At 36.6% G+C, this 144,179-nt stretch overlaps 3 protein-coding genes across 3 annotated transcripts; 1 reads left to right on the top strand and 2 right to left on the bottom strand.

Annotated features, from left to right (window-relative positions):
• Positions 1-46,372: 46,372 nt before the first annotated feature.
• Positions 46,373-74,407, top strand: LOC6031819. Its single transcript, XM_001842471.2, has 5 exons — positions 46,373-46,486; positions 71,986-72,420; positions 72,770-73,148; positions 73,263-73,417; positions 73,528-74,407. Exons 1-5 carry the CDS (start codon positions 46,463-46,465, stop codon positions 73,975-73,977), a joined length of 1,443 nt encoding a protein of 480 aa, XP_001842523.2. The 5' UTR covers positions 46,373-46,462; the 3' UTR covers positions 73,978-74,407.
• Positions 74,408-85,423: 11,016 nt separating this feature from the next.
• LOC6031821 (myosin-1) lies at positions 85,424-117,842 on the bottom strand. The gene is made up of 4 exons (XM_038257323.1): positions 117,432-117,842; positions 112,357-113,374; positions 91,060-91,127; positions 85,424-85,460 (listed from the first exon to the last, which is right to left on the bottom strand). The coding sequence occupies exon 2, from the start codon at positions 113,199-113,201 to the stop codon at positions 112,386-112,388; it is 816 nt and encodes a 271-aa protein (XP_038113251.1). The 5' UTR covers positions 113,202-113,374; positions 117,432-117,842; the 3' UTR covers positions 85,424-85,460; positions 91,060-91,127; positions 112,357-112,385.
• Positions 117,843-121,980: 4,138 nt separating this feature from the next.
• On the bottom strand, positions 121,981-143,229 carry LOC6031822 (calcium-independent phospholipase A2-gamma). Its single transcript, XM_038254838.1, has 6 exons — positions 142,985-143,229; positions 142,777-142,865; positions 128,487-128,898; positions 128,158-128,378; positions 127,667-128,099; positions 121,981-122,671 (listed from the first exon to the last, which is right to left on the bottom strand). Exons 1-6 carry the CDS (start codon positions 143,007-143,009, stop codon positions 122,430-122,432), a joined length of 1,422 nt encoding a protein of 473 aa, XP_038110766.1. The 5' UTR covers positions 143,010-143,229; the 3' UTR covers positions 121,981-122,429.
• Positions 143,230-144,179: the final 950 nt, after the last annotated feature.

The following is a 144,179-nucleotide window of genomic DNA, read 5'->3' as shown; positions in this document are numbered from 1 at the left end:
AACACCACCACCAACCGCCCTGTTCCGCTATCGATGGCTAAGTTATGTTTCAAGCAGCACCACTACCCACACTAGTAATGTTACATCAGCGATGGATAAATTAAAGTTTTTAATCAATGGGCTTTTGGGAGCGATTTAGATTAATAATTTGCATAATTTACCGTTTTTACTTTCAAACAAACAATTAATTAACAGATTAATCACATTTCGCTTTTCAACTAATGAATCATTCCTTTCTAAGATTTTAATTCATTTCAATCATTTTGAGCATTTCAATAGTTTGAAGTATGTTAAGTTGATTTTAAATATTACGAGTAATTTTTATATTTCTAGATTACTTTTTCAAAACAACTTATGCGCCATGGGTTTCCTATGTACATAGGACCTTTTGAAAAAGTAAGCGAGATTTAAGGTATTTCAGGTATACGAGTGTATCAAGTTTTTGAAGGTTTTTAAAGATTTCACGTAATTCAAGTTTTTTTGCAGTTTTCATGGATTTTAAGTATAATAAGTATTTCCAGCATTTCAAGTATTATAAGTACCGCAATCAGGGGTGAGATTGGTTCATACAAAAATGCAGAAATTTGTATGACCCAATCTCACCCCCTCACGGTGCATCAAGTATTTCAAGGGTTTAAAGAATTTCAAGTATTAATTTTTTTAAGCATTTCAAGTAAATCAAGTTTTCAAGTATTTCTTGTACACAATCATTTCAATATTTGTAACTATTTCATGGATTTCAAGTATTTCAAATTGATTTTTAATATTTGTAGTATTTCAAGTGTTTCAAGTAGTTGAAGTAAATATTTCAAGTATCTTTTTCATTTATTTTAATTTCATAAAGAATTTAAAATATTTCCTGTACTTCAAGTATTTTGTGTTTTTCAAGCATTTCAAGTAATACAAATAAGTCATGTATTTCAAGTAATTCAATTAATGTGAATATTTTAATTTTTCTATAATTTCAATCCATTTTTTTTTTAGATTTAATCGTCTCTTACTAAGTTTAATCATGAAATATCTTTATAAACGTTTCAGGAGTAATTGAAAATCATTTTTTTAGAGGATTTAATAAATTTTCAGTAATATGATTTTTTTTTTTGGTTTTATACATGTATGTAACCCTTGATGTACACATCCAAATTTAAAATATTTCTAGTATTTCAAGTATTTCACGTAATTCTATTATATTAAGTTTTTAAAGTTATTCATTTTCAAGTGATTCCAGTTTTAAAAATATTTGGAGTCTATGAAATATTTTAATCATCTTAACACTATTTTAATTTTCAAGCACTTCAATTATGTTCATGTTTTTTTATTTATTTTTTTTTTAAGAATTTCAATAATTTAAGATTTTTAAGGTATTTCAAGTACCAATTAAGTACATGAAATACTTTAATTATTTGAGCAAAAATTTGACAAAAATACCAGTTTTTTAAGTGTTTCTAAATAAATAAAATATCTGATTTAATTAATTTCCTTTTTTGAATAAAATTTAAAAAACCGAATGTTATTATTATAAAAGCATCATATTTTAAGGAGTTTATGTAAACCGGAAAGTGATAATAATGATTGAAACTCATCTGAATATACAAAAGAAATCTTGGAACAATAGACATTTGTCGATGTTTTCGATTCTTCAAACACTTTAATAACATAAAACAGTTAACAGTTTAAAATTTAAAAAATGTTCTTATTAAGTGAAAATCATTCTAAAACCCGAATAAAATGGTACTTGAAATACATAAACTATTTATTGTACTTTCAATATTTAAAATATTTTCAAAGATTACTTGAACAGTTGAAATATTTTTGTAGCTTGGAATACATGATAAAATATTTAAACACGAAGTATTTGACGTGTCAACAATTCTTAAAATACTTAAACAACATTTGAAACATTCGAAATCACTAACATATTTTTAAAACACTGAAACACGTAAAAAAATCATGCTTCATATGATCAAAATACTCGACAAACCTAAAATGCTCAAAATAATAACAAATCAAAAAAAAAAAAACAAAGCAGAAAGACTTTAAATAATAGAAACTTGAAAATTTAATATACTTGGAATCTTTGAAATAAATGAAAAATAAAAGTAATCGAAAAATGTTATATTATTTCGAAATACTTAAAGTCCTTGAAAATAATGAAATGCTTGAATGACCTAAACAACTTGAATTAATTACATGAATCTCATGAATTACTTAAAGTAATAGAAATACTTCAAGGTCTTGAAAAAACAAAATACTCGAATTAATTCAAAAAACAAAATACTCGAATTAATTGAATAACTTGAAATACATTTAATATTGGAAAAACTTGAAATTCCTGAAATACACGAAAACACGAAGTTTTTCAATTGCAAGAAATTTGAAGTATTTGAATTACTAGAAATGTTTGATACTTGTTTTACTTCTATAGTTTTTAAAGGTCCAATTACCAAAATTTTGCTGTGTTTTTGAATACTACTAACTAAATGCGGTTCCAGAAACACTAAAAAACAAAAAAAAAACAAAAATGTGTTTACTGGACTTGAAAAAAACCCAGACTTGAAGTACTTGAAATTCTTCATATACTTGAAACACTCGAAATACTCGAAATACTTAAAATACTACAAGTTTTTGAAATATCTAAGATCAATCTGAAATACTATTGATTCTAGAAACACTTTCGGTTCTCGCAATACTTTAAATCCTTGAAATCCTACTTCGAAAACTTGGAATAATTTAAAAACTTAAAGTACTTATGAGACTTAAAACCCAATACTCCAAAACTTGAAATGCTTGATGTACCGTCATCAGGGGTGACATTGGGTCAGACAAAAATTTCGAAATTTGTATGATGCAATCTCACCCCCAGACCCAATGTCACCCCTGATGACGGTACTTATAACACTCTTGAAATATTTAAAATCGATTTGAAATATTTGAAGAATTTGAAAACATGAAGTATTTGAAATACTTAAAACATATTTATTTACTTCTATTGTTTCTTTAAAGGTCCAATTTTGCTACCTCTGACTCAATGCGGTTTCAGATACACCAAAAAGATAAAATTTTGTTCATTTGACTGTAAAAACTCCAAACATGAAGTACTTGAAATCCTTCAAGTTCATGAAATCCTTGAAATTCTTCAAATACATGAAAATTGCTTGAAACACTCAAAATACATAAAAGACCGAATTCTTGAAATATTCAATATCAATTTAGAATACTTCAAATCATAGAAATTGAAATACATGAAATACTTGAAATACTTCAAAACTCGAAATTTATTAAATACATGAAATCCTTGAAATATCTGAAAACATGAAGTATATACAAGTATATACAAAAAGTATTTAGTTTTTTTGAAGGTCCGTACCAATATTTTGCCTGTGTTTTTGAATACCGCTAACTCATTGCGGTTTCAGAAACACAAAAAAACAATAACAACAAATAACTAAATTTTGCTTACTGAACTTGAAAAAAAACCCCAGACCCCTTCAAGTACTTAAAACACTTCAGATACTTGAAACTTGCTTAAACACTCCAAATACTACGAAAAATTAAATTACTACAAATTCTTGAAATATCTAAGATCTATCTGAAATACTATACATTCTTGAAATACATTCAGTTCTCGCAATACTTTAAATCCTTAAAATTATACCAACACTTGATATACTTGAATACCTACTTCGAAAACTTGGAAAAAATGAAATACTTCAATTACTTATAATGAAAACTTGAAATACTTGAAATTCTTGAAATGTTTGATGTACTTGTAAAAATCTAAATTCTTAAAATATTTAAAATCAATTTGAAATATTTGAAGGAATTTAAAATAATTGAAAAAATATATTATAAGTAATTTAATAACTTGAATTGCATGAAATACTAAGATACTAGTATACGAAGTTTTGAATAAACATGAATTAATAGAAACATTTGATATTTTTATTTACTTCTATTGTTTTTATAAAGGTCCAATTTTGATTTTTTGGCTTTAGAGTGTTTTTAACGCAATGTGGTTTCAGAAACACAAAAAAAACTAAATTTTGTTCATTGGACTTAAAAAAACTCCAAACATGAATCTTGTTTGAAACACTCAAAATACATAAAAAAACTACAAATTCTTGAAATATTTAAGATCAATCAATAAATACATGAAATACTTTGAAAACTTGAAATACTTGCAATGCTTAAAATCTACAAAATACTTTGCATACTTGAAGCTCTTGAAACACATGGTGTTATTATTACACTTTAAATCCTTGAAATAATTAAAATCAATTTGAAATAATTGAAACAATTTAAAAAATAGAGTATTTGAATTATTTAAAAAACTAAAACTAATTGGATAAACAATATTTGAATAACTTGGAATACATTATATACATACAATATTTGAAATACTTGAAACACTTTAAATCCTTGAAAACTTTAAAAAACTTGATACACTCGTATACCTGAAATACCTTAAATATAAAAATTACTCGTAATATTTAAAATCAACTTAACATACTTCAAACTATTGAAATGCTCAAAATGATTGAAATGAATAAAAATCTTAGAAAGGAATGATTCATTAGTTGAAAAGCGAAATGTGATTAATCTGTTAATTAATTGTTTGTTTGAAAGTAAAAACGGTAAATTATGCAAATTATTAATCTAAATCGCTCCCAAAAGCCAAATTTATTTATCCATCGCTGATGTAACATCACTAGTGTGGGTAGTGGTGCTGCTTGAAACATAACTTAGCCATCGATAGCGGAACAGGGCGGTTGGTGGTGGTGTTGGTGCAAGAGATTTCTCTTTGAACGAGAATATTCTTCGGAGTGCTCTCTAATAATCTTTTTGGCCAGGAGTATCTTTTCAAAAAGTTGTATGTATATTAAATCAAATAAAACATACGCCGTTTTGAAAAAGTTGCTTGGAAACTTGGAGGGTGGAGGGTAAAGATCCGTTTAAAATATCTGGAGGGTGGGAAGTTGGAGGGTAACTAAACCGCGCTCATTTCTATAGGGGGTATATCAAAAATGTTTAAAATCAAGTTTGAAATTTCCGGTTTTGAATGAAAGCATTCGCTTTGAGACATCATTTTAGCGCAAAATTAATTATTTTGTCAAAATTGGTCAAAATTTTACCATAGTTGCAGAGGAATCTGATAAAATACTGTAATACCAAAAGAATACCAAAATGTGGTGTTCGACCATTGACAAATTCTGCAATTTTGCAATATCAAAACAATACCTTAAATTGGTATGATACCACATTTTGCTCTTGCATAATCCTTAAGACAAATTTTAAAGGGTCCAGGAATACCAAAATTTGGTATTGATACCAGAGAAAGGTATTATTACGCATTTCCCTTGTTATTTACCCATGCTCGGGAATTTTACCTTAAAATGCAAGTAATTTTTAATCAACAGGTCAAATTTATAATATTAAAACCCATTTTCCACCTAATTTGGCGAGTTGGGACCAATCTGTATTGTCTAACAAAACTTTTTTTGGACCACCCATTTCGAGCATTACCAAACAATTGTAGACATCACCTCTGTTGTTGAAAATATCATTTAAAAATCGAAATTAATCCAAAAATTAGGCTTGCCAGAAAATAGCCGTTAAACCCGAATAAACCACAAATCAACGCACCCAAAAAACCTAATCTAATGAAATGTCAAGCTTTGCTCCGCTCATTGAACAGTCAATCGCTCCCAAACCGAATCAATTCCATTTAGATCGCATTCAACCATGCTTCGCCGCCCCGGCTAAATGGGGCTTGTCCGTACAGCGCAGTGCAGAATCTGTTAATTTTTCAAGTTTACGGTACCACTGTACCGGCTTAGGCAGGGGGAGGGTACGACATGGTGGTGGCGTGGGAATAAAAGTAAAAGTGCTTTTTTCCACATTCCTTCCAGAAGCTGCTTGCTGGCTGGCTGGCTGGCTGATAGCATAAGCTTTGGTGTGGTTGATACTGCTTATTACACAGTGAAGTTACTAACGCACCGCACCATAAAACGCTATGCTCTTGGATGCTAATGGTAATGCGCGAGCGGAAATAAAGATTACGTTACTTTTTTCCGTAAGACCTTAAACTTAAGGCTTGCCCCCGGGTCGGTCGCAGCATCTCAAAGCGTTTCAACTTCTCAACTGTTTTAAATTGCATTTCTCAAAGATATGGTTAACTGGAGCGAACTGTTGCTGTTCCACGGTGTTGGGGAAGCATAATTATGTGACTTTATTCTGCTACTGTCACTCATTTTGGTCAGGTGGGAAATGGTCGGATTAGGGAGATGTTCGAGCAATGTTGTGTGGCGGTTACATTTCTTGACTGTCCCAAAACGGTCCGTGGTGCGGAACTAAACACGGTTTATGGTGCGATCGGAAGCGTTTCCTTACGTGGAACGGGCCTGCAGACCTAGATTCCGGGCTCGAGACAAATAAGTCGTTTCATTGAGCGATTCGAATCGGATCGGAGCGAGATGTCAATGATCATTGATTTACGATGTTTCTTGGAAATTTATTTTGAATTACGTTTAGCTAACAACATTAAAAATGTAGCTTTTATTTCATTAGATACCGTTAGTGGCAGTCACGTTGAACCTTTTTTTTATCAAGACTTAATTTTATCATTTGCTATACCATCAACTTATTATGACTATCTCTATTCTAGATCCGATTCGTCACAGATTACCATTGGAAGATAGGATTAGAACCATCCCAAAATGTATAAATAGTTCAGAGTTCCTTCATTGTTTTACAGGAAGTCTATGAATTAACAGAATGATTTGCTCCATAATTCAGTTCTAAGTTTTTACTATGATCTTTCGATTGGCCGCACTAAATATTACAGTATGTAAAAAAGGTACTATACACAACATGTAAAGAAACATACGAAAATGAACAGTTTGACAAAAATCTAGTACAGAATCGATTATCCAAAGGCCTCGGAAAAAATTCACTTCGGATAATCGAATCCCAAATTATTTTTTTGATTGTCAGGTTTGTGTAAAGTGATTTAGAATTTTAGAATTTTTAGAAATCAAAGATGGTGGTGACAAAATATTTATAAATTGCATTTAAAAAGCAATATTTTTTTCAAATTTGTCCGAAATGGGGTCACAGAACTCGAGCTATATGTCAAAAATACGAAAATTAAAAGAAAAAAAATAACAAAAATTATTCGTGATTCGATTATCCGAAGTCCCAAATAAACCTTAGGATAATCGAAAGTTCAGATAATCAAGGCTTCGGATAATCGAGTCTGGACTGTACTGCGTTTTGCTATAAAAAGCTCATAAAAGATGATTTATATGATAGGTTCCATAACAAATGCTTAATATAATGCAAATAACTGTGCAAAACATATTTAAAATTTTCCAAAAATTTAATACAAATGATGTTATTGCGCAATTCTCACTAACTTGGACTTCGCACTAAATTATTGCTATCGATCGCACTATTGCGACTTGTCAAAATGGCTTGGGAAATTTTAATTTTCTCAAAAAATTATCAAAGCGAGCCGATGTTGCTCACCTGTCAATCGCAATTTTAAAGTGCGAATGTTCAGTTTGGTGGAAACTGCGACTCGAAATGTAAATAAACAACTGCTGGTTGCCTAGTTTTTGGAAGTTTTGTTGTCAAAAGTGCGAGAGAAAAGTGCGGGCCAAATCCAAGTTACAGTGCAAGGATCAATATTTGTTGAAAAATTATCGTAATTTGAGGTCCAAACAAAAAATAAATTTGCTGTGAATGTAAAGTTTACTCACATTTAAGTATATGAAACTAATCCAATCTTAACATTGCAATTTTTAAATTTAACATTCAAATTCGATTTTGGGTTGTCCAGATTTTTGATTTTTTAAAAATAAAACACTTTTTTCAGAAATTATTGTCTCCAAAACTAGATTTTGATCTATCGTGCACTAGGCTCAGAAGATGTCTTTTTAAGCCCACTAAAACATAGATAAAATTTCCGAATTATAAAAAATAGGTATTTCGGGAGTTCAATTTTTTGGGATAGAATAAAATAAAAAAAATGTGATATTTTTTCCAGTGTACAGTCCAGACTCGATTATCCGACGCCTCGATTATCCGATGTTCGATAATCTGAAGGATAATCGAATCAGGAACATTTTTTTCTTTTTATTGTTTTAAACATCAAATTCGAGTTCTGCGACCCAATTTTAGTTAAATTTGAACAGTGCAGTGCTACTTAAATAATAAAATGCGCCGCTATACTGGCCGCCACATTTAAATCACTTTACTGCCCCTGATCGCGTAAATGTCCCATATGCCTTTCCATCGCTTTTGAGTTATTGATGCAGTTTGGTTAAAAATCGAGTGCTCTTTCAAAAGAGCCTACAACATCCAGTACTTTGTTCAATAAATCAGGAAGAAATCCAGTTTTTTTCGCGAAAACATAACACGTAGCTTTCTGTGTGGGACAAACTTAAAAAAAATAAATATAATATTGAATATTACGCCCATTTAAAATGCTAGTCTTGATTTAAAAAATTTCAAAATACTTTTTTCGAAAAGATCGGAAGATTTCACGAATGTTTCTTGTATTAACATTGAAAATCGTATCATCAGTTGCTGAGATATCGCCATTAGAAAATGGTGGGTTGTTTTGGTGAGATAAAGAAAACTTCAATTTTCGTGTTTCTTTTTCTTAAAGCGGCTCTATCTCAGCAACCCGAGGTCCAATCTTCAATGTCTCTTAGACAATTTTATAGCATATTTTCTGAACTTTTCAAAAAACATATTTTTAGAAATGGTCACGCATGGTCACTTTTTTTTTAAATTGAAAAACTGCAAATATTTCGCTAAAATCAAACTTTCGGTGGCTATATCTTGAAAACGGAGCCCTTTATCAAAAAATCTGTAGAGTACTTTGAATTCAATTTTACATTTAAAAGTCAGGTCAAACTTTGTTTTTGAATGAATTTTTTTTTCCAAAAATCATTTTTTTTCAAAAATTCATAACTCGGCGGCAGATTTTTTGACCATGTTTCTCTATAGCTCCAAAGTTGCGGATTTTTGTCCTCTAAAATATATCAAAAAATCTCGAAAGTCAAAAAATACATATTTTGGGAAATTGAGTTTTAGCAAAAAAAAGTTGATTAAAAAATGTGCAATTTTTTTTCCGTGTATCTATTTTTTTCTCAATAGTCCTCAACAATACCAACAACTTCGCCCAACACACCTATTTGATCAGAAAATTCACTCAAAAGTTACAGCTGTTTGAATATTTACATACCATTTGTGTATGGACAGCAGCCAAAATTGTATGGAGTCTTGTATGGGTGAACCAATGACGCAAAAAAGCTTATTTGGTCATAGGGAAGGCCCCCACAATGTTTGAGTCAAATAAAAAAATACAAAAAATAAAATTGGTCGAAATCGGCCGATTTCGTTGAGTGTTGCTCATGGAATGTTTCTAAGTTTCATACTAATCAAAAAAATCGCGAAAAAAAAATGCTAAGTCCTGAAAAAATATATGTAAAGAATGAACTCAAGCAAACATAAAACTAACAACCAGACATGCATCCGCTCTAACTCCTCTTTTAGAAGAACTTGCTTGGCATTTCACGTAGAAGATACTCAGCATGAAACATTTACATTTAATTTATGTTTTTTTTTCTGCCGCCTTATTTTTTTATCATCGAGTTATTTTGTATTTTTGTTTCGTTTAACGAAAACATTATTTCTTTTGTTTAACTTTATCCATTAAGCACATGAATTTGTTATGTTTAGTAATCATTTACTCTAATTTGACTCTAACAGTTAAGGCTTTTCTTCAACCTTCAAAAAGTATCTTTTGCCTGATTCGTCTATTTTATTATATGTTTGCTGTTACAATAAATTGCCTTGTAACAAAGTGTATAACATATCAAGTACAATTCAAGTAAAATATAAAAAATGATTTATTTTTTTCTAAACTAATGACCGATTCTTCGGCTCCTTTTCAAAAAAAAAATTGTTTCTGTGTTTTGGCTGTAGTGGCAAAATAAAAGAAGAAAACCCCCAATGTTATTACATATTTGGAAATATAATTGATTTTCCTACAAAGAAATATCATGCAGAATGAACCATATAGTACCTGTGCTTCCCCTGAAATAAAAATGTAGCGTGACGGGACAACATCGTAAAACTGGACTTTTAAAAGGCACACTACAAAAATCGCTACAGTTTTGCCAGTTTGATTTTTAAAAACTTTTGCTCTTCTACACATTATCACAAACTAAAAAACGAAACTTTTGCTCCTTGAACTGAAAGAAATGGATGAAATTTGAGTTTTTGCCAGCCATTTCTTTTCGTGACGGGACAACGAAAGGAGCAGATTTATGAAAAAAACTGCTCTCCCGTACAATGGCTTGCAGACCACTTTTGGTCAATGCTCTTGGCTTTTAAGGTAAGAAAACGCATTTAAAGCACATTGCAATTATTGCATCATAATAAAAACATTTTTTTCATGTTAAAAATCATATTGAAAATTGAAAAATGTGACATTTTGGTGTAGCTTCGCTAAGAATCGGTCTAATAAGAATTTCTTTCCGATACTTTAAAAAAAATATCAAAAATAGATTTTTTAAAGTGATATCATCTTTAATCAGTGAAATTATTTGATGCAATTTGCATACAAGAATCAATTTAAAAACTTCTTTTAAATTCATTAAAAATTTAATTCTAATTTTGCTACAGTGTCACATTCAAATTCATATCATGGTGTCTACCAGTAGGCGAAATTGAACTTACTCGAGCCACAACACGATTTCGTTCATCGATTCGTTATTGCGTTTCTTTTCAGCACGCTGCAATCAACTGGCCAGTCGAGCACTTATCCGTGTTGCCTACTTGATGGCGATATAAAAGAGAGGCATGGCGAGAGAAGTACATATTTGGAATACCTACTCGAAACGATAGCTTAGCTCGATATTTTGTCATGCTGTTTTTAATGTTTGTTACGAGTCAACTAGTTAGTATCAATTACAGTTCTTGAAGTAGATCGTCATACTCCTGCCTTTGGATTGATTTTGTCTTCTTGATCAGATAAACCTTGTGTATATTTTTTGGTATTTTTCTGGTATTTTTTTCTCTAATATAAAAATTGTTTCACAGAAACCACCTAACATCATTTTACAATTATGTTGCAAATCCTCCACCAACAATGCACAATTTAAATTACTCAGTTGAGGGAGTATTACTCAACAATCACGCTTCCCGATCAACATACTTGCAGACCCATTTTTCCGTTACATATCTACACCCCCCCCCCTGATTGGTCCACAAGAGCAGAAAAGAGGTAACAATCCCGCAAATATATGTGGGCTGCCCTCTAATTGTCATGTCATGTGCTTAGTGGGTTGTCAATAGTGCATTGATTGCTTTTGACTCGGCCGATGGTGACTAGTACAGGTACCTACTCGTGAACTTTGTTGATAGTGCTAACGCGCGCACGTGAAGCCTGTCGTTCCGTTTCTTGTGTGTGGTATTGCATAATAGGAGTACCTGTGCAGTGCATCGATTGTAGCTGCTGGAATATTCAGTGTTGAATAGGGGATACTAAATTTGTGTAGAGCTAGAAATTTGTATCATTCAATCAAGCAGCTTAAATTAAAAGCGAAGAATTCAACTATAATTTTATCAAGCAAACAAAAAACTAAATTTCTACCAGAATTTCTCCACTGGCAGCATGTTTTGCACAAATGCTTCTCTAGCCAAACGGTTCACCTGGTTCGCGATCGAGCCAATTTATTTGCTTCCGACGTCATAAATCGCTTTGATTTTCCCGCGAGGCCAAGCCTCCTCGCAGCATGGAAGCATGCATTTTTGCACCACATCGTTGTCACGGGGCGCGTAAAATGCGATTTTTCTCGTCATTGGCAGGGTACATGATGCTGATTTTGGAATAAAGTGACTTAAATTTTCCAGTATTTAAACGATGAATTTCATATTTAAATTTTGTTTAGTGAGGTCAAAAATAGGAATATTGTCAAAAATAGACGCTTATTACCAATCTGTTACAAAAAGGAACAAATAGAATGTCTGCACAAATGTCGACCACGTGTGTGATACACCTCTCAATGATCCTCATGAGACTTACCCTTAAGCCAATTTTTTTCACTATAGTAAAAAAGGTGCTCGACAGATACGACGCGATGGGAATCGCTTACGGATCACGTTTTTCACATTTCCTCGTTTTTTCCTGGTTGGAAGCTGTCTCTAGGGCCAGGAGCTTCTTGTTGTTTGGGGAAAATGTAGGCAAGACCAGAGTTATGCAATTCTTGCAACAAGATGAGACACACAAGCGAGTCACACAGAAATTGCATAAATGCGAAAGTTGTTGGCACGATCGATGTGTGGCAGTGACTAGTAGTACACTTACCTAGTTTTGCTTTCCTGTTTGTTTTAGGGCAAGAACTGGTTGATCAGTAGGCATCCGGATGATTTCAGACAAGTCTTAAAAAAATCAGCTTAAAAAGAATTACAATCTTGTTTGACTCTTGTTCTTGTTCTAGGGAAAGGCTGGAATCCTGCTCGAAAAATTAATCTTTCATATACACTTTTTAGACCCAACTTAATATATATACATTTACGTTCCGCCCAAAATTATACGACATCTAAAATTCAAAACTCTGAAACTTTTTTTTGTTGTGAATGATTTTGGCTGAAATTTGGGGTAAAATTAAGAAACTATCTCAAGGTTAAGTGATCAATACGGTTTCAGCAACTTTGGTACTTTTATCACAAAAACAGCTATATTTATACTAATGAGACAAAAAAATATGCAGTTAAAACAAGCATTTATTGTATGTTTAAGAAACACTATTGCTCAAATACAAAATTTTCTTTTTTTTTTGTAGGTAAATTAATAAAGGTCCACTTTTGGAAAAGTTAGAATTTCTATTATGTTTTTTTTTGGAACCCTCATAATGGTGCATGAAATTGAGCAGTTCTCGGATTACTTTTCAAAAATACGTAAGAGCCATTGGTAAACATAGCCCTTTTTGCATCGGTATTCGACGTACTCACGAAAAACCAACACTGAAATAAAAAAAATAGTATCAAATTCCTTTATTTTAGGAATTTTGCCTCTTTTCCTTATTTAGTAATCGGGTTTTTTGGATTACTTAGTATGGAAAGGAGCCAAAATTCGTAGAATTTAGGAATTTGGTACTTTTTTTTCAGTGAATGCTTGAGATTGTTAATTTTCACGCCCTTCAATCGCCCTAAATGTAAACCAAATGAAATATTGTTTCAATTTGGGGAGGATCGAAATAGCCATGGGCGAGTTTGGACGTAAAATTTTTTCGGTCTCGTAAATTTGACGTTTTCTCCGTTTTTTTTCATGTTATTTCTCGCATCTTTTGGCCAATTTTTACAAAATTCCACGACGGTTTCGGATTTGTTCTTCGGATGACTATTTTCTGCAAGAGAATCTTTATGTGGCTGAAGACAAAAGTAAAGCTCTCCGTGAACTTTTTCGTATGGCGGAACGGTGAAGATTCCCTTCCGGCAAAGCCAGAAACTGTTTGCAACCTGCGGAGCCTGTCCCTTCACTTAAACAGTCCCTAAATGGAAGCAGATTCTATTCGATTTGATTCGTCAACCGAAAACTATCAAGATCCTAGAGGAGGTGACGATCGTCACGCCGTCAAGCTGTGTCCAATTCCGGTTGCAGGAAAATGAAGATTGAAGCTGCTTATTTAAAATATCCAGATTTTGGTGAGATCTTTCCATAATTTATGCTGATTTTTTTTACATACATACCATACCAATATAAATTATATACTATTGATTAAATGAAATATCCTTCCTACCCCTTCTCCATCTTCCATTTTCCCAATCGCCATTTCTCCATTTCCACGAACCCCCTTTAAATATAATTATTTGCCAAATTTACACTTACACACCCAACCACAACTGATTCGGATTGTTTGGTACGGTATGTCCACACATCCTTCCTCCCCTGTAGATTCTGTGAAATGTGATCCGTTCACAGAATCCTCTTTGTGGTAAACACAATGCAGTAGGGCTGGCCGCTTTAATTTTTGCAATTCATTTTCGTGTGTTTTCGGATGTACTGCAGTTATTAATATTGACAAGAAAAGTGCTTTGGGCGTAATCTAATCACAAGACTTTCCAGCTGAAAATATTGTTTTCGAAAAGATCGGAATTTTCACGAATGTTTCGTATTTTAACATTGTAAATCGGACCATTAGTTGCTGAGATATCGACGTTAGAAAATGGTGGGTTGTTTGAGTAAGACTTAATAAACATCAATTTTCCTGTTTTTAATCCTTTGCATGGCAATATCTCAGCAACTAAATGATGTATCGAAAAATAAAGTTGAAATTTTTTTGCGACCTATATTTCTATTTTTTGAAAAAATCAGTATGGATTCTAAAATTCATAACTCGCTCAAAGATTTTTTGCACAACCTGGAAATTTCTGAAAAGTTGGCATTTGATATCCTCTAAAACATCTAAAAAAACTAAAACTTGTGTTTTGCAAATCAAGTTTTAGTGACAACAAGTTAAATTAAAAATCACCAATTTTTTTACCGTGTATCATTTTTTTCAGTGTAGTTCAAATCGATCAAAAAATTCCTTCAAAAGATACAGATTTTTCGAATTTTCATGCATCATTTTTGTATGGACTGCTGAAAAATTTGTATAGAAAATTATATGGACAAACTAATGATGCAAAATGGCTTCTTTGGGCATACCAAAGGCACCAAAAAAGTTTCAGCCTGATTAAAAAATACAAACAAAATTGAACTACTGAAATCGGCGAGAATTGGGTACTAAAGCCTTATGTCAATTTTTATGTACAACGGTAAAAAACACGATTAAAAACCATTTCTGATCACTTTTTTTCATTTTAATGCAAGAATTTTTTTTGACAAGACAACATTTTTTCGATGGATCAACTATGGTCCCCTTGGAACGAGCTGTCAAGTAGGACCTTTTCTGTCAAGAAGGACCGCGAGGCTAATTTTTCAAAATTGATTTAAAAACCCATTTTAAACTCTATGTGGTCGTACAAAGGGTTATTGTACTCAGAAAAATAAGCTTTATCGCTGTAAACAATAATATCACCAATCCAAGATTCATTTTAGGACCCAATTGCTCAAAACATAATTTAAATTTGAATTAAAATATTTAAAGTGCGAAATTTGGCATGATTTGAGAAATCTTTTTTTTCTGAGAGTGCTCGCCTACACATTCTGTCCCACAAGCACGAGCTTTTGATCTCAACTAACTCTCGGTAGGAAAGGTCCCGGTAACGCGGGGTGTCTGCTCACACTGAAAGAAAGGCACATAGCAATATCACATGTTTCACACGTGAATCTGCATCATACGACTTGGCATGTGAATGTCATGTGAAAATCACTTCGAAAATTTTCATCGCGCGACGCGGTAAATTCAAAAGCAAAACACGTTAACTTCATGTGACAACGCTTTTGAATTTGCAATGCTTTTCTCATTAATGTTAAAAGATTTTGTATCGAATGGTTTTCCAATGTTTTTTATGTGTTTAAAGCGATGAGTGGGGGTTTATTTATTTTTACATTAAATTTATTCGTCATACATTACATTAAATTATACATTTCACTTCACTGACATTAAATTTTCTCTGCTACGCAACGTTGAAGTGTTCGGACCAGGTCCCGACGGCGTTGTGCTGGGCTGTGTCTTACATGGCCATCGAGGCGCTCAAAAAGAACGCCCTGCTGGGCCGATGTATCGTCACCGAGAACCTCGTTCACGAACAGGTTGTAGCTGGCCGAGCAAGAGTGCCCAAAACCATCAAACTCTTCTCGATCCGGATCCGAAGCCCACATCAAGTCCATGACAAATCTTGACAAACACCGCGAAGTAGGTTCCGTGGACGATTTCTGGCCGGTTTTCTGAAAAAATAAAGATAATCCACATTAATTTCTTTCAATTATGGGTTTCTCTTGTTCTTACTTACCACCAGCGCACAAATAAAAAAACTCAGGTAAATGTTAGCAAAAAGGAACTTTTCTATCCGAAAAGCAAAATTTGCACCATCATTGTCTGTGGCCATCTTACTTATGAAGAATTTTTGGCCATACGCATCTCAAAACCAAAACATTTCAATCTAACGTGCTTTTCACTTCGGAATCAAAGGAAATGTCAAATGGGGCAAATATAAGTGAAGTTCATTTGAATATGAAGTGAATAGCATGCGAAAAAAAGTGAAAGGTCTTTCGATAGCGATCAGCTGGTTTTGAATGATTTTCACATCGATTTGACATGAAAAACATGTGTGGGTCAAAGGAAAAGCACGTGAATGTATTGTGTTGATTTTTGGAGACTCTCACGTGAAAAAACACTTGAGATTGCTATGTTGGTTTCTTTCAGTGCAAGTCACAACAAGTCGCTTGAGGACATCGTTGGCGGCGGCGGTGGCGGCGGCGGTGACGTCGACGAAATGTCCATTAGAGAAGTATGCGGTAGATGCGAAAAAGTCGGACGACGACGGCGCGGTGGAGAAAAGTCTGCATTATTGAGTAATACCTACTTTTTCCAAAACTTGTTTTTCCTTCGTTTTTCCTCCCCGATGGCCCAGTGTACTTGTCCAGCTGGGGCGGCCTCAAGTGGGAGGAACCTTAACTTGGTCCGACGCGGAACAGTAAGTCATCTGTGCGCGGCGGTGGCCAGTTTGTTATCGCGTTTGCGCGGGCATTGGCCTCGTCGCGTTTATAGGTTAGGTTTTTTTGCGGCAAACTTCCTTGTTCCAGATTCTGCGTTCAACGTGGTGGGTCTGCTGGTGGGTTAGGGTTGAAATCACGGTGCAGGGAGGTAAAACTGTCCCGCAGATAATGGTTCATTAAAACGAATCAGGTTGTCGATAAAAGTGAACGCTTGTTTGTTTATTCGATGAACACGGAGGAGATTTTTCCAACAGTTGTTGAACTGGATGTTTAGTTTATAAAATGATGTCAAAATTGTAACATGGTTGATGGAATTCTTTAATTTTTATATTATTTTGTGACACATTTAAGCGAATTAAGCAAATTGCATACCTTTGATATTACCAAGATAAGGGTAACTATTGAAGCTGTCTTTGGCTCCTAAAAAATAATCGTCTCCACTGACTCTGACTCCGATTTCGACTTCACAGCAAGTTAAGGATTTAAGCCATTTTTCATGAAACTTAAATTAACGTAAAATGGTTGATATTCAAAAATGAGGTGCCCGATGGATTACATGCTGTCATCTCAAGGTAGTGTATGACTTGTACAAACAAAAGTTCTATAGATGGGCCATGTCATCACAGAAAACACAACTGTTAAGAACAAAACCTAGACAAACTTTCCGATTTTGAGATTTATTGAAAATATAATGAATAAGCGAATAAATGAATGTAATAGATTACTCAGCCAGTAGTATTACATTAATTTAAGGGTGCACAGCAACCAAGGAAGTTGTTATCTTCTTGTTCCAAAATTGGCAAACTTACTGACCCAATCCTGCAGCAATCTGATTGTAAAAATATACAAACTTTGTTGTAAATTACGTTGTAGGCAGTATTTTAGGGGATGAATAAAAAATGATGCGTACCTTTAAGCGAAAATTTGAAAAAAAAAAAAAACAAACTCCAACATCTGCAGCCGTTTCTAGAAATATTAAACGGTATTTAAACTATCTACAACCTTACCCCAACTCTAGGCGTATTCGATTAAAAAACTCGCCTAAAATCAATTTTCAACAAATTTGTGATCTTCATAAAGCATTGGAAAAAAGAACATTAAAGTTTTGCATTTTTAACTTGTTTTAAGGTGAAGCCATCAATCATTTTCAAAGAATAAATATTGATCATCGTAATAAAATGAATTGTACTATGTTCAATTATACCAATTTTGCGCCAAAATAAATCAGCATTAGCCAGTTGTACCCTTCGTGAAGGCCCTGAAGTAATTATTGATCTTTTCCAATAGTTTTTTTAATTTTGTGGTACGATCATAAACTTCCAAATTGTTAGTCATTCATTTATGATGATTTTCATAACTTCACAGAAGGAATTTTGTAAAAATACAAGCTCTTCCCGGCAAACTTCGTCCTGCCCTTTTTTGGTTTCGTGACGTTTCATGCTTGTTTGCTTATTCAGCCTCCTGTGATCAAAATTTGATTTTACGTATCTTTTCCCATACAATCTGCAGCTTTTCCGGAATCGGTTCCAGAGTGGCCAAAGTGTCAATTAGATAGCGTAAGAACCTTCCTTGGGCTTATACGAACCCAACGCAACAAAGAGCACCTCGATCCGACGCTCCGTATTGAACTGATTCGCGTTCGAACAAAACCGTCGAAATTTTTTATATATATATATAGATGTCAAACGAAGCAAAATGTATATCATCGAACGTAAAATTATGTCAATGATGTGTGTTGTCACCTCATGTAGAAAAACGTTTGCAGTTATTCTTGTAATTTCTTGATGGACCTCCTTGGGGCCGAGCCACGTAGCCCAGTGATAACGCTTCCGCCTCGTAAGCGGTAGATCGGGGTTCAAATCCCGGCTCGGACCAATACAACTGGTGATCTTCTCCCTTCTGGAATCGATTGCTTAGTAAAAGGAAGGTAGTGTATCATCACAAACTGGACCTTATCACGACACCTTAGGAAGGCGACCTATGGAATGTTAACATTAACCTTAACATGTTAACATTAAGTTGAGAATGAAACTGCCACTGAATCCGCTTTGTAAATGCCGGCCCCGATACTCTTCAAGGGTGTTCCCCTCAGGAACTGGGAAAGATTTACTTTTTTTTACTTGGGGCTGCAAAAGTTATAACATTTATATAGTGTGCCGTCAGTGGGGTGAAATTGGGTCAAATTGTTTTTTACGGATTTTACAATTTCTCAGATTCTTTTCAATGAAACAAAATTCTGTTAAAAGTCTTTTGTGTAGGGGACATCTGAAGAAGACTATGCTGAAAAAATCTCAAATCATGTAATTATGGTAGCTGTCTAAATTTGTGGTACGTTTTTGGGCAAAAATTTCCTTTCGAAAAATCAACTTTTAATTTTTTTGTTGGAACTTCTCGAAAAGTACCAAAATGTTTGAAAATCTCTACTTCAAACATTGGAGCATGTCAAAGGCTACCAACTGTACGGATTTTTTCCTTACCATACGGATTTTCAACCCTCTTCGCGGAATTTTAACAGGCCGGAATTTTTGTAGGGAATTTTTCGCATAATACGGATTTGTACGGAATTTTAACAACTTTTTAAACATTGAATTGCTTTTTTTTATTTGATCAAAGCTTTTGTTAACTTGACATTTTTATTTTTATTTAAAAGTGGGTTTGATTTAAAAAGGGAGTTTTCGGGTTTTCCTCAATTCAAACATGATTATCAATAATTCTAGAGTTTTTTTTAATGTTTAATGTCTTTCATATGTTGATAGGTCCTTTAAAAAAATCTAGAATTGATCTTTTAAAAATTTCTTACTATACATATTTATTTTATATTTCTAAAACTTGTGAAAACCTTTGAACATTTGATTTAACAAATATAGAGTTTTTTTAAAGGTCCTATAAACTGTTGTGTTTCACATGTTATAGGACCTTTTTCATAAAAAATAAACTTGAAAGTGTGTTCGCGAAAACACTGAGAACGATATTATTCGTACATACCATGCTGTCATATCGAAAAATTGTACGGATTTTTGCTCAGCAAGAGTTGGTAGCCTTAATGCATGTCCCTAGAGCATCATTTTTGTTTCATTTGATGCAAAGTTACTCCCTCTAAGGGGTGAGATTGGATCAACATTCAAACGATTGGCATTTAAGGTAGAGTTTATCAAATTCCTTTATATGTTGGGAAAATGTGAATAATCCATCTAAGAAAAATTCTACGTTAAAAGATTTTCGGTGTAATTTTAATTGTTTTTATTATTATCAAATGTAGGGGAGAGTGGGGAGACTTGATCCCCTTTTTTGTATCGCACATAACTCTGCCAATTTCTCACAAAACTATGATCTTTTTGCATGATAAAGGAATTTCATCAGATAATCTCTTCGAATCATGCCAAGCGTTTTAAAATAATATTTTAAACCGGCGTTTCAAAATGTTGGGGGTAATTTGATCCCCCTTTCAATATTTTGAAATCTTAAGCAAAATGTTTCTTTTTCATACAAACTTTGAATTTTCTATAAGTTACAGCAATTTCACATTAAACCTGTACGTTGTGTTCAAAATATGACAAGTTTAGCATGCAAAATATTTAAAAACTTAAAATTATATTTTTTATACCAAAATTGAGCATGTTTACAAAAGCTGGTAATTTTTGTTTACAAAGCTTCTGAAAAATGGCAGTAAGTTATGTACAACTATACTAAAGGAAACTATGTACAAAAACCCAGCCCAATTATTTAATCTTGAGGCTGATTCCAGTGACTGTAAAAATGCAGGGATCAAGTCTCCCTAAACGCACTTTTTTAAACAATTAATTGTAAAAATAGTATGACGATAAATTTAACGTCAAATGCGTAAGGGTTTTGGAGTTGATATGTTTATCAAACAATTCATGCATATAAAATTCTTTTTAAATAATTTTTGAGTGTTTTCTATACTTATCAAAACAAATAAAAAAGATTTTTTTGAAGTTTTTTGCAGCACTTCTTAGAAAAATGTGTGTAACTCAATCTAAACATTTTTTTTTCTTTATTTTCTACAATGAGTTTAGTCAATTTCGCACAACTTTCAAGAACAAAGCTAATTGTTTTACCCACATGCTGACGAGATACAGGTTTGAGATCAAGTCTCCCCGGGGATCAAGTCTCCCCACTCTCTCCTATGTATGTAGAGGTGCATCGTTTTTTGACCCATAGTCATCCCCACTGAGGGTACCTAAATCTAAGCATCATTTAATTTCCAGACATAAAACGTGTCTTAATCCACCATTAGGTGGTTGGAGCCTTCCTCATATTTACAAAGAAATAATGAATATAAGTTTATGAAAAAATATATACCTGATACAGACTTTTCCAGAAAACATACAGACTCTCGTTTGAAGCAATGTGGCAACCGGGCCACTTGCCAGACAGCCTACCTGCAGCGCACTAAACCATGTTCCAGCTTTCAATCTTACGTCGGTGACGACCGTCGTCCTAGCTGGACAAACTCTATTTGGAGCTGCCCTGCAGCTCGCTAATAAATTAGGTTTTCAGTTTAATTTAAAAACGTAACGCACTTGTGGCCAACTCTTGTGCACCGTACACGCATTTCCTCGTGCCCCATTTCGAGATTACCTTCGAGACTTGGTTTCTTAATTAAAATTTGTAGTTCCACTCAATAAATTGCGTCATTTCCCAACTTGGCCTCGTTGAACTCCCAGTCGATCCATTTCCTGATGCCATCGGCCCAACCAATCAAGCTGCCGAACGTTTTGTAAATCGGTGCTCCCTAATCCAGGAAGTTGTCGTGAAAGCCAAAACAACACCACAGATAAACCCTCCGTCTGGCCTCCCAAATGACATCGGAGAGTTTATCCTGCAGCGGCAAGATTGCCGATTTGATTTGATTCGATTTCCGCGCTTCAGGACCGTTTTCGACTGAGAGTGAAGCCGCTGCCGGTGTGTTAGATAAACAGCTTGAGCTACGGACGGACGGCAAGACCCGGATTGTTGATGCAGGCAGTTGGAAGTAGGGTGTGAACTAGTTTCTCACGAAGTTGCAAACTGGGTAGATGAAGTTATGATACACTTTGCCCAGGGGTGTTCAAGTGGTGTTGAAAATTGCATTCTTAGATGATAATTAGAAGTTCAAAATGTATATCTACCAAAACAAAAGTTTTTGGTAACCGAAAATGATAAAAAATATACATAATAAAGTTAAATGAATAAATATATGGTAATTCTATTCAAATTTTCATGTAAAATTAAAATGCAATTCGCAAAGTATACACTCAGGCCGTAAATGCAACCGATATAACCTTGTTCTGCAAAATCGACCATGTTTAGCCATCCTAATGCTCTACAAAAGGATCACTCTACAAGAGGAATTATTGATCTGAGATTTTTCTTCAAAATCGGTACCCACCATACACATTTAATAACATAAACAGGAACCCCTGTCCCTAGTCGCCGCAATGCTCCAAATACAATTTTCTTCTGGTGCGCCTTGTAATTAAATAACTCCCTCTGCGACGATGTGTGTCTAATCTAATCAAGCGCATAATGTATGCAAAATAAGGTGCACGATCTACAACCTGATCCGACGCACCCAATAATTTATGCCAACAGCCGCACGTGCGAAATTGCCGATGTTTAACCTAGCTGAAGGAAGCTGCCGATGAGCTGGTGAATAAGTTGTGTCTCCCTCTAATGATGGTGTGCCGATTGATAGTTTGCTGGACATGGACATTACGTGTTTGCCTGATCATGAGAAATTATGACCCTTTGCTTATTTGCATCGTCAAACGTCGAGATGATTGGACGACACTTATCGTGGTCTTCGTTTGATGTTTATCAACGGTCATTTTTCAGTCAAGTGCCAAGCTGTTGACAATAATTGAAATTTATAACCTTAGTTTACATAATTGTAAGATCAACAATTTGATTAAAATAATGCTCTAAGAATCATTAGGCATATTGAATCAAATGCCTTAATTATTTATTATTATTTATTGACATCTATAATGCAAATCACAATTTTAGTCAGGGACACTTCCAAAACATACCAAAGCTAAAAAAGTTACACGAAATTTTGAGCATCTATCCTAAAAACCAAAATATTTGCACTTTTAATTCTATCCTTTTAGCTCGTAACACAACTGTGATAAGCAAAGCAAACATCCACATTTTTTGTTCAAAATCTAGCTCAAATATGCATTCATATTGCATGATTTTGCACCAGCTTTGTGGCTTGGCACCATGGCGGAGACCTCATTTGATCACGGAGACAGCAGGACACGAACCTGGGCTGCACGCGCGGTATTCAGCAGTGCCACCGCGGTGGTTTTACACTTTTCCGGCCGATTTCCGCTGCAAATGCTTTCATCACGAATATAATGAAAACACGCGAATTTTAAGGTTGTTTTTAGGTAGGTATGAGATCTAAGATTTAATTGAACGCAAAATGAGGTTTAGATTAATGTTTTATTTGACGTATTCCGAAATAAATAACAAATAACAAATAACAAATAACAAATAACAAATAACAAATAACAAATAACAAATAACAAATAACAAATAACAAATAACAAATAACAAATAACAAATAACAAATAACAAATAACAAATAACAAATAACAAATAACAAATAACAAATAACAAATAACAAATAACAAATAACAAATAACAAATAACAAATAACAAATAACAAATAACAAATAACAAATAACAAATAACAAATAACAAATAACAAATAACAAATAACAAATAACAAATAACAAATAACAAATAACAAATAACAAATAACAAATAACAAATAACAAATAACAAATAACAAATAACAAATAACAAATAACAAATAACAAATAACAAATAACAAATAACAATTTCGATCGTAGATTTTTTTTGTTCTCTCAGTGTGGATATATTTATAACAGCATTCTGAGGATTGGTAAACAATCAAATATAGTTCAAGGTGGCAAAATGTCTAACTTGTCTCGCAACATTTCAAGCATTTGCGACAAACAGTGAATCAACTTAAGGATCAGATCAAACTAGTTCCCTTTAAGCCTAACATTCGAAAATTGTGCCAACGACCGCTGCTGCCCTGCCTGAAAAACAACCTCACCTCAAATCACATCACTACCCAACCAGGGTGAGGTCACTCCAGACCTGTTGCACCATTTGGACGGATTCAGGTCCACTGCTGGAGGAGAAGGTAAGCCTGTTCCAAAATAAGTAAATAAATAAATAAACTGGTATAAGGTTCGTTTGATATCGCAAAAGGGGGCTTAAGATTGCATAAGTCCGGCATCGAATAGTGCGCGAGCCTTTTTGTCGATTGCGCAATGCGTGGTTTGCAACGGTCAGGAAGAAGTTGGCTACCCCCGGGGTCCGCTGCTCAGAAGTCTGCGAATACTCGCGGCAGATTTCCATAACACATGAGCATCACGGTCAATTAGGACATGAGATGATGGTGATGATGATGGGGCAGACCGAAACGTGTGCGACCTGGTTTTAACTAATAGGATGAGGTGTTAAGCAAAGGTGTGGTTTCTAATTTGGGCTGTCGATTAGGTGGATAAACATGCGATAGTATACTTTTCTGCCAAAAGCTTTTGAAAAACAATTACAAAATTCCAAATTAATGTTCCGTAGCATTGAACACAGACCCCTGATAAGAAAAAAATTACCCATCTTTGAATACTAATCACCACTTTATGTCATCCATGTTAACTGCCATTCAACTAACAAAGTTTGCGGCCAGACGGTTGTGGTCCGCCCTGGGTGTACTAAGACCATAACGGTCACAATTCACTACTTTACAGTAAAAAAAATTAGCTGATATTAATCACCTCGCCTCGCACCAAAACAAAACAACGTTACGCGGTTCAATGGCGTTATTAGCACATGCGCCATGCGTTTAAGGTGGCGATAGTGACTAATGAGCAGTGGCACCAACCTATCGTCTTACCTATAGTGTTAAATAATATTATGACAAGTCTTTTGCCGAACTTGACTTAGGAGCACGAGTAACCGCTTGTCGGTCCACCGTTTTATAATGCATTTGCAACAAACTGCATTTGGGCTTTCAAGGCTGAAAAAATTTGCGACTTGCAGCTTTCGTGACTACAATTAGCACTGTTTGGAGGAGTTGTTCAAAATTTTCAAATGATATAAAAAGTGACATCATGATCATGGAAGCGTATAACCCTCTACTGTCCAAATTTTTTATCGAAATTTTTTATTTTTCCCGTATTTAGGAGGTTATTTTGAGCAACTTTTTTTCTACGAAAAACTTTACTTCTCTTGTTTAATGTTTTTCTTGTTTCATTTTTAGTATTTTAATTTGCATTTATCTTGTTTAGTTTATGTTTGATTTTGATAGTATTCGGCCTATTCTACCACCTCCTATCATTACATTTCGCCTGTCCATTTTTCACGTTTTTACAGTCACTTTTTCAATTTTTTGCTTGTTTTTCAAATTTGCTGCTATAAAATAGCTCCATTATCATTTCAATTGTAAAAAACGCGTCGAGGCATAGTCTGGGACACTAGACAAATTACTGCATAATTCTGTTTACCTAAAATATAGGAAATGTTAGTTGACCCCTAAAAACTTACATTTTCAAAAACATTTTCAAAGTCACATCAAACAAGTAAAACTTCCAACCCATAAATTTTCTAAAATTTTAAGAGTTCTTCTTTCCAATGCTATTGAAAGATCAAAAATAGGTTGAAAAATTGATTTTTGGGATTTTTTTAAATCGAACCCCGTCTAAAGGCGGGGTTGGGTTGTAGAGGGTTAACCAATGCAAATTAAATTATTAGTTATCATCACTGTCACAATTGCTGTTGGGTCTTTTTTCTTTATTGAAAAAATAGAGGTATCACGAAATGTCCTAAATCAAACACTAAATTTGACCCCAAAGGCTCCTCAGGACGAAGTTTCAAAATATTCTTTTCTTAAATTGAATTCTTAAGTAAGTTTACAGCTTTGCACAAGACAATTATATTTACATATATTTTAAATGGTTTTGTAATGCACCAATCAATTGTAAAATGATTTGAATATGCTTCGCTTATATTTAAGTTCCAGTCTTTTTTCATAATTTTACAATTTATATGAACACTTTGACTAGGGGAAAGTGGGGCAAGTGTAACAAGCTAAGGAAATCCTCGTTAATACCCATTAAAACGTCAAAACATCTGTCGGATTTTTTCATAATCATCTTATTTCAGGTCTTGACTAAGACTTTGACAGAACAAATTTTGAAAAAATCCTGTTTTTCAATGTTAAAAATTGATTTTAAAATTTCTGATTTTCCGTACGTTCTACTCAACTAGTGGGGCAAGACGAACAACCCGTTGGGGCAAGAGGAACGATGCATGAAACAACATGTTAATTTGCTAACAAGTGAACTGCTATCACTTTGAAACATCAGATTAGAATGTATTTAAAACGTTTCTTTCACTTTTAGGTTTAATAATAATATTTTACTAAAAATTTGATCGTTTTTACGAAAACAAATTATTGCTTAGATGATAAATAGTAAATTTTCATAGTATCACTTTATTTTGTAGGAACTTTTTTTTTAACAATTGTTTATCAGTTTTTAAGAACTTTTTTGTATTTATTTCCCAATAAAATATGTTGTTGCAGAAATTCGTATTTTTCCATACTAAAAATCCATATGGCACACTTGCCCCACCTGAACAAGATTTCTAAAAGCTCTCAACAAAAAACCAAAAGTTAAATCATACTTTCTAATAGGTGCAAATCATTGGTTGGAACACTACTGATCTAGGAAAATAGGATTTTGATAAAATGAGCCTTAAAACGAACCGTAAGCCTTATTTTGTACTTTCCAAATATTATAAGAAAACAAAGGTTTTTAAAAAACTTCATTAAATCTTAAGCTCCGTGGCGTTTACGTCGTTTTGGCGGTTACGTGGTAGTAGAATTAGTTAATTGCACTGCTAGCAACAATTCCTCATACTGGAAATAATCAAAATTGTAAAAATAACGGCCGTACGAGCGATTGTTACTCTTGCCCCATATGGTCGTCTTGCCCCACCTTCCCCTATAACTGAAGTCATGTCTTGAACATTTTGTGACATTTTGTTGAAATTTCTCTTAAATTTTTCATAAAACTGGCTGGAACTTTTTTGTATTCCCTCTTCTCCTTAAAGTCCTCCTCTTTCTAAACCAAAGCCTATGCAGCTCACGGTGTATTTTTTTAGTACATTAAGATAAAAAAAATCGGTATGTCTGAAACTTGCCAACGTGAAAGAAGGGCTCTTTTCCGTGATTTTGCGGGGTATTCCGAAATATTCCGTCGTGGGGTCCAGAGCACATTTTTTCGATTTTATGGTATATCTTCAGAAAAGTCGCCGAAAATCGGTACATTCATCTTGATATCACTCTATTTTCTTATGAATATGCCTTGGGAGACTCTAACTTAATATATTTGACCAATATTTGACACCCAATAAAAATTAGTCGAACCAAATTTACCACATTTCCAACATTCTTTGATTTTATCCCAAAATCCAAGCTGGAAACCCCAATACGACCAAAAAGAAATCTTTTCTCTGTACAATTTGTCATGAAAATACAGCAAAACATTGTCCGTATACAAATTTGAGCATTAAACCATGTAAAACATAGATTATTTAATTAATGAGCTGTTTATTACCTAGCTCTTTATAAAAATGTGAATTTATTTTTGTCACATCCATCGTCATATCAACAATGGCACAATCGGAGTGTTTGATGCAGTATGTACACGCATCCTTCCTCCTTTGTAGATTCTGTGAAATGTAATCCGTTCTTAGTAGTAGGGTTGGCTGCTTTGATTTTAATACATTTTTGGGTGTTCTCGGACGTACTGCAATTATTAATATTGACTAGAAAAGTAATCTAACCTTAAGACTTTCGGACTGGCTGCGTCTGTGTTGGATTAGACTAGAAAATATGAATTTATTTGTGTAAATTTTCTAAAACATTCTCCATTTTCAGGTTGAGTTGAAAAAATTGTAAGATTGTATGGAACTGGAATTTCGATTATCATATTATTATTTACATTTTTTTCAGGAGGAATTCGATCTCACTACATAAATAATACGTTCACAAAATAATGCTGTATCTACTTGTAGAATGTATTTACTTATAGACAGTTGTAGTGTAGTAACCAAATCAATTACAGTCAAACCTCTTTTTACGCAACCTCCTTTTACGCGAAATTTTTTTTACGCGGTTTTATTTACGCGAAGAATTCAAAATAACGCGAACTCAATTTACGCGAAAAATTCAAAATAACGCGGTCCGATTCTAAACTGTCGGAAGTCTTAACCATTATGGTCATATCTTCCTGTTCAACGGGGACCACAATCAAGGTTTTTACCATCAGTAGCTTCGGTATACTCTACATCATATTGGAATGTTCTGGACAACTAAGAACATCCGGAAGTCACGAATAGAATATCTATCTGTTCAACGGGTGTTTGTACCGGTGTATCCACCATCGATATAGCTTCAGGTAGCTTCAGTGAGCCGCGATGGACTCTCTGCGATCTGTTAGAATGTACGAGGTTATCCAGGAACTTCCGGAAGTCATGGCCTGGATATCTACCTAATCAACGGGGGTCTGTATGGCTATATTAACCATCGGTATAGCTTCAGGTAGCTTCAGCGGACCACAATGGACTCTCTGCGATCTGTTAGAATGTACGAGGTCATTCAGGAACTCCCGGAAGTCATGACCTGGATATCTACCTGATCAACGGGAGTCTATATGGCTATATTAACCATCGGTATAGCTTCAGGCAGCTTCAGCGGACCACGATGGACTCTCTGCGATCTGTTAGAATGTACCAGGTCATTCAGGAACTCCCGGAAGTCATGACCTGGATATCTACCTGATCAACGGGAGTCTATATGGCTATATTAACTATCGGTATAGCTTCAGGTAGCTTCAGCGGACCACGATGGACTCTCTGCGATCTGTTAGAATGTACGAGGTCATCCAGGAACTCCCAGATGTCATAGCCTGGATATCTACCTGATCAACGGGGGTCTGTATGGCTATATTAACCATCGGTATAGCTTCAGGTAGCTTCAGCGGACCACGATGGACTCTCTGCGATCTGTTAGAATGTACGAGGTCATCCAGGAACTCCCAGATGTCATGGCCTGGATATCTACCTGATCAACGGGGGTCTGTATGGCTATATTAACCATCGGTATAGCTTCAGGTAGCTTCAGCGGACCACGATGGACACTCTGCGGAATGTTGGATTGTTTTGGGTCATCCAGGAACTCCCGGAAGTCATGGCCTGGATATCTACCTGATCAACGGGGGTCTGTATGGCTATATTAACCATCGGTATAGCTTCAGGTTGCTTCAGGTAGCTTCAGCGGACCACGATGAACACTCTGCGGCATGTTGGATTGTTTTGGGTCATCCAGGAACTCCCGGATGTCATGGCCTGGATATCTACCGGATCAACGGGGGTCTATATGGGTGAATAAACTATCGGTATAGCTTCAGATAGCTTCAGCGGACCACGATGGACACTCTGCGGCATGTTGGATTGTTTTGGGTCATCCAGGAACTCCCGGATGTCATGGCCTGGATATCTACCGGATCAACGGGGGTCTATATGGGTGAATTAACCATCGGTATAGCTTCAGGTACCTTAAGTGGCCCACGATGGACAATTTGTGACATGTTAGATTGTGTAGAGACATCCAGGAACTCGTCCTCAAATACGAATGCTAGTTCTAATGGGACATTTATGCGTTGATCAGGTAGATATCCAGGCCATGACTTCCGAGAGTTCCTGGATGACCCAAAACAATCCAACAAGCCACAGAGTGTCCACCGTGGTCGACTGAAGCTACCTGAAGCTATACCGCTGGTTAATATGGCCATACACACCCCCGTTGAACAGGTAGATATCCAGGCCATGATTCCGGGAGTTTTTGGTTGACCTCGTATATTCTAACAGATCGCAGAGAGTCCATCGTGGCTCACTGAAGCTACCTGAAGCTATACCGATGGTTAATTCACCCATATAGACCCCCGTTGATCCGGTAGATATCCAGGCCATGACATTCGGGAGTTCCTGGATGACCCAAAACAATCCAACATGCCGCAGAGTGTCCATCGTGGTCCGCTGAAGCTATCTGATGCTAAACCGATGGTTAATTCACCCATATAGACCCCCGTTGATCCAGCAGATATCCAGGCCATAACTTCCGGGAGTTCTTGGATGACCATCGTGGTCCACTGAAGCTATGTGAAGCTATACCGATAGTTTATTCACCCATATAGACCCCCGTTGATCCGGTAGATATCCAGGCCATGACATCCGGGAGTTCCTGGATGACCCAAAACAATCCAACATGCCGCAGAGTGTTCATCGTGGTCCGCTGAAGCTACCTGAAGCTATACCGATGGTTAATATAGCCATACAGACCCCCGTTGATCAGGTAGATATCCTGGCCATGACTTCCGGGAGTTCCTGGATGACCTCGTACATTCTAACAGATCGCAGAGAGTCCATCGTGCCTCACTGAAGCTACCTGAAGCTATATCGATGGTGGGTACACCGGTACAAATACCCGTTGAACAGATAGATATCCTGGCCATGACTTCCGGGAGTTCCTGGATGACCCAAAACAATCGAACATGCCGCAGGATATGCATCGTGGTCCACTGAAGCTATCTGAAGCTATATCGATGGTTAATTCACCCATATAGACCCCCGTTGATCCGGTAGATATCCAGGCCATGACATCCGGGAGTTCCTGGATGACCCAAAACAATTCAACATGCCGCAGAGTGTTCATCGTGGTCCGCTGAAGCTACCTGAAGCTATACCGATGGTTAATATAGCCATACAGACCCCCGTTGATCAGGTAGACATCCAGGCCATGACTTCCGGGAGTTCCTGGATGACCTCGTACATTCTAACAGATCGCAGAGAGTCCATCGTGGCTCACTGAAGCTACCTGAAGCTATATCGATGGTGGATACACCGGTACAAACACCCGTTGAACAGATAGATATCCTGGCCATGACATCCGGGAGTTCCTGGATGACCCAAAACAATCGAACATGCCACAGGATGTCCATCGTGGTCCACTGAAGCTATCTGAAGCTATATCGATGGTTATCACCCATATAGACCCCCGTTGATCCGGTAGATATTCAGACCATGACATCCGGGTGTTCCTGGATGACCCAAAACAATCCAACATGCCGCAGAGTGTCCATCGTGGTCCACTGAAGCTATCTGAAGCTATACCGATGGTTAATTCACCCATACAGATCCCCGTTGATCCGGTAGATATCCTGGCCATGACTTCCGGGAGTTCCTGGATGACCCAAAACAATCGAACATGCCACAAGATGTCCATCGTGGTCCACTGAAGCTATCTGAAGCTATATCGATGGTTAATTCACCCATATAGACCCACGTTGATCCGGTAGATATCCTGGCCATGACATCCGAGAGTTCCTGGATGACCCAAAACAATCCAACATGCCACAGAATGTCCATCGTGGTCCACTGAAGCTATCTGAAGCTATACCGATGGTTAATATGGGCATACAGATCCCCGTTGATCAGGTATATATCCAGGCCATAACTTCCGGGAGTTCTTGGATGACCTAGTACATTCTAACAGATCACAAGGTAACCATCGTAGGTCACGGAAGCTACCTGCAATTATTACGATGGTGGATACACTGGTACAGACCCTTGTTGAACAGGTAGATTATCAGTTCATTACTTCCGGAAGTTCTTGGATAACCCAGAACATCCCAACATGCTGTAGAATGTAGAATATACAGCGCAGGTCACTGTAGCTATTTGAATAACCCGGAATTACATTATTATTATTAAAAAAAATATAATACTTTATAAAACTAAAAAATACTGAAAACTCTTTTTGCGCGAGCAATTCAAAATAGCACGAACTTTTTTTACGCGAAAAATTCAAAATAACGCGAACTTTTTTTACGCGATTTTTTTTTTACGCGAGAACCAAAATTCGCGTAAAAAGAGGTTTGACTGTATCCATAACATGATGAACTGACAGCAAATTGAGTTTGAAATTTTGAAAAATTAACAGTTGAGATGATTCCATCACAGACAAAGAGTAAAACTAAACTCAGAAATTTTGACCTGCCCCCGCTAATTTTGAACGTCATCTATCTTGAGCCGTTTAACGTGACGAATCGCCACGCTCCTCCACCACAACCCAACTCGGATGTATCGGAAACCTCCTAACCTTGACACATTTTTCTCTGACGTTACACAACGCTGAAACGTGGCTGCACGGAGAAGACCTTGAAAACGCTCGAGTTGAACGAAAATAAAAACGTTATCTTTTGCGCATGATTTACGGCACGAAGAGTTGTCGGCATTATGTAACGCCTGAATATCGGTACTTGACCAACTCCACCGGTGGATCCTCACGAAAGGTGCCTTCATTTCTCCAATTTTATTACACTGTTGTTTCTTTCAAGCCACCTCATGTCGAGTCGAGTGCCGATGACGGAGGGGTTTTTTGCCTTTCATTATCCATTTTGGCGAACTCCCCCTGCTTGTCATTATTATTGGCCACCCCAAGGGCCCTGAGCCATTATTTACGTTTTGTTTCAAGTGGAACGACGACCGGCGTCTGCTAAGGTAAGCGACGAACGAGACGATCAAAACAAAACCGCTGCAACGTGAAATTATCGAGCGGTCTACGTGAGGACGCCGCCGACGCCAATATGAACGGGGGTGTCAACGTAAGAATCGGACGCCATTAAGACGCCATGCTTTGGTTGCTGCACCAACCTCAACACGTTAGGTATAGGTCAATGAGGTAACCCCCCTTTTGCTGAGGACTTTTGATGCAATTACAAGGTATTACAAAATTAGTTTTGGAAGTACAGATCTTTTTAGAAGAATTCGTTGGCGTGCGCAGATGTGTGCCAGTGGGTAGAAAAAATATAGTGGACCTATAAGGGACCATCCATAAACCACGTGGACACTTTAGGGGGAGGGGCGGGGGGGTATGGCGATTGTCCCTGCCCCATACAAAAAAGTTTTTTTTTGTATGGACAATTGTCCACGAAGGGGGAAGGGGGGGGGGGGTTTGAGATTTCCAAAAAAGTGTCCACGTGGTTTGTGAATGGTCCCTAAAGGAACTGATCCATAAATCCCGAGCAGGGGTAAATAACACGGAAATACCAAATTTTGGTATTACTTGGGCAAATAACAGGGACCAAATTGTGTCCTTGGTTGTCCAGTAATAGATGGTAAAATACCATGAAATCATACCAAAGTCTAGTATGTGGAAGGGCACAACAATACCAAACCATGTTATTCCAAGGGTAAAATAATACCTCAAAATAAAACCATTTCAATACCAAGTTGAGGTCTTCTGGATTTTTGAACATTGCTTGAATACCAAAACTTGGTATTGCCATGGTTTAAATTTTAGGTATTCCCGCCTTGGAAAATCAGATTTTGTATTCCTGTGGTCTTCCAAATACATGATTTTGGTATGATTTCATGGTATTTTACCATCTATTACTGGGCAACCAAGAGCACATTTTGGTCGCTGGTATTTGCACAAGAAATACCTAAATTTGGTATTTTCATACCATTTTAGTGCAACAGTTGCAGTTAGTGAAAAACGGAAATGATCCATATGCAACAGCCAAATCTACCCACCTGATGATTCCATGTTGTTCTTAGTGATATTCTTCACCACATTGAATGCATTTGTCATTGATGAACGGCCTGTGCTTGAAGTTCTTGAAGATTCTGAAAAATAACAAGATTGAAAAATAAGTGTTACTAAAATGAAACTGGATTGAAATTCACCAAAATTCTAAAATCTGTCGATTAACTCGTTTTTCAAAGTATTTGGTTATCCCAACTTAGAGAAATTTCAACGTTTAAAAAAAAAACTCTTAGTGGGTATATAAAAAAAATTGAAAATCAGCTTTAACATTTTTGGGTTTCAAGTCATTTTAGCGCAAAATTAATTATCTCATCAAAATTTATAAAAAAAAACCCATAGTTTCAGAGGAATTTGATGAAACCTTTCAATACCAAAATAATACCAAAATGTGGCATCCTGACTTAGAAATTTTTCCACAATGTCAAGTCATTTCTTTAGGGGGTATATCAAAAATGTTTAAAATCAAGTTTGAAATTTCCGGTTTTCAATAAAAGCATTCGCTTTGAGACATCATTTAAGCGCAAAATTAATTATTTTGTCAAAATTGGTCAAAATTTTCCCATAGTTTCAGAGGAATTTGATAAAACATTTCACTACCAAAATGTGTCATCCTGGCCTAGAAAAATTTTCACAATTTCAAGTCATTTCTTTAGGGGGTATATCAAAAATGTTTAAAATCAAGTTTGAAATTTCCGGTTTTCAATGAAAGCATGCGCTTTGAGACATCATTTTAGCGCAAAATTAATTATTTTGTCAAAATTGGTCAAAATTTTCCCATAGTTTCAGAGGAATTTGATAAAACATTTCACTACCAAAATGTGTCATCCTGGCTTAGAAAAATTTTCACAATTTCAAGTCATTTAGTATATCAAAAAATTTTAAAATCAAGTTTGAAATTTCCGGTTTTCAATGAAAGCATTCGCTTTGAGACATCATTTAAGCGCAAAATTAATTATTTTGTCAAAATTGGTCAAAATTTTCCCATAGTTTCAGAGGAATTTGATAAAACACTTTAATACCAAAATAATACCAAAATGTGGCATCCTGACTTAGAAATTTTTCCACAATGTCAAGTCATTTCTTTAGGGGGTATATCAAAAATGTTTAAAATCAAGTTTGAAATTTCCGGTTTTCAATGAAAGCATTCGCTTTGAGACATCATTTAAGCGCAAAATTAATTATTTTGTCAAAATTGGTCAAAATTTTCCCAAAGTTTCAGAGGAATTTGATAAAACACTGTAATACCAAAAAAATACCAATATGTGGTGTTCGACCATTGACAAATTCTGCAATTTTGCAATATCAAAACAATACCTTTAATTGGTATGATAGCACATTTTGCTCTTGCATAATCCTTAAGACAAATTTTAAAGGGTCCAGGAATGCCAAAATTTGGTATTGATACCAGAGAAAGGTATTATTACGCATTTCCCTTGTTATTTACCCATGCTCGGGAAGTTGTTTACGCATGTCTTGCTCGGAAGGTACGTTACGTTACATAACCTAGGAGAATGTGAATGCTACAACTCGCAAGATTGCAAGCTTCGGATGTTGAGGTGAATGAACTTTTGGAGAATAAATCGTCAGAATATCTCAAAAAAAATTAGTATGTATGCCAAGGCCTGCTAAGCATAGTTGTCCCATCTGATTTTGACATTTTCTGCAATAATCAATTTCGACGGAAACAGCACAATTTAAAAACATTAATTTTGTTTGACCATAAGGGTGGCTTATGCCACGTTAGGGTGGTCAGAAAAAGTGCCAATTTCTTAGATCTAGCCTTACATCTGTAAAGGTCGTTTAAAATTTAAAATGCTGTTTTGGGTGCCTCGGGATCAAAGAGCATATCAACATGGATGAAAAAAGAAAAAAATTAGCATGAGCATGGTTGACTGCCAATGAGCTGCTACATTTGATTGGAAAAATGCCATTAAGAATGAATTAAAATATTTTTTAACAATTTGTTGGATTAGGGGTAAAACTGGTTTTCGCCTACTTGATACAGCATTTGACGTATTGGCACAGGGAAAATAAGATTTATTTCATTTTTTAAAAATGTTTTATTTAATTATTTTTTAAATCAAATTTATAACTCCAATACTTCTAACTAACGTAAAATTTTCCAAAGATTACGAGTATGTCAAAATTGATGCCAAAAAGTGCCACAATGGAAGCCTACGGGGCAAAAACTAACGTTGTAAAATGTTGAGAAAAGTCAAACCAATCTTAGATGTATATAGCACATTTTAAAGTGCTTCAAAAGACCTTTCGAATGCATCTAAGAGAGTTGGAATTGATCAAGTTTTACGCAAATGGGAGCAATTTTATGATTGTTCATGTTTTTTGGACCTTAAACTTCAAAGCCCATTTTACTCCACTTCCCTTTGTCGTAGAGGGCTAATATTTGGCATGTGTTCATCTCATGTATAGACAAACAAACGCTGAAAGTTTCATCCAATCGGAGCACCTCAATACGACCTGGTACACATTGGTGAAAAACTCGCTCTTAAAATGATCCAACGATCTTAACCCACAGTGCAGTGGCCGGTACGACGTTCATTAGCATCGCGAAACGTCCTTGAGGCCAATTCGCACACTGCTGCTGGGAACTGTCCAGACTGCCGGCTAAACCTGCCGGAGAGAACGCGGTTCCGCAGAGGGAGGAGGGTGCCGGTGATGTAATATCTGGACCAAAATGGCCAGCCAGCAGTGGTGCGACAGACCGAGTGTTATGCAAACAGTCGGAGACAACCCCCGAGAGTACGAATTCAGGACGGCAAACCTGCGGAAAGTATGCCAGTTTATTGAAGCTGGAAAAGGGAAAAATGTTGTGGGACACCTTAAATAAAAGTTACCGACTTTTTGTAATGCATAATATATCAAGATTTGTCATCAAATTATTATTGAACTATTTTTATAATAAAATTTCAACAAAAGATTTTGTACAGTGCACCCAGCCAGATGCCAAACATTGCAGTGTTAGGACTTCAGGAAGATACATTGGCCAAGGAAATGTGATAAGAAGTTGCGAGAAGTCGCGCTCGCCGTCAAAACATGGAAAAATGTGGCGCGCGCAAATCTGTGCGCTGACATAAAAATAAAGCGAAAGAAGCAACAAAAAAACTTGACTCGTTATGTTTCATTTTACTACTTTTCTTCAGGCCATTACTATAAAGGCCGTTGATGGTTGCTTTTTCCAGAAAAAAAAGAGGGCCTTAGTCGATGATGTTTCGCACATACGCTGACTATGGGATATAATAGTGACACAGTGAACGGATTTGCGACGGGCAGGTTTGGGCTTCGTTACCGTCATCTTTGGCCTCATCGCAGTGAAAGGAGTTTTTCGATGATGATGTACATATTTGGTGGAGGAGGAGTGTTTACTCTATGCCGGCATCAGCTTGATTGGTTAGATAAATATGCAGTAAACTTTTAGAAGCGATCGGTGGAAAATCGGAGATATTTATAAATGGTTTTCCGCAAGCAGTTACGAACTAATGAGCAGGGGTGAATCTGCTGAGGAACGTGAACTTATGTTTATTTTGAAATACATTTGTTTTACTACAAATATTTCTTCATAGCTTTTTAGAAGGGTACATGCTGATTCATTTTGATAGAGATATTTGTTGATTTGATTAAAATATAGTCTATTTAGAGCAGTTATCATGTATTCTTGAGAAACCAAAATTCGAAGCAATGCAATAAATTAAACAACTTGCACTTACTGGTAAAAAGAAGTAGAAGAAGAAGAAGAAAGGTTAAAAAACAGATGTTACGATATTTAACAAATCGGTTCATATTTGAGACGAAGGATCATAAAATTGCACAGAAGAAATTTAAAATTCAATAGTGTGAACCATGATTAATTTTGACCCTGATTTCATCAGATATTCAAATATTTGTCTTTAAATATTTTTAAAATCTGCACTGCAGTGTTCAAGGTCTTTTAAAACCTCTATATCGATTATTCGAATAATTGAATAGACAGAATGTTCATGAATATTCCTATTATCCGGCATGATAAATCTCACTTACCCTTGAGATAGGGGGACTAGATCTTCAAAGTTTATGTACCGTCAACTGGGGCGAATTGGGACACATGGGGCGATTTGGGACATCAGTTTTATCCATGTTAGAGCAAAATATTTTGATTTTTCTGGTTGGTTTCGGATAGAACAGACTTAGACCAACAAAATGTGTACATCAATTTCCAATTCAAAACCATTAAGTGCTCTAAACACTGATGTCCCTATTCAGACTGTTGTCCCGATTCGCTCCTGATGATTTGTCACATGATGGATCCGGACATAGTTTTAATCACATTTAATGAAATCTGGCTTCTAACAACAACAAAAAATTACACTCAAGAGCAATACCAGCCCAAAACAGGAATTTTTTAAGGTACTTTTTTCTCGACCCTCTCCGATTTCAATGAAACTTTGTAGACATGTTATATAAACGCTTATATAAACCATTTTTGTGTATATGGAGCCAGTTACACTCGATAATGACATTTGAGAAGGGCGTAAGTGTTTTCAATATTTTTGTATTTCGTAATTTAAATATTGCTGTATCTCGAAGCCGTTGCTTCGTATCAAAAAGTGGTCAAAGACAAGTCAAAGACGAACTTGTAGGAAATTTGACGGGCTTTCCGAAAAAAATACAAAGCAAAGCAATCCACTTTAACGACCCCCGGGTCTTTTGTGGTCTCTGTTGCAAGTTTCTGCTCATTTCTAGGCGTCCGAAGATTATGTGTGGTGAGCCACTCAAAACCTCTTTTACGCAAATGGACCGACGTTTTACTTCCCCATCCGATAGAAGGCGTGATCAGGCAAATCTCGTCTCGAAAAATGCCACCGGGTCCGTCTGGGATTGAACCCAGGCCATACTGGGGTTCAGAGGCTATCACGCTAACCACTAATCCACCGGACACCGGAAAAAATACACTGTAACAAAAAAACACAACACTTTTATGAGATTTTTTGATTGTTATGTTTAAAAGTCAAATTTGAAGGTGAGCCCACGATTTTTTTTCGTTCCAAATTTTTTGAAAATAGCCCAAGATGTAACAAAAAGACTCACGAAAAATGCAGGATGGAGCAACTCACCTAAAATAGTACAAAAATCATTTACTGAAACTGTTTTTTTTTTTTTCAAAAGTGCTCTAAACATCAAAATTTTCAAAAACCGAACATGAGAGTCGATTTTCCAGACAATTTTACAAAAAAGTCTCAATATTGACCATTGTCCTAACTCCAATCCTAGTAAACTTACAGCGGTTTTAAATAAATGTTGAAAAAATAGGGTTTTTGATGATTTTTGGCAATTTCTACACGACAGACTTGATTTTTCAGTCTCGAAAATATTTTTACCGGAAAGCTCGTCCAATTTCCCATAAGTTTGCCTTTGACCACATTTGAATTGGATGTATGGGCTTACAGATATAAGCTAATTTACTGTCCAGGTTACTATACTACACTGAAAAAATATTATGTTTTCAATTATGAGCAATGTAATTGCAATTGTCTGGAGAATTGACTATCATTTTCGGTTTTTGAAAATTTTGATGTTTAGAGCACTTTTGAAAAAAAAACCGTTTCAGTAAATGATTTTTGTATTTTTTTAGGTGAGTTGCTCTATCCTGCAATTTTCGTGAGTCTTTTTGTTACATTTTAGGCTATTTTAACTCATCTTCAAATTTGACTTTTAAACTTAAAAATCAAAAAAACTCATAAATGTGTAGTGTTTTTTTTTTGTTTCAGTGTATTTTTTTCGGAAGCTCGTCAAATTTCCTACAAGTTTGTTTTTGACCACTTTTTGATACGAAGCAACGGCTTCGAGATACAGCAATATTTAAATTACGAAAACCAAAAATATTGAAAACACTTCTCAAATGTCATTCTCGAGTGTAACTGGCTCCATATACCCAAAAATGGCTTATATAAGCGTAGGATAACATGTCTTCAAAGTTTCATTGAAATCGGAGAGGGTCGGGTACAACCGATTCCCTATTTGACATGGAATTGCTCTCAAGTGATTATAATTAGGGTGAGCAGACCTTCAAATTAAATGACTCATTAGAAAGTTTTCGCAATCTTACAATGAGTCACATGATGAATCCAACTTCAACTTTTAAAAAGTAAATATTTTTTTTGTAAAAAGCTAAATCTTTTGTGAAAAACACAGATTTTTGATTATATTTCGAGTATCTATGTAAAATAATCATTTAACATATGACACAACATTTGACCAATAGGCTGGGCTGAATTCAAAATTTGAGCTCATTCTGACCACGGCAACCCCTCCCTCTAATCACTTGAAGTTTGAATGGGAAAAATCGTCTAAGTGTATGAAGAAAAGCACAACCGTCTGCGCAAAAAGGGTCCTTTTCAGAAGCTAATAAGTTTTTAGCCAAAAATCTTAAAAATATGATGTCTTCGGAAAAGTTGTTCAAAATTTAATGAAGATTCTACTCATGAGAATTGATAGAGATTGGACGACTATTCTTCACTGGTAAAAAACGCAAATGGACAAATCACATGGACACAACAGTTATTTTTTTCGAAGACACCAAAGTCAATAATTTTAAATCAACTGTAATCATTAGTAAAGAGCTTTGTAGTTATTTTTGCTTCAAAACTTTGAAATAATTGCTCAAAGTTTCTTGTTTTTAGTATTTTGCTGATGAGAGTCTTGTTGATATATCTATTTCAAATTTGATTAATCGTTGTAATTGGTTTTTCTTGCATTTGGATTTTAAATAATTCCGAATATTTGTAAATTTGTAATCTTTTACATTAAATAAGTTTTAAGTATTTCAATATAAGTTGAGCATAAAATGGCCAGTGAATCCGCTTTGTAAATGCCAGCCCCGACACTCTTTAAGAGAGTTTCTCTCAGGAACTGGGAAATATTTACTTTTTTACTAAAACTATGCATAAAAACATAATAGTAGTTTATGCAACAAGTTGCAAAAAGAGGATTTTTTCAGCACGAGTCGTACATTTATCCAACGAGGTTCACCGAGTTGGATAAATACGAAGAGTGCTGAAAAAATCAAGTTTTGCAACGAGTTCCATACAACATTTTTTGCAATTCCAAAAAACATACACTGAGTGAAATTTTATGTCCAATTTTCATTGTTATCCGAGCATTCGTTGGAGAAGGTTGTCTGATTCAACATGACTCGTCGCGTCCCGGCGCAAAACGCCGGCAATATCGCCCTACCTGCGGCTCAAGCAGGCAAAAAAGTGGGAATTTCCAAAAGGAAGGTTGAGGCCTCAACTGATGGCCAAAAACCGGGAATTTCCAAGAGGAAGGTGCTTTTGGAAGTGACATCGAACAGCAAAAAGACGAAAAAGAGCGACGGTACTGTACCGATGGATGAGGAGGAGGAGAACTCTTCATCGCACGAGGAGCAGCTATTGAAGAACAACAAGTTCGCTGGACTGCCTGACGAGGACCAGGTAGCGGAAGCAAAGGAGAATGAAGTGAAACAGCGAAAGGAGAAACTGCCTCCTTTTTATGTACGGCAATCAGCAGCAACGATCGACTTTCGAGCGGGGCTGGTTGAACTCATCAAGTCTGGGAAAGTCCAAGGCAACATTCGTCTGTGTCAGGACGGATTTAAGGTGCTGGTGCAATCCAGGCAGCACTATCAACTGGTCAAGGATTACTTGACCGAAAACGAGGCGGAGTACTTTACCCATGATGTCGCCATGGATAAGCCGTACAAAATCGTCGTCAGAGGTCTGTACGACATGCCAGTGGAGGAATTAGCTGCCGAGCTAAAAGTTTTGAAACTGGATGTGTTGGCCGTGCACAAAATGAGCCGACGCAACAAAGACATCAAGTACCGTGACCAGCTCTACCTGCTGCATTTGGCTAAGGGATCGACGACGCTTCCTGAGCTGAAGGCAATCCGAGCGGTTTTCAACATTATCGTGTCGTGGGAGCGATACCGACCAGTGCACCGTGACGTCACACAATGCTTCAACTGCCTGGGTTTCGGGCACGGAGGTAAGAACTGCCACCTGAAGCGTCGTTGCGCCAAATGTGGTACCGATGCGCACATCACATCCCAGTGCATCCAAGATTCGCTGGTGAAGTGCCTCAACTGCAACGGTGAGCACTCGTCAACCGACCGAAAGTGCCCCAAGAGAGCTGAGTTCGTGAAAATTCGGCAGCAAGCATCGACGAAGAATCAGCCTCAGCGTCGTAGAACTCCTCCAGCCCTGGTGGAGCAAAATTTTCCACCTCTTCAACCGCGACGCCAGGTCCCGAACTTGGCACCGTTGCCGTTGGATCCCAGGAAGAGAGCTGAGATGAATCATCCACGGCCGGGTTCCAGCCAGGAGCCGAGACCGCCACCACCGGGCTTCAGCCAGGAGCCAAGACCAACCCAAGAACCAGCAGTTGAGGAAAATGGTAATGATCTTTACACCTCAACCGAACTCCTCAATATTTTCAAACAGATGTCCGCTGCACTGCGTGGATGCAAAACCAAGACCCAGCAGATTGAAGTGCTGACCTCGTTCGTCATCCAGTATGGATCGTAGGTCCCTCAAGCTGCTGAATTGGAACGCTTGCTCCATTAGGAGGAAGAATTTAGAGCTGGTGGATTTTCTTCGCGAGAAGGAGATCGACGTAGCTGCCATCACGGAAACTCATCTGAAGCCCGGTGAAAAAGTTTATCTGCAAAACTACAAGATCGCGACGCAGCTCGATAGGACCACCTCTGGAGGAGGAGGTGTGCTTGTCGCTGTTCATCGTGATCTCAAGCCACGCCGGCTGCCACACTTCAAGCTGGACATCATCGAGGCCGTTGGGGTGGAAATTCTCACTTCGGTTGGCCCAGTACTCTTCATTGCTGCATACTGCCCACGTCAGGTGAATGCCAGAGATGGTTCAGCAGCAAAACTGAAGAGCGATATCCAGAAGCTGACACGGCGGAGCGCAAAGTACATCATCGCTGGTGACCTCAACGCGAAGCATGAAGTTTGGGGCAACAGCAGGAGGAATCGGAACGGAGTGATTCTGCACAACGATCTGCAAAACGGATACTACAACGTTGTGAGTCCAGATCGTCCAACGAGGGTGGCTCGGTCTGGGAATCACTCAATCATCGACTTCTTCATTACCAATATGGCTGAGAACGTGGCTCATCCTGAGGTGTTTGAAGAGTTGAGTTCTGATCACTATCCGGTGGTTGTGGAGGTTGGAGCTTCCGTTACTCCGCAGCGGCAACCAACCCGGAAAGATTACCACAACGTTGACTGGCAGCAGTTTCAGCAAGTGGTAGACAGCAACATCGACTATGATCAACACCCGGAAACTTCTGCTGATATTGATCGTTCGCTGGAGGTGATCCAGCAGGCTATCAACCAAGCAGAGGCTGCCAACGTTCGGGAGGTTCCTGTTAATTTTAAGGTAACTGATATTGACGTAGATACTAAACACTTGATTAGACTTAGGAATGTTTATAGGAGACAATATCAACGGACTGGGGACTATGACAAAAGATTTCAGTGAACAATTTGAACAAAATCATACAAGACCGACTTGACAATATCAGAAATCAAGAATTTTCAAAACATGTAAGCCAGCTTGGGAATTATTCAAAACCATTTTGGAAACTTTCAAAAGTTCTTAAAAACAAACCAAAGCCTATTCCTCCTCTTATTGTTGAGGATTCTCCTTTGATTACATCCGAGGAAAAGGCAAATGCACTTGGGCTTCATTTTGTTAGTTCACATAATCTTGGCGCTTCCATGACCAGCCGTAAAGAAACATCAGTTGCCAATAGTATTTCAACAATCAATGACTCTACCTTTGAATTTCCTGCAGATTCCCATGTTTCTGGTGAGGAAGTCAAAGTTGCAGTTAAACAAATGAAAAATATGAAAGCTCCAGGCTTTGATAACATTTTTAATCTAGTGTTGAAAAAACAGAGTGATCAGTTCTTTCAACATCTAGCCAATATTTTCAATAAATGTTTGCAACTTGGTTACTTCCCCACCAATTGGAAACTGGGCAAAGTCATACCAATTTTGAAGCCTCAAAAAGATCCAACATCGCCAACAAGTTATCGTCCCATTAGTCTTTTGAGTAGTCTGTCCAAACTCTTTGAGAAGGTCATCTATTCAAGGCTTTTGGATTTTACCAACGATAATAATATAATTTTGAATGAGCAGTTTGGCTTCCGTAAAGGGACATAATACTGCTCATCAGCTTACGAGAGTAACTAAAATCATCAAGCAGAACAAGCTTGAGTCTAAATCAACTGCTATGGCTTTGTTGGATGTTGAGAAGGCTTTTGACAATGTTTGGCATGATGGTTTGATACATAAACTGTATTTATACGGTTTTCCAATGTATCTTATCAAAATTATCCAGCACTATCTTTCGGAGAGATCGTTCAGGGTTTTTCTGAATGGGATTGCTTCTGGATTATTCAACATTGATGCTGGGGTTCCCCAAGGAAGTATTCTTGGCCCACTTCTGTACAATATTTTTACATCTGATTTGCCTACTCTTCCTGGTAATGGTGTGTTGTCACTTTTTGCTGATGACACTGCCGTTATTTATAAGGGTAAAATAACCAGATATTTAGTTGGCCGTCTTCAGAAGGGTCTTGACGTTCTTTCCGAATACTTTGGCGACTGGAAAATTCGCATAAATGCAGCCAAAACTCAAACCATCATTTTTCCACTTTCCAAATCGGCCAGATTTGTCCCAAAGGATGATGTTTTGATTAAAATGAATGATGTTTCAATACCCTGGTCAAAGGAAGTTGTCTATTTAGGTCTCATACTTGACTCGAAACTATTGTTTCGGCAGCATGTAGATAAAATATTGAACAAGTGCAGCATTCTCATCAGGTGTTTGTATCCTTTAATTAACAGAAAATCAAAGCTATCTTTGAAAAATAAGCTAGCAGTTTACAAACAAATAATTTACCCCGTTATTGAGTATGCAGTACCTGTTTGGGAGTGTTGCGCTAGAACTCATAAATTGAAGCTCCAGCGTGTCCAAAACAAGGTACTCAAAATGGTTTTGAATGTTCCTGGCTGGACAAGATCAAGTGAGGTTCATGAATTAGCAGAAGTAAAAATGTTGGATCAGAAGATTCAAGAAAAATGTTTGAAATTCAGGGAAAAATGTGCTATATCTGAATACCCCTTGATTCAAGGATTGGTTTAGTTTATGGTAAGATTAAGTTAGTTTTAGTTAGGTTATGTTTTCTTAATTTTTTTCCTCATTGTACCTAGTGTTACAAAAATGATAAATCATATACTTTTAAAGTTAAGAAAATGAACAGTGTTTAAATCACGAAAAGCAAACTAAAGCTGAAGAGCCACAGCTGACCACTTATTATGTAAACCAAATGTAATTATTATAAGAAAGATTCAATAAAGTATATTTAATTCAAAAAAAAAAAAAAATATATATGTCCAATTTTCATGTATTTTGTCAATAAATCGTTTAAATCAAAAAAAATGTTGAAAAGTGTTACTTTTCGAAACAAGTGCTGAAAAGTTCAACTTTTCAGCACCCATTTGAGTGCTGAAAAGTAGAACTTTCCAGCATGTATTTTGAAAAGTGTTGCTATTCGATTCTGTTATTTTTGGTACAGAAAAGTAGGCTATTTCGTCGTTCAAGAATGACAGGAAAAGTAAGTAGTTTCACGACGGAATTGCAAAAAAAATATATACAGTCTAGACTCGACCTTTCGACCCTGCGGGCCTGATTTTGCTGAAGCAAAGGTGAACCGGAAATTTTTAAAACACCAAAATTTGAATATGGTCTGATATACATTAATCAAATTTAATTTCGATTAAAATCTTATTTTACCAACAAAAAAATGCGTTGTTGTACGCATATTCTTATCAGTATTCTTATTATTTCCAATTTAAAATACTGAAATTTATGAAAAAATATATCTTTTCTCCTTTACTTCTTGACTCATCCCTTTATCGCTGAATAGTTGTATTAAAAAAATCCATTTGAATCAAGTGCCTCAAAAAAGATTAACTATAATTTAAGGTAAACGGAGTAAAAACTGTAAGAAATTTAAATTTAGTTTATTTCTGTACATTTGTAGCCAACAATCCAAGTTTCGTTTTGTTTTGCTATTTTTTTAATCAATGAAATAATTCTGAAAAATAATAATTTAAAATGATAAGAATTCAATTCAAACGAAAACAATGTATTTGGAACAACAATTTCAAAACACCTTAAACCTTTCTTATGTAAAAAAGGCAAAAAGATAAAAGCAATAGTCAATTATACGTTGAGTTAGCAACATTGTTGTGTTGCTAATTTTATTTTAAACACTAAACTTAATTACTAATATATCATATACAGCCTACTATTCGGAACTAGCCGTCGCGTACCGAACGTAACACAACGTGGGACAGATCTGACCCGTGGGACGAAGATTGAAGATTCGGCTATCCAAAGTGATTTTTTTTTGTAATTTGTAAACAAAAGTTTAAATTGAATCAATGTTTGTAAACTTCAACCCTGCTTTACCGGCCACTCAAAATGCACCAACATAACCGTAACCGGTTTTACACCTCATTCTCTAGCCAACGGTATCATGTGTAAAATAGCATTTTTTAGCACTATATTCTCTCTTACAATCGACCACGTGCCGTGGGAACAAACTCTCTTGCTCTCGCAGTGAACGAGAGCACACAACAACCTTTAGCTTGCGGCGCACAACAAAAATTTATGTTCTGCTGTTCTGCACGCTCGCACATCGTCCCCCTCGTATGAAAAGTGAGAGTGAAAGCTCTCTCTCTCTTTCTCTTGTTTGTTTACTCAGCCACACTCTCACTCTCGTTCGAGGCGCGAAGCTTTTTTCGCCAACGAGCTTTCGCTCTTGTTCGTTAGAGGTGGTAAGGGTGGCCTCGGCACCGTCTGGCCCGTTCCATATATTAAATAGTAGCGGATGTAAACAATCCGCCAGTCAGTGTCAAAAACCTCCCCGGTGAGGACCAAACCGAGTGCCAAGTGTGTTTTGTGCGAGGCGAAACCCGTCCCTCAAAGCAGCGGGAACCATGAAGCCCCGATGGAATCTTGTGGTTAGTGTTTGAAAATTGATAATTTGTTTTATATTAAGCGAAAATAGTTGTGAAAAGGTGAACACATTTGAACATGGTTGGTGAAATTGCAGAAAAAGTTTAAAAATTATTCAAATGCATGTGCATTATGCAATTTGGTGGAATCCGCAGAGGTTTGCTCTGCTCATTAACATGAGGACTCTGAAAACTTGAACTGATGAACGCAAAGTTACCACTGTTTGAGTTGGGAAAGAAGTGTGACTGTGATGATAACACGTTTCTCAATATGATTTGATAACAGCTGTTTGAGAAGATTAAGAAAAAAGTAGTCAAAATCGTCTAAACAAACATTTTTGAATTGTGATAACACGCAGTGAACAATTAATACATGATAAATCAAGTACAAGTGGAAAGTTTGATCGTATCAAACGTAAAATAGAATTTCGTCAAATTACGAACCAAAACCTTTATAAGTAATGATAGTTATCTAATCTCACCCAAGCGAAATTATCAAAAGAAACTTAATTTCTCCAAAGCCTGTAAACGAGAGATTTGCACCGGCTTAAGCGACGAACCCGCTGTTTACGTTTAAGAAAAAAAAACCAATCCGGTTGTGGATAATGAGATTTTTGTTCCGTTTGTTCGTTATTTTTTCCTTCATGAATTATTCGGAAACACAAACTTTAACATTAAAACCGGCAATTTCTGCAGCTGCTACCACCGACAACTCATATTAATTTGTATGAAATGAGATACTTCTGTCTTCTGCGGTGTGTTGGTGTGCAGAATTATTAAAGGAAGCAAATAGTAAATGGGTGCGCGTGAAAGTGGAAGTTTGATGTGATTTGCGGGCGCCAGCAGATGCGTCTCAATTTTAAACCGGCCGTTGCGCAATCGAGCTTTTAATTGGCTGTGGCTTTGGTGGTTTTTGCGTGCAAACGAAAACTCGGTCGAAAGTGTTTTGATTGCGCGATTATGATTCGCACCTTTTTGCTCTGATTTTGAAGGTCTTTGGAAGGGAAATGTAGAGCAGTCGAGGTTTGATGCAATGATTATCTAGTTGATTCGGACGCTCAATCATCGATAGTTAATTAATAGCTCTTGTTTTGCCTGGACTTTTTTAAAGTAAATGAATAAATAACGTTGGGATAATGTTTTGAAAGCTGTAATGGAACTGTTTTTTTATTATTATAATTATCATGAGACATTGCAATCAAGATTTATTTATCAGTTTGATCATTCTCATTTAGGAAAATGTTACTACATTCCTAAATATTAATTTTTTAATCTAATCTATAATCTAAAATATTTGCTTAATCGCTGATCTAATTTTCATATTGTGAAAACTTTTTCATGTCCGATTTGAAAACTTCTATTTACACAAACGAAAACAACCAATTGTTTATGATTATGTTAAAATAGATTGAAGAAACAATTCAACAAACAAAAAGTTCAAAATTTCGACTCTGACAATGACTCTGACCATGCCTAATGGATATGAATCTGACGCCACTGGCAACCCTATTCCGACCTAAGCAAACTGACAACAGTCAACATTAGCACGGTTGTCAAATGAGAGCCCACAACAAAAGCACTAACTGTTAAATGGTAGCCCATAAAAAATCATTGTTTGGGTTTTTGATTTTCAAATTTCCCGCAATTCAAACGATAAATATCTGAAAAAAACATGTGAATTGTGTTGCTGATGGTAAATTCTATCATATCCTTGGAGATTCCATCCCAATATTGGCTGAACATTCATATCGGAAAAAGTGATTTTTCTGTTTACCTTTTTTTGCTTTTTTTCTTTGGGTCGATCAAACAGTGCACCCGACACTAAGAATCGGCATTACACATTTTACTGTTTGGTTTTACCCATTTGCATGGTACTTTTGAGTTTAACCAGGATAAAACACTTCGTGTTACCAAAGTAATATGTATAATACTGATTTTTAGTGTTTGTTATCTGAACTTCAAAGATGGTGGCTTCTTCGCTACCCCCTGCCACTGGGCTAGATTCTAACTCCAGCAACAAGTCATAATCTCCTAAATGTTGTTGAAAAAAGCCGATTCTGTTGTAAACTTTGGTTTCTCTGGATTTGTTGTCTTTTGCTTCGACTCAGAGTACTCGAACAATACCAACTTCGACTTCTGACTTGACCGGCTCCGTGGCTCAATGGTTACGGTTTCTGCCTCACAAGCAGAAGGTTCAGGGATCAAATCCCGGTCGGTACCTTTGAAATTTGGAATCATGAATTGGAACTTTGAATATGAACAAAAATGGAACTTGAATCAGGTGGGATTCGAACTCACACCTTTGGATTGATGGTCTGGGACTCTAACCAGTCGGCCATCTAAAGGTTATCAAACATGATGTATTCTGCTCATATTAAATCCGCTCTGATCCCTGATTTGTCTGAAGGGATTGGGAGTCTTAAGATAGATCAAGGATCCGTCTGGTGTTTGCTTCTATGTTAAGGTGGGGCCGGACAATGCCCAACGACCTCGGAATTGGGCCGCTAGGATCACTGCCATTCTGAAATGGCTCGTTGGAAGCAGCGAGAGGGCTATCACCACCTAATACCCGGGACTGAGATAAGTTGTAACAGCATTCGGCGTATACAAAGTCTGATACAAATTATACTTTCCCATAATTTCGCTACCGGTTAGCGGGTATTGGATTGGACCACACACCACACCACACAATACCAACTTCGACTTCTGACTTTTACTTAGCAGTCCGCTTTTTTCTGCATTACTCGTAACTGGATGATCAAATTGGATGAAGTGTTATGATTATAAGTTAAAATTCTATATTTTCTAAGTATTATACAGTACCGTCAACGGGGGCGATCGGGACTACAGTCTGAATAGGGAAAGCAGTTTTTAAAGCATTCAGAAGCTTCAAATAAGGAAATCGATGTACTAATATAGTCGATCTGAATCTGTTCTTACCGAAACCAACAAAAAGTAACAAAAACAAAAAAGACATGTTAAAATCATAGCTGAATACACTGATAATGTGGTGATATTCATGAACAGGATTCCCACTTAAAAAATTTTGAAATAAAAAAAATATCGAAATTCGGTACATAGGGGAAATATACCCATTTTAATCACTATAAGCCGTTCGACCAATTCTCATCACTTTTGCCGTTTTCCGCTATCAAATCAACATTTCCAGATGCATCAACAATGGAGAGTTGCTTGCTCACTTTTACTTGATTTGATTTTTATTACGCCGTTGCAAATATTTTTTAAAGTTCACCCCGGGCTATCAAAGTCACCCCAGTTTACGGTACTTAAATATTATGAAAACTAATGATTGCAATACAACTGGGCTGGGCAGGTGTATTATACATTTTTAAACTTTTTTTTTCATTAAAATCTGGATACCATGGCTTGTTATTTAAATTTTTATATATTGTTTTATTTTTGCAAGAGTCGAGGGACATAAACTTCAAAAAATATTTGCAACTGCCTTACTTTGACGTTTGATGTAGAGTCTCCGAATAAAAAGTTTCTGCAATCTTAATATGTGCTTAATAAAATGGAACATTTAATGATAAAAGGACATTTAGAATGCCAAAAAGCGACGGCTAAAATTTGTAAGAAACACAACGACTATTAAAACAGTTGTTTTTCTTACAAATTTCAGCCTCAAAGTGTCACCTCGGTTTCAACGAAATTAATTTTGCTGGATTGCTAAACTTTTAAATTGCTGGAAAAAAAAACTTTAAAAAAATCTTACATGGACAATGACCTACCCCAGTACCTACATGTTTTTGACATATCACTCTTAAGCAGGGTTGCCAGGTTGCCAGATAAATCTTGGAGAGCCAGATTTTTCAATTGCTAGCCAGAATAAAGATTTATCCTTCTCTGTGCCTGATATTGACAGATTTTGTCAGATTTTTGACGTTATGACCATTTTGAATAACTTTTCGATTAAAATGATCGAATATATGTAATATGTTTTTCTTTAAAAAAAAAATAAAAAAATCAGCATTTTTGAGTCCATAAAGTCAGTTAAACAATCTGAATTCTGCAAACTTTTCAATTAATTTATATCCTCCCTCCCCTATACCACTCAAAATTATTAGAATTTCGTCTGCCAGATTTTTCCAGATTTTTAATCGATACTTTGCCAGATTTTTCAAATTTTGACCTGGCAACCCTGCTCTTAAGACAACTCTTACTGGTTGAATACTACTTGAAAAAAATATTGAAATCCTATTGATGTCACTTCGGTTTACGGTTTCTATTTAATTTAATGTTTAATTTTGATTGCTTTAAGATATAAGATAATCCAATTTAAAAAAAAATATTGCTATAAAAGGTATCAATCGGACCATTTTCTGACAACTCACACACAATCGGAAAATGTTGTCCAAATCCCTCTTTGTTTTCCTGTATATTTGTCCTGAGGAGTAATATTGGTACCTGAGAACGAATCCGAGTTCCAATTTTAAATAATTTGCAGCTTGAAATGGTGATGAAATGTTGACTTAATTTCCGAATTGCATTTCTTCTGATTCTCACAACGATAGAAATATATGCTCCGCCCTTGGAAAATGACTGTTTTATGTACAAAAATAATATTTAAATATGCTCATTACTGAATACAAACACACAAACAAAAGTAATGATTTATAGCTGGGAGTGAATCCTACAATTTTCTTCAACAAAATGCACAAAACCTTTCCCCTCTTGACATTGAAGGAGAAACAGAAGAAAACGCAGAAACGTTAATAAAGTAATTACCTCGACAGGCAAGCCACCAGTGAGCTTTACTCCGGCTTTTAAATTCCAACAGACAGAGAACACCTCATCAATCATTTCGATGCTCGATGTTCAAACATTATCAAAACAAGATGAACTATGAAGCATGCAAGACTGGTGAAATAATAAAACTAAATGTTTTAGCATAATTATGTTGAAATATGTTCAAATTTTTATTACCTTTTCAATTAGAAAAGATTATACGGTGTTCTTGACTAAGATTAAGAGCAATTATATGAAATATTTACAAATTATGAGTGCCGGATGAAAATTTCAAATTTGAATATGAACGAAGTCTTTCCGTCTTTTTCCATGTGTGTTTCTTGAGTAAAAAAACCATTAGTCAAATTCCAAACAACCTATTAGTCATTAGTCATTAAGCAGATTGCAGATAGAACCTTTTGAAAAATTAATCGAGATTTGAAAGGCATTTTCAAAATGATATATTTTAATAAAATGTTGCGCTCTTTTGTAAATTCGGACAAATATTGTACAGTTAAATAGCATGTTATGATTGAAAAATCATGAAAATATTGTTTTTAGAAACTTTTCTAGTATAAAATAATTGCACAAAATCATAAATGGTCTCAAAATTACGTACCGATTCAAATCGAATCCTGTTTGCATCAACATCATCAATTTTGACGAATCGTTCAAAGATCACGAGGTCATTCGACAATGTTTTGCGCACCTGTTTGGTTGAGCTCCGGAATGGGTTCGCAAATGGTTGTAGATCTTACGTGATGCAATGAGGCAGAGAGATGAAAATCACAACAGATCTTCATTCATCAACAGTGAGCAGAGTGTGCATCATTTGCCCGCATTATGCAATATTTTCGTCGTATCAACTGTCAATCTTAGATGAAGGTGTTTGGACATTTGGCAAATTTTAGCACTTGCACCTTGGGGCATTTTTGTGCTTGCACTTTTAAACGACAGAAAAAATAGGGTAATGAAAGACAAACTTCCCCATGTTGCGACAAATGGTCGTAATGTCACTTGAAAAAGTGCCACTTAATAATGGCCGTAAACTTGAACATATGCAAAGAGAAGGAAATAACCAGCAAAAACCAACAATGACAAATTAAGTTATGCTGCCAACGAGTGCGGCGGTCGTTGACAGCTGGGTTGGGCATAGCTTTTTATGGAATGCACCACCCTTAACTACCTTCTAACGACGACTTTTTGCACCGCTACAAATACCCTTGCTGGGAAACTCAGAGTCTGAGTTATTACGTGCAGTTAGATCACAATCTCCGCACGAAGCCCGGCGGGCAGATGATGCCCGGGTTATCGGCAAAATGTCAGGAAAGGCTTTCTTGGGTTCAAAACTGAGGAACGAGCAAAAATTGCGCAACCTTCGCACTATCGTCTTGTCTTCGGAGAGGTAAACGTTTTCCGTGGAATGTTCTTTATCTTGCCGGGTATCAATTGATCGAGATTATGCAAACTGCATCACACGCACGGCAGCATATCGCCCTAGACTTATGGTCTTAAGGGCGTACCGCTGAGATTATGCACCTTCGGCGAGGAGGTGTTTCACAATGTGTACCGGAGAAATGTGTTCCGACACATGTAACACACGCACCTAGTACACATATTTGAATTTAGGTTGATCATTACCCACGTGGGCCAGGCCGTTGGCGGCGTTCGAACACAGTAAGTGTGAACCTATCTAGATGAATAAATTAGCACTTCTGTGCTAAAAGATGTAAATCATCTGTGCGGTTGATCGGCATAAGGAGGTGCTGTAATCATTTTCGTGTGATCTATGGGTGTAGGAGATCGCGTGCGTAATTGTACAATGTGCATTATATGGATTAAAATTTAGAAGCAATTATCTATTGAAATGCAATCGGATAAGCTTACATAACATTGATCTCATAAGACTGAGATCTAAAATTACCAACAAATGTTAAATTTATGTTTACTGTAAAATGCTTTCCTGCATCAAAATAATTTTTAAGAATATTTCACAAAGTTTTCAAAAAAATTTGTTAGCAAAATTTGTATATATAAATCTTACTCTGATTGAAAAGTACTTATACAACCGAATCCAACTCTGTGTGTATTCTCAAGTAGCAAAAAAAACATCGCTCTTTTGTTGAACGCTTGCTGCACAAGCGTTTTTATACGTTAATTATTGATCAAGTGTCATGAAATTTGGTCAATTGTTCAAATCTTGATCAAAAACTAACTTAATCCACCTATGTGGTTGTTGCCTTCCTCACTTTTTACCAACATTTGGTGATGTGATGGGTTTGGACACAAATTCTATCTATCTTCTATATATAAATATATACAAAATTTCGACGGTTTTGTTCGAAGGCGAATCAATTCAACACGGAACGTCCGATCGAGGTGCTCTTTGTTGCGTTGGGTTCGTATGGTAAATTCGTGAGTCCAAGGAAGGTTCTTACGCCAAAAAGTTACAACTTTAGCCACTCTGGAACCGATTCCGGAAAATTTGCAGATTGTATGGGAAAGGTTAAAATCAATTTTGATCACAGGAGGCCGAATAAGCAAAAAAGTCAAAAACGTCAACAAACGAAAAAAGGCAGAACAAAGTTTGTCAGGTAAGCAATGCTGTTAATCGTTGAAATCAACGGCGTTTATATCATCGATGTCGATGATCGTTGATTTAAACGTAATCGTAATCGCAGCCATCGTTGATTTAATCGTCAACGTCAACGGACTCGTTGATTTAAACGGCGTTGATCAACGCGTTGATTATCGATAATCAACGAGTTGATCAATGGCGTTCTTTTATAGTTTTGTAGAGTTTTATGAGGAAAGAACGATTTTTTCATAAATGTTTTGATTGAGAAACATTCTCTAATTGATGTAGCATGGTTGTTCGGGTATCCGGGTGTACCAAGAGGACCGAAGTGACAGGATTTTAAACGTAATTTAAGCCCTAGCTAATTGCTGGTCACTTCCATCTCCATTTTGGTTCCCAAGTCCAACCAGGATTTTCTTGTGTAAATGGCAGCGAGAACGGACAATGGGGAACCGAGATATTGTCGGATTTTCACCGGAATTATTGTTCCGGCGTTTTCAGTAAGAGTCTCGCGTGGCTAAATATCGACACAATTTGTTTTTCTATGATACAATACTGAATTGACCACATGACCCATGTTCCAGAACCTAGATTAAGATTGACCAAGATGTCAAACTTCGCGACAGACCGGAGTAGCCTACTGTGTGTGTTCAATGAGTTTCGATCGAATCCCAAGAGATAAATCTTTCGCGTGGTGTCGAAAACCAATCGCAGTAGGTCATAAATATTTTGTTTACTTATTGATCAATAACAGTAAGCTACTCCGGTCTGTCACGAAATTGTGTCGATATTTAGCCACGCGAGACTCTTACTGAACCCGTCGGAACAATAATTCCGGTGAAAATCCGACAATATCTCGGTTCCCCATTGTCCGTTCTCGGTGTCATTTACATAAGAAAATCCTGGTTGGACTTGGGAACCAAAGTGGAGATAGAAGTGACCAGCAATTAGCTAGGGCTTAAATTACGTTTAAAACCCGGTCACTTCGGTCCTCTTGGTACACCTGGATACCCGAACAACCATGCCACATCAATTTGAGAATGTTTCTCAAACAAAACATTTATGAAAAAATCGTTCTTTCCTCATAAAACTCTACAAAACTATAAAAGAACGCCGTTTAAATCAACGAGTCCGTTGACGTTGACGATTAAATCAACGATGGCTGCGATTACGATTACGTTTAAATCAACGATCATCGACATCGATGACGTTGATTCAACGATTAACAGCATTGCAGGTAAGACTTGTTTCTCAATAAAGAAATACACTAATGTCACTTAAGCGGTCATAACTTGAGACTGAGCGTTGCCAGATCTTCAATGTTCTGGACTCATTGGAAAGGTCTTTCGATTATCTATCCAACGATGGGTTGAATGATGGATCCGGACATAGTTTACATACATTTAAGTGAGATCCGGCATCAAAAAAGTACATAAATATCACTTAAGTGGTCATAGCTTGAGACAGGGTTGCCAGATCTTCAATGTTTTGGACTCATTAGAAAGGTCTTTCGATGACCTATCCAACGATGGGTTGGATAATGGATCCTGACATAGTTTACATACATTTAAGTGAGATCCGGCATCAAAAAAGTACATAAATATCACTTAAGTGGTAATAACTTGAGACAGGGTTGCCTGAACTTCAATGTTTTGAACTCATTGGAAATGTCTTTTGATAACCTAACCAACGATGGGTCGGGTGATGGGTCTGGACATAGTTAACATGCATTTATGTGAGATCCGATCCGCAACTTTGACGCTTTTTTATACGTAACTTTTGAACTACTTATCGGATCTTCAAACAATTCAATAGTGCAGTATGGGGTACCAAACCGGATCGAATGCAACTTATTTGACTCAAATCGGATCAGCCAGTGCCGAGAAAACTTGACAAGAATTTTGAGCACCAAGGGGAATACGCACACACATACACACACACAGACATTTGTTCAGTTTTCGATTCTGAGTCGATAGGTATACATGAATATAGGTCTACGAGCTGTTTTTCAAAAGGTCATTTTTCTAGCAGGATTATAGCCTTACCTCAGTGAGGAAGGCAAAAACCGTTCTTCAACATAGTTGTGTAACACAAATGCCAAATCTAGCATAGGATTACAAATAGTTCATTTTGAAGTTAATTCAAGAGTTCTTATCACATATTTAACAAACGTTCTCTATGCAAGTATGACTTGCACATGCAAAACTAATTTAAACCACGCACATTTCTAACGGATGAAGAGATGTTCATCAACAGCAAAACGTGCGCATCTTGAGATGCAAACGATTTTAGCATAAGCATAAGCATAAGCATAGGTGCCCACCCGCAGTTGCTACTCCGTTATTGACCAGGACCTCCAGAAGTTACATCCACGAGCCGTGGAAGATAAGTGGGTGCTATCTTTCCTCGCTTCGCAACTTCTCAAAGGCCCCTATCATGCTGATCAATACCGGCGCCGGCCACGACCAGTGGTAGGGTCACGGGGAAGTGGATGGGAATGTTAGTCCGATACTTGAGTGATAGAGACCGCCCAATCGACTGCTTCTCCGACAAAGTATCACATGAGTTTTGAGGGGGTTAGTAGATGGGTATGAGGTCAGGATTCACGAGTGGCAGTGATGTGACCATGAGCATTTTGTTTATCGGTTGAAAATTTTAAATCTTAGGCAGCCGGCTGCGGAAAGATAGATAATTGATTATTTAAAAAGTTTTTTTTATCGAACGCGTGCCAACCGAGCGGTAGTGCTATGGGCTGGACTTATCAGTATATTTTTACTGTTGGTACAATTAAGATAACGCGAGCAAATGTCAAAAATAGTAGATGAGTTAATACTAAAGCTGCCAGTTGGAATAAATTATTACGATCAACGAATATAAACGAAAAGAAAACAGGACACCACGTAACCGATTGTAATGAAATTAAAACAATAACTTAAACGAACTTAACCGGCGGTGTGCCTTCCTATCAACGATGATAAAAGAAGGACTTATAAATTTAAAATATAAAAAGACTCCAAAAAATACGTTGCATAGTAACCGCGAAGTCCCGCTACTCACAATCGAATCCGAAAGATAGCTATCTAGAATTTTAAATATAGTATTAATTCGACCGCGATCCTCCAGAAATTTTTCGTCGACGTGCCTTCCGATCAACGGTGATGTAAGAAGGGCTTTATTCATTAAAATGATTTTATATCATAAGCCTTAAAACATATTCGTCGGCGTGCCTTCCGATCATCGATGATATAGAAAGGACTTAATCCAGCAATACGATTTGCTTGTCTCGAAAAAAAAAAAAAATCGGATCGTTTCATAGCATAGCATAGCATTGGTGTCTACCCGTAGCTGCTACTTCGTTATTGACCAGGACCCCCAAACATTGCTCCGTGGACCACAGATGAAAAGTAGGAACCAATCATCACCCCTTCGCAATTTTCAAAGGTCCCTATCGTGCTGATCAATACCGACGCCGGCCACGACCAGTGGTAAGACACGGGAAGTGGATGGGAATGTTAGCCGATACTTGAGTGATGGGACCGCCAAATCGACTGCGTCTCCGACAAAGTATCACATGAGTTTTGAGGATTAGTAAGATGGGTATGAGGTCAGGATTCACTGTGGTAGGTGATGCGACCATGAGCAATTTGTTTATGGGTTGAAATTTTAAAAATCTTAGGCAGCCGGCTGCGGAAAGATACCTATCTAGGGATTTAAATATAGTATTAATTCGACCGCGATTCTCCAGAAATTCTCCGTCGGCGTGCCTTCCGATCAACGGTGATGTAGGAAGGGCTTCATTCATTAAAATTATTTTATATCATAAGCCTTAAAACATATCCGTCGACGTGCCTTCCGATCCTCGATGATATGGAAAGGACTTAATCCAGCAATACGACTTGCTTGTCTCAAAAAACAAAAATCGGATCGTTTCTATCGAAAACTATATAAAGAGAACAAACATAAAATTCATCAGCCAACGAACGCGCGAACAAAAAATAAATGAAAAAAGAAGAAGAAGAAATCCAATCACCCCATGTACACAAATAGCGACACAAAAGAGACGGAAAATAACACGAAAAAACAGGACTGCGCGTCCACACAGGCACCGCACTACCGATGCCATTATTTAATTATAATGACCAATCACCCCATGCACTCGAACAGCGACACAAAAGAGACGGAAAATAGCACGAAAAAACAGGACAGCGCGTCCACACAGGCACCGCACTACTGATGCCATTATTTAATTATAATGACCAATCACCCCATGCACTCGAACAGCGACATAAAAGAGACGGAAAATAACACGAAAAAACAGGACTGCGCGTCCACACAGGCACCGCACTACTGATGCCATTATTTAACTATAATGACCAATCACCCCATGCACTCGAACAGCGACACAAAAGAGACGGAAAATAGCACGAAAAAACAGGACTGCGCGTCCACACAGGCACCGCACTACTGATGCCATTATTTAATTATAATGACCAATCACCCCATGCACTCGAACAGCGACATAAAAGAGACGGAAAATAACACGAAAAAACAGGACTGCGCGTCCACACAGGCACCTCACTACTGATGCCATTATTTAACTATAATGACCAATCACCCCATGCACTCGAACAGCGACACAAAAGAGACGGAAAATAGCACGAAAAAACAGGACTGCGCGTCCACACAGGCACCTCACTACTGATGCCATTATTTAACTATAATGACCAATCACCCCATGCACTCGAACAGCGACACAAAAGAGACGGAAAATAGCACGAAAAAACAGGACTGCGCGTCCACACAGGCACCGCACTACTGATGCCATTATTTAATTATAATGACCAATCACCCCATGCACTCGAACAGCGACATAAAAGAGACGGAAAATAACACGAAAAAACAGGACTGCGCGTCCACACAGGCACCTCACTACTGATGCCATTATTTAACTATAATGACCAATCACCCCATGCACTCGAACAGCGACACAAAAGAGACGGAAAATAGCACGAAAAAACAGGACTGCGCGTCCACACAGGCACCTCACTACTGATGCCATTATTTAACTATAATGACCAATCACCCCATGCACTCGAACAGCGACACAAAAGAGACGGAAAATAGCACGAAAAAACAGGACTGCGCGTCCACACAGGCACCTCACTACTGATGCCATTATTTAACTATAATGACCAATCACCCCATGCACTCGAACAGCGACACAAAAGAGACGGAAAATAGCACGAAAAAACAGGACTGCGCGTCCACACAGGCACCGCACTACTGATGCCATTATTTAATTATAATGACCAATCACCCCATGCACTCGAACAGCGACATAAAAGAGACGGAAAATAACACGAAAAAACAGGACTGCGCGTCCACACAGGCACCTCACTACTGATGCCATTATTTAACTATAATGACCAATCACCCCATGCACTCGAACAGCGACACAAAAGAGACGGAAAATAGCACGAAAAAACAGGACTGCGCGTCCACACAGGCACCGCACTACTGATGCCATTATTTAACTATAATGACCAATCACCCCATGCACTCGAACAGCGACACAAAAGAGACGGAAAATAGCACGAAAAAACAGGACTGCGCGTCCACACAGGCACCGCACTACTGATGCCATTATTTAATTATAATGACCAATCACCCCATGCACTCGAACAGCGACATAAAAGAGACGGAAAATAACACGAAAAACAGGACTGCGCGTCCACACAGGCACCGCACTACTGATGCCATTATTTAACTATAATGACCAATCACCCCATGCACTCGAACAGCGACACAAAAGAGACGGAAAATAGCACGAAAAACAGGACTGCGCGTCCACACAGGCACCTCACTACTGATGCCATTATTTAACTATAATGACCAATCACCCCATGCACTCGAACAGCGACACAAAAGAGACGGAAAATAGCACGAAAAACAGGACTGCGCGTCCACACAGGCACCGCACTACTGATGCCATTATTTAATTATAATGACCAATCACCCCATGCACTCGAACAGCGACATAAAAGAGACGGAAAATAACACGAAAAAACAGGACTGCGCGTCCACACAGGCACCTCACTACTCAAAAAAAAAAAAAAAAAAAAAAATAAAAAAAAAAAAATAAAAAAAAAAAATCGGATCGTTTCTATCGAAAACTATGTAAAGAGAACAAAAATAAACTCATTGGCCAACGAACGCGCGAACTAAAAATAAAGAAAAAAGAAGAAGAAGAAGACCAATCACCCCATGCACACAAACAACGACACAAAAGAGATGAAAACAACACGAATCAGAAGAAATCCAATCACCCCATGTACACAAATAGCGACACAAAAGAGATGGAAAATAACACGAAAAAACAGGACTGCGCGTCCACACAGGCACCGCACTACTGATGCCATTATTTATTTATAATGACCAATCACCCCATGCACTCGAACAGCGACATAAAAGAGACGGAAAATAACACGAGAAAACAGGACTGAGCGTCCACACAGGCACCACACTACTGATGCCATTATTTAATTATAATGACCAATCACCCCATGCACTCGAACAGCGACACAAAAGAGACGGAAAATAACACGAAAAAACAGGACTGAGCGTCCACACAGGCACCGCACTACTGATGCCATTATTTAATTATAATGACCAATCACTCCATGCACTCGAACAGCGACATAAAAGAGACAGAAAATAACACGAAAAAACAGGACTGAGCGTCCACACAGGCACCGCACTACTGATGCCATTATTTAATTATAATGACCAATCACCCCATGCACTCGAACAGCGACATAAAAGAGACGGAAAATAACACGAGAAAACAGGACTGAGCGTCCACACAGGCACCGCACTACTGATGCCATTATTTAATTATAATGACCAATCACTCCATGCACTCGAACAGCGACATAAAAGAGACGGAAAATAACACGAGAAAACAGGACTGAGCGTCCACACAGGCACCACACTACTGATGCCATTATTTAATTATAATGACCAATCACCCCATGCACTCGAACAGCGACATAAAAGAGACGGAAAATAACACGAGAAAACAGGACTGAGCGTCCACACAGGCACCGCACTACTGATGCCATTATTTAATTATAATGACCAATCACCCCATGCACTCGAACAGCGACATAAAAGAGACGGAAAATAACACGAGAAAACAGGACTGAGCGTCCACACAGGCACCACACTACTGATGCCATTATTTAATTATAATGACCAATCACTCCATGCACTCGAACAGCGACATAAAAGAGACGGAAAATAACACGAGAAAACAGGACTGAGCGTCCACACAGGCACCACACTACTGATGCCATTATTTAATTATAATGACCAATCACCCCATGCACTCGAACAGCGACATAAAAGAGACGGAAAATAACACGAGAAAACAGGACTGAGCGTCCACACAGGCACCACACTACTGATGCCATTATTTAATTATAATGACCAATCACTCCATGCACTCGAACAGCGACATAAAAGAGACGGAAAATAACACGAGAAAACAGGACTGAGCGTCCACACAGGCACCACACTACTGATGCCATTATTTAATTATAATGACCAATCACCCCATGCACTCGAACAGCGACATAAAAGAGACGGAAAATAACACGAGAAAACAGGACTGAGCGTCCACACAGGCACCACACTACTGATGCCATTATTTAATTATAATGACCAATCACTCCATGCACTCGAACAGCGACATAAAAGAGACGGAAAATAACACGAGAAAACAGGACTGAGCGTCCACACAGGCACCGCACTACTCGTCTTGAGATGCAAACGATTTTGAGTGCAAACATGTTAAGTAGCTACACTGAATTACGGGCTGTCATAAACAAGAGTGAGAAATTATTGACAATACCCACAGATTTTGTTTTATTAAAATTAAAAAAAATACTGAATTTGGAATCGTTAAGTTTATGTCATGATAATTTAATGAATTGCTCCGTTTTTTGAGTTTTGAGATTTTTGTCTGCCTCATAAAAAATGTTAAAAGGTTGGTTAAAGTTAATAATATTTCCAATTTTAAACATTGCTTATCAAACCTTTCGTTGCCTCAATATAAATTTAGCAAAACAAATTATTTTCGGAACATGATTTTTTCTAAGTGTTTCTCATCTAGCTCATTTTTTTTTTTAAATTGTTGTTATCTTGGAAATTGTGGATCCTATTTTAGTGTTACGTAAACAACAATGTAGAGAAATTTTCTCATATTTCTGAAAAAATAACAAAGAATACAATTCATGCTCATTTGATATAAGTCGTGGCCTGTACCTCAGCAATGAAAGAATGGGTAAAAAATGTTAAAAAAAGGAAAGGAGAGAAAAACTATACTTTTTTATCAGGGTGAAAAAACATTTAATTTATTAAAAAATGTAAAAAGTTATAAGTAACTTGAAAACGATGCACTTTAGAAAAATTTCACAACTACTCATTGGTGGCAATTTCAGGTCTGAAATCGAAAAAGGTTTTGGAAATCAATCTTTAAATATGTATTTTGACAGTTTCAAAAATACCAATTTCAAAAGGGTAATTCTTCAGCAACTCACACAGCAGTTGCCCCGACCCCTCTTCGATTTGTGTGAAAATTTGTCCTAAGGAGTAACTTTTGTCCCTGATCACGAATTCGAGCTCCATTTTTTCATATAGGGAGCGGCCGTGGCTGACTGGTTACGGTGTTCGCTTTGTAAGCGAATGGTTCTGGTTTCGATGCCCATCTGCTCTCAACGAGAAAGTTAAGAACACATAAATTTGAAATGATGAATATGAACGAAAAATCAAAGTCGCTCGAGGCGGGGTTCGATCCCCCGTCCTTTGGATTGGTAAGCAAAAATGCTAACCACTAGGCCATGACGACTTGGTGAGCGTGGACTGGAATTAGTAATACTGTTACAGAGAGCGAGTTGTGGCGCTATAACCACGGCAACTAGTGTCCAGGGCATTCGTGGAAATACAATGTCCCATCCCAGAGGGTCCCGGAGTACCAAACCTTCTTGCTCCTAACGAATACAACCAAATCTCGGAGCGTATGGTTGTGTGTCCCCACGCTTCTTCCTCCCCTGTCGATTCAGAATTGTGTTGTTGTTCGAACACTCCGTGCTCAAACTCAACCCAATTACGAATCATCTCTGCGATACGGCTTTACGCAGTAGGCCTGGCCGCTTTAACGCTTGTGATGTTTCAATGCATTCTAATGCAATGGCGCACTACAAATGTTAATAAATGACAAGAAGAGTGCTAGGCGTCATCTAACCTAAGGCACTCTCCAGGATCCCTTCGAAAGATTAGATTAGATGATCACGAATTCGAGCTCCATTTTTTCATATCTCGTGACGGAGGGGCGGTACGACCACTTCCATTTTTGAGCAAGCGAAAAAATATATGTTTTTCAATAATTTGCAGCCTGAAATGGTGATGAGATGGAAATTTGGCGTCAAAGGGACTTTTATGTAAAATTGGACGCCCGATTTGATGGCGTACTCAAATTCCGAAAATTTGATTTGATGGCAAATAACTCCTTGCATTAAATATTCTGAAATTATGAATGTAAAATACATATTAGACGAAAAATGTAATGGAGCGTGGACAATGGACAAGCCCTTCCTTCCCTACACAGAAAAAAAAATCATGCTAATATTACATCTGGGAAGGGGTACATCTTTTAAAAAGGTGTAATTTTAGTTCTGGAAATGTGTAATTTTACCACTTTTCTGTTGTAATGTCACTTTTTCAGTCTAAATTGAGGTAAAATTACATCATAAAAGAGGTAATATTCAACCTTCCAAAATTAAAGCTTCCAAATTTACATTATTTTTTTTCTGTGTACATTGTACACAAAGCGTTCATCATCCCGGTACAAGAATCGAACTCACGACCTCTGAATTGGAAATCCAGCACGCCGTTAGTGGAAACCCATCCCCTTGTGAGCAAATTTGCTCTTTAAATGGATCTGATTTCACCTTCCGCTTACAAAGCGAAACCCGTAACCTCACGGCCAAGATAGCAGCGTCTAAAAAATGCAATAGATTAATATTCAAAAAAAAGTATTCGTGATCTTCCACTATTTTTTAAGTTTTTAATTATGTGAAATTTGGTGCTTGCATTTTTATGTCAAAGCAATTTTGCATAATTAGAAGATAGGGACATATTTTAAATTCATATTCATTTTAAAAATGTCTGGTAGAATTTGGTGAAGTCAAAAAATGGCATCAAACCGTCCATTAGCAAATGGTTGCTCGTGTATGTAATATATCCAGTTTTACATAATACAAAACCCTCCCATCAAATGCACACGCCATGTCACGTGAGCGTGAATCCAGGGCGACATATTGTGCCAATAATTTGAATACACAAGGAAATGGGAAATAATTATGATGCGATTCAAAGCAAATGAAAAAAAAAAAATAAAACAAAGTATCGCACACGCATAACAATTTTCTTCACGAAAAGCTCACCCACCAAGTTGCGATCGGAAACCGAACCTTATTGTTTGACGACGACTAAGTCGAAACCGAGCTGTGAATGAAGAACCAGAGGGCGAAGAAGAAAGGGAAGAAAAACATTCCCGCCACGAGACAGAGCATAAACAGCGACTGCGCTGCGCGCATGCAAAACAATCATCAACTTATGATCTGCGGCAAGCGCTTGGCGCTGGCAGTGAAATGCAGTTGAATAACTCTCAAATGTTATACTTGTTGAGATAGTTTTTTCAAGAATATTAAAAAAAATATGTTTCTAAATTTTATCAGTTTTACTACCTTATTCAAAATTAAAAATAATTGAATTATTCTAAAGTCTTTTGCCAATGATGTTGTTAAAATTAGAATAATAAACCAGCACAGGGTTACCCACAGTGCGTCACTCATGAAAGCGGCCGGTACTACTGAGGGAATTTTATATTTTTTCACACCGTGATGCATTTTTCCAGGCCCTTCGACGGGGCAGCATAAATTTTATGTAATTGTGCTCAAACAATAATCACGTATTGGTGGGTTTAGGACGTTTCTAGAAAGAGAGAAAAAGACACCCATTTGGACGGAGAGGGTTGGCAGTGGGTGTGTGTGGAGAGCTCCACGCGTAATAATGTATTGTTAATTGCGGCACCACGTGGTTTGAAACCCAAGCAAGCAAAGTGAGTGAGCACGTGGGATTTCAATAAACCAGTCCAGCTTCGAGCCGTTTTGCAGTTGGATCGATCGTAGAAATTACATAAGAGGCGTTTGATGGTGATCTTTCGGAGGTAATTTTATACCGCTGGAAGGGTCGTTTGTGTACATTTTTTCTACTAATTCCAGTAATTTGATACGCTTTAAGTAATGCGTCGAAATAAGCACTTGCCGATTGAGCTATTTCTTATGAGCACTAATTAATTTGTAATTAGATCGCTTTATTGTGCCCGGCAGGAAGTTTATGGTAGCGATGCTTTGATTGATGTTTTTGTTGTTTTTTATTACTTAATGTTTTTTTACCGTATGTAAAGAGATTTCATATCAAAGTTTTGTGTAATATTTAATTTCAATTGATTCAACTTTAACTAGACACACGTTTCTCAAATATATCTCTTTCAGCATGAATTAACAACTCGGATGTGATATTAATTACTTTTCATGTCATTTTAGGAAAAATATCGGTACTGAGAAGTACTTAAGCATCCATTTGACTTGTATCGAAAAGCAATATTCTAAAAGATTCACTGTGCAACACTTTGGCATTTTTTATTTAAAATATATTTTTTGTAACTCAACATCCTTATCCTCAATTCTGAAAACTTTAGATCTATAAAGAATTGTTGAGTTCAACAAACTTGTTTTTATTCGAGTGTTATTGTTCCGTAATTTCCTACAATTTTTCAATGACACCAAATCGATCCGAAAAAAAGCTCTCAAAATACCGATTTTCGAATGTTTGGACTAGACGAAATAAAGATCCAAATTCGCCTCTTTGATCCTAGAGAAAATACTCGCGAAGTAGAGGTGGGTAAAAAAAAGAGCGAGCCGCTCAAAGAGCCGGTTCACTAGACCTATGGTTTTCAAGAGGTTCTTCTCGTTTTTAGTTCATTTTTAATAATTTATAAAAAGACTAAATAAAAAACACATAAAAATTGCATAAAAACTCACACCAATCATTAAAATAGCCTTCTTGTCATTTTTATTTTTTTAAATATCGAAAGAGCCGTTCAAAAGAGCCACTTATTTTAATGAGCGAGCGAAAATAAGCGGCTCCTAAAAAGAGCGATTTCGCCCACCTCTATCGCAATGTCAAATAAAAAATTACAAAAATATCAATTTCTTAACATTAATTGCATTTGTTTCAGAGTATCAAAAAAAACAATATTTTTTTATTGTATGTACTTCATTTGTAGTTTTTTCCTTGCCCCTTTTCCTAACACATGTTTAGAAAACTTGTCAAAACGATTGTAAACTATTTAGAATATATTGCATACCGTTGTTTATGCATATTCTATCAAAAAAGGGTTTTCAATCTTTATTTTTTTCCCAAATACTGTGTTTTGAGACCACAGTTCCAAAGAAAAGTTGTGAAACTTCAAATAAAAATAAACTAATTGATATTTTGCAAATTTGTAACAGTACTATAATTGCAATAATGTATAAAGTATTTTGTAGTACTTTTTTATTTTATTTTTTATTTTGGGCATTCAATTTCATGTTTTCCGCTATCTAAAATCTCTGTGATATTTTACTTTAAAAAACTGATTGTTTTAATAAATCAGTATAAAAAATATTAAAGTATTTAAAATGCGAAATCAGGCAATTAAACTTGAAAAATTGTGGAGATAACAGATAATTTTCAACTTAATCAAAAAACAACATTCAAAATTTTCTTATTTTTCAATAGAGACAATAATAAATAGTGTTGTGCAACAGAATAAATTGGAATAATTAAAAAACCTTGAGGCTTAGTAAGTTAGTTGTCTTTATTAAGGAGCCTTTCGGCTATAAACGCTGGTTCGGCTCGGCACCTTGAAGCTTTTAATAATTAAATTTTTGAACTGTAATTGAAACATCAGCTCAATTTTCATCCAATTGCATTTTTTTGAGATTTTTTTTTTTTTGATATTTTGGAACTAGATCTATTTAGAATATAAAGCACAACTTTAACCAATGAATTATTTTTCTTTAAAATTTTCGGTTTCCTGAAACAAATTTTTTACAGCTCTCAACATTGTTTGTGTTTTGATAACAAACATCTGATCAAAATATGAATTGTGTTCTAAGTATAAATATGTAGGTGAATTGAAATGGAAATGGAAAACAAGATATAAACAAAACCAAAATGACAAAAAGCACACACCTTCTAGCCTTACATTCACGGTAAAAAATATATTTACAGAAGATACTTTTTACAAAAGCTAGTGTTTTGAAAAAAAGAAATGTCTAATTTAATTTAATCTGATCTAAACTAAACTTTGTAAACGTCTTGAATTATGCAGTGTCGATTTGTTGAGGATTCCCTGATTATCGTTTTCCTCAAATACTTTTCAAAATATTTGTTCATTTTCGAAAATCTTGCCTCTTCAATCCAGAGCATTGAAGCACATCAATAAGTCACGCGACAACTCTTTTTCTTAATCCACTGCATTCACCGCCAACGCATTTCCACAATATTTGACATACCACGGTCCACAAAAAATATGGAGAAACAAAACAAACCAGACCACTTAAGCTCCAAACAACCATCATCTGCAGGTCACCGTTACATAACCTCGCCGAAATGACTAACCGCCCCGATCATACCGAATCCGGTCACCTTTGTTCCTTCGTCATACCGCTTTTTTTGCACCAGGAGACATATCTAGGTCATCGGTACAACAAGCCAAGTGAAATGACCCCCAAGGCTGAATACCTGCAAAACCCTCACCCACCCGTGCGGATTTGATTGATGTGGTGAACCTTGAGACTTTTTTTTGGACAGTTGATCGACCCAAAACACACGTGGTTTGCTTGCTTGTTGTTGTCCAGTGGAACCGGTTTATCACGCGGGAACGGAGGGGTAGGGTTATCCAATGCTTTCTTCGTTTGGTCATACCGGTTCCCCAATATCTCCGTGACGTGTCGTTGTTGTACGCGCACGCGAATCCACCTTCCGCTAAACGCTCGATCACGACGACTTTGTGTCTTATAGTGTCCGTGTAGAGTTTAGTAGGTAAGTGAGCCACAGATGAAGACGTCCATTGAGAGGACGTCCATTTCTTCACATGGGAAGACAGGTTTGTTGGTGTTGCTACATGCAGTCTTCTTTTGCCGCTGCTTTGCACGTAAACTGGTGTTACGTAACAACGTAAGATTTAATATCGATTTGCGATGCCGAGTTGGACACGGGGCATGCAATATGTGGGGGGAAGTGTGTCTTTGGGAAAAGAGTTGAAGGCTGGTCAGTGGGCTAGTTTTGACGATGAGTCAGACGGGATTGGAAGAGTTTATTGGAATTTGATTAGGCCATATAAGTTGTTTAGTCCATTGAATAGACAATGAAAGTTTTTATTCATCTGTTTATTTGCTTTTATAAACGACTAAAAATATTCCTGGAGTAAAACATTCAAATTCTTGGAAAATTTAATTCCAACGTAGAATATTTATTTAAACCCAAGCTAGGAATGACATGAAATTTGCTAATAAATTATTTAGTTATCTTTTTTTGAAGACTAAATCATAAACTGAGATCTAATCAAATGATGCTTTAAAGACATTTAACAAAACTGTAAATTTCTGAATAAAAACTTTCTGTTCTTTCAATAATTTGTTGAATTCTGCATTATGATGACAATAAAATAATCAACCTCAGGTATACCGCCTGTTTCGATTCCTTAAGCAAAAATAAGTAGTTGTGAAAATTTTGAGCAAAATCGGTCAAGGTTTAAGGGTCGCTACATACATCTATACCCAGATAGATCTTAATCTCAACCTCTCAATATTCAAAATACAAAATTCTCTACTGTTGTAACGTCACGCTACACATTCGCTCGTAGAATGGAAATGAATGCCTAAAATCCTAAAGGGGAGCTGGGGGTAAGACGGCCACCCCACTGTTTTAATAAGTATACACCCAAACGGTGGTCGCATGATTATGATGCATGGCGGCATAGGGGGATGGCGTCGCTATTTTTAGACCACATTTTCCACTTTTTCTCCATCGAAACCGACTACTTTATCGACTTCATTTTGCTGGGCGAGATAGGACGCCGTCAATTTTTAGACGATGACTCAGCACTTTTCCACTCTTGCACTTAAAAAAACCAGATGGCAGCACGATGTAACGCCACGTCCCTATGGAAGTATATCAGAATCTGCATGAAAAAATGTCCTCATGCATTTTTTGCGATATAGGGGAATGACATTTTTGCCCGTTACCGACAATTATCGGCTTTGCCGACACAAAAAAAAACCCTTGACAGAACGAGGATTGAACCACCAAATTCTTGGTTATTGATCCGACACGCTACCACCGCACCATGGACGCTTGATGAAATGTTAGTGAAAGAGCACCAACATATCCTTCTTTCTGGAGTGCTGCTCGGGGACGGTCCAGCATTACATGTGTTGGTGAGAACTGCAGATCGCTGAAATGTTTACTCGCGGGCAAAAATGATCTACGGGCTTTCTGCAAAAAATGTCATAAAATGTGACATTTTCTGCAGCAAATCCACTGTTGCAGATTTTGAGATATATTTTTCCTTTGGTTGTACTAATAAATGTTTAGCAATACTGTTCCTCATGCTAAACAATGCATGCTAAACAATGCATGAATTTTAACCTAGGCATTTGTGTTAGATAACAATATGTTTTCCTGTCTTCAAATATTTTTTCATGTTAAATTGAAGTTTTCCCTAGATTATGTCTCTCGGAAAAGTTTAAAAAATGCAATGAGCTATTTGCAAAAAATGTTAAAAAAATAATTTATTTGGGGGCAAGACGGCCACCCGTAATTTGTAAATTTTATTTGATATAGGTTATATTTTTGACGGTTTTTTTTTTTACTATTAGGACCTACTTGTAGATAAGGTAAAGAACTTTTTTATAAAACTATTCATTTTTAATCAAAATGCTGTAAACTACCGTTTCGACAACATTCTTAACTGTGATATAGCAAAACTCATTGAAAAGTATGAAATCCCATCAAACTTTTCATAAAAATCGCTAATTTAATATTGTTTACATAATTTTGATTTACTTATTCTAATCGAAACACACAAACTAATTATTTTGCATCAAATTGTGTTTGTTTTGTAGTAAAAATTCACAGTTTTACATAAAATGTGGCCGCAATAATATTAAATTCACTGAGCCAAAATATGAAATTTTTTAAACACCATTTTTCTTCACATTTGAAACTTGATTTTTTCAACCAAAATAGTTATGATGTTCAGATATGTCTGTTCAACCAACCATGTAGGTATTTGGGTGGATTTAGCAAATTTATTAAGTTAATTTATAGTACTGATCGTCTTACCCCTCATGGGTGGCCGTCTTTCCCCGCGTTTTTCATGTTTATACGATTTCAATTATTTTTTTTTAAATTGCTGAAAAGTATTGAAAATTGGTTTTTAGACCAACCTATTTATGTCATTTCTGCAATAGACTACTAGTAGAACAATATGTACGTAATTTGAGATCAAAATAATCTGTTGTGTAAATTTTATAAGACTTCTCCCTTAGGGTGGCCGTCTTACCCCCATCTCCCCAACCAAAAACTGATTCTTATGGCAAATTTAACGTACTTTCAGAATCTGTAAAAATGTGAAGGTCACATTCCGGCGTATGAAATATATTTTGTATGATATTAGAACCCGTCCCAAACTTAAATATTATTACAGATTCCAATTGGAAATTAAATTTTTACAGGTAGTGACTATGGAAAACTAATTTTAAGTCAAATTTAACATTTGCCACAATGATCACTCCGTGACGTTGCAACGATGTGAGAAATAGTGAAATTTCGACCCTTTTTGGTTTCTTACAAATTAATAAGTCATGTTTTAGTTATTATAAACATTTCTAATTGTTAATCCAGCTGCGATTAGTGATTGAGCCAATATAACAACGAATACATAATTAAAATGTTCGACCTATCAGCCAAAACGTGACATTTTTGTTTTTGTACTTTTATAGCCATCGAGTCATAGTCAAAAAACTGAAAAAAGAATCGTCGAATCTTTTTTACGTCACGGCACAATGTGTCATAAGCACTTTGACAGCTGGATCTGTTTTGCAAATTCCGAGACCAAGGCAACTTCAACAAAACCCACAGTATTAGAAACTGTGGAGGCCAGCTTTTGTTTCATGTTTCGAGTTTTGTGAAAAACTTACCCTTTGTTTCGAAATTTGCAAAATAGTTCCAGCTGTCAAAATGCTTATGCGCCCTTTTCAAAAGTTGTTCCAGATTTCGTAGTCGCAACACTATGGGCCACGTGGCCTATAACGAGAACAACCCTTTTCTTCAATCAATCCAAAATACGCCTAATTTTAACAACTCATCGCTGTCGTGTTTACTTGTCGTTCGTGCATTTTGGGCCTAATTGAATTAAGAACGTAATTTTGTGCAGTTTACAATGCCTCACCTTGTGACCGTTACAGATCCCCAAATTCGATTTTAATCCTGAGATATTCAATTGAAAACCAAAAAACTCTGAGCATTTTTGTCACTTTTCATATGAAACAAATTTTAATCGTGTCGTGCTAACTTGGCAAACCCTGAAAATTGATGTTAGTGCGACAACTGACCAAAGGGGTTTCAAGTCAAAACGCAATTGACACAAGTACAAGCTCGACTACCGTAAACAATTGTAATTATGACTCGAGACCTCGGCGATCAAATTAAACCAAACAAAACGACAAGATAGCACGACAGCGTCGAACTGTTCCAAAGACATGAAATCCTCAAAGCTACACAGGTTTTTTTTTTAATAAAATCGCAAAAGACACATCCATTCGCAATATCTTATGCTGTCGGAGCTAGTTTCGAGGTCACACGAACGAAAGATTGATCGTTAATTATTACCATATCTTGTTATCACACCGCACGTTCAAATGTTACACATTAGCTAATACCATTATGCGATCATAAAATATTTATTTAAAAAAAATACTTTATCTCCCCCAAACCGCTAAAGGTCACCCTCGGCATAATACTGCACATCGTCGCTTTAGCCAGCGCTAAAGCAGTCATCGACCAGAAAGCCGAGGAGTCGCAAAACAGCAACGTTGTCCAGCAGCAGTTGGCGGTTGGCGCCAGCGCACAGAAACGAATCGGCTATGACTATCCGGCCCCGGCCGACCCGGTCTCGTTTGGTGAACCGGTGGGCGCGGCCCCGCTTATCGAGGAGCTCCACCAGCCGCAACCACTGCCGGTGATTGACGACATCCACGAGCACCACGTGCACGAGGAACATCCGGATCCGGGCTTCTGGAAGAAGAAGCTCATCTGGAAGGAGGGCTGGAAGAAGATCTGGAAGCCTGGGAAGAAGCAAATTTGGAAGCCCGACTGGAAGAAGATCTGGAAACCGATCTGGGTTCCGACGCAGATTCCCGTGTGGAAAGACATTCAGGTAGGGTGAGGGGGTCGTTGGGCGATACGTCCTCCGCTTGGACGAGACCGACTAAGCTATTCTTTACTGTGACGACAATTAGTATTATATACAGAAGGTTTCCCATATAGATTTTAAGACTCACTAGCACGGACTGAACGATTGTAAGTACCCACTTCTAAGCGACTCTGGGATTGTAATGATGGTATAACAAGGTTGGCTCAACTGACTTGAATCTTTGATTTCAAATCAAATGATCACTTACCAAAGGTTGAACTCAAACCAAACAAACTCTTTAACACCTTGGACTAAAGTTTTTCTACTCGTTCTACTCGATCACTAACCGCAAACCGCCTCCCACCACCCGCAGGTTCCGGCTTGGAAGCAAATCTGGAAACCATGGTGGAACGAAATCCAAGTTCCGGCATGGAAAGAAATCCAAGTTCCGGACTGGAAAAAGATCTGGAAACCCATCTGGGTCCCCATTAAGGTGCCCGCCTGGAAGGACATCCAAGTGCCAGCGTGGAAGCAAATTTGGAAACCGGTTTGGAAGGAAATCCAAGTGCCTGACTGGAAAGAAATTCAAGTGCCGGCGTGGAAGCAATACTGGTATCCGGCCTGGATTAAGGTGGGAGTGCCTGGGGAAAAGTACCTCGGCAAGGATCACGACGGCTGGGAGTACACCAGCCACGACCTGTGGAAAAAGAAACTGGTTTGGAAGTCGGGCTGGAAGAAGATCTGGAAGACAGGTATAGTTTTGATCCTGCGGTGAAATTGCAACTAGATTGGATTGAAACTTTAAATCTGCAAAAGCACAACTCGTTTAAACTAATTTTATGTTCCCACTTTTTCAATTATTTCAGAACAAAAGCAAATCTGGAAGACTGACAAAAAGCTCGAATGGAAGGCCGCCTGGAAGCAGATTTGGAAGCCGGGCAAGAAGCAAATCTGGGTCGAGGATAAGAAGCTGGCGTGGAAGGAAGCATGGAAGCAGATCTGGCGAACTGAGAAAAAACAGGTTGGTCATTGAAGTCATTTGTTTGGGGCAGGTTATGAAATAGATTGAAATTTAAAAAAAAAGTATAATGCATGATTGGTTACTAAACTTCCTTCTTTTTATATTTTCAGATCTGGGTTCCACAGAAGAAACTCGAATGGAAGGCTGCCTGGGTCCAAACGTGGAAGCCAAGCAAGAAGTTGATCTGGGTTCCGGACAAGAAGCTGGAGTGGAAGGAAGCCTGGAAGCAGATTTGGGTGCCCGACTGGAAGGAAATCTGGGTCCCAGCGTGGAAGCAAATCTGGAAGCCGGTTTGGATCTCCGAGTGGTTCCCATCGCCGGATCCTCACGAGCACCACCACCACGAAATCGAATCCCACGGTTGGGACCGGAAGGATAGCGCGGCCTCGGCGTCCGCCACCGATGGCTCCACCAAGGTGCTGTTCAAACGCAGTGAGACTTCTGCGGCCCAACCCAAGGCCGTTGAGGCTGCTCCCGGAGCGACTGCCAACATCACGCCTGCCGTGGTGAAAACAGACACGACGGAAAACAAATCCGAGTTCCGGTTTCCGGTCGCGTAAATTGTTACTATCTTAGCTTCTAAGTGACTAAGCTTTAGTTTCCTTCGTACACACAAAGTCGCCTAGCTGATAACTAGAGTTACCCCCCAGTATTTAATTAAACGTTAAGGTGTCGCGTCCTGTAAATACACTAGTGGAATCGAATGAACGCTACGCTAGGTGAGAGATGTAAAGTGATTAGTTAAAACTTTGGTTTACGACAAGAAATACTCGTACTACTCAACGTTTTGCTGCGACCCGCTAGTTAGAAGAAAAAAGAGGTGATAAAAGTGACTGTCCCATTATATCTAGTATCAATTATCTCATTATCTGTCAGAGCTAGGGCAATTTGTTGTTTTAAGTTCCATGAAAGCCATCCATTCATCCGTTACCTACCTTTAAGATTGTTAATTTCCTCATGTGATCGGAAAAAAACTGAACGATTGAATAAAAAAAATCAAATGAAATATGGTTTTCCAAATTCACTTGAAAGAAAATCTTTTTTTCCAAAGCAAACTAGTGAACTTCTCTGAGCAACTTTTTTTCTGTTTGCTCAAGCACAAAATATTAATAAAATTAATGTTCTATCTATCTATAATTATCCTAATGTTATTTGTTTCGCCATTAGGGTGACCTACGCCGTGTTAGGGTGGTCCGAAAAATGGCCATTTTCGTCGATTTTTGATTGGGTACTAAAATTTGCGTATTTTAATTATGGAAATTTTGATACCCAAACATGTACAGGTAATCGCTGAAATTTTTGAGTTATTGCAGTTTTAGTGAAAAAAGTTGATTATTTGTCGTTTTTGCTATTTTAACGTTTTTGCGCGCGGCGCGTCGAATCCTGTTAATGAACCTCACTCATTTTTTATGTTACCGTAAACTGGGGTCAATCGGAACACATGGAGCGAATTGGGACAGCAGTTTTAACCATGTTGGAGCACAATATTTTGATTTTTCTGGTTGGTTTCGGTTAGAACAGACTCAGACCAACAAAATGTGTACATCCATTTCCAAATTTAAAAGCTTTAAGTGCTCTAAACACTGTAGACTGTAGTCCCGATTCACCCCAGATTACAGTACTTTAAATTTTCCGATGAATCCTTTAATGTTAGTTTATGCAACAAGTTGCAAAAAGAGGAATTTTTCAGCACGAGTCGTACATTTATCCAACGAGGTTCACCGAGTTGGATAAATACGACGAGTGCTGAAAAAATCAAGTTTTGCAACGAGTTCCATACAACATTTTTTGCTATTTCGAAAAACACCCATTGAGTGAAATTTTAAGTCGAATTTTCATGTATTTTGTCAATAAATTGTTTAAATCAAAAAAATGTTGAAAAGTGTTACTTTTCGAAACAAGTGCTGAAAAGTTCAACTTTTCAGCACCCATTTCAGTGCTTTTCAGAACTTTTCAGCATTTATTTTGAAAAGTGTTGCTATTCGATTCTGTTATTTTTGGTACAGAAAAGTAGGCTATTTCGTCGTTCAAGAATGACAGGAAAAGTAAGTAGTTTCTCGACGGAATTGCATAAAAATATTTTCAGACTCTTTGGTTCAGACGCCGTCAAAACGGCATTTTAAGTTTACATATGACTTTTTCAAATGTTTGGATTTGTTTGGTATTATACCTGGTCCTCATTTTTCCTTGAAAGCCAAACTTGACACCTTTCATTTGCGCCCAAGACTCCTAAAATCGGTTAAAATGGAGCGGAGTTATGATTTTGTGAAAATCGACGAAAATTGTCATTTTTCGGACCACCCTAACACGGCGTAGGTCAACCTAATGGCCATACGAAAAAAAATACTGGTCTAATTATTTTGGCCAAGGAACCCTCAGAAAAATTTGGTGCCAAACCGAAGCACTTTTTTTCTTTAACTCTCATATGGAACAGCTGTATAAAAAGCGATGCATGAAGCAAATCGTGTGAAAGATCAATTTTTGATTAGTTAAGGCTAAATGGACCCTCGCACCGAATCTGCCTGTTATTTTTCCGATTTCCTCTCATCAACACCGAAAAATTCAAGATGGCGGTTGCTTAAAAAACAATAAAAAAAAGTTTATTGACATTCAATTAACAACTTCAATTTATCTTACTTAAGGTAGCTGAACTCAAATGTGACTCCTAGTTGAAAAAATGTTCGAAGATGTGCAATCCAAAAAGGTGGTCAACGTATTTGGAATAATAATCATAGAACACTTTTAAAATGGAAACCCGCCACCGCCATCTTGGTTTGGCATTTTACACGATAAAAAATGGAAAATCGTTGGCTCAATTCTTTAGGTAAAAATAAATAACTTTGCCAATTTTGAGCCAAATCGGTTAAGGATTAAGGGTCGCTTTTTATCGTTGAAACTTGCACGGGAAAATTAAAAAAAAATGTATGGGGAAAAGCAAAAAAAAGCAAAGCAATCCACTTTAACTACCTCCGTTTCTTGTGTGGTCTCTGTTGCAAGTTTCTGCTCATTTCTAGGCGTCCGAAGGTTATGTGTGGTGAGTCATTCAAAACCTCTTATACGCAAATGGACCGACGTTTTTCTTCCCCATGCGATAGAAGACCAGGACGATAAAGTGGGAACCGAACCCGTGCCCCACAGCAACTCAGAGATCGGCAGCCAAAGCCGCTAACCATCGCGCCACGAGGCCCTGCTATGGGGAAAAGCAATAATTTATAAATTTTGCCCAAAATATGGCGTTAAATGTGTCGGATCATTGTCAAGTGTTGACAAATAACTTTTTTGTATGGATCGTGGACTAGTTAGTTAGTTATTCAATGCATATGCAGACTGAGATATTTAGGGAAAAAAAATTAAAACTCCGAGCAATGTTGCCACTCTTTCTATGAGATGAAGCTTCGACGAAATCGTGCTATCTTGGAACATCCTGCAATTGCGACGACTAAAAAATGCTGTTTTATATTGTGGTTTGGTTGAGCGTTTTAGCAGAATGCATTACTGTGAATACAAAGAGACGAGTTGTTCCTTTTAATTCCGCTATACAGCAATTCCATTTGAAAAGAGCCTAAACCAAAAAAAAAGTTCTCCGATCGGGCTCAAAATTTTTCTGGGGGTTCCTTGGCCAAAATAATTAGACCCGTATTTTTTTGTTTGGCCATTAGGGTGGCCTACATCGTGCTAGGGTGGTTCAAAAATGGCAATTTTCGTCATTTTCGCAAAACCACTTTTTCTAAAAATCATATCTCCGCGCCATTTCATCCGATTTTAGCTGTCTTAGACGCAAAGAAAGGTGATGAGTTTGGCTATTTGGGAAAAATAGTAAAAGTTCCAAAAATCTAGCTTAACTATTGAAAAGTCGTATGAAAACTTAAAATGGCGTTTTGACCGTGTCTGGACCAAAGAGCCTATGTCTGAAAATATTTTTATCGGATTCCTCGGAAAATTTCACATAACATATCAAAAAATTGGCGATGTCGAACCGTACGTTTCCGAGATATGATTTTTTGAAAAAAAAAACTGCGTTTTTCGACGCGCCACGCGCAAAAACGGGAAAATGACGAAATCGGCAAAAAATCAACTTTTTCCACTAAAACTGCGATAACTTTAAAATTTCAGCGATGACCTATAGATGTTATGGTACCAAAAGTTGCGTCTCTCAATTACGAAAATTTTGGTACCCAGACATGTATAGGTCATCGCTGAAATTTTAAAGTTATCGCAGTTTTAGTGGAAAAAGTTGATTTTTGCCGATTTCGTCATTTTCCCGTTTTTGCGCGTGGCGCGTCGAAAACGCAGTTTTTTTCAAAATCATATCTCGAAACGTACGGTTCGACATCGCCAATTTTTGAAATGTTATGTGAAATTTTCCGAGGAATCCGATAAAAATATTTTCAGACATAGGCTCTTTGGTCCAGACACGGTCAAAACGCCATTTTAAGTTTTCATACGACTTTTTCAATAGTTAAGCTAGATTTTTGGAACTTTTACTATTTTTCCCAAATAGCCAAACTCATCACCTTTCTTTGCGTCTAAGACAGCTAAAATCGGATGAAATGGCGCGGAGATATGATTTTAGAAAAAGTGGTTTTTGCGAAAATGACGAAAATTGCCATTTTTTGAACCACCCTAGCACGATGTAGGCCACCCTAATGGCCAAACAAAAAAATACGGGTCTAATTATTTTGGCCAAGGAACCCCCAGAAAAATTTGAGCCCGATCGGAGAACTTTTTTTTTGGTTTAGGCTCTTTTCAAATGGAATTGCTGTATATATTTTTAATATCTTGACAGATACGTATTTCGTCTACTACTTGCAGACTTCATCAGTGTTCTGTTCTCGACTGAAGGTTCATCGCTGGTGTATCCGTATTTGTAGTTACTGTAGGTACTACCTCCTCGTTCTTCTTTTGTGCCTGTATAAGTAACAGCTTAAACAGCCACGTTGAGCCGTTACCTGAATCCTTGTTGAGTAAACGTTTGTTGCCTGCCTTGAAGATTTCCAAACTTTCGGCGACAGCCAGCTTCGATGGGTTTGTGATGTGTCTTAAGATGACCGCGTCGCTAGTTGTGATGTTATGTTTTTCCTCGATGATGTGTTCGGTTACTGCTGACCTGAAATGGGGGACAAATCCTTTCCGTTTTTCCTCCTTGGCAATTTTGACATATGTGTTTATATGCTCATCCAACCTGGTTTGCAGCAATCTCTTAGTTTGTCCAATGTAGCTCATATCACAGTGGCCGCAGGATACCTCGTAGATGGGTTTGCCTAAAGTCGGTATGGGGTCTTTCGTTGAACCTAAGATGGATTCCAACTGGCTGTTTCTACTGCTGAACACTAAATCGATGCCAAATCTAGCCAGTTTTTGTCGTAATGGGCGTGTTATCCTGTAGTCGAATTCTACTGCTGCTCTTCGTAGTGGCTCTACTGATGGCGTAAGGGTTGTGAGTGAAGTTCTGTGGAGTTTTCTTTCCTTCTTATCGATGATTGCTTGGATAGTTGTTCTGCTGTAACCGTTGATTTCCGCTGTTTCAAATGTGTACTCCAATTCTTTCTGTTTTCCTGCTTCGCTGAGGAGTAAAGTTGTCATCCTATGTATGAAATAATGATATGCTGCCATTTTATGTTGGAATGAATGGTTTGACGTGGCTGGGATTGTTCTTCTGGTGTTTGTTGGCTTCCTGTAGATTTCGAAAGAAAACGAAGATGGGCAACCTGGTTCTCTTAAGATCAGGATGTCTAAGAAAGGTAACTTTCCTTCGACTTTCATTTCGTAAGTGAACTTGATGCTCCTGCGTGCACTGTTTATGGTGTCCAGTACCGTTGTTAGTGAATCCCTTTTGATGATGCAGAAGACGTCATCTACGTATCTCCACATGCAGAAGACATGCCTGGTTTATGCACTTTAGGTAGTGCTTTAATCCTTGGTAGAGTTGGGTTCGATACTCTCAACGATTTTGCAGTTTTCCCAACTGATTTCAAAAGGCCTGCACATTCTTTGATGGTGTTCTCTACTTTGTTGACCATATCGTTTAGCGTGTATCCTCGTTGTAGTGAATATTTTTCCCTGTTTCCGAGTTTCTCGAGAAGTTCCTTGTCGTATTCGTCCCGGTCCATGATTACTACCCGGTTTCCTTTGTCCGCTTTTAGGTAGTACACGGGTTTCTCCTTGAGTTCCTTTACTATTCGTACTTCGGTGTTGTCCTGTTGTTTTGTTGTTGCTTCTCGTATTAATTTGGGTACCGTCATCCTGACGCTGTTGATTTGTGCTGGAAGGAGCGGGGGAGGTTTTGTCTGTTTTTCGTCGATGCTTTTAGCATTGATAACAGTTTCGATGTCGATAACAATGTTTTCCAGGTTTGGTTTTGATGATACCGCGTACTTAAGACCTTTGTTGAGTAAAATTAACTGTTCTTCTGAAAAAGTTTCAGAAGAACGATTAACAACGAACTCTTCTAAGGGTTTAACTACTGGTTTCGTTGTAGGGGCAAGGGGTCGTGCATAAACCACGTGGTCTCCTTAGGGGGGGGGTCCGAAATCCGATCGAAAAAAACCATGAAAAGCCATGGGGGGGAGGGGGGGGGGGTCGACGGCTGACCACGTGGCCTTTAAAAAAATCTTTTCTTAAAAAAAAACAAAAAAATACGCGCTTTAAATTTACTTATATGCATACATTTTTTGTTAAACTTCAAAACCATATAATTATTGTGTTTTAAATTATTACTTATATTTCAATGTCATAATATTTTCCAATTCAATATTGAATTATATATTTCGGCAGATTCATATCAATACTTTGAGCCTGTAATTGAATGTACACTTTTTAATACTAATGTAACTACGTTTTGCAAAAGTTTAAAAGCTGTTAAAAATAAAGTGACAGTATCCAAAGTTAATATACCCTAAAAATGCGTACCAAAATGCAAACACAATTTCAGTTTTTTGTTGATGGTATCAAGTAGCTAAAAATGTGCTTGCAAATTTGCATTGAAAGTAGATGTAGTCTTCGATAGTTCTATTTTGGAACAACTTAAAAAATAAATATTGCTGACAATTTTATAAGATGTTCGTAACAAGGCAAAAAACTAAATATGTATTATAAATGAAGTGTCTAAAAATGATTCTCTGTGAAAAAAAATTTCAAAATCTCAGATCTTAGCTAATTACCGTAGCTGGTCCTATAAGTGATCGAAGAATCTTAATCGAAAGATTTCCTTTTGACACTTAAAACAAACTCAAGATATCTTGTATCTCCTCTCTCATGCAATATTTTTTAAGTACAAAGAAACTAAAAACCCCAATTTCAGGATTATCGCGCAAATTTTCAGTTTCACTACCTCATTTGCAAGTGAAACGTCTAACATTAAAAAATAATTAGTAACGAAAAAACGAACGATACATACTTTAAGATTCACCAAAAAATTTGATGATCATTTTGGTCTAAAATATATTTCTTATTTCATGGGTTACACAATTCGGATTGTTATATTACATAACATTTCATAAAATACACGATTACTATCCATCGTCAAAGTTGTAGGTATTTTTTTTAGTTTTTTTTTATGTTAATAGGGACCATCTCTTGAGCCAAAGAGAAACATGGGCAAACATTTTAGATTTTTAGAGAAAAAAAACGAGCTTCAAACAAACATTGTTTTTGTTTCTCAATTAATTTAAAGTTTAAAAAAATAGGGGCCTTTCCTGAAAATATTAGTTTTTCTTTAAGCTGAGAAAATATACTATACCCTCAACTTCATATTTGAGATAAAACCACTCAAATATATAGACACATTAAAATAATAACTAAAAAGTTTTAAAGAGTCACTTAATTTTCAAATGCCGATATCAATTTGTGAAATAAATTTCAATTCAATGCCGTCAAGATCAACATAAATAAAATTCATTAAAAAGATGGAACGGTACTTTCAACTCGCTTGAAAAATTATCTTATTTAATATTTTTTGTATTTATTTTGAGGTAATATCTCCAACCAAAAGTTGGATCAAAATCTTAAATCGTAGATAATTGCCTATTTAAACAACTGAAAAAATGTAAAATAAATTCCAAATTTTGGTTCAATCTTTTTAAAATTTATCAAAACACGTAGTCGATAGCAAAGCAATTTAAAGTAAGACTTAAACAATTTGGATGTCCATGACTAAAATAATGATTTTTAGCGCGTTGTCTACAACTTTTCCAAAGACACGAAATCGATTTTCGAGCAATTCTATACAAAATCGGTCTTTATTCTTAAATTATTATATTTTGATTTTTTTAATCCGTCTGAAACCTTTTTTGGTGCCCAAGCCATTTTGCATCATTAGTTTGTCCATAGGGGAGAGTGGGGAGACTTGATCCCCGGGACACTTGATCCCAAGCCTGTATCTCGTCAGCATGTGGGTAAAACAATTAGCTTTGTTCTAGAAAGTTGTGCGAAATTAACTATAACTCATTGTAGAAAACACAGAAAAAAATTAAAAAATGTTTAGATTGAGTTACACACATTTTTCTGAAACGAGCTGCAAAAAACTTCCAAGAGATCTTTTTTTCTTTGTTTTGATATGTATAGTAAATACTCAAAAATTATTCAAAAAAATATTTTTCATGCATGAATTGTTTGATAAACTTATCAACTCCAAAACCCTTACGCATTTGATGTTGAATTTATCGTCATACTATTTTTACAATCAATTGTTTAAAAAAGTGAGTTTAGGGAGACTTGATCCCTGCATTTTTACAGTCACTGGAATCTGCCTCAAGATTAAATAATTGGGCTGGGTTTTCATACATGGTTTCCTTTAGTATAGTTGTACATAACTTACTGCAGTTTGTACCTTTTTTCAAAATTTTGTAAACAAAAATTTCCAGCTTTTGTTAACATGCTTAATTTTGGTCGAAAAATAATATTTTAAGTTTTAAATATTTTACATACTAAACTTGTTATATTTTGAACACAAACGTACAGGTTTTATGTAAAATTGCTGTAACTTATAGAGAATTAAAAGTTTGGATGAATAAGAAACATTTTGCTTAAGATTTCTTCAGAATGTTGAAAGGGGGATCATGTTACCCCTAACATTTTTAAAATTCCCGTTTAAAATATTTTTTTAAAACGCTTGGCATGATTCGAAGAGTTTATCTGATGAAATACCCTCATTAGCCAAACATAGATGAATGTTTAAGCTTTCAACTCATGCAAAAAGTTTATAGTTTTGTGAGAAATTGACAGAGTTATGTGCGATACAAAAAAGGGGATCAAGTCTCCCCACTCTCCCCGATAGTTTTCCATACAAATTTGGCAGCAATGAAAATTAAAAAATCTGTATCTTTTGAAGAAATGTTTGGTCGATTTGGTGTCTTCGGCAAAGTTATAGTTATGGATAAGGACTACACTGAAAAAAAATGATAAATGGTAATTTACTTTGCTGATTTTTAATTTCACATTTTGTCACTAAAACATGATTTGCAAAAAACGCTTTTTTTTTTTTTATTTTGCCAATTTTTCAGAAATTTTCAGAACGGGCAAAAAATTGTTGTTTGAGCTATGAATTTTTGAATCAATACTGATTAAAAAAATCGAAATATTGACCGCAATTTTCGATGTAAAATCAAATTTGCAATCTAAAAGTACCTTAGTGAAATTTTCATAAAGTGCGTTTTCAAGTTATAGCTATTTTTAGGTAACTTTTTTTTTAAAATTAGTTGCAGTTATTAATTTAAAAAAAAATAGTGCCCAAGTTTGCCTAATTTTGAAAAAAAAAAATATTTTTGAAATGCTGAGAAAATTCTTTGCTGCTTTGTTTCTAAGATATTGCCATGCAAAGATTTTAAAACAGAAAAATGGATGTTTACTACCCAAATAACCCATAATTTTCTTATGTCGATATCTCAGCAAATAATGGTGCGATTTTCAATGTTTATAAATAAAACTTTCGTGAAATTTTCCGATCTTTTCGAAATCAATATTTTCAAAAAAAATTAAGACTAACATTTCAAAAGGTCGTAATATTGAATGTTTGTCCCGGTCTCTGATTCTTGTATGGAGAAAAAAATTAAACAGCTCGACTTTTTTGGACACACTGAATCATTGGAATCAATCATGCTAAATAAAAAAGAAAATTTGCTTTAGTTTGGATTTTTATGAATGTTTGGAATTAAATAAATATTAAGTAGAAGCTTTCATAACTAGATATTTTCCTTAAAATAAAATGAAAATATTTTTTTCCTGAAACAAAACTTTTCTATTAAATTAATTTCAATTTTAAGAAAATATTTTAAAGCGCATTTAAATTAAATCATGAATGCTCTTTATAAATCAAAATAGCTTTAATTCTTAAAGCATATTTATTCTGGATGCAATTAATTGCACTGCAATTCCATAATTTTGAATATATATGTTTTACTAAGTTGCTTGTTTTGTTGAGAGTATTTTTTACTTTCTGTACCATTTCAATAAATTGTTATACTGTTATTATTTACCTTAAACTTTGTGATATCATACTTTTTTCATACTTTTAAGTGAATTTCTGTTTTTTTTATATATTATTAAATTGGTTTTAATGGTATTACAGCACCTACACAAATTAAAATGTTTTCTGTTTGACCCAATGTCACCCCCTCTAAAGGGTGAGTTTGAGTTAATTTTAAAACGATTGGCATTTATGAACGGTGTGATTATACTAGCCATATTCTGGGAAAATGTTGGTAAATTCAGGAGCATTCCCCAACAATATTTATTTCGATATAATTTGAAATGTTTTATTGTGTTAAAATAACAACAGTAATATCGTTTTTTGACCAAAAGTCACCACCACTGACGGTACATCATTTGTGGATAAACATTTTTGAAATCTATACTTATTTTGTTTTTTTAAAGATTTTTCACCTGGGAGGAAAAGACACGTGGTCATATAGGGGGTTTGCGTGAAACCATGAAAACCATGAGGGGGGAGGGGGGGGTCAAAAATTCTCCAAAAAAAGGCCACGTGGTTTATGCACGACCCCCAATCAGTTGTCGGAATTTGTTGTCCAGTATCTTGCGTTTCCTTTCCGATTCGCACTTCTCGGCTACCTTCACTTTCGTCAAAAAGGCTTCGCTGTTTTATAAATCTTAAATGTAAGTCTACTGTTTACACTTTTGATAATAACTTAGTACAATTTCATGTCATACTCAGGCAACCAAAAAAAAGGAACAAGAAAATGACATACAGAAAGATAGCACGATCACGTCGAAGCGGATGAAAACATAAAAAATAATGAAAGCAGTGAAAATCGCCTGCATGTATGTTGCTTATGCTTTGCTCGATAACATTGAATTATAGGGGAAATTCTTCTAAATTGTACCTCAACTGTTCATCACAGCAAATTTCACTTATTGGATTTCTCATCAAATGAAAGCACTAAAACAATAATTAAAATGTAATACTAACTATATTTGTACATTTGACACGTAACGCAAAGTTAAACGCCCCAACAGTCACGTACCCCCACAACCCTATAGCACTCAGTGCTTGGTCCATCCCGGCGGAGGCTTCGGAATCGGAACCCACTCACTGACCTGCACCGGTCCCCACACGTGCTTCCACACGGCCACGTACACCTTCTTCTCCTGCCAGGACTTGACCCAGCGCGGTTTCCACACGTAACTCTTCTTCCAGAAGCCCGAAGCGTGGGGTGTCGCGACGACCACATCACGGTGCGCGTGGTGCACGTGGTCACCGTGCTCCTGGACAACGTCCTGGTGGTGCAGCTCGGTCTGCAGATGAACCGGGTGGGCGTGCGTGGTGGTGGCGTGTGTGTGGAAATCCAGCAGGTGCGGCTCATGGTGGACGTCCACGTGGTGGGCGGTCGCGGTTATTGGATGCAGGTCCACGTGATGGTGGTGAGAGGTGGTAGTTGTCACCGGGTGAAGATCCACGTGGGCGGCGGCGTGGTGCAGTTCCGCAGCGGTGTGCAGATCGTGGTGATGCAACGGATCCTGATGATGGTGCAGCTCATGGTGGTGGGTTAGGTCGTGATGCACGGTGGCGCCGTTGGAGGTTGTGGTGAAACTGAGAAAGAAATTTGTTTGCTTTGAATTAGGTTTTTTTCTACTTTTAATGTTTTATTCATTGAAATGAATTGATCAGTCTCCAACATTCTCATTTGTGCCTGACTCCCTGAAATGTTGATAAACGGATCATTACTGATGAAAATGCAACAATTATATTTAAAAAACGAGCGAAATCGCTAGCGCAGTGCAATCGAACAGACACCATCGAAAGTAAACATCCGATCAGTGCGTTTCCTCTAGCAATGAAAAAAATGAAAAAAGAAAATCGTTTCCTTCATTTCAGCTGAAATTTTGGAGCCAACCGCCAATCATAGCTCTAATGGCACACTGATGCCTCGCACTTACGTCAATTTGTCGAACATCATTTTTCGCGCACTCAAAATTTCGCCTGCGCGGGAAATCAAACAGTTCATAAAAAGCACCCCAGGTTAAGGTTATCGGTTCACCAATTAGAAACCCTGCTTTGAATTATTTTTTTTTTTTTTGAATTAAATATACTTTATTGAATCTTTCTTATAATAATTACATTTGGTTTACATAATAAGTGGTCAGCTGTAGCTCTTCAGCTTTAGTTTGCTTTTCGTGATTTAAACACTGTTCATTTTCTTAACTTTAAAAGTATATGATTTATCATTTTTGTAACACTAGGTACAATGAGGAAAAAAAAATGTTAAGAAAACATAACCTAACCTAAAACTAACTTAAACTTACCATAAACTAAACCAATCCTTGAATCAAGGGGTATTCAGATATAGCACATTTTTCCCTGAATTTCAAACATTTTTCTTGAATCTTCTGATCCAACATTTTTACTTCTGCTAATTCATGAACCTCACTTGATCTTGTCCAGCCAGGAACATTCAAAACCATTTTGAGTACCTTGTTTTGGACACGCTGGAGCTTCAATTTATGAGTTCTAGCGCAACACTCCCAAACAGGTACTGCATACTCAATAACGGGGTAAATTATTTGTTTGTAAACTGCTAGCTTATTTTTCAAAGATAGCTTTGATTTTCTGTTAATTAAAGGATACAAACACCTGATGAGAATGCTGCACTTGTTCAATATTTTATCTACATGCTGCCGAAACAAAGTTTCGAGTCAAGTATGAGACCTAAATAGACAACTTCCTTTGACCAGGGTATTGAAACATCATTCATTTTAATCAAAACATCATCCTTTGGGCAAATCGGGCCGATTTGGAAAGTGGAAAAATGATGGTTTGAGTTTTGGCTGCATTTATGCGAATTTTCCAGTCGCCAAAGTATTCGGAAAGAACGTCAAGACCCTTCTGAAGACGGCCAACTAAATATCTGGTTATTTTACCCTTATAAATAACGGCAGTGTCATCAGCAAAAAGTGACAACACACCATTACCAGGAAGAGTAGGCAAATCAGATGTAAAAATATTGTACAGAAGTGGGCCAAGAATACTTCCTTGGGAACCCCAGCATCAATGTTGAATAATCCAGAAGCAATCCCATTCAGAAAAACCTTGAACGATCTCTCCGAAAGATAGTGCTGGATAATTTTGATAAGATACATTGGAAAACCGTATAAATACAGTTTATGTATCAAACCATCATGCCAAACATTGTCAAAAGCCTTCTCAACATCCAACAAAGCCATAGCAGTTGATTTAGACTCAAGCTTGTTCTGCTTGATGATTTTAGTTACTCTCGTAAGCTGATGAGCAGTATTATGCCCCTTTCGGAAGCCAAACTGCTCATTCAAAATTATATTATTATCGTTGGTAAAATCCAAAAGCCTTGAATAGATGACCTTCTCAAAGAGTTTGGACAGACTACTCAAAAGACTAATGGGACGATAACTTGTTGGCGATGTTGGATCTTTTGAGGCTTCAAAATTGGTATGACTTTGCCCAGCTTCCAATTGGTGGGGAAGTAACCAAGTTGCAAACATTTATTGAAAATATTGGCTAGATGTTGAAAGAACTGATCACTCTGTTTTTTCAACACTAGATTAAAATGTTATCAAAGCCTGGAGCTTTCATATTTTTCATTTGTTTAACTGCAACTTTGACTTCCTCACCAGAAACATGGGAATCTGCAGGAAATTCAAAGGTAGAGTCATTGATTGTTGAAATACTATTGGCAACTGATGTTTCTTTACGGCTGGTCATGGAAGCGCCAAGATTATGTGAACTAACAAAATGAAGCCCAAGTGCATTTGCCTTTTCCTCGGATGTAATCAAAGGAGAATCCTCAACAATAAGAGGAGGAATAGGCTTTGGTTTGTTTTTAAGAACTTTTGAAAGTTTCCAAAATGGTTTTGAATAATTCCCAAGCTGGCTTACATGTTTTGAAAATTCTTGATTTCTGATATTGTCAAGTCGGTCTTGTATGATTTTGTTCAAATTGTTCACTGAAATCTTTTGTCATAGTCCCCAGTCCGTTGATATTGTCTCCTATAAACATTCCTAAGTCTAATCAAGTGTTTAGTATCTACGTCAATATCAGTTACCTTAAAATTAACAGGAACCTCCCGAACGTTGGCAGCCTCTGCTTGGTTGATAGCCTGCTGGATCACCTCCAGCGAACGATCAATATCAGCAGAAGTTTCCGGGTGTTGATCATAGTCGATGTTGCTGTCGACCACTTGCTGAAACTGCTGCCAGTCAACGTTGTGGTAATCTTTCCGGGTTGGTTGCCGCTGCGGAGTAACGGAAGCTCCAACCTCCACAACCACCGGATAGTGATCAGAACTCAACTCTTCAAACACCTCAGGATGAGCCACGTTCTCAGCCATATTGGTAATGAAGAAGTCGATGATTGAGTGATTCCCAGACCGAGCCACCCTCGTTGGACGATCCGGACTCACAACGTTGTAGTATCCGTTTTGCAGATCGTTGTGCAGAATCACTCCGTTCCGATTCCTCCTGCTGTTGCCCCAAACTTCATGCTTCGCGTTGAGGTCACCAGCGATGATGTACTTTGCGCTCCGCCGTGTCAGCTTCTGGATATCGCTCTTCAGTTTTGCTGCTGAACCATCTCTGGAATTCACCTGACGTGGGCAGTATGCAGCAATGAAGAGTACTGGGCCAACAGAAGTGGGAATTTCCACCCCAACGGCCTCGATGATGTCCAGCTTGAAGTGTGGCAGCCGGCGTGGCTTGAGATCACGATGAACAGCGACAAGCACACCTCCTCCTCCAGAGGTGGTCCTATCGAGCTGCGTCGCGATCTTGTAGTTTTGCAGATAAACTTTTTCACCGGGCTTCAGATGAGTTTCCGTGATGGCAGCTACGTCGATCTCCTTCTCGCGAAGAAAATCCACCAGCTCTAAGTTCTTCCTCCTAATGGAGCAAGCGTTCCAATTCAGCAGCTTGAGGGACCTACGATCCATACTGGATGACGAACGAGGTCAGCACTTCAATCTGCTGGGTCTTGGTTTTGCATCCACGCAGTGCAGCGGACATCTGTTTGAAAATATTGAGGAGTTCGGTTGAGGTGTAAAGATCATTACCATTTTCCTCAACTGCTGGTTCTTGGGTTGGTCTTGGCTCCTGGCTGAAGCCCGGTGGTGGCGGTCTCGGCTCCTGGCTGGAACCCGGCCGTGGATGATTCATCTCAGCTCTCTTCCTGGGATCCAACGGCAACGGTGCCAAGTTCGGGACCTGGCGTCGCGGTTGAAGAGGTGGAAAATTTTGCTCCACCAGGGCTGGAGGAGTTCTACGACGCTGAGGCTGATTCTTCGTCGATGCTTGCTGCCGAATTTTCACGAACTCAGCTCTCTTGGGGCACTTTCGGTCGGTTGACGAGTGCTCACCGTTGCAGTTGAGGCACTTCACCAGCGAATCTTGGATGCACTGGGATGTGATGTGCGCATCGGTACCACATTTGGCGCAACGACGCTTTAGGTGGCAGTTCTTACCTCCGTGCCCGAAACCCAGGCAGTTGAAGCATTGTGTGACGTCACGATGCACTGGTCGGTATCGCTCCCACGACACGATAATGTTGAAAACCGCTCGGATTGCCTTCAGCTCAGGAAGCGTCGTCGATCCCTTAGCCAAATGCAGCAGGTAGAGCTGGTCACGGTACTTGATGTCTTTGTTGCGTCGGCTCATTTTGTGCACGGCCAACACATCCAGTTTCAAAACTTTTAGCTCGGCAGCTAATTCCTCCACTGGCATGTCGTACAGACCTCTGACGACGATTTTGTACGGCTTATCCATGGCGACATCATGGGTAAAGTACTCCGCCTCGTTTTCGGTCAAGTAATCCTTGACCAGTTGATAGTGCTGCCTGGATTGCACCAGCACCTTAAATCCGTCCTGACACAGACGAATGTTGCCTTGGACTTTCCCAGACTTGATGAGTTCAACCAGCCCCGCACGAAAGTCGATCGTTGCTGCTGATTGCCTCACATAAAAGGAGGCAGTTTCTCCTTTCGCTGTTTCACTTCATTCTCCTTTGCTTCCGCTACCTGGTCCTCGTCAGGCAGTCCAGCAAACTTGTTGTTCTTCAATAGCTGCTCCTCGTGCGATGAAGAGTTCTCCTCCTCCTCATCCATCGGTACAGTACCGTCGCTCTTTTTCGTCTTTTTGCTGTTCGATGTCACTTCCAAAAGCACCTTCCTTTTGGAAATTCCCGGTTTTTGGCCATCAGTTGAGGCCTCAACCTTCCTTTTGGAAATTCCCACTTTTTTGCCTGCTTGAGCCGCAGGTAGGGCAATATTGCCGGCGTTTTGCACCGGGACGCGACGAGTCATGTTGATTCAGACAACCTTCACCAACGAATGCTCGGATAACAATGAACCCTGCTTTGTGAAAGTGAAAAGTCGTTAAATTTTATGAGGCAAGAAGAGCTGGGGAAAAAAATGTGTGCAAATCTAAAACTAGGAAATTTTAATACGCATTTTTTTGAAACCCAAATTAGAAAATTTCAATTTTTGTATTACATCATTCCACTCAACTACACTGCAAAAGCGTGTAAAAGTCCAAGTTTATTATTTCTCCACCCACGCTAATCACAGCTGCTCGTTAATCGATTTGAGTTGGCCAGTTCGCCGGTTGGATCGGCGCAGGAGAATGTTTACATTTTTGAATGCTAGACTAACGTTTCAGAAGGACTTAAAGGATAAACATATATTTTTTTAGCTTTCAACTTCAGGTAAATTGAACATTTACTATTTATGGAAAATTTTCAGCGGAAATCAAATATCATTCCAAACTTAAAACTCTAAGGTAGTTAAGCACCGGTCATCACTGCATAAAACCTGAATCGCACCAGAATCCAACACTGATGTTTTGGCAGATGTTTGTCCGTTCGACTTTTGAACCTACCATCAGAAGCGCGTCAAACAATTTTGGGAAAACGACTACGTTTTCCAAGATTGTTTGGATTTTAGAATCGTGTGATGACCAGCACAGCAAACAGTAGCAGTCTTGAAAGGTCAAACCTTTAGGACGGTTGAGAGTGAAGGGAAGGGAGTTTTGCACTGAAGTTATGGGATTACGATGGAACAAAATTTGTTATGTAGGGGGGAAAATGTTTGCAACTGCAAACGACCACTCAATTAGATTATGGTGGGTTATTGGAAATATCCTAATTGAATAAGTAATAACTACGTCTTACCTTTCAAGCTCGGTCGTTCCTACGATACTGGATAGTGATAAAGCTAATACTAATGTTGGTAAAAGCATCTGAAATTTTAAAAAAGTAAAGAAGGAAACTTTAATAGATAAAAACAAATTATTCTAAAGCAAGTTGTTAATTCTAATGGTTCAAATGGTCTTTCTAAACTTTATTTTTGTGATGATAATTTAATTTAATTTAATGTCAGTAAAAGCTTGAGTTTCATCAAAATATGAAAGATGTTGGCTTCCTTAACATGCTTTAGTGGATATCCTGACAATAAATAACATTTTAATTTTCGGATATAAATGCTATGGAATCATCTAAAGCAACCATGCGCACCCCCTTACTTTTGCTAGCCCCACAGATTTATGTGGATGCGCATGGTTGCTCAAGATGAAATAGTTAGTTAACTAACATTTTCATGATTTTTTTTAAAATAAAATTAACGGTGCACATCAACCAAGACTTTAGCACCGAGATTTCTGTATTTCAGTATTTTTTTAACTGCGATAATTTTTAATGCAATTTTTGTACCGTAAAAAAATATTTACAACAAAATTTGACTGATTCTCCAGTCAGATTTTCGGGTCCGTAAGTTTGACAATTTTTGAATAAGAAGACAACAACTTCCTTGGTTGCTGCTTTTCAATTTTAAAATTTAAGCAAAATATACTTCCAAAAATGTCAATTTCATTCTTATTTTCTTTTAAGTTTTACACTTTACCAAATTTTAAGTTTCTTGGGAAAGAAATCTCTTTTTTGGTTAAGGCTACCAACTGTACGGATTTTTTCCTTACCATGCATAAGGAATTTTAAACGCTCTTCTAATCTAATCTAATCTAATCAGATCCTAACGCAGCCAATCTTTCGAAGGGATCCTGGAGAGTGCCTTAGGTTAGATGACGCCTAGCACTCTTCTTGTCATTTATTAACATTTGTAGTGCGCCATTGCATCGGAATGCATTGAAACATCACAAGCGTTAAAGCGGCCAGGCCTACTGCGTAAAGCCGTATCGCAGAGATGACTCGTAATTGGGTTGAGTTTGAGCACTGAGTGTTCGAACAACAACACAATTCTGAATCGTCAGGAGGAAGAAGCGTGGGGACACACCACCATACGCTCCGAGATTTTGGTTGTATTCGTTGGGAGCACCATGCTAAGAAGGTTTGGTACTCCGGGACCCTCTGGGATGGGACATTGTATTTCCACGAATGCCCTGGACACTATTTGCCGTGGTTATAGCGCCACAACTCGCTCTCTGTAACAGTATTCCTAATTCCAGTCCACGCTCACCAAGTCGTCATGGCGTAGTGGTTAGCATTTTTGCTTACCAATCCAAAGGACGGGGGATCGAACCCCGCCTCGAGCGACTTTGATTTTTCGTTCATATTCATCATTTCAGATTTCTATGTTCTTAACTTTCTCGTTGGGAGCAGATGGGCATCGAACCCAGAACCATTCGCTTATAAAGCGAACACCGTAACCAGTCAGCCACGGCCGCTCCTCAACATAAGGAATTTTAAACGCTCTTCGCAGATTTTTAACAGGCCGGAATTATTGTAGGGAATTTCACGCATAATACGATATTTATGGAATTTTAGCAATTTTTGAACATTGAATCGCTTTTTTGACTTGTTCAAAGTTGTTGTTGTTTTCTCAATTCAAACTTGATTATTTATTTAAATTTTTTTTCTTGCATATGTAAATAGGACCTTATAAAAAACACTCTATAATTGTTCTTTTAAACATTCCTTACTTAATATACTTATCCATTAAAAGATCCAAAGGCTTTCTAAAACTTGTGAAAACCTTTGAACATTTGAACTAACAAATCTAGAATTTTTTGAAAGGTCCTATAAACTGTCGAGTTTCACATGTTATAAGACATTTTCAATAAAAAAAACTCTGGGAAAGTGTTCGTGAAAACACTGAAAACATTCGTATAAGCAAACTTGACATTTTGTAAACTTTTAAACGTTTAAAAAAATAAAGACCATAATGATTTGATTCAAATCACGGTTTATTTTATGAATACTTTTAAACGTGCAAGTCATAAGCACTCTGATAGCATTTTGTGAAATTTGTTAGCTGTAAAAACGACACAGTTCTATATTTGTAATTCTCAAATTTATTTCATTTAATTTATCTAACTACAGTCGACTCTCTGGCTGTCGATCTTCTCGATATCAATAATTCTCCATCTATCGATGAATTCTTCAGTCCCTTCAATCTGCATACTTCAATTATCTTCATTCTTCGATATTTTCTCTTGCTTGAAGGATCTCTTCCTCGACGGTCCCTTGGATTCTGTTTGCTTTAAAAATCTCTTCCGGTTGTCAATAATTTCACTTTCTTTGAAGCTTTGAAGGGTGTTTGACATTAGTTTGTTTTTAATTGATGGACTTTGCCATGATTCTCTCCCATAGCTGGGTATCAAGAAAAAAAATCAATCGAGTCTTCATTTTGCATCGTTCTGTAAACTGATGATTCTCTTCATCGACGGTCCCTTGGATATTGACAACCAGAGAGTCAACTGTAATTCCTTAACAGTTTTTGTTATACAGTAGTTGTTCGGTAACTGGGCGTTGTTTAACTGGGCGCTCGATAACCTAGTTAAAAAAAAAAACAGACAAAAGTCAAAAAACCAAGACAATGACCGAGGGGTTAATGGATGCAAAAATCGTATTCAATAAATAAAAAAAACTTTTTTCAAACTTTTCTTTAATTTCAAGTTACAATTAAAGAAATATGAAAAGTAAGCATTGTAATTAAATTTGAGAAACTTTTATTGTTATATTTCATATGGAAAATATTATGCATCGGTGGTCCCCTCGTTATTTTTTGTTCAGCCCAGTTAACGAGCAGCATTCAGTGACTGGGCTACGTTCTCAGCCCAGTTACCGAACAACTACTGTACCATGGTGTCATATCGGCAAAATGTACGGTTTTTGTGCTCAAAAAGAGTTGGTAGCCTTATTTTTAGTTATACAATTTAGATCTGACTATTTTTAGCTGGAATTTTTTTTACTCTATTGCAAAGTTAAGTTAGTAATAATTTCAACGAATTTTGAAACATAAATTTTCAGAATATAATCTGTTTAAATCACTTTTTTCAATTTCATTAGGCAAAACAATGTAGAAATTAGTATTTCGCTGAATAATGAAAATTATGTTACTTCAGTGTTTTATTGTAAAATAAGATTGATTTTTTCCAAATCGTTACAACCTGGATGGAAGAAAACAAAACCTTTTTGCCTTCCTCACCTCAATGAGGAAAGGCTATAAAATCACTCGAAAAATAAACTTCTTTATTCGACCTCGTAGACCCTTCACGTAAACCTATCGACTCAGAATCAAATTCTGAACAAATGTCTGTGCGTGTGTCTGGATGTGAGTCCGTGCACCGAAAAATATGCACACGATTATCTCCGGACTGGCTTAACCGATTTGGACCGTTTTGGTCTCATTCGATCCGTCTTGGGGTCCCACAAGACCCTAGTTAATATTGTGAAGTTTAGAAAAGTACTTTAAAAGTTATGCTAAAAAACGTTTTTAGCTAAACTTCGGAAAATTGTAAAAAAGGTGATTTTTGTAAGAAAACTCGTCATGCTACATATTGTTAGAAAGGTTTTTGAACGACCTTTCCAACGCGTTCAAAACATTGAAAATCTGACCACCCCATCAAAAGTTATGAGCACTTAAGTGTCATTTATACACTTTTTTGAAGCCGGATCTCAAATATTTTGAAGAAAATGTTGTCCGGATCTATAATGCGACCCATCGTTGGATAGGTAATCAAAAGACCTTTCCAACGAGCCTAAGAGATTGAAGATCTGACAACCCTATCTAAAGTTATGAGTACTTTAGTGTTTTTGATACATTTTTTTAGGCCAGATCTCAGATATTTTGATAAAAATTAATGTGTTATTTAGTGTATTCACTTTATGAATGCGAGGAAGGTACCAACTACCTAAAGGTGGATTAAGTAACGTTTTTCTTTATATAATTAGAACAGAATACAATCATACAGTATGTGAAAAAAGTATTTACACCCCTTGGGCACTATGCACATTTTGTGATGAAACATGTAAAAAAATTAAAGTTCGACAGAAACCTAGTACTACGTTTTGTTCAGAAACTCATGCCAAACATTTTGCTAGGGGAACAGCATCTAATTCCAGTGTGCCTCTAATGTTGGCAGGTCAGACCTTTGACATTGAATTAAAGCTATTTAAAAGCGTTTTCAACTGAAATCGAGTGATAAATAGTTGAATAAGAAGTGAGCAAGCATGTTTCTATCAAAAGTTTTGCAAAATTAGTTGTTTAAATAGTGAAAATCAGCAAATTGGATGGACTTAGGAGCGAGAGCTTAACCTGCCAAAGATACGAGAATTTCCCCTACAAAAAGCTCATGAAAAGATGATTTCTATAAAAACGTAGGTTTTAAAGAAAACCTAGATGTATGGGTATCAAAAGATCGGAAATTTTATGCCCTTTCCGATTCCACATAGGTTGACTTGTGAATCGTGGACCGGTTCGGATGCCGGCGGATTTTCATACGACGTAATTCCGGGTTGGTACGAAATTCCAACGAAAAATCTATTCTAGCGATACAAAGACCCCCAAAACGGTGTTATACCCACTCCAGAATGTTTAAATAGCAACTTTATGGTAATATATTGAAATTTAGTTGAATTAAAAGTTTGCAAAATTAACTTTAGATAAGTTTTATATAGAATTTCCAGAGTTATATAAACTTTTATACTAAGTAGTTAGTAAACTTTATATTCAATCCAAATTACTTTTTTAATCAGTCAAGGATGCCTATTTGGAGTTGGGAGACTGGATTTATGGTGATTTGTCAACAAATAACATTATTTATGTTAATTTTTCGAAAGGTGTACAAACATTTTTGCACCTTTTTTATTTTCGTAATAGTATTTCTTATATAACTTTTTATAGAAATCATCTTTTCATGAGCTTTTTGTAGCAAAATGTTTGGCATGAGTTTCTGAACAAAACGGAGTACTAGGTTCCTGTCAAACTTTAAATTTTTTACATGTTTCATCACAAAATGTGCATAGTGCCCAAGGGGTGTAAATACTTTTTTTGCATACTGTAGCTTTACTTTATCTCTGCTAAGCAACAGTGAGAGATACAAAACTATCCTTACACTTACAAACTATTAAAATTTGGAATACTATTGGAAAATCAATAGAAATGTCTTTTTTTCAATAGAATATTTCAACAAATTTAACTTGAAAATATTGATTCAAAATCCATGTTTCATTATATCTAAAATAAATATTACTACACCGAAAACTGGGCAGCGCTCGATCGAGAGAAAAATAGCCTCGAGTCGAGAGAAAAGTGGTACCATTCACGGACACAAAAAACACAGCTCGAGATGGGCGAGAGAATTATTCTCTCGAAGCTCATCAGCAAAACCAGTTCATCTGTCAAAACAAAAAAAAACCAAAAGTGCCGACAACGGAAATCGAATCAGAGACCTTTTTTTTGTTTTATTTTTAGTATTTTAATTTGCATTTATCTTGTTTAGTTTATGTTTGCTTTTGGTAGTATTAGGCCTATTCTATCACCTTTTATAATTACATTTGGCCTATCTCATTTTTTCACGTTTTTACAGCCACTTTTTCAATTTTTTGCATGTTTTTCACATTTTCTGCTATAGAATGGCACCATCACCATTTAAATTGCAAAAAATGCTTAGAGGCATAGTCTGGGACAATACAAAAATTACTGCAAACTTCTTTTTACTGAAAATATAGGTAATGTTAGTAAAAAACACAGCCAAAGTTGACCCCTAAAAAAATTACATTTTTTAAAACATTGGCAAAGTCACATAAAACAAGTTAAACTTCTAACACTGATTTTTTTTTAAATTTTAAGAGTTCTTCTTTACAATGCTTTTTAAAGATCAAAAAAGGTTGGAAAATTGATTTTTGGCGATTTTTTAGATCGAAGCCCGTCTAAAGGCGGGGTTAGGTTGTAGAGGGTTAGGCTAATTGTTTCAACTGAATCATTGATTGAATGCATCAATGTTAAGAACAAGTTAACTTGCTCTTAATTCTAGCACAACTTTTAAAACACATGCATTTTTTTACCACAAAACGAACGATATTTTTTAATCCAGTCCATACAGTTTTAATAATAAGAGTCCTTTAATCACTAATTTTCCGACACTTTTTCACGATCCCAGTTGATGTAAACTTCTGCTCGTTGCACTTACTTTTCACTTTTCTTTGGTAAACTCCCCAGCAACTATAAACCCAATTCACCCCGATATGTGTCACCTTTGTAATCCTTTCGCAAACTGGTGGTCAGTTTTGGCAAACTAAACTCCTTTATACACAAAGAACAACTCCGAACGCACCACCCCTACATTTACGAGACTGGGGGGACTTGACTTCCGAAATATGTAATTGGAATCGTTCGCGCCAAATCAAACACGATCTGCATCGAGAAAGAGGCGCAAAAACTAAGTCACAAGTACAAGTACACCACACGGAGGGGGCAGTCCGTGCACAACAATGCACTAGGTTGGGTACGCTGGTCATACTAACTAACTAACCACCATCGTCAGCGGATTAAAACATGCTGTTACCTCTTTCTTGCCCGGTGATAAGCATAATCCTCATTGGATATTCCTGGCAAGTATGTGGTGTGACCGAATACTTTGGAGCAGATGATTTAACGGGAAGTATTTTGTTTAGATTTCAATGATTGTTTGCTTTTCTAGAACTAATCAAACATGTTTATACAACTAAGAAAATGTAAACACAAAACTTGTCATTCAAAAATAGATAAAAAAAACAAAGTTTTCATTCAAGTTGAACCGATAAAATATTCAACCTGTGTCCCCGGATGGCCGGACGAATCAACCGAACCGATTAATGCAGGCCAGCACATGCCAAAGGTGCCGCGCCACCCCCCACCCAATAAAACGTATGTCTTTTGCTTCACCTTTGGTTCGCTAAAGACAGTCAAGTGTGGTGTTAAACCCGCTATCGAAAGGGAAATGATCGATGATGGACGGGACGCACAAAAGTACAGAAACCGTAGACTTGGGTGAAGTAAAATTTAAATTTTGCACCAATGTGGGTCACTGCACTCGACTAGACATGTATAATAACTAGATTCGAGGCCTGATATGAATTATTATTGAGTTATTAGCGTTGTAATTTGGTTATTACGTATTGTTTAACGACCGATTATGAGTTTCGTGGTCTTGATCTACTTTTGAAAGGCAATTAACCTTAACCGATTATTACATGTACATGTATGTATTGAAAAATGATCTGCATAAAAAAATGTTTCCGGAGATCCTGAGATATTCCATAAAAACTGAAAAAAAAACTCCGTGCATTGTTGTCACTTTTCATATGAGAGGAGTTTCAATCTTGACAAGCTATCTTTACACAGCCTGAAAACTCTTGTAAGTGCGACAATTGGCCAGAGGGATTTTAGGTCAGAACGCGTTTGACACACGTACATGCCCGACTACCGTAAATATTTGTAATTATAACTCGGCAACCAAATTCAACCAAACTTTAGGACAATGCACAGAATGATCAACCACACAAAACGTGTTTGTTATTGTTTAAATGGCGTGCTCTATTTTTCGTTTATTCAAGGTCAATCAATAAAACGCGTTTTTCACGGAACGTCAAAAAGCGACGTGTGGCAAGTTAGCACGACAGCGCACTATGGGCCATCTCCATACAAACAGGCGGCCAAATTATTTTTTTGCTTTTTAAATGATTTTTTGATACAAATTTAGGTAATTGTATGGTATTGAAATGATATACGTCGATTTTTATGACTTTTCATGTTTTTCAATAGTTGATTGTTTATAATAAATAGCCTTATAATACATTTGCAAGTGAAACAGAATTGCATATATATTATATTGCAAGTTTATATTATTAAATTATGGATAAGCTCCCACCCCACTTTAAGGACACAACCCCTCCCTCCTCTTTCTTTCACCCCTCCCCCCCCCTCTCCTCCTCCCCACCAACAAGTTTTTGTTAAGCGTAATAAATTCATTTTAAGTCAAACATTTATTATTTCCTGTTGTGTGTTTCTTTTTGTGAGTCCATGCCGTATAACTTGAGACCACCCCCCTTTCCCACCCTTATGGGCATAAATTGCGAATATTTTAATTATTAAATCAAATAACAGAAAAATTAATTTTATCCACAATATTAATTATGAAGTAAAACGATACAATACAAACCATATTCTTAAAATTCATTTGAATATAGAGTTTGTGACAGCTTCAGGATATGTTAAAGGTACTTTTATGATGTTTTGTACTAACCAACATAGAACTTAAATGTGGATCAGTTTCATGGATTGATCGCAGAAATTCATCATGCTAAGTCAACATTTTGCTGAATACTTTTTTCGGTATCAAACTGAGATTCTCCAGTTTCGCTTGAGAAACTTCGGTACGAATACCTTATTTTGACTAAGGTACTCAATTTTAAATGTAGGCAACAGAAAATTCCAATAAAGTCATTTCGAACTTCTTGAAACCATATTTAGCATCGGTTAGCAAAAAAAAGTACTCGATTAACCAACACAAAAAAAAAGTTTTGTCAAAAAAATGCTTCAGTTATTTGATGAAAACTTCAGTTTTTTATTTAGAAACAACATTTTATCTATTAATAGTTTCAAAGCTTATCTCATTACCTTTCCAACGATGTATAATTGTCATAGTGAAATATTTAAAATGGCTAAGCTATGTTAAAATTAAACAATCAGCCTTTTTTACGAAAAACGCTAGTTTTTTACTCCATGTTTTGTCTTTCAGCTTGCGTATCTCCATAATGAACAAACTTAGAGCTTTGAAAATTTGGATTTCTTTTAGTTAGAATGTTTACTTTCGAGAAAAAAATACCAAAAAATATTTGGAGAAGGTCACTATTTTGAAACTTGGCCACCCAATGTACCATAGTGCAGCGTCGATTTCAGCTATTTTACTGAATTACTGAATGCGACTAAATGGAGCCTAACATTTCAAAAGGGCACAAAACTTTTGTAAACAATAGTGCCGCAAACTGGGGTCAATCGGGACACATGGGGCGAATTGGGGCAGCAGTTTTAACCATTTTGGAGCACATTTTTTTGATTTTTCTGGTTGGTTTCGGTTAGAACATACTGACCAACAAAATGTGTACATCCATCTACAAATTTAAAAGCTTTAACTTGAAGACTTCCATCATTGCCATGATTTTTTGTTCAAAGATATAAATTTTGCGTCGCAATCAATATTTTGACAAAATTCCTTCTACAAGTTGTTCAGAATAGTGCCCTACACATGCTGATTCCTTTTGGTATCGTCAGTGGGGGTGACATTGGGTCTGGGGGTGAGATTGGATCAAAGTGATTTTTTACGGATTTTACCATTTCTCAGATTCTTCTCAATGAAACTGAATTCTGTTAAAAAAAATTGTGTAGGGAACATCTTAAGATGACTTTGCTGAAAAAATCTCGTTCCTAGAACAAATCCTGTTATTTTGGCAGCTGTCTAAAGTTGGGGTACGTTTTTGACCAAAAATGACCTCTCGAAAAATCATTTTTCTTATATTTTTGTTAGAATTGCTCGAAAACTACCCAAATGTTTGAAAATCTCCACTTCAAACATTAAAGCGAGTCAATACGATTCCCTCGAACAAGAAACGCTGTTGGATGACTTGTTTTTACCATATCGTTGTATTTCAGCATCATTTTAGTTTCATTTGACCCAATGTCATCCCCTCTAAGGGGTGAGATTGGGTCAATTTTCAAACTATTGGCATTTAAGGTAGTATTCATCAAAATCCACCATATTTTGGGAAAATGTTAGTAAACTATCTAAGAACAAATCTACGTTGAAAGATTTTCGATTTTCGAATTGTTTTTGTTATTAAGAAATTCCAAAAGGTGAATCGTTTTTTGGCCCATAGTCACCCCCACTGACGGTAACGATTATCCCATTCCTTGCAAAGTTATGGAAATCGTGATTAATCAATGATTGCCAACTAGGACCTCAATGATTGTACCACAACATTATATAAATTTTGAAACACATTTGATTTAGACCAAAAATTCTTTCAGTGGCTTCAAGAAGGCAACAACCGGCATATGCTGATTCATTTTGGTGCAGAAATTCGTTAAATTGATTTCAATACAGAGAATTGTAGAGTGATGATCAATTTTCTTCGAAAATGATCAACGGCTTCACCTTAAGTGCTCTAAAAATTGCTGTCCCTATTCAGACTTTAGTCCCGATTCGCCCCAGATTACGGTGTATCCCTTTCACTCGAATGATAGTTTGCATAAGGTGTAAGAGGGATACACTCTTGTTTACAAAAGTTTTGTGCCTTAATGAAATGGCAAGCACGAAATAATTGTCACTTTAGCTGACATTCATTGCCGAACATGGTCTCATTCTAATTCAACAAAGGTTAGAGAAATATAAAGGCAAAGATCTTACTCATAACATAATCAGAATCGGACAAAATAGTTGATTGAAAAACGATTTTTCTAGGGGTGGTTTAGTTTAAAATGTGAACTGGGAAATAAATGTCTCAATAACGGCATTGGAAACATTTTCAATTGCAAATTTTGGTGACGAAAAAATCTTTAGCAAATGATCTGTCAAACTGATAGAAGAAAATTGTTGAAATTTTCAGCAAAGCAAAAAAAAAATACATTTATTTTACTGAAATTTCAGTATCATCCTGTGAGCAATTCTCTCAGGGCCAAACATTTAATATTATTGCTGTTCCAGCATGCCAAAGGCCAAACATTCAATATTACGCCCTTTTAAAATGTTAGTCTTGGTTGAAAAATTTTGAAAATATTTTTTTCGAAAAGACTGAAAAATTTCACGACTGTTTCATATTTTAACACTGAAAATCTGACCATTAGTTGCTGAGATATCGACATTGGAAAATGGTGTGTTGTTTGGGTGGGACTAAGAAAACATCAATTTACCTTTGCATGGCAATATCTCAGCAACTAAGAGTCGTATCAACAAAATTCAAAAATGCAAAATATAGAGAATTTTCTCAGCTTTTCAAACATATTTTTTTCAAGAGTGGGCAAACATGTGCACTAATTTAAAAAAATGCAAAACTGCGACTATTTTCAAAAAAGTCACCAAAAAATGGATTTAACTTGAAAACGGTGCACTTTATAAAAATTTCACTAGAGTACTTTTTGATTGCAAATTTGATTTTACATCGAAAAATGAAGTTGAAAAATTTTTGCGATCAATTTTTCGTTTTTTTGAAAAAATCAGTATTGATTCAAAAATTCATAACTCGCTCAAAGATTTTGCACAACCTGGAAATTTCTGAAAAGTTGGCAATTGATGTCTTTTGAAACATATCAAAAACATAAAAAAAATAAAAATAGTGTTTTTTTTTGCAAATCAAGTTTTAGTGACAAAAAATTAAATAAAAAACTAACTTAATCCACCTATGTGGTTCCCTTCCTCACTTATTACCAACAATGGTTGATATGATGGAATTGTACAAAAATTTCATCTATTTTTAAGATCCGGAATAAAAAAGTACATCAATATCACTCAAGAGGCCATATCTCGAGACAGGGTTGCCAGATCTTTAATGTTGTAGACTCGTTGGAAAGGTCTTTTGATAACCCAACCAACGATGGGTTGGATGGTGGACCTGGACATAGTTTACATACATTTAAGTGAGATCCGGCATCCAAAAAGTACATCATTATCACTTAAGTGGATATATCTCGAGACAGGGTTGCCAGATCTTCAATGTTTTGGACTCGTTGGTAAGGTCTTTTGATAATCTAACCAACGATGGGTCGGATGATGGACCTGTACATAGTTTACATACATTTAAGTGAGATCCGGCTTCCAAAAAGTACATCAATATCACTCAAGAGGCCATATCTCGAGACAGGGTTGCCAGATCTTCAATGTTTTGGACTCATGAAAAAGGTCCTTTGATAACCTAACCAACGATGGGTTGGATGGTGGATCCGGACGTAGTTTACATACATTTAAGTGAGATCCGGCTTCCAAAAAGTACATCAATATTTCTTAAGTGGGCATATCTCGAGACAGGGTTGCCAGATCTTTAATGTTTTAGACTCGTTGGAAAGGTCTTTTGATAACCCAACCAACGATGGGTTGGATGGTGGACCTGGACATAGTTTACATACATTTAAGTGAGATCCGGCTTCCAAAAAGTACATCAATATTTCTTAAGTGGGCATATCTCGAGACAGGGTTGCCAGATCTTCAAAGTTTTAGGCTCGTTGGAAAAATCTTCTGATAACCTAACCAACGATGTGTAGGATGGTGGATCCGGACATAGTTTACATACATTTAAGTGAGATCCGGCATCCAAAGAGTACATCAATATCACTTAAGTGGATATATCTCGAGACAGGGTTGCCAGATCTTCAATGTTTTGGACTCATGAAAAAGGTCCTTTGATAACCTAACCAACGATGTGTTGGATGGTGGATCCGGACATAGTTTACATACATTTGAGTGAGATCCGGCATCCAAAAAGTACATCAATATCACTCAAGAGGCCATATCTCGAGACAGGGTTGCCAGATCTTCAATGTTTTGGACTCATGAAAAAGGTCCTTTGATAACCTAACCAACGATGGGTTGGATGGTGGATCCGGACGTAGTTTACATACATTTAAGTGAGATCCGGCTTCAAAAAGTACATAAAAATCACTTAAGTGGACATATCTCGAGACAAGGTTGCCAGATCTTCAATGTTTTGGACTCGTTGGAAAGGTCTTTTGATAATCTAACCAACGATGGGTCGGATGGTGGATCCGGACATAGTTTACATACATTTAAGTGAGATCCGGCTTCCAAAAAGTACATCAATATCACTTAAGTGGGCATATCTCGAGACAGGGTTGCCAGATCTTCAATGTTTTAGGCTCGTTGGAAAGGTCTTTTGATAACCTAATCAACGATGGGTCGGATGGTGGATCCAGACATAGTTTGCATACATTTATGTGAGATCCGGCTTCCAAAAAGTACATCAATATCACTTAAGTCGGGATATCTCGAGACAGGGTTGCCAGATCTTCAATGTTTTGGACTCGTTGGAAAGGTTTTTTGATTACCTAACCAACGATGTGTTGGATGGTGGATCCGGACATAGTTTACATACATTTAAGAGAGATCCGGATATATGTGAAAACACATTTTTATACATAACTTTTGTACTACTTATCGAAACTTCAATCTGTATAAAACTCGATCTATGGGACCCTAAACCAAGTCGAATGCAACAGGTTCGGGTCAAATCGGTTCAGCCAGTGCCGAGAAACATGAGCTAGTTTGTTGGTCACATACATACATACACACGCACATACACACACATACACACACACATACACACAGACATTTGTTCAGTTTTCGATTCTGATTCGATATGTATACATGAAGGTGGGTCTACGACGTTTTTATGCAAAGTTCATTTTTAGAGCAGGATTATAGCCTTACCTCAGTGAGGAAGGCAAAATCACCAAAATTTTTTTACCGTCCATCATTTTTTTTTCAGTGTAGTCCATATCCATACCTACAACTTTGCCGAAGCCACCAAATCGATCAAAAAATTCCTTCAAAAGATACAGATTTTTGAATTTTCACATATCATTTTTGTATGGACAGCTGCCAAATTTGTATGGAAAATTAATGATGCAAAATGGCTTCTTTGGGCATACCGAAGGCACCAAAAAAGTTTCAGCCGGATCAAAAAATACAAAAATTGTCTACTAGAGGACATTCTCGTTAGGCTTCATCCATAAGGTACGTCACGCTAAAATCTGCCATTATTTGCTAATTTTTCATTTCTGAGACGAAATGTATTCATAAAAGTGGGTCTATGACATTTTTACAAAAAGTTCATTTTCTAAGCAAATTTTTTCTCTGCTTCAGTGATGGAGGCAAAAGTATGAAAAAAACAAATTGTTCAACTAATTTCGTTGGTAAAATATTGTTTGAAATCAATTACAATGATTGAAAATGTATATGCACGGAGAAGAGTTCCCAAAATCGTGAACAAGCGTTCATGGTAAGATTTTGAAAAACGTAACATGGCATTTGAACACTTTGTTCGTGATACCCATTTTCATGAACGCTTGTTCACGATTTTGGGAACTCTTTTTTTCCGTGTGATGCTGTTTTAATAATTTCTTTTTTTAATATGGAGTCAAAATATTCTAAGGGCCATTCCCCAAAATAACCCATTCACTTTTTAAAATAAATAGCAAAAATAAGTTTTGGGGAATAGGTCAATCTGGAGAATGGCAATCTGTGGAATGTAAAAGAAACATTCCAAGTTAATTTGTGTTGCTACTTTTGTGTTGGTACTTATGATAACTGCCAATCTTCAATATATACAGAGACCTTAGATCGAATGCAAACGTGAAATACTATCATTATACTATAACGGGATCGAATGACACATATGATTAAAGTTCCCCTAATAAAATCAACAACAACTGCAACAACTTTATACTATTACACATTTCTTATGAAAAATTTTTTTTTGTTACTTAAGTTATTTTTCTAGACCCCATTTAGACACATTCAACCCTGAAGTGTTCAGAAGTCTAGACTCAAGTGGATTACACTCAAATGTTATAAAATTTCCACCTCCGAATGAACTGGCCCACATGCGCGCCGTTTATCTCCCATAAATACAAGACTGATTAAGTCGCGTCCCTATTGCCATCAATCAGGCATGGTTTTCGGGTGTTGGCCAGTTGAGTTGAGCGAGGAGGCAAAATAAAAGTTGCCGTAATGGAAAGCTACTTAAGACGCATATTTTCTTTTGGCGCTCCTGCCAAGGAGAGATAGATTACTCTCGACTCGACTCGACTCTTCTTTTTTTTCCACGCCGTTCTGGCCAGACTGGCTGTTTATTCGTGAAAATAGAGTTTTATTTATAGTCGTCGTCCGTCGTGGCCAGCGTGCGCGTTTTTAGGCCAAATGAGTTCTATTTGTTGATTTTTGGCACTTTGCTGTGCTGTTTTTGCTCCATTCCAAAACCACCCGAGCCGATGACGACGCCTAGGTGTGTGTGTGTGTATGTTGTGTTTGGTCCACGCTCTGTCCAATTTGGATTAAAAGCAGATTTATTTGGAGTGAATTTGTTGATGGGACTCTAATTGATTTCAAGTTGAATTATTGGGTTGCTGAAAAATTAATGCTTTTACAAAATTCATGCAAAAAGCGTTATTCTGTTAATCCAATTCCGTAGTAATCTCGTTGAAGAACGTTTTCTATACAATTGGTCTTTAGTAATTTGGAGACGCGTATCAGGTTGTCTAGGCACATGTTATTTTCTTTTCGTTATCACTTTGTCAAACAATGCCATTTTGTTTTCTTTTAATCTTCAAACTTTGGATGAATTATGTTTTTTGGTTTACCACAAACTTTAATTTCTTTTTCCAATTGTATTAAGTCCGTTTATATTCGTTGATTTTGCCATCCAGCATATGTCTTTTTTAAATACACTGTTTTTTTTTACAAGCGTGACCACATAGTTTACGAATGGCCCACCCAGGGCAATGACATAAGTCTGATGGGAAACAAATTGTATGTTTTATTGCGGCTTTTCCTTCCTAAGTGGGTGTGGTTTACAAAACGTGACGGCGAGACGTATTTTTAGTGATATACTCTCGTCAAAAATGTTGGCCCGTTCGTCACATTTGGGGTGTTGAATTGTGTACCGCTTGGATACTTTTGAGTTCGAGTGACAAACAGCGTTTCGTTGGTCGCAATTTTTAGGATTACATGGCAAACGGGGACGCTATTTTGTTTTCAAAATTCCAACAATACTTCTGCGGGTGTAAACTAGAGCTGCGCGCGGTGATTGATGATCCCTTTGGGTGTTAGACCTGAACCCGTTTAGTGTTGGGTAATAATTTAGGTGCTAAGTGGGGTTTGTCGTTGAGGGGAAACTAAGTTGATTCCATCAATTTTAGTACTTATTATGAAAATGTTTGTTTTTTGCGAGATTAGCCAGAGACCGAACTACTTTAGTTGAGTGTTTGCAATAGAATGAACTTTTTTTTGGACTGTCGTCCCATTACACCTCCGACTCCCCTATTCGTAGTCTACTGTGATCTGATCTTCGTTGTCTTCCATTATGTTTTCTTTCAAGAAATAACATGCATGCAGTATATTCATATATTATTTTTAAATTGGAATTGTTTTTTTCAGTTATTCAAATATTCACTGTTAAATAGTACAAATATGAACCACAAAATTACCGTCCCAAGTAGCAAAAAAAGTTGTATATTCCTCTGAAACATATATGCTAGAGTGGTTTTTCGTAAGTAGGTCGAAAACCGGTGCATGAAGGCTATTTTTCAATTTAAGGGAACAATCTTTTATTACGTAACGCCGATGAGGGGGAAGTGGAGGGGGAGGGGATCTGAGGCCGTGTTACGCTCCATACAAAATTTTTAAAATTTGTATGGAAATTTTATTACGAGGGGGGAGGGGGTCTATAAATCCGATTTTTTGCGTTACGTAATAAAAGAACGCTCCCTAAACTATTCTGAGACTTGATATTTTGAAAAAATCGGAATTCGGTACATTAATTTAACATAAAGCACCATGCGTCTCCAGCAAAAAATACTAGGAACTCATTCGATGAAACCGCATGGTGCTTTATGTTTAATTGATCCCATTTTTTCAAAAAATCACGTCTCAGCGGGGGTGACCAAAGAATGGCCCGCGGGCCAAACGTAGCCAGTGAGGTGATATTTTGTGGCCCGCGGGCCCATTTTGATGATCATGTAAAATGGCCCGTTGATCACTTGTAAAGTTATTTTTTTACTTTTTCAAAGTTAAGGTTTATTTTAAATTTTTATTTGGTAATCTTTTTTTTTGTTAATAAAAAAAGCTTATGATTTATTAATATTTTGGTCACCGCTTTGAGATACAAAAAAATTGTTCATAATATTTAATAATTAAAACAATTTCACCGGTTTCAATGTGAGTGAAACTAGTAAATATAGTCAAAACTTTCATCAAACATTTTTAGAAATATTAAAAAAAAGTTCAAGTTTGACTTAGGTAAAATTTTGTAATATTTGCCAAAATATAAATTTCTTTTTAATTTGCAAGTCATAATAACCCTTTTATGAACTGACCTTGAAACATACATTGCACTTCCTTCGGGATTTGAACTCATTACAGTTAGATATCGTATCTGTTTGACTACCAACTGATTCAGGCAGACAAATTGTGGAAATCTGAGGATCAAGTTTGTTGCAAATATTTTTCAAAGCTTTTTTAACATTGAAATGTTGAAATTCTGGCTCTCAACGATTTTGCATAAGCCACACTAAACTTATAGATAAAATTACGCCTTTAGATAAATTGTTCAACATGTTATGTCACCATTTTCGAAATATAAAAACAAAACTTTTTTTTTGAAAACGCAAGTACATTCAGCTAAAAACTTTCTTTTTCAAATACCTGAAACAATAAAATCAACAATACCGATAGAAAACCGATATTTTGTATTTTCTATTATTTTGAATTGACAATTTTTTAAATAGAGCAATTCTCTGAGATTTCGGTCATTCGATTTTTTTTTTTTGTATTTTTTAATCCGACTGAAACTTTTTTGGTGCCTTCGGTATGCCCAAAGAAGTCATTTTGCATCATTAGTTTGTCCATATAATTTTCCATACAAATTTGGCAGCTGTCCATACAAAAACGATGTATGAAAACTCAAAAATCTGTATCTTTTGAAGGGATTTTTTGATCGATTTGGTGTCTTCGGCAAAGTTGTAGGTATGGATATGGACTACACTGAAAAAAATGATACATGGTTGAAAAAAATTTGGCGATTTTTTATTTAATTTTTTGTCACTAAAACTTGATTTGCAAAAAAAACATTTTTTTTATTTTTTTTTATTTTTTGATATGTTTTAGAGGACATAAAATGCCAACTTTTCAGAAATTTCCAGAATGCGCAAAAAATCTTTGACCGAGTTATGATTTTTTGAATCAATACAATACCAAATATTGGTCGCAAAAATTTCAACTTCATTTTTCGATGCAAAATGGAATTTGCAATCAAAAAGTACTTTAGTGATTTTTTGATAAAGTGCACCGTTTTCAAGTTATAGCCATTTTTAGGTAACTTTTTTGAAAATAGTCGCAGTTTTTCATTTTTTAAAATTGGTGCCCCTGTTTGCCCACCTTTGAAACAATATTTTTGAAAAGCTGAGAAAATTCTCTATATTTTGCTTATTCGGACTTTGTTGATACGACCCATAGTTGCTGAGATATTGCCATGCAAAGGTTAAAAAACCGGAATATTGATGTTTTCTAAGTCTCACTCAAACAACCCACCATTTTCTAATGTCGATATCTCAGCAACTATAGGTCTGATTTACAATGTTAAAACATGAAACATTCGTGAAATTTCCCGATCTTTTCGAAAAAAATACTTTCAAAAATTTAAAAGCTAGACTAACATTTCAAATGGGCGTAATATTGAATGTTTGGCCCGTTTGAAATGTTAGTCTTGAAAATATTAAAAATAGGGTTTTTTTGCAAATCAAGTTTTAGTGACAAAAACTGAAATTAAAAATCACCAACATTTTTTTTAACGTGTATCATTTTTTTTTCAGTGTAGTCCATATCCATACCTACAACTTTGCCGAAGACACCAAATCGATCAGAAAATTCTATCAAAAGAAACAGAATTTTGAATTTTCACATATCATTTTTGTATGGACAGCTGCCAAATTTGTATGGAAAATTGTATGGACAAACTAATGATGCAAAATGGCTTCTTTGGGCATACCGAAGGCACCAAAAAAGTTTCAGCCGGATTAAAAAATACAAAAATCAAAATTAAAGAAAAAAGACCGATTCCGTAGAGAACTGCTCAATAACAAAAAATAAATCTTTCAAATTAAAATAACGTAATTTATTTTTTTATAACCTTTTTTGAGCACATCATTTGAGCTTCAAATTTGGCCCGGCCTCCAAAAACTTTGAGCACCCCTGACGTACAGACTTCCATCATTGCGTCACTATCAATATTTTGACCCAATTCCTTCTACAAGTTGTTTAGAATAGTGCCCTACACACGCTGATACTTCCTGGTAACGATGATTGTACCACAAAATTATATAAATTTTTAAACACAATTTATTTAGATCAAACATTCCTTCAGCAGCTTCAAGAAGGCAACAACCGGCATATGCTGATTAATTTTGGTGCAGAAATTCGATAAAATGAATTAAATACTGAGCATTTTAGAGTGATGACCAATTTTCTTCAAAAATGAGCCAATACCCATTTAGGGTATTCACCATTTTTGGTTTACGATTACGTAAACATTCTTAACCTTTCAGCAATCGCGATAGTGTACTTTGAGCACCGTTTGTAAGAACGTTTGTAAGAGAGGCCGATAAACGCGACTTCCGAAAGGTTAAAAATCATAAAAGCCTACAGTCATCCCACAAATTCGGAACACACACAAATTCGGAACACTTTTGTGGTAATTTGTCAATTAGATGCAAAATGCAACTTTTCTGTCGTCCCTGCTATTTTCAGGATCTTTATTTGGACATTCTCTTGCTATTTCACTAGTAAAAATAGTACTAGTACAAAAAAAACTAATTTCAAGACTATTTTATCCAGAGCAGCAAAACACTGCCTCCAAATTGCCTGTTCCATCATTGTGGGATGTTATTGTGCCTCCCACAGTTGTGGAACACTTGAATTTAACTGATATTTTCGCAAAAAAAGTTATCAGACCATTCATAAAACACTACTAAGCTTGAGTTTTATTGATATCAGAGTGTGAAGTCAATTTTTTTGTAAAAAATGTGTACTCCTGAAGACAAAAAAAAGTTTGTTTACATCGTAAGAAAAAAGTGTTCCGAATTTGTGGATTTCAAGGGTCAATGTTTTTCTTTTAAACTTAATATAAAACGTAAAAATGTGCAGCAAGTCTATACATCAATCGGAAGATCACAAGAAAAGCTTTCACATGATGGAAAAAGCAAATCATTATGTTCATTATGATTTGTTGAACATTGGCAGATATGTAAACTGTTCCGAATATGAGGGATGACTGTATTTTTCTAAAAACGTAGCGAACTTAAATTGGTTCAGCAGTTCCGATGTTATTTATTTTTTTTTTTTCATTGTGATCTTTGGGAAATTATCAAAAAACGTCATTTTTTGGATCATCATATTTCGGATAGGACCAGGGACCAAAAATCAGATTTTTTTCAAAAAGTCTAATTTGGAATCTTCAAAACCAAGTTTGAATCTATTAATTCTTTTCGTAATTCTACGTTGAAAATAAAATGATATTTTGAATGTTATTGAGCCACATTGTTATTGAGCCAAGTTTTTGTCTTCAAAATTTTCCCTGAAAAAAGGGGCATAACAAATTTTTGACTAAAATACAAATTTTCAATTTGAAAAATATATATGATTAATTGTAAACTATTATAAAGAATACATTGATCATCGGTTGTTAATGCATTCTAAATCAAATATATACATTTTAATCAATTTACTAATTTTCAATTTTGTGACCACAGATCGGTACAAAACGTAAAAGTTTGTAGCAAATCTTTTTTCATAGATTCATTGATATTTTCAAGATATCTAGCAAATTTTTGATAGCAGCATAATAGTTAGAAACTAAATATCGTTACCAATCAGTAAATAAGTTTTTTTGGATATACGATTTCAGTTTTTTTTAAAGATTTATCAAACTAAATCTTAATAAACTCAATCGAGGTACCAAAATTACGCGATTCCTCCAAATCACATCTTTAGTTCCTCCAATTTGAAGGTTTAACCAACTATTTCCGCAACCGGCAAAACTAAACTAACGCAACACCACAGCTCGCAGAAAATTTGAGAGTTACGCACTCACAGACCAAGGGACGCACAATACCGATCGGTTGGAAACGCCGTCGCCACCAAATTGCACTGCACTATTGCAGCAATCAATTTGATTATTACTTTGTTCACGCGGGCCGAGAAAAAAAAACTCGCATTCGATTGCTGCAGTCGAAATTTTCGCCGCTCTTTGTTTCCTCTCAAGCTGTGGAAATGGCCGGGTTTTTGCTCTTGAGTCGAAATTTTCAAGTGGAGATGACGAAGACGGTTTGATGTAGATATGTTCAATTTCAGATTTTAATTGCAGTTTTATGTAGGTATTTTTTATAATTATAATTTATGCATACTTGCCACTAACCTTATGTTCATCTACAGTCACGTTGAGTTTCAAACAAACGTCGAACCAATGTCGTCCCGCAGTCCCATGTGCGCGATTCGGGCGTGCAGTTCCCTCAACTTGGACGCAAACACGTCCATCCGCTGGTCCAACTCTTCGTAGATCGCGTCCTGGCTCATCGACTGATTGCGGATCTGCTCGTCCAGCTTGGTCTCGCTGGAGTCCAGCTTCCGCTGCAGCTCCACAATCATGTTGCTCATCTCCTGGAACTTTCGACTGGTGGACGCTTCCAGCTTCTTCAACGCGTGGCTACACTCACGCTCGTGCTGCTGCTCCAGCTGGTTCAACCGACCCTCGAGCCCGTTGATCCGGTCCCGGTTCTCCCCCATCAGCTGATCCAGCTGTGCCTCCAGTGCCATGATCCTGCTCTCGATGTTCAGCGATGCACCCGTTGGCAGCTGACCGGTTTTGAGCTTCTTCTTGGATGCCTCACTGACGTTCACCTTCAGGGCGTTGATCTGCTTGACCAACTCATTTCGGCACCCGGCCAGTTCATTCTTGAGGTACTTGATATCATCTGCCTGCTGGGCCAGTCGTTTCTCGGTGGACTTTGATCCACCAGCGGATTTGCTGTTGACCGCGGCCGAAGCTCGCTCGTACTCCTCGCTCAGGCGTTGCTCGTGCAAACTTCGCAAGGCCTTTAGTTCACTGCTGAGTTCGCCGTACGCGTATTGAGTCGCGGTCAGATTCTTCCGTACGTTATTCAGCTCATTGCTGATCTTGTGAATATCGGCGGCCGTGTAAGTCGTCTTATGGCGGCTAAAGTATGACAGCCAGCCGGTGTTTTCGTACTCTTCGGGTTGCATTCTGAACCAGGCGTGTTTTCTTCACAAAGATTTACAGAACGATGATCCCCCTGGGGGAAAACTGTGAGAAATTCTTCAACTTGTTTAACTACACTTCACAAGCTCTTCTTACTGGTATAAACACAGCAGAGTATTACAAACAAGATCACGATGGTTGAAAGAACGCACATTTCCTGTTGAGAATAGAAAAAAATAGAACTTTTAACAATATTGTTTTTAATTAACATATTTAACCAATGCCGGTACCAGGGAGCGTCCATGTCCACTCCTCAACAGAGATTTGTTCTAGATTTACTCGGAGTTTTTTTTGCTAATTACCGTAATCAAAAAAGATTTCATGCGAGGAAAACTATTACAAAAAAATGTAAAAAAAAACAGTTCAAAAATTTACAGTAGATAAGTCCTAATACTTTCAAAAACAATAAAAACTGAACAATAAGAACAAAGAAGAAAATCACAAAAAATCGGAAAGGAAAAACATAAAAAATATTTAGATAAAAAATGGGCAGAAGAGCGTTAGCTTAAGAGCGAGTTTTTCACCAATTTGTAACAAGTCGTATCAAGGTGCTCCGATTTAGATGTAACTTTCAGCGTTTATTTGTCTATACATGAGATGAACTCATGCCAAATATGAGCCCTCTACGACAAAGGGAAGTGGGGTAAAACGGGCTTTGAAGTTTGAGGTCCAAAAAACATGAAAAATCATAAACTTGCTCCCTTTTGCGTAAAACTTGATCAATTCCAACTCTCTTAAATAAATTCGAAAGGTCTTATAACATTGATTTGACTTTTTCTCATAGCTTTTACAAATTACTGTAAAAATTGATTTTTTAGAACCTTAATATCTTTTTGCAACAGCCTTGAACACCCATACTCCTATAGGTCAAAAGATAGGCAATTTCATGGACTATAAGGGGTTGACTATAAGCCTACAGTATTAACTTTTTGGCCAATCGCAGCTTTTCTCATAGTTTTTCGATTTTTCTATAACAAACATTTCACAACGTTAGTTCATTGCCCTGTAGGCTTCCATAGCGGCACTTTAGGTCACAATTTTAACATATTCGGAATCCTTGGAAAATTTCACGTTAGTTAGAAGTATTGAAGTTTTAAATTTGATTTAAAAAATAATTCAATAAAACATTTTTGAAAAAAAGAAAAAGATCTTATTTAGCCTGTGATCAATACGTCAATACTAACTAACGTGAAATTTTCCAAGGGTTCCGAATATGTCAAAATTGAGACCAAAAAGTGCCGCTAATGAAAACCTACAGGGCAAATACCAACGTTGTAAAATTTTTGAAAAAACTGCAAAAAGATATTGAGGTTTTAAAAAAATCAATTTTTAACAGTAATTTGTAAAAGCTATGAGAAAAAGTAAAACCAATATAAGATATAGCACATTTTAAAGTGCTTCAAAAGACCTTTCGAATGCATCTTAGAGAGTTGGAATTGATCAAGTTTTACGCAAAAAGGGATGATTTTTCATGTTTCAATGCCCGTTTTACCCCACTTCTCTTTGTCGTACAGGGTTCATATTTGGCATGAGTTCATCTCATGTATAGACAAATAAACGCTGAAAATTTCATCCAAATCGGAGCACCTTGATACGACCTCTAGAACAAACCGAGCAAAATCTACAAATACTGCCTCTTAACTGAATCCTAATTTAAGAGCATTTTTTTCTAGACTTGGCTACGGCCGTATTGAGGCGCCCTGATTTGGATGAAATTTATATTTGAGATAAACTATAAGCCGTCTAGGACATCGGGAAGTGAGGTAAAACGGACACCTCCTTGGAAAAAAAACATTAAAAAAAAAGTAACAGTAATTAACAAAAGCTATCAAGTTGTACTAAATGCAAGCTATTTCAAGAATTTACATGATTTTTAGACCTCAAAAATCAATGCCTGTTTTACTCCACTGGGACCATCCATAAACCATTTTGTTGACTTTGTTGAGAAGGTTCATATATAGAGTTTTTTAAAGGTCTTGCTTTTTGGGTGTTTTTTAAACCGCTATGAGTAAAAAAAAATAACTTAATCCACCTATGTGATTGATGCCTTCCTCACTCTTTAACAAAGATGGGTTTGGGCAAAAATTTCATCAATTTTATTTTTAGATCCATTCCGGTTCATAAATATCACTTAAGTGGTCAAAATTCGAGACAGGGTTGCCAGATTTTCTATATTATGGAGTCGTTGGAAAAGTCTTTCGATTACCTAACCAAGGATAGGTCAGATCTGGGTGCTGACAAGACAGAACGCGTAACGTGATTTCCCCACTAATACATCTGCACTACAGCTGTAAACATAAACAAAGTGGCAGGCTATGTTCAAGCTCAAGCGTGACATATTTTTTGCTGCTGAAAATACTTGTTTTTTTTTTTAAACCTGTTCATGTTTAAATTTTCGTTATTCATAGGCTAATCGACGGCCAAAAGAGGCCTTTTTGATTTCCAACGTAACGAAATATTGCGTCAGAAGTGGGTGGAATTTTGTGAATCAGAAGAACAACCGAATCGAAGTCTCGAGATTGTGTATTTTTGAAGTGCAGTGATAATATTGGAGTAAGATTATTCAATATTATTTGGCATGTGCCATTCATAGTTATCGGTCATTGATAATTCATCGCTAACATTTCAAAAAGCGTCATAAACGTAAGTTTTGCGTGAGACATAGCGCTTATTGAAATGTTAGCGACGAATTTGCCCAACCTCGATTTCTACCCTCTTCTTAAGATTTGTTTACTTCGAATACCTCAAAAGCTCGACGCCACCGACAAAATAAATTATAGATCGATTACAATACTTGCCACTTCTTGCGAACAGTAAATTGGTTCCGCTTTGACAGTTCTAAATTGAGGCCGCTTTGCGAACCACTATTCTGCACCCAGGGTCAGATGATGGATCCGGACATCGTTGAAATACATTTAAGTACTTTGATCAGTGACATTATTGGTCACATACACACAGACATTTTTCAGTTTTCGATTCTGAGTCGATATGTATACATCAAGGTGGGTTTTCGAGCTTTAAATAAAAAGTTGATTTTTAGAGCAGGATTATGGCCTTACTTCAGTGAAGAAGGCAAAACCTAAAAAGCAAAAAACTAGTTTTTGATTACTGGACCTTTAAAAAACTCTGGTTATTTAGCATGAGTAACTCTTTATCTAATGTATAGACAATTAAAAGCAAACAATTTTCTTCCAATTTGGGGAACCTCGATACAAGCTGAGACAAATCTAGAAAATTTCTCCATTTTCGAGTCATGCTAATGCAATTTTAATTTTATTCAAAAAAAAAATAATAAATTTAACAAAAAAAACTCTGATAAAAGATAATTTTCACATTTTTTTTACTTGGACTTTTGCGACAACCAGGCGACCAGGCGACAAAAATATTTTGAGTTTTTGTGGATTTCCGTTGTAAAGTACTGCAAAAAGGTTTTTTCAGTCAAAAAAAAATTTCATTAAAACTAAGAATGATTGAAAACTAATGATTGCAAACCAAATGAATTGCTGTATAATGCATTTTCCATGCCTTTTGCATTAAAATGTTAAAATTTTGCCAGAGTCGAGGGAAATTTTTTTTGAAAAATATTCACATCGGCCCTAGTTGATTAGAAAATTTTAAATACATTCTAAAGAATGAAATTGAAATTTTTTAAGTGTCGTTTGGTGCTTCACAACTTCAAATTATGAAATAATATACGAATATCTGGCCCTCACAAATCTAATACATACATAAATCACAAAAATGTCCAATTCCATGGATACATAAATTCCTGTTCTTAAAAGGCTTCCAGCAAATCGAGGTAAGTCCGCAATAAAATAGTTTCAATCACAGTTTGGAAACTGTGCTTTTAAATTTAAACTGTTTCCGATTAAAATTTTCTATTTCAAACTTGAAAAAACAGGTCGGACAATATTTTACAACTGGTTTTGCCATGCTAAATAAATACAATATTTCATTATGCACTTTTTAAATTTCATGAAAACAACTTGTTTGAATTGAATTCTGCAAAAAATACATTATTTTAGTTTTACAGTTTCACAAACAAATGTGATTCTCCTTGTTACAAAAACAATGTATTGAACTACGTTTAAATGTTTGTAAAGGCAATATTTGCAAAAAAGAATATACCAATTTGCTACTAATTTTTTGACATATTAAAATTTAACAGGCAATTCTACCCACTACATCCTAGCAAAAAAAAATCAATGACTTACCACCACAAAACTCTTCAATTACGTGTATCTTTTAACAACGCACGGATATTCCCCATAAATCTGCAAACCACATAAAAAACCACACACTCACTGCAGTGCGAGCAAGTTAATAAACTAATTAAGTAGATAATCTTTCTACCGCGATGCACTCTTGTAATCCGGCGTTTGTGGCGTGGCGCAAACTGCCTTTCTGGCGCGTTTCAGCGCAAAACAGATTTCTTCGCGCGCGCGGCCGGTCGGTTGCGTCTTGTGCGTTTCGAGCGCAGATCAAAAATAAATTTCACTTTCAAACGAGTACGATCACCACTTGGTGATGGAGATTTTCCCGGTGATTTTTTTCTAACGCGGAGATGTTCACTGTGTCGGCTGCCGATGCCGTCTGATGGAACGTCTGCGGGGCCAGCATCTCCCGTCCGGTTGAAGGCGCGCGCGGAGTGAAAATTGAGACGTTTCAGAGAAGCGCCCCTCGGGGCGAGGTCGTGTGCGAAAGTGAGAAAATTGGAAAATTCCTACAGTTGGATCTCGGGGTAGAAGGAGAGGACTTACGTTTTAGTTAATGCTTTTTTATTTTAAAAGATTATTATTGTGGGTTGAATCCTCTGAAGGCTAGCAATTCCTTTGTATCTTATTTTAATACATTTTAAAAACTACCGGGGTCACCCAGTCGGCCTGGGTTCGATCCCAGAAGGTCCCGGTGGCAAATTTTGAGACGAGATTTTTCTGATCACGCCTTCCGTCGAACCTTGAAGTAAATGTTGGCCCCGGTCAAACCTAGAGGTTAGGTCGTTATCTCCCTGGGTCCTCAACAATCAAGCCTTCGGACACCTAGTTTCGAGTAGGAATCTCGCAATCGAGAACGCCAAGGCAATGCTGTAGAGCAAATAATTTGATTTTTGAAAAACAGACACCGAAAGACACGGAGATATTTTCAGAAAATGTATGTACACAAAAAAATGATCGTAATATTCATCAGGAAATGGTGACAGATTTTGTTTGAAAAAAAGTGTAATCAGAATAGCGCGTCCATCCCGGGAATTCCCAGGATTTTGCCAAAATCGGGAATTCCCGAATCCCGGGATTTTTTATATTTTGTCCCGGGAATTTCCGAAATTGGAAAAAGAATATCAAATTTTGGTCAAGAAATTCAGGTTTTGTTGTGGAAAGAGAGGAACAACGATAAATAATAAATAAAAATAAGATATTAAGCATATATTCAGGGTTTTTTTTTTCGAAAAGGCCCTATATAATCTTTTGTATTTCATATGTTTATAGGACCGATTAAAAAAACTCTAGATATCAGTATTAATTTGACTTATAAAAGAAAATTGTTAAAAAAAACCCCCGATTCGTAAAATGCCTAGCGATTTAAATATTTACTATTTAATTTTAAATATTTTATAACGATTACGTTTATTCATGATTTTTAGTTTAAAAAATAATATCATCTAAAATTATTTTTTATGACACATTTTTGGCAAATCAAGACGAATGTATCGAATCAAGACACCTGTTTTAGTCATTTTGTTTGCATAATGTTTTGCTTTTTAATTGATTTCGGTTAAAACACAACAGAACAGAACAAAACAATTTGTAAAGGGTAATTCTCTACCAACTCACACGAAATCGGGAAAAGTTGCCCTGACCCCTCTTCGATTTGCGTGAAACTTTGTCCTAAGGGATAACTTTTGTCCCTGATCACGAATCCGAGGTCCGTTTTTTTGATATCTCGTGACGGAGGGGCGGTACGACCCCTTCCATTTTTGAACATGCGAAAAAAGAGGTGTTTTCAATAATTTGCAGCCTGAAACGGTGATGAGATAGAAATTTGGTGTCAAAGGGACTTTTATGTAAAATTAGACGCCCGATTTAATGGCGTACGCAGACTTCCGAAAAAACTTATTTTTCATCGAAAAAAAACACTAAAAACGTTTTAAAAATTCTCCCATTTTCCGTTACTCGACTGTAAAAAATTTTGGAACATGTCATTTTATGGGAAATTTAATGTGCTTTTCGAATCTACATTGACCCAGAAGGGTCATTTTTTCATTTAGAACAAAATTTTTCATTTTAAAATTTCGTGTTTTTTCTAACTTTGCAGGGTTATTTTTTAGAGTGTAACAATGTTGTATAAAGTTGTAGAGCAGACAATTAAATTTTTTTTGATATATAGACATAAGGGGTTTGCTTATAAACATCACGAGTTATCGCGATTTTACGAAAAAAAAGTTTTGAAAAAGTTACTTTTTGCGTTTCTATTTGTTTCGTCGTCCGTGTCTGTCGCGGGTGACCATGAACGGCCATGATCGATGACGACCAACTTAAATAATTTTATGTTTTTCATATAAAAAATCAAAAGTTTTTGATTTTTATATTTTATAAAATGCAAAATTTCAAAATCTGGCTTTTTCATGCACACAGGATATGTCTTGCGAGTCTTCACCCCAAATTCCAGCCAATTTGGTCTATTCCATCTCGAGATATCGAGATTTAAAATGATTTTAAAAAAAATGTGTAATGGGACCATCCACAAACCACGTGGACACTTTATTGGAAATCTCAACTCCCCCATCGTGGACAATTTCCATACAAATAACATCTTGTTTGTATGGAGCGTGGACAATGACCCCCTCCCCCCAATAAGGTGTCCACGTGGTTTATGGATGGTTTCAATATGAAATTTTGTGATTTCAACATGTATGTTGCCCCTTAAGATAATATGTAAAATATCCTTTGTATAAAATATGAATATACTAGACTTATTATATTTATCATTATTTTTTTTTTTAATGTTTCTTGGCATGTCAAAACAAAATTAAAAATATGTTTTTATAAGAGACTTATTTAATTTGACCCACATTGGATTACAAATTAGATTAGAAACCAAAGCACAACAAAGAACAAACAAAAATCTTTCAAGTATCTAAAAACTGTTATCTTTATTTAGATTGAAGTGTACATTATCACGAATGAATAGTATTGAGCTAGTTCTATGATTTTAAGCTTGAAAAACGTGAAAAATATTATGAAAACATACATTTTATTACTGTTTTAAAAATTTCCCGTTTCCCGGGAAATTCAAAACCCGGGAAAATTGGACGTCCTACATCAGGAAATGATGAATTTTTATTCATCATATTTTATTTTTATTCATTCAGCAGGTTCACATTTTTTATACATTTTCTGAGTAATAATACTCAAAACAAGGTAATATTAAACTTTCCAAAATTCAACTTCTTTTTTGCTGTGTAGTTGAATTTGTGTCCATTCAGATGCTTTGTTTGGTTTTGCACCAAAATGCGTCATTTTGAAAAGGAAGCAACTTGAAAATAGGCTCAAAATCACTTGAAAACTCTTTTAACTTCTCGATAAAGGCTCATGACAATTAGTTGTCTTTTGCAAAAACATGTAATTTTATGTTATAAACAACTCTACAGAGCCTAGTAGGCCGTCAAAATGCAAACATTTTGATTTATCGCTAAAAAGGGCTTTTTTCGACCATTTTATTCAAAAATTGCCTATGTCTCGTGTTGATCAAGAGCTAGAAATTTGGCATGTTCAACAAACTTTAATACAAGACACCAAAGCCTTAAGACGTCATCCAAAATAGTTAGGTTTGTGTAGACACCCCGGAATGACATTACCCTGTTTGTCAATAACTTTACAAGATAGCCGTTATCAAGTGCAACATGTTCCGATGACACTGGCTGGATTTGATTGATTTGATTTTTTACTCATTTCTAAAGTTTTTACTGAAAATAAACAATGGTTTGAAGTTTGTTTTCAATCGGAATGCAAGGTTTTTATAACATGTAAGTACCGTCATCAGATGTGACATCTGGTCTGGGTGTGAGATTGGGTCATACAAATTTAAGAAGCTTTGTATGACCCATCACAGAAAAAAAATCATGGTAATATTACATCTGGGAAAGGGTACATCTTTTATGTCAGAAAAAAGGTGTAATAAATGAGTAATTTTTTCTCTTTTCTGGTGTAATGTCACTTTTTCAGTCTAAATTGAGGTAAAATTTCATCATAAAAGAGGTAATATTGAACCTTCCAAAATTACAGCTTCCAAATTTACATTATTTTTTACTGTGATTGTCATCCTTGATGAAGGTAGCAAAAGCACTAAAAACATTCAATTCCTAAACATGCCAGGTATCCGCACTACACGAGGCCTCACTGCTTACATTCCCCACACTAACAGTAGCCAAATTCCCGCGCATCGTCGTTACCGTCGCGTACGTAACATTCGCGCGCGCGTTCTCGATTTCGCATGTGCGTCGCTGCACAACACAGTGTGGCATTAGGGTAGCTTCACGCGGTAGCTCTAATACGTGCTGCCAATTTCCCAAATTATGAAGCAATTTCTCCATCAGCAGCAACTTCCCCCCAAAAAGGCAGTCATCTCCAAATTGCCAACCACAAGAGAGTGGGGAAAACAGAGTAAGAGAGTGAGGAGGGGGTTGCTAAATTTGCCTCACTCCGGCTGGCTGGCTTTCTTTCTTTTTGGACTGTGATCTACTCACATGAACACAACGCAGCGTAATTAACTCTCGCAGGTTTTGTTTATTCGAGTAACCTTGCTTCTTAGAAGAAAATAAAAAAAACGAGCAGGGGTGAGAAATATATCGACTCCATGGTCCGTGGTAACATAAATCACGTCGTTAAACTCTGGCATGCCTATCGGGCCTTAACGATCGGAAACAGACAATACAGACTCAAAATTTAGTCAAGTTCATTACAAACTAAAAAAAAGGTGTCGACGAGATTGAACTTGACCATCTCCTCGAGGTAATCGATACTGCAGCTATTGAAGTATGCTCGCTCGCACTAGCCTATTAATGACTGATTTTAAATCTTTGGAACTTAGCTCCTAACATGACTTGAACACGACTCGCCTAACCTCAGCCCTGGGCTGAAAAAGCGCTCACTCTAATATCAAAAAATTAAAACATCTTAAAACCAGAAATGACTTGAATCGAGAAATAAACCTCCCTATCGGAACGCGTCCCGTAGCGCGTCGTACGTCTGGTGGACGATGTTCCGCTTGCGGGTGAGAAGCTCCGCCACCAGTTCGAATTTGTCCTCGTTGCGCTTGAAGTACTCGTTGGTGTCCCGTTCGAGCTGGGCGATTTTCTCCGGCCGGACCTCCACCATCGACAGGAACTCCGTCAGGTACGGGTTGAACCGGAAGTAGCGACCCGGGGGGAGCAGGTCGCTCAGGATGGTGTGGGTTGCTGGCGAATAAATAAAATTGCATTAAATAATAGGTAATAATTATATGTTATATAATTGCAATCAGCCTGATTTTTTAAAGCCTGGTATTTTATTAATTAAACTTCTCTTTTTGTTGTTCTTATTAATTATTCATTTTTTTAAAAACTAGAAAAACAGCATACATGTTCATCGGGTACCTATTTTAGACTAAATTTTACGATAGATTACAGACCCTTTGTTGGTTAGGTAATCGAAATACCTCTCCAATGAGTCTAGAACAATGAAGATCTGGCAACCCTGTCTCATGTTAGACCACTTAAGTGATATTTAAGCACTTTTTAGAAGCCGGATTTCACATATATATGTAAACAATATCCGGATCCATCATCCGACTTATGGTTGGATAGGTAATCGAGGGAGCTTCCTGATAATTTCAAAACATTGAAGATCTTCCAAAGAATTAATAATTCAGATGAAAATTATTACGAGATCTTTTATTTATGTCATCCATTTTCAGAAAGTAGTGAGGAAGGCATTAACAACACATGTGGATTACCCTCTACTACCTAACCCCGCCTTTAGACGGGCTTCGCTAAAAATCTATTTTTCAACCAATTTTAGATCTTTAAAAGGCATTGGAAAGAAGAACTCTTTAAATTTTTGAAAAATTTAGGGGTTGCAGAATAGTGGTTCGCAAAGCGGCCTCAATTTAGAACTGTCAAAGCGGAACCAATTTACTGTTCGCAAAATGATACCAAGAAGTGGCAAGTATTGTAATCGATCTATAATTTATTTTGTCGGTGGCGTCGATCTTTTGAGGTATTCGAAGTAAACAAATCTTAAGAAAAGGGTAGAATTCGAGATTGGGTAAATAATTTGCCCAATCTCGATTGAAAATTATTATCAATAACTATGAATGGCACATGCCAAATAATATTGAATAATCTTACTCCAACATTATCACTGCACTTCAAAAATACACAATCTCGGAACTTCGATTCGGTTGTTCTTCTGATTCACAAAATTCCACCCACTTCTGACGCAATATTTCGTTACGTGGAAATCAAAAAGGCCTCTTTTGACCGTCGATTTTTCTGTGAACAAAACAAAGTGCGAAGCCCTTAATTTTTCAACGAAAATTTAAACATGAACAGGTTTAAAAAAATCAAAACAAGTATTTTCAGTAGCTAAAACTATGTCACGCTTGAGCTTGAACATAGCCTGCCACTTTGTTTATGTTTACAGCTGTAGTGCAGACACAGAGTAAACCCCACATAAAAAAAGTTAGTTGGTTAGTAAGTTGATTTGATTCATTTTTCTAGATAGGCTAAAACCAATTCAATCAAAAATAATAAATATTAATTAATGTTTGTTTTTAAAAGCATTGAGCATGAGCATGAGCATGAGAGACCACCCATGGTTGTCCTTCTCCGTTGCTGAACAGAACCGTAATATCCTTTCAGCACTACTGATCATAGGCTTCGACTATCAAGTGGTATTTCCCTTATCAACAGCATGTATGAATGCGCTGAAAAGATAAAACACCATGATATCAAGAACAAGATCAGTTGCGAATAGGTAACAGTCATTGGCCACCAACGGCGCCCGCCATGTCAGTTTGTAGATCTCGATTTTAAGGGACGGGAATGTTAGTTAGCGCAGCGCTACTAGGGCAGCTAATTTACTCTGTGCTTACACCCCACGATCGCCAGGAACCTGAAAACTTGTTAGTAGGATAGGGTGTTTGGTCAGCATTCATCATAGAAGATGATGATGCGACCCAAAATCATAGTGTTTGTTGAAAGGTATTATATTTTATTCTCAAGGCAAACAATCGAATGCTGCGGATCAGACATTTCCCGTTTGACTGTTGTTAAATTTTAAATGAAATGGTTTAATCACAGAGTAATCCAGAGGACGCAGTCCGAACAAAAGTCATCGAATTTGGTGGCTCCGTTACTATTATACCCTTTGGAATTGCAGTGCCTTCAGGCGTTATGTTTGAAGCGTTACGAGATCAAATTTCATCAAAGTAAACTCAGGATTTTTTTTAGATTTGTTTGTTTTGACAAGTTATGTCATTGCTGAAGCGATTTTTTGGTGAGAATTATTTTTTTATTATTTTGTAGTTTAAATAATTATCTACATAATTATTCAAACTTCGCAATTCAAGTGGAAATCAAGAGCATTAACATCGGCGTTCACATCAATTTTTTCCATTAACTGTTTAAATGACGTAGCCATTGATCAACTTAAGAAATTTCCTCCTCCTTGATGGTTCTATGTTGTGTAGATCTGATTTCAGAACATCATTGCTGAATTCACACGGTTGCAACGCGAGGACATGTACTAAATTAAAAACGTTTCAGCAAGTTCCCCGCAATGGAGACAAGATGCTTCATTTGCTCGTCTAATGGTGTGCATATGCTGTCGATGTTCTGTTTTTCATTGATCAGCAGGTAAAGGTCAATTTTAGCTGTTGAACTAATTAACTTGCTGATATAATAGTCCATAGTCTCGATAATGAGAGAAGTCAGGGAGAAACTACCTCTAAATTATAAATTAAAATAATCCAAATAAAGGAAAAGTTATCTTCCATTCATTATCACATATTTTTCGGTTGGTATAAATCGTCATTCACCAAGGACTGGTCATAGAAATTAGTTTAACCGTTAGTCACGTGAAATCACAACCAAACGTCCGGTCACACATGAAAATGGATAGTTCCGACTTCAATAGGCCGGTGAACTAAAACTGCAACGTAGGGGAACTATACCCTTTCTCAGCCTATTTCTATTATCGGCCTATTAGCACTTTGATCATGAATTACAGCTGCCATAAAGTGTTTTTTACTATTCCAAAGTAATAACTAGCTCAACAAAAAGTAAGCAAGCAACTCCCCGTTGTTGATACATCTGAAAATGTGGATTTAATAGTGGAAAACGGCAAAAGTGATGAGAATTGGTCGAACGGCTTAGAGTGATTAAAATGGGCATATTTCCCCTACATGCACAAAACGCACACTTTTATTGAAGAGAAATCTCAATTTTCTATAATCTTCACGGGCATTCTTTACATTTGAGAGTAAAGCCACTAGAATGTACACAGAAAATGGGAAAAATTGACAACATGAAAAATGCACCTGGTTGCTGTGATAAATAAGTAACGCCTCAAACGTCAGTTTGCCCCGAGACCTAACGAAAAGCAAATTTTTTGCTGAAGGGGGGATGTACCAAGATGTATTGCGTAACGCAACCATAAATCAAATGCCACTGCTCCCTCTGGATTACTCTGTGGTGTAAATATGTAAGAGATAAATTCCCTGGCTGATTTTGGAATCCTGCAGCTTTTTCTGGTCCTGCGAAAAAAAACATCGCTAATTCTAGCGAACGGTATCAAACAATAATGACAGCTTCTGGATGGATACAACCGCATCGACTACATAAACAACTTCCATTCATAATTATAAAAATTACGATCTCGCCTTCAACTTTATTAAGATTTCTTGACTTCAACTCCAGGTCCTCAAAAGCCACTCATTTTTTTATCTTAAAAAAAAAACATTTTTTAATGATCTATAATAATACTCTCAACTTTTAACGAACAGTAAATTGGTTCCAGTTTGACAGATCAAAATTGAGGCCATTTTGCGAACCACTATTCAGCACCCAGGTGAAAACAATGAAAATTTGAAAAAGTGTATGTAAAAACATGAAAAAATTAGAAAGCCAAAATGTAATGATAGAAGGTGGTAGAATAGGCGGCCTATATATAAATTCTATAGGCCAATTACTACCAAACACAAAAATAAACTAAACAAGATAAATGCAAATTAAAATACTAAAAATAAAACAAGAAAAACATAAAACAAGAGAAGTAAAGTTTTTCGTAGGACAAAGTTGCTCAAAATGACCTCCTGAACACGCGAAAAATTAAAAAAAAACGAGAAATAATATTTGGGCGGTAGTCCGAAAGGTCGAAAGGTAACAAGTATTATTGCAACGCGATTCTTTGAGGTGAAACGGGACGCCAGTTCTTGGACAACTTCTGTTCAACTTAAATCTATCACTGAACACGAAAGATTGCTTGCAATCTTAATATTAATCGTATGAAACAGACAGAACTTATTTAAGTTTGTTGGAAGTCAACCCTGAGTGTGGATTCCTCCTTTTTCCCCGAATAAACGCCAACTCGTCAAAGTTACGGCGTGTTGGGGAAATATACCCTTTCTAATCAAACACCTCTCTTCGTCATATGGAGAGTTTGATGCTCGATTAAAGCTCCAAAAATACTATTTGGGCTATAAACTTACCAGCAACAGCACCGCCTCGAGTAAGCACGCTCAAATTTAATGCACTTTTGATCATAATTTCTATTTTGCGAGACCATTTCTCATCATTTTGGTGGCACACACACATCCACACGCAAGATGAGAGGTTAACTGCTTAACGAAAGTCGCCATCAATATCTTTTCACTTGCGCTAACGATTTCAAAGCGCTTAAGATATAAAATTGCTTCCAACTACCGACAACATGTTCTTTTGCCCATTAGTTAGTCACTCACTTGAAAAATAATCCCGAAATATGTAAATAATTAGCAAGCACCATCAAAAAAACAAACGCGCTAAGTCTTTTGACGTTTCAATTTTGACTACCCATTCCAATCGAAGGCTAAATAAAAAATATCCAGTACATTGTTCTGGTAATCTGGAGGGAATCTAGTTGTTTCGTGGAAACAAACATGCCTTGCGTTTTAAAACAGATAAAAACAGATAAACGGGAAATGTCTCATCCGCAGCACTCGAATGCTTGCCTTTAGAATAATACCAGGTCCAGGTCCTAATACCGTTCAACAAACACTTTGATTTTGGGACGCATCATCATTTTCTATGGTGAATCCTGACCAAATACCCAACCATATTAAAAACTTTTCAAGTTCCTGGCATGTATCGCATGGCAGAAAAGATTAAGCTTATTTTTCGGAGCGCAATAGAATTATATATTTTGAAACTCACCTTCCGTATCGGTGGCCGAGTCCAGAATACGCAGAAACTTGGTCTTCCACGAGCTCGAAAGTGATGCTTCCGCCAGAAAGTTCTCGCTCACAATCTTCCGTCCGTCCTTACCCTCACTAGGTTTCGTTCGCGTCCGACCCGTCCCAAGCGAGACCACACACTGAATGCGCTCGTTTGGCCACAAACACTTGGCCTCGTGAATGGCCACCGTTGTCGGGTTGTTGTACAGAATACCCCCGTCCTGGTGCAGCTGTCCCTCGAGCTGAAAGTCACCAAAGTACGCTGGGGCTGCCGTCGAGGCGCGGACCACTTCCCAGAGACGGGCCGTGTGACTTCCGGCGTAAACCGACTGGACGTTTAGGGGGAAGGTGTAGTTTCGAAAGACGTGCGCGTCTATGTGCTGGTCGCAGATGGTTGTGGAGACGCAACAGATCTAGGGGAAGGATTAAGTTTGGTAGAAGAAAGAGTTTGTTGAAGCTTCAATGTTTTACCTTTGGCACGTGCGTTAGCTTGGAGGTGTCGATGATCCGCCAGTAGCCAACGTGCTTCTTCAGCAGCCCTTCCCACATTTCCGCATCGTAATACGCGTGGGACGAAACGAGCCGGGACGCGCCGGCCAGTTTGTCCAGCGTTGACGGCCGGTGAAAGATCGTATGACTTGTCTTCTTGTACAAGTGAATACACTCATCCAGTGTGACGTTCTTCTCGGAAGCTACGGCAAAAGAAACAAAAACATTAAATCCCATTCAAGTTCATGACCAGTTAAATCCCACTGATAAGCGAACCCTCGTTACAACGCTCTCTTATCACCATAACTTACCTAGCGCACACACCAAGTTCGCTCCAGCCGAAACTCCACACACGATATCGAACAGGTCGAATATCTTCCGATTCGTCATCTTCTCGAGCTTACGCAGCAGTTCCATCACGATAAGCCCCCGAATGCCTCCTCCATCGATGCTCAATATCCGAATGCCCTGCCCCGGAAGTGGCCCCACATACCCCAGCAGGGTCAACCCAAGCCGGGCACTGTCAACTATAGCCGGATCGGGTGAGTGGCGCAGTTCCTTCAGCAGCTCGATCGCTCCCTCCTGTACGGCGAAGGCCTTCTCCGAGGGAGACCGCTCCAGCTGTTGGACCAACTCGTACAGGACTTGGCGCTGGCGCTCCAGCGGAATGGCCTGGCGGCGCAGATCCAGCAGAGCATGCCGCGTTTGGGACTGGTTCGAGCGCTGTAATTGATTATGTGTGATTATTTTGATATTGAATTTTAAATATCATTTATCATTTTTCCATCATTGATACTGCCGTTCTAATCGAGTCCGTCCCATATGAAAAACAGCAAACCGAGAAAAACGCAAGTCAAATGTGTCCCGCCCATAAGGTTACGTGTTAGAATTTTACGAAAAAGTGAATTTTCTACGGTTTTCTGGTTACTAAAGTTTATTGGTTTTTCTGATAGTTCACATGATTTCGAACCAAACGGCATAATTAACTCAATATTGACGAAATTACATATGGGACGGACTTGATTTGGGCGGCAGTGCATCGAAACCAAAGCTTCAATATTTTAGTTCTTATTCGATAGGGGCAGGGGGGACAGAATGGCCCGCCTAAGTAAAATGCGCAAAAAACCATAGAAAAACATACAAATTTATGAATTCAGTGTAGTAGGCTTATGCTTTGGGATGTTCCCTTCAATGTTGTATACTGGGTTGATGAAAATTTTTAGATTAAGCCACCACCGGAGACGGAAAATCGTCCACCCGCCCAAGTTTCATTTCTATCACCAGAACATGAAATTGACTCGATAGATTGCTTTCAAACTGTTCCAATACCTAAAGTGATATATCTTGAACAAACTGAAAAGTTTTCAATGTTATCTGTTGAACCCTTTTGTTACATTGCAAGTTTGAAATTATAATTTTGCTAGATTGATTCGCGAATGTATGGGGAAATATGAAATCGTTGCCTTTGCTAAGCTATTTCTCCAATACGGCTGAAGGAATACTAGTTTTTATTGCTACAATTCCTTTTTGAGTAATTTACGTTTCCAAAATGCCTATATGTGTTGAAGAAAATCTTTCGCATTTAGGAGATTTGTTAGTTCAAAATTTTGAATCGATTTTTTCAGCGGCCGCCATTGCAGAACCACTGGTTGATCAAGATTTTCACCTTCGCCAGTGGACGGCGTCGTTTGCCTGCTGTCGTTACTATGGCCACGCGAAGTTTGTTTGGCGCCCGCGAACAGGTTGCGCGCGGATTCAGGCATGAACTGTGACTCGATCATGGTAACCACGTGGATGAAGTGATGGGTGAAGAATCAAGATCATTCAACTTTCATATATTTGTGTGACTTTGTATTCAACAGAAAATTTAGTTTTTTTATTTCGAATTTTGATTTTTTTCAAGTTCTACAAATACATACCTAGTTTTCAGTATATATTTTTTTTGAACGAAAACACGTAGATTTAGTATGGAAAAGATAATCATCATGCTTTTTAGGGAAATGTTCATTCTTGAAAATGCTTTTTAGATTCTTTATTTGATGATGCGTCAATTATGGGCAGTAGCCATTTTCGGAACAACGCAGGAGCTCCCCCAGTGAAACTGTGAAAATTACTGTTTGCATGATTTGACCAAATCACGTCATGTGACGGCTAATTTTTCCTGGAATCGGTTCTGGGAATTTTTATTGAAATGCATCTTAGCACATTTCAACGGATTTTTATGCTTCTGGTTACATTTGACCGGTAATTCGTTTTATTTTCAAGGAAAAATATGGATCAATGGAAATTCGTATCACGTACAAAAATAAATTACTTGTTGACATGGTTCCGGAAAACCGCATTCAAAAAAGTTAGTTCGCGTAAACGTGCACAGAGTTCATGCCAACGGGAACCAGGACGAAAACTGTTCAACTTTTATAGTGCATTGCACCATGAAGGTGAACAGTTCTCTTCCTGGTTCCCGTTGACATGAACTCTGTTCACGTTTACGCGAACTCAGTTTTTGGAGTGCAAGCATTTATCCGGTGACCTAACTTTTATAACTTTCCTTTCAGAAATTCAAAAATACAAAAATACAAAAATACAATAATACAAAAATACAAAAATACAAAAATACAAAAATACAAAAATACAAAAATACAAAAATACAAAAATACAAAAATACAAAATACAAAATACAAAATACAAAAATACAAAATACAAAATACAAACATAAAATACAAAATACAAAAATACAAAAATACAAAATACAAAATACAAAAATACAAAATACAAAATACAAAATACAAAAATACAAAATACAAAATACAAAATACAAAAATACAAAATACAAAAATACAAAAATACAAAATACAAAAATACAAAAATACAAAATACAAAAATACAAAAATACAAAATACAAATGCACAAAAATACAAAAATACAAAATATAAAATACAAAAATACAAAATACAAAATACAAAAATACAAAAAAACAAAAATACAAAAATACAAAAATACAAAAATACAAAAATACAAAAATACAAAAATACAAAATACAAAAATACAAAATACAAAATACAAAAATACAAAAATACAAAAATACAAAAATACAAAAATACAAAAATACAAAAATACAAAAATAAAAAAATACAAAAATACAAAAATACAAAAATACAATATACGAAAATACAAAAATACAAAAATACAAAAATACAAAAATACAAAAATGTTTTTGTTTTTGTTTTTGTTTTTGTTTTTGTTTTTGTTTTTGTTTTTGTTTTTGTTTTTGTTTTTGTTTTTGTTTTTGTTTTTGTTTTTGTTTTTGTTTTTGTTTTTGTTTTTGTTTTTGTTTTTGTTTTTGTTTTTGTTTTTGTTTTTGTTTGTTTTTGTTTTGTTTTGTTTTGTTTTTGTTTTTGTTTTTGTTTTTGTTTTTGTTTTTGTTTTTGTTTTTGTTTTTGTTTTTGTTTTTGTTTTTGTTTTTGTTTTTGTTTTTGTTTTTGTTTTTGTTTTTGTTTTGTTTTGTTTTTGTTTTTGTTTTTGTTTTTGTTTTTGTTTTTGTTTTTGTTTTTGTTTTTGTTTTTGTTTTGTTTTTGTTTTTGTTTTTGTTTTTGTTTTTGTTTTTGTTTTTGTTTTTGTTTTTGTTTTTGTTTTTGTTTTTTGTTTTTGTTTTTGTTTTTGTTTTTGTTTTTGTTTTTGTTTTTGTTTTTGTTTTGTTTTTGTTTTTGTTTTTGTTTTTGTTTTGTTTTTGTTTTTGTTTTTGTTTTTGTTTTTGTTTTTGTTTTTGTTTTGTTTTGTTTTTGTTTTTGTTTTTGTTTTTGTTTTGTTTTGTTTTTGTTTTTGTTTTTGTTTTTGTTTTGTTTTGTTTTTGTTTTTGTTTTTGTTTTTGTTTTTGTTTTTGTTTTTGTTTTTGTTTTTGTTTTTGTTTGTTTTTGTTTTGTTTTTGTTTTTGTTTTGTTTTTGTTTTTGTTTTGTTTTTGTTTTGTTTTTGTTTTTGTTTTTGTTTTTGTTTTTGTTTTTGTTTTTGTTTTGTTTTTGTTTTTGTTTTTGTTTTGTTTTTGTTTTTGTTTTTGTTTTTGTTTTTGTTTTTGTTTTTGTTTTTGTTTTTGTTTTTGTTTTTGTTTTTGTTTTTGTTTTTGTTTTTGTTTTTGTTTTTGTTTTTGTTTTTGTTTTTGTTTTTGTTTTTGTTTTGTTTTTGTTTTTGTTTTTGTTTTTGTTTTGTTTTTGTTTTGTTTTTGTTTTGTTTTTGTTTTGTTTTTGTTTTTGTTTTTGTTTTTGTTTTTGTTTTTGTTTTTGTTTTTGTTTTTGTTTTTGTTTTTGTTTTTGTTTTTGTTTTTGTTTTTGTTTTTGTTTTTGTTTTTGTTTTTGTTTTTGTTTTTGTTTTTGTTTTGGTTTTGGTTTTGGTTTTGGTTTTGGTTTTGGTTTTGGTTTTGGTTTTGGTTTTGGTTTTGGTTTTGTTCCGATTCTTTTAGTATAGAAACGTATGCTGCCCATAATTGAAAATTCGGCTATTATGCCAAATCAAGTATTCCGAGAAAAACGCGTTTTAGTGTTTGACACAAAATCTCCGTCAAGGTAATTTCCCATAAGAGTGGCATATTAGCCGTTTGGTTTTTCGCATCGGCAGCCAAGTCTAGACACTATTTCAGTAAAATTAAAGTTCCAGAAGATGCGTTGGAACGTCCTCTACCACCTGGTGCTAATATCTCGTTTTTGACAAAAGTGGATATTAGCCGTTTTTTCAATGGTGGGCAGTATGGCTTATCGTCATTTGGGAATCACAGGAAGAGAAAGTAGTTTTAGAACGGAATGGCAAAAAGGTTTTATTCCATAACGGTTTCTATTATCAATTTATTTTAATTTTCTTTAAATATTTAGTAGGCAATTTTCCCTACAAACAAACAAACAAAAAACAAAAACCTTGTGGATTTTTTTTTGGCATATTCCCAACGCATTTTGGGTTGCTTATATATTCAGAAAGCCATCCTGGTTGAAGGTGATAAAGCAGGAAACAAGAAGGCCATTGTCATACTACATAAAATAGCAGACCACTAACGTGTCAAGCTACTCGTGAAAGTTTGGACAATAATATGATCGTTTCGAAAATTACGTCTTATATGGACAATCCCTGAACAAAAAAAGTAGCTGACCAAGAGGTTTTTCTATACACGGATGTAACTCCTGTAAGCTTATCTGGATACATAGCTGAATCGACTAGAACAACGGTTGAGCGGATAATCCCTTGTTTTTCGAGGTTAGGAAACTCTTATGAAAAAATGCTATGTCACGAAAATAAGAAGCAAATCAATTCTTGGTGACGTATCAACTAAATTGTAACGAGAATCTCAGTTGATACGTTAACAGGTGAATGAGTGTAGGATTTCCGTAAGAAATACAGATTCAATATTTCAAAAGAATTTACGACGACTCCATTTTTTTTTTTATTTTATCCGGAAGATGTTCGGACTTTTTTACGCCATGCTACGATTCAAACTCAATGTTTTTCAAAACAGCAATGACCGTTAGAAAACGCTCTACGAAACTAATCAGATCAGATGTGCCATTTGGACATAATTCAGCAATTCTGTATGTCCGAAAATAGACCTAGTAACTCCAGAAGTTTTGTAAAAGACCAACAAAGCTAGAAAAGCAATTTTCAAAAAAAAAACTGGTTTGGAAGTGGTAGAAAATCCTATCCACGAAAATGACCGGGAACGCGCTCCTGCATGTTTCTGTAGCTTCTTTTTCTGCTGGTGTTCTGCACGAGAAAGAAGTAACTTTTGTTGCAGAAAACTATTTGAACACTCTGCTTCCGATTGTGTGCAGAATTGCAGAATTCTACGATTGCGGGAATTGCCTAATTATATTCTTACATGTCTGTTATTGCAAAAACAGGAATGCATAGTACTAACTTTTGACTTTTTCTGCTTTTTACCATTTGCCATTTGAAATATTTCGTTATAACTTGAACAGCGTGAATACATGAAAACACTACCTCGCCACGTGTTATGTATGCAAGGATTTTAGGTAGGCTTTGATTTTGGGCCACGTGGTTGGCTCGATGCACGCGCCTTGGTGCGAACTGATGTTTTTCGTTAAAGTCATCATAGCAGCAATGAAATTCCAATAAAAATAAAAATCATCCAGTTTTCCTCTCCGGTGGGCCCTTAAAGCTATGTTTGGTGCACTTTAAAAAAAAAGTTTTTTCGACTACATTTCCAGGGTGCGGGGCAGAATGGGCCACCCAAGGGGCAGGAAACTCCGTTGAACTTTACTTATTATATTAATAAGTATACTAACGTTCGTTATTATATTAATACTTTCCCACCCTGAATATATACACCTTTAATAGAAATGTCATAACTGACGTAAAGAAAAGTCAGATTTTTCTTGTTGTTTTTGTTTACCGTTGATCGTCGTCGGTCGAGGTTGCCGGCCGATTTCCACCCAGGCTCTTCACGTCGAGAAGGATGTGGCCAACTTTGAACTCTGTTCCAAGTATCTAACAGGAAATACTCACATATCGTTCAAACTCGCCAACTGGAAGCTGTAACTTTGCCATCTCCGGAGTACATGCGATTGCCGGAAGATGGATTCCGTTGTAGCTGGTTCTGTCCAGAACGGCATGACGGAATTTCTGCCAACCGTACCTCGAACGGCTATAATGTCAGTGCCAAAGGAACAGCCTCATGAGCGCAACAGTAGTAGAAGGAGAAGGAGGGTGACATTTTCTGAAGTGTTTTCATGCCAACGCAAGTGCCTGTCTGACGGTGGAAATTCCGTCAATCGAGCCTGGTCGGGCACGGCGGCTAGCTCTAGCCAAACAAAAGTGGCCAGCTAATGTGTCAAGAGTCCCTACCGAAGATGTTACACCAGACACGGTCAATTTGGAGACGGATGTTGAAGCCAGTCAACGTGCCCTGACATCTAAGGCAAACGAGCACGATAATGTGTTGAGGTCAAGGTTGAGGTCCAAATCAGGTCCACAAATATCGCGGCAGAAAATCTAGCCTAGACGAAACATCCCTCGAACGGTCTATGATTATAAAATTGTTTTATTATTCAATTGTGCTTAAAAATAAATATTTCAATCAGCTGATAAATGAAAACAACAACAATCCGCTTGCACTGTCAAAATCAAGGTGCTTCAAGTGTTGGTGAGAACTTATGGTTGACATTTCGTTAATATATTAAAAAGTATATTAAAACTTCGTTATTCTACCAAAATGTTCTTAATATTTTTGAAGTTTCCTCCCCCTTGTACAATGCTTATAATGTTACTAGATGTTACTACCAAGGTATGCAAACAACAACGGAACCTTCAAATCATTTAGAGGCTTGGTGGTGGAAGTGTTAAATTAAAATCCACTTGGGGGCAGAATGAACCACCCTTTTTCTGCCTTATAAAAACAATCAAAAGTTACGAAATTAGAGCTAATTAGATTATTTCGCTCCTGGTAGCTTCACAAATCACGTTTAATGCAACATTAGTTGATTTTTTAGTTGTTTTGATGCTTTTTTGTAAAAATAATGTCTTATTACAACATATTAACACTATTTTCAAAAATCTTTGTTTTGGTAAGTGACTATTTTTATGAAAGTGGTCTAACTTCATGGAAGCTATGTTAGAAAGGTCCCTTAAGTCATTTCTTATCTCCCTTCAACGTTGTATTAGACGAAATGGCTTGTTTTCTAAGGTGGCCCCAAGGGGGAGGAAACTTCAAAAATATTAAGAACATTTTGGTAGAATAACGAAGTTTTAATATACTTTTTAATATATTAACGAAATGTCAACCATAAGTTCTCACCAACACTTGAAGCACCTTGATTTTGACAGTGCAAGCGGATTGTTGTTGTTTTCATTTATCAGCTGATTGAAATATTTATTTTTAAGCACAATTGAATAATAAAACAATTTTATAATCATAGACCGTTCGAGGGATGTTTCGTCTAGGCTAGATTTTCTGCCGCGATATTTGTGGACCTGATTTGGACCTCAACCTTGACCTCAACACATTATCGTGCTCGTTTGCCTTAGATGTCAGGGCACGTTGACTGGCTTCAACATCCGTCTCCAAATTGACCGTGTCTGGTGTAACATCTTCGGTAGGGACTCTTGACACATTAGCTGGCCACTTTTGTTTGGCTAGAGCTAGCCGCCGTGCCCGACCAGGCTCGATTGACGGAATTTCCACCGTCAGACAGGCACTTGCGTTGGCATGAAAACACTTCAGAAAATGTCACCCTCCTTCTCCTTCTACTACTGTTGCGCTCATGAGGCTGTTCCTTTGGCACTGACATTATAGCCGTTCGAGGTACGGTTGGCAGAAATTCCGTCATGCCGTTCTGGACAGAACCAGCTACAACGGAATCCATCTTCCGGCAATCGCATGTACTCCGGAGATGGCAAAGTTACAGCTTCCAGTTGGCGAGTTTGAACGATATGTGAGTATTTCCTGTTAGATACTTGGAACAGAGTTCAAAGTTGGCCACATCCCGTTCTCGACGTGAAGAGCCTGGGTGGAAATCGGATGGGAACCTGGCTAGAGACAAGCCGCTTGCAAGCGGCAACGGTCGACCGACGACGGTCAACGGTAAACAAAAACAACAAGAAAAATCTGACTTTTCTTTACGTCAGTTATGACATTTCTATTAAAGGTGTATATATTCAGGGTGGGAAAGTATTAATATAATAACGAACGTTAGTATACTTATTAATATAATAAGTAAAGTTCAACGGAGTTTCCTGCCCCTTGGCATTGTACAAACTTTTTCAAACAATCCAACTTTTCAGAAAGCTTATTTAAAAACCTCGAAATAAACAACATTTGCGTGGTTTTGTCAATAATTTACATTTTTGCTCATAATTCGAAAAATACAATGAATTCAAACGTCGTTTTCGGTATGGTGATGTTATTTGACGTCCTTTATAAGACCCTTGCCTTACGGTTGGTCTAAATCCATTCTAAAGCCCAAAACCAAGGGTGGCCCATTCTGCCCCCATGGGCCATTCTGCCCCCCCTGCCCCTATTTAATTATAATTACATAATAAGCATTCCACTTTAGAACAGTAAAAAAGGCAAAACAAATCTTTAGAACTAATTATTAGACTTTGGACAAGAAAAGTTCGCTATTTTTTTTTTATTTTTATTTAAAATTAGCTTGCATTTCACTGAGTGTTTTCTGGCAGCCTTTAAAAGAGAAAAGTAGGTAGGGGAGAGTGAGGAGACTTGATCTCCGGGGACACTTGATCCCAAGCTTGTATCTCGTCAGCATGTGGGTAAAAAAATAGCTTTGTTCTAGAAAGTTGTTTGAAATCGACTAAAACTCATTGTAAGAAAACAAAGTAAAAAATTAAAAATGTTTAAACTAATTAACTCCAAAATCCAGAAGCATTTTGACGTTAAATTTATCGTCATAATATTTTTACAATCAATTGTTTAAAAAAGTACGTTTAGGGAGACTTGATCCCTACATTTTTACAGTCACTTGAATTAGCCTCAAGCTTAATGAATTGGGCTGGGTTTTCGTACATAGTTTCCTTTAGTATAGTTGTACATAACTTAATGCAGTTTGAACAATTTTTCAAATGTTTTGTAAACAAAAAATACCAGCTTTTGTAAACATGCTCAATTTTGGTCTAAAAAAGAATATTTGAAGTTTTTAAATATTTTACATATTAAACTTGTTATATTTTGAACACAAACGTAGGTACAGGTTTTATGTGAAATTGCTATAACTCATAAAAAATTAATAGTTTGGATGAATAAGAAACATTTTGCCTAAAATTTCTTCAAAATGTTGAAAGGGGGAAAAAATTACCCCTAACATTTTGAAAATGCGTTTTTTTATTTTAAACACTTGGCATGATTCGAAGAGTTCATCTGATGAAATACCCTTATCATTCAAACATAATTGAATATTTAAGCTTCCAATTGATGCAAAAAGTCCAAAGTTTTGTGAGTAATTGACAGAGTTATGGGCGATACAAAAAAGGGGATCAAGTCTCCCCATTCTCCCTTAGTCATCGCTATTTTCAAAATTGTCAATTTTGAATCAAAATAATTTTCGGCTTTCCAATGCTCTAGCTTTCAGCTGAAAATTTCGATTGTATCTGCTAATTCTGCTAAACTGCAACCTTCTACAATGTTTTGTCTTGTTTTAAAACACATTATTTGATACGTAAAAGTTATTTAAAAATCTAACAAATTATTCCTTCCTAAAAATAATTAAAAAAAAATATATATAAATTCGAAAATTTCTTATAGGGCACTTCTGAAAGTAGCGATGACTATTTTTTTTCCTGAAAACTTTCTATTTCTATTATATATATTATAAATACATTTTTTGAAATATAAGTAGTTCTCTGATAAAAACTTTGACATAACTCTCGTGTAAAGAAAGTTCCTTTTTACAGAGCAATTCTTTCAGATTTCGGTCATTCGATTTTTTTGTATTTTTTAATCAGGCTGAAACTTTTTTGGTGCCTTCGATATGCCCAAAGAAGCCATTTTGCATCATTGGTTTGTCCATAAATTGTCCATACAAATTTGGCAGCTGAACATACAAAAATGATTTATGAAAATTCAAAAATCTGTATCTTTTGAATGAATTTTTTTATCGATTTGGTGCCTTCGGCAAAGTTATACACAGAAAAAAATCCTTTAAATTTACATTATTTATCATGTACCAAAAGGTATCATAATAAATGATGATTTTTTTCATCAGGTTCATTGGGAATTTACATTAGATTCATTGGAAATTTACATTTGTTTTGAAAATTTACATTAGTTCAAATCAACTAATTCTGGTTGACCAATTTTTTTCAAAAAATCTAAATATTTGTCGAAAATATTTTTCAACTTCATTTTCCGACGTAAAATCAAATTTGAAATCAAAAAGTACGTTAGTGCAATTTTTATAAAGTGCACCGTTTTCAAGTTATAGCCATTTTTAGGTAACTTTTTTGAAAAAAGTCGCAGTTTTTTTTTAAATAGTAGACATGTTTGCCCACTTCTGAAAAAAAAATTTTTTGAAAAGCTGAGAAAATTATCTATATTTTGCTTTTTTGAACTTTGTTGATACGACCTTTAGTTGCTGAGATATTGCCATGCAAAGATTTAAAAACAGGAAAATTGATGTTTTATAAGTCTCACGCAAACAACCCACCATTTTCTAACGTCGATATCTCAGCAACTACCTAATGGTCCAATTTACAATGTTAAAACTAACTTAATCCACCTATGTGGTTGGAGCCTTCCTCACAACAATGGCTGTACACAAGTTTCATCTATTTTTTACATCCGGCTTCCAAAAAGTACATCGATATCACTTAAGTGGCCATGTCTCGAGACAGGGTTGCCAGATCTTCGATGTTTTGCACTCGTTGGAAAGGTCTTTTGATAACCTAATCAACGATGGGTCGGATGATGGACCCGGACATAGTTTACATGCATTTAAGTGAGATCCGGCTTCCAAAAAGTACATAAATTTCACTTAAATGGCCATATCTCGAGACAGGGTTGCCAGATCTTCGATGTTTTGCACTCGTTGGAAAGGTCTTTTGGTAACCTAACCAACAATGGGTCGGATGGTGGATCCGGACATAGTTTACATACATTTAAGTGAGATCCGGCTTCAAAAAAGTACATCAATATCACTTAAGGGGCCATATCTCGAGACAGGGTTGCCAGATCTTCAACGTTTTGCACTCGTTGGAAAGGTCTTTTGATAATCTAACCAACGATGGGTCAGATGATGGACCCGGACGTAGTTTACATAAATTTAAGTGAGATCCGGCTTCAAAAAAGTACATCAATATCACTTAAGTGGCCATATCTCGAGACAGGGTTGCCAGATCTTCAATGTTTTGGACTCGTTGGAAAGGTCTTTTGATAACCTAATCAACGATGGGTCAGATGATGGACCCGGACATAGTTTACATACAGTTAAGTGAGATCCAAATATATGTGAAAACACATTTTTATACATAACTTTTGAACTACTTATCGAAACTTCAATCTGTATAAAACTCGATCTATGGGACCCTAAACCAAGTCGAATGCATCAAGTTCGGGTCAAATCGGTTCAGCCAGTGCCGAGAAACATGAGCTAGTTTGTTGGTCACATACATACATACACTAGTGGGTACGAAAAGGAGTAGTATGGTTCCCCTTGTAGGGCATTAGGGACTTTCATGCCAAATATCAGCTCATTTGGTTGTAAACTCTGCGCGCATCAGGGTTAAAGTTTACATGGAATTACTATGGGAAATTGTTCAAACGTTTCCTACAGGTCTGGGAAAATAACGCGCCAACTTCTGGTATGGTCAGGCCTAAGGGGAATGGTCTGGAGAACACTTTTCCCGAAGAGAGCGTATGGATTTGTTGTCCCTAGACCTGGCGCATCGGCAAACAATCCGATGTGTCCGGAATCAACGGTTTTTCCTGAAAAAGCATCAAATTTTCCTTAGCATGCTATGGAAGCATGATGAACACCGCGACGCCATACGTCAGGCAGCTACCACGTGGTTGAAATATTTGCAAAAAAATTCAAATTTGCTATGCAAAGATTCTGAATTCGACTAAATAATATCAGGATTACTCGAAATGATCATTTTCTAGTTAAAAGAAGGTTTGTAATTAAAATTCCAGCCGTTTCTCTCCCACGTGGTAGCAGCCTGACGTATGGCGTCGCGGTGTTCATCATGCTTCCATAGCATGCTAAGAAAAATTTGATGCTTTTTCAGGGAAAACCGTTGATTCCGGACACATCGGATTGTTTGCCGATGCGCCAGGTCTAGGGACAACGAATCCATATGCTCTCTTCGGGAAAAGTGTTCTCCAGACCATTCCCCATAGGCCTGATCATACCAGAAGTTGGCGCGTGATTTTCCCAGACCTGTAGGAGCGTTTGAACAAAAAGTTCCAATTTCCCATAGTAATTCCCATGTAAACTTTAACCCTGATGCGCGCAGCCAGTTTACAACCAAATGAGCTGATATTTGGCATGAAAGTCCCTATGGGCATGCCCTACAAGGGGAACCATACTAAAACTTGATTCGAGAACTTTTTGAAAAACGTACCCACCCTAATACACACACACATACACACAGACATTTGTTCAGTTTTCGATTCTGAGTCGATATGTATACATGAAGGTGGGTCTACGACGTTTTTATACGAAGTTCATTTTTAGAGCAGGATTATAGCCTTACCTCAGTGAGGAAGGCAAAAAATGAAACATTCGTGAAATTTTTCGATCTTTTCGAAAACAATATTTCCAAAATTTTCAAATCAAGACTAACATTTCAAAAGGACGTAATGTTGAATGTTTAGCCGTTTTGAAATGTTAGTCTTGATTTGAAAAAAAATGGAAAATTTTGTATTTTATTCCAAGTTCAATTCTGTAGCCGGCTGTGGAAAGATAGAACCAAAATCATTTTTAATTTAAGAATGAAGGATAAACAGTGCAACTTTTAAATTGAGATGTTTTTACGAGTTTCAAATGATTGATGTTTAGTAAGGTGCTGATTACTTCTTGGCCAGAAAATATGTTCTTTAAATAATCCACACGGATTTAGAAATTAGTACAATTTATTGAGAAAAAATCAAAATATTTTACAATTTTGAACTGATTTTTAAATATTTTTTTTCCTTTTTCCGCAGAAAAAAAGTTATCATTTAAACTTGAAATTTGACTAAATATTCAATACTGCAAAAATTGCAAGAGTCAATAACACTAGCCAGCAAAAAATAGACAGAAATGACTTGCTCACATGCTCCAATCGGGGAAGAGCAAAAACTTTCTAAATATAAAAAATGGTGTTTCTGGGACCCCAAACTTTATGCTTCCCCTCGAGTCCGACTAAAATCCAAGTTTCTTTGAAATGCTTTGCCAATCAGTGATAAAGATAATGTACCAGTGTTACTTGAAATTGGCACAATCAAATTGAAAACAATACTTCAGAATTTCAACAACAGAATATAAATATTGCTCCTGAGTCCTGATTGAATTAACTTACATACATAAACTAAATAATACTCTTACAAATTTAATTCATCATAACAAAATTTTTATGAAAATTCTGTTATTTTTGGTTTAACCAGGCTTGAAAATTTACAGAATTCTTTAAGATAATCATAATATTGTTATAGACGTGCTACAAATGAATTATGCATGGATGAATAAACGAATTAACACGACGTCGACAAAGCATTACCTGCAAAATGAGACATTCAAAAATGACCGAATAGATGACAATGACTCAATAATATTAAGGGGATTTATTCAAGAAAAGAAAAAAATGTACAGCAGAAACACGAACGAAAGGTATTTCGTCGAAATACTGTCGGAATTTTTGTACAAGTTATTGAAGTCATAACTTCGCACAAACGAAGAATTGCAAGACACAATTTGGCAAAGGAAAAACACCAAAACATTGAATCATATCCCCTCAATTACACGAAACGAAATGATCAGGCAAAGGAAAATCGATTTCAAACACTGTACAACCCCGCAGTAGAGGGTGACCAGCTTATATAATTGCCGCGGCTCAAATAATATTTTTAGAAAAAAATATATTTAGCAAGACGTGTCCCACAAATCTAATAAATGGGATACCTTTTGATGTTTCGGGAGTTGATCCTGTCCAGTCCATGGTTCGGCCGAGGCAATCCGTGCCCTACTGGCAACTATCGGCAGTCTACTACCTGCAGATCAGAACACACACAACAACAACAACAACAGCATTGTAATCAGCATTGCAGGGCATAAGATTTGGGCAACGGGGTACAAATTTCTACTAAATTTTGCTACTTCAGTCACGAACCAATAAAAGCCTTCCAGCCGTTCATGTTCTGCCAACACTGGTCAACAAACTTTCTTTCAACAAACAACAAACTATTCACAAAAAAGGACTCCGCAATCGGATTAGCTAACGCGATGCTCCATACTTGACCACATCCAAGAAAAGTATGAAGATTCAACTTTTTCTTTGCAAATAAAAAAAAACCTTTTTCACAACATCGCACGAATCACGCCACTCACTGACTGAATGGCAGCAGAATGTTGTTTGTGTTTGATCTTGAAAATCTGCCTGTACTGGTGATGGTGTGTGAGAAATGGGGTGGCACGCAAACTCACAACCACGACGATTTCGTCTTTGTGTTGTGGGTGACAGCATAGCTACGCGTGGTATCAGCATCGGATAGCGGAGCATAAATATAGAAGAAAATGGAGAGCAAAACATAAACGAGGCGAAATGTTAAGGTAGGTGCACACGATGGAGCACGGTGCAGAAAATGAAGGTTTTGGTGAGTAATGTTTTTGTTTCATTTTGGTAATGTTTTTATGTTTTTTTTTTTGTTTTTCTTGTTACTTTTTTTAAGTATTTTTACATGTTCATTTGTCTGTTTTTATTTGATATTCTTGTTTTAGACATATTGTACAACTTACAATCACAGGGTTGTTACGGACGGCGCGGATCGCGCGGATGGCGCGGATGGCGCGTATCGCGCGGATCTGGCGCGGATTTGCTGGCTAATTTTGCTCAGGCGCGGATTTCGCGCGGATATCAATTTGATAAACAAAATAATTGATAACGATAGAATTTCTTTCAAATTACAAAGAAAAATATTATTAGGAATTAAATAAATTAATTCTTTTTCGTTGAGTGCGAAAATATCAGTTTCTAAGAAGTTGTTAATGAAGAAAATTTTGTTCAAAAAATTATTGATTGTTTTTTTTTTCTTAATATGAAACTTCGAAATAATCTTCAAGAAGCGATTTTTTTAATGTATGGAGATTTGTTATATTAATTCAACATAACATTACAACTCATTATTTTTAAAACCCTGGGCTTTGTCATAATGAGTGTCATAGGTTTGATGCTTGTTTGGCAAAGAGTATGATTTGATTCGATGTGGAATTAAAATCGAAGTGTTCAGTATATTGCTGAAGCTTCCATTTTTACACATGGACACCACTTCATGCTGCGAGAACCCACTTTGGCGTAGTCTCAGGGC

The sequence above is a fragment of the Culex quinquefasciatus genome, chromosome 2 (assembly GCF_015732765.1).
Source record: "Culex quinquefasciatus strain JHB chromosome 2, VPISU_Cqui_1.0_pri_paternal, whole genome shotgun sequence".
Classification (NCBI taxonomy): Eukaryota; Metazoa; Arthropoda; class Insecta; order Diptera; family Culicidae; genus Culex; species Culex quinquefasciatus.
This window is presented reverse-complemented; position numbering and strand designations above follow the sequence as displayed.

Bases quoted from the DNA above. Each gene is read 5' to 3' on its own strand.
- LOC6031821 (XM_038257323.1), bottom strand. From the start codon at position 113,201: ATGCAACCCGAAGAGTACGAAAACACCGGCTGGCTGTCATACTTTAGC.
- LOC6031819 (XM_001842471.2), top strand. From the start codon at position 46,463: ATGAAGCCCCGATGGAATCTTGTG. The intron at 73,149-73,262 runs GTATAGTTTTGA...CAATTATTTCAG, and splicing joins GAAGAAGATCTGGAAGACAG to AACAAAAGCAAATCTGGAAG. The intron at 73,418-73,527 runs GTTGGTCATTGA...TTATATTTTCAG, and splicing joins GGCGAACTGAGAAAAAACAG to ATCTGGGTTCCACAGAAGAA.
- LOC6031822 (XM_038254838.1), bottom strand. From the start codon at position 143,009: ATGAACGGCTGGAAGGCTTTTATTG. The intron at 142,866-142,984 runs GTTCGTGACTGA...TCTGATCTGCAG, and splicing joins CGGCTGGAAGGCTTTTATTG to GTAGTAGACTGCCGATAGTT. The intron at 128,100-128,157 runs GTAAAACATTGA...TCCTTCCCCTAG, and splicing joins AGCTAACGCACGTGCCAAAG to ATCTGTTGCGTCTCCACAAC.